We start from the raw sequence: 144,179 nt of genomic DNA, 5'->3' as shown, positions 1-144,179 counted from the left end.
AGGAAGAAGCTCAAGACCTGGCTGTTCGGGCAGTAGCAGCACCCCCCCCCCCCCCCAGCGCCTTGAGACCCTCCGGGTGAGTAGAGCGCTCTATAAATGCCTATGATTGATTGATTGATTGTCTGAGCCTGCACCGCCCGGATTGTAGGCATTACTGTCCGACGGTCTGACAGGCTCCTTGAGCCCATCGGAAAACGTCAGACGGTCCCTACGCCTGCTGCCTTTGACTGCACACATTGTAACGCAGCAGCACATTTCGGTCTTACCACAACCGACAAGCCGTCGGTTGTGGTCCGACAGACATCAGATTGAGGGCCTTTATATGTAAAATAGAGATTTCCCACTGCAAAAGAAAATCACTATGGTAAGTTGCTGGACACTACAGGGGCAACAATTACTATTCCTATTACAATTTAACTTAACTCAGGGAAGGTTTTTGGACACTAAAGTGGCAATATTACCTGGACCCAAACCAATATAAATGAAGTGAGGGAAGGTGTTGGACCCTAAAAGGGAGATATTTGCTATTCCCACACCAACATAACTTAACTCTGGGAAGGCGTTGGACCCTAAAGGGGCATCATTTCCTATTTCCACTCCATTATCACTTAACTCAGGGAAAGTGTTGGACAGTAAATGACCAACATTTACTATTCCCACTCCAATATAAACTAACACATTGAAGGTGATGGGCAATAAAGAGATAACAATAACAATTCTAAAACTACTACAAAATTAAAATTACTATCCAAAAATATTGCAAACTGCAAAAAGTAATATTTAGAAATACCACCCTGATTTAAAAAACAAATATATCAAACATATATTAAAATATTTCCAAATATACATAAATATTAAAAATATAAAGAAACATCCTTAACCACAATAAATTGAAGCTATAAAAAGTTATAAAATATATTTTATACAATAACATTTTTTTCAATTTTTAAAACACCAATATTTTCACAGATTTTGTTAATAAAATAATAAATATCTTAATAAAAATTAAAAATAATATATTTTGAAGTAAAAATAAAATTGTATTTGAAATAAATGTCAACAAATTTTACAAATATTAAAACATAGTATAATTTATTTTTCCCACACAGCTAGAAAATGTATATTCAAATGTGTATACATTCATTTATATTTCCTCAATTATCTACAAATTCTCATATAAAAAAACAATACTAAACAATATCAATGTTATAAACGCATATTATTCAAACATTAAAAAACACAATAAACAACAATACTATAAATGAAAACAACATATAGATCTAAAATACAATTCAAAATACACTAGTTACCACTAAAAAGTGATATTATTGCCAACAATATAAACTGCATTGATATGAAATACATTGATATTTTAAACAACACCTGAAATGATATTTTTGACAATGATATTAAATACAACAATATTTTTGTACCACAATATTCTTGACCCAATATTTGTGTAACATAATATTTTTGATTCAATATTTTGTCCGAATACCATTCTGAGAGTGACACAGTGGATACTACTTCCTTCATGCCTCAACTTAGCTTGTGAGTGGGTGTGACTCATGGCTTCCCCCTAACCAACTGGGTAAAGTTCTCAGGGGTAACCCTACACACTTTTACTAGAGCTCCTGTTTGCCCTACAGCAAATAATCCCACAGTGCCAATCTCTGCCTAAATCCAAGATGGTGATAACCTTCTTCCCTGTGTAGAGCCTGCGCGCTGACTCAATGGGCGTGGCCAGGGAAATTAGTAACCCTTCCACAGTGGTCACTCTAAACCAGTTCTGGGGCCAGCTTTCTCCTCACTGGGAGAGTTGACTGACTGACTTGAGGAACAAAAGAAGGGGTCTATGCAGATGTCAGGTGACAGAGGATACACCTTTAAAGTTAATTAACTTCCAAGGTACTGCCCAACTGTTCATCCTGCCAGAGGAATGAAAACATCAACCCACACCTAGGCCTTTGTCTTTGATCAGGGAACAGTTTGCACACTCATTCAGGGCTTGAGAACTTGGCGAACTGCAGCTGGAGGGTAATGCAAATTAGCCTCCATAAGCTTTAGGCAGGTAAAGGGCAAATTTCTAATAGTGCTACACAATATATTCAAAAAGGGGGTCCAAGGGAAAATATTTAGAGACCGAGCAGAATTATGTCCCCAACCTACATAACAAAAACACAAATGAAAAAACTGCTGGTCTAGAAAGAAAAAAAGAAAAGGATTGGGATAAAAAGTTAGACTGCAATAGCCAATCAGACTTGGTGCTTAAGGAGAGTCTTTCTATGAAAGATAGAGTCCCATCACCCACTTGAGTGGCAAGATTCATCCTTTAGGATTCTTCTGGGTAAAAACCCAAGTATATCTGTGTGCTACAACCTTCTAGCTTAACGAAGGGAGCTGACAGATTATACAAAAAATATTTTTTGTATCAATTGGTGATAACGATGAACCCTAGATGAGTTATCTCCAAATTTTAGTCATGGGTGTGTGGGTTGCAGTGCAAAAAAGTGTTGGTGGAAAAAGGTGGTGATGTTTAAAAATGACTACCAGGATACTGAGAATTTTTATTAAGTGCTAACCTAGTGTCAGGAGAAAAAACAGTGCGTAAACAGTTTTAAGCAAATAACTGTATGAAGGCCATATATAATGGCAGGTCTACATGTTTCAGCTTTAGGGTGTTATGTACCTAGCTTTCGTCAGGACTTGAGAAGGAATGAAACGCTACTGCAAAATTGTGTATAGGTGCAAATTTCTAATAGTACCTTTTCCTTAACCCCTTAATTGCTGAGGCATTTCCACCCCCAGTGCTAAGTCATATTTTTGCTTTTTGGTGTACTCCACGCTTGGGCCTTCATGTCTTTTTTCCACATAATGGATCAGTGTCAAATTTTCATCCTTTTTTACCACCATCCTGTGGATTTTAAGGGTACACATGGTTTATCGATTCCCTTGGAGGGAACAAAGAACGTAGCCAAAATATAGGTACATTTTAGTTGCTTAGCGGAAAAATGGGGAAAAAGTGCTGTGCAAGAAAGCATATGGTTTGTTTCTTCTGAAAATGGCATCAACGAAAGGCTTACTGTGCTAGGATCACCATCTTCCCAGCTTTTAGGAACAAGCACAGTTGTGTAAAAAAATATTTTTTACCACAATTTTTGTAGGTAAACACATTTTCTGGAATTTGTGTGAGGCACACCGCCCTGGGCTCCACCGGGTGTCTAGTTTTCAGAAGAGTTTGTTAGGTTTTCCTGGGTGGTCACCAAGCCTGGGCCCAAATACTTTCTCTACCCCTTATGCCAAATTCTTCTTTTACTTTTTGGAGCCCTTTCTGTTGTAGGTGCTAGGCCCAGCCACACATTGGGGTACCAATATTAGCATGACAAGTGGGGGAAGGCTGGGTGATAGGAACTTTGTAATTTGCCAGAGAACGGGGAAGTCCCCTTCACAGAAATGCGAGGAAAATTCATGATTTTAGGCAAAGATTAAGGTTTACAGGGCATTGTGAAAAGAATGTGTTGTGGGATTTATGCCCCACAGGGGGCAGATTGAAGCTAACCTTCTCCAATTTCCCCTGGAGTGGCCAAAAATACTTTTGGGTCCATTCTGGGGGAGGGGCACAGCCGAATGCCTGGGCAGATGGCTCCCTCACCCCTTCTGGTTTTGGAACCAAATTTTCCCTGGTGATCTACTGCGCCTTCTTGTGCAAGATTGAGAACTTCCCAAATGTTCTCCCGGGGGGTAATCGGACTGTTGGGCCCAGGGTGGAGGGAGCATGCTCATGGAGTGGCCACCCCCTACCAAAAAAGTACACCTACAATTCTCTGGTGTTTAATGGCTTTCTGCCCCCAGGTCTGCGGCTTGGGATGCCCGGGGGGCAGAAAGACTGATTTGTCCCAAGACCAGGGGGAGCACAGGCGCATTCCATGAGGTCTCACCCCAAAAAACAAATACTGATGACCCTCCAGAGGTCAACACCCCCTTCATCTTCCCTGGGGGGCACAAATACTCATATGGTTCTGGGCAGATGGGACCACAGACCCATGCAACAGAAGTACCCCCCAAAATAAAACTGCCTTTCAAAAGTGCCTGGTGTCTGGTTGGATTGCTGCCCTCCTCTGAGAGATCACAATGGGTGTTAACATCTCCATCATCCCCGCAGAGGGGCAGTAAGACTAAATGAACCTGGAGAAGGGGGACCACACAACCATGCCATTGGGGGCACTGTCCCCCCAGAATGCTGCCTTTTCAAAATTCCTAGTGTCTGCTGTGCCTTCTTCCCCCTCCCAAGTGGGCAGATTAGAGACAACATAACCTACCTGCCCCTCTAGGGGGGCATAAAGTCTGATTTGTCCCATAGCATGGGAGAAGGACAAATCAATTGCTTGTGAGCCGCCACTCCCAAAAAATACTGACATTTATAAATCCCTGGTGTTTAGTGTCCCGTCCCCCTGGGTATGTAGACTGGGATGAACAGCCCTATCAGCCAACAGGGTCGGCAAAAAGGGCTAACTGGGCCCTGGGCAAGGAGGCATATAGGTGCATGACATGGGGCTGCACCCCCCAAAATACTGTTCTATACATGTCCTTAGTGTCTCTTTGCCTTTCTGTCACCCAAGGGGGCACATTGAGGATGTACACCCAATCCAACCTCCCGGGGGCAAACAGGCAACTGGCCTCAGGGTGGAGAGGAGAACAGGCCCATTTAATGGGGCTCTTCATCCCCCAAAAAATGCTGATATTTACAAATCCTTGGTGTCTAGTGGGTTTCATGCAAACAGAGGAGGGGCAGATTTGGGGTGACCACCCCAATCTTTTTCCTGGGGGCCGTAGAAAGACTCACATGGCCTGCATCAGGGATGGAGCACAAGCCCATGCCCTGGCAGCCTCTCTCTCCCATAATTATCATCTTTGGTGCTTGGAGATCATGTGACCATTTGCACAGTCTCCTATCACTTTCATTTTATTGTGCTATCAGTCTTTGCTGGTGTTACAGCAAAACAAAAACAATTAAACTCTAGATGTGAGGAAAGCTGTTCCCTTGTGTCCCGAGTTTGATTTAGAAAAGGAAATAATTCTGATTTAAAAAAAAGAAATAAATAATTTTTCATTGCTGAGAATGACTCATTGGCATACTCAGCACGTAATACTTATTAAAAATCTAAAATCACCAATAAATCGAACATTTAATATATATCACAAAGAGTTTTAGAGTGATGTTTCGAAATGTTGCACAGCAAAATATAAATTTTTTAATTTAATAGCGCATCTCAGTGTTTCTCCACGGAACAATCAGCCTTGCTACAGTGAAAATAGATTTTAGGTGCTAGCCACTGTAAGGACATGTCTAATATTAGCCTTCTACATATCCTACTCTTACAAACCATGCACCGTGTGTTTTGGGGACTAAGCCCTGCTTAGGGGTGACTTATCAACATTTAAAAGAAAGGCTTAGACCTGTCAAAATGGTTTATTTTGAAAGGTTGAATCACAGGATTTACACTGCACCAGTCAAGCTACAATTGTAGTCCTGGTGTTCTTACTTCCACCATATGGGATGGCAGAATAGGCTGTCAAGTCCACCAGAGGCCCTGGGTACTCCGTATAAAATATACTAGGGCCTGATCGTTAAGTTAAATGAGCCAAATAGGTTTAAGGCAATTCAACCATGATACAAAGGGGAGCACATGCACTTTACTACTGGTTGGCATGGCTGAAGTCCATAGAGTTCTACAGCCTGAAAAACAGATATGGCAGGCCTCTGAAGTCAAACCACACAAAAGATGGTAATTTCCTACAGTTGCTTAAAAGTGCAACAATAATATAGCCTTATAGCCCGCCGTAGCGGGCTATACCGGCTATTAAAGGCCCGCTGCAGCGTTCGGAAAGCAGCGGGACTTTAATAGCGGTATAGCCCTGCTATGACGGGCTATAAGGCTATTAGAACATTCTGCCACTAGAGGGCAGAATGTTCTTACAAATTAAACAAAGGCTTCTCGAAGCTCGAGGGGATTTAAATCCCCTCAAACTTCGAGAGGCTTTTGTAAAACATTGGAATGTTGCTCTGCAGGCCTTTACCGGCCCGTAGAAGCATGGAGCACTCCATTGTCTACAATGGAGTGCTCCACATTCCAATGTTCTAAAAGCCCATAATGCACTGATATACAACTACTGTTGCCCTGTTAATTGCTTTGGAAGCATCAATAATCATTAATGAGTATTATTGGCCATTGTTAATCTCTTAGCTGCCACCAGTGCCTAATTTTAGCCGGCATGTGCAGGAGGGGCCCACTGGCACTCATTTTTGGGGACCAGCATTTATTTTTCCTCATCAGACTTTGACCTCGGCTAAGAGAGGGAAAAACACCTAAGGGGAAAAGAGGGAGGAAGAGAAAGGTGGAAACGCTGCCAAAGTGAGAAGGCAGGGATGACTTAGAACCTGAAAGAGTGAGATAAGGGGGCAGGGAATGTCTGGTGGTGGATTAAAGAAACTTGAGATGGATGGATCCAAGATTACACAGCTTTAGTATGGAGCAGCCCGGCAGGGGCAGTGCCAGCTGTTTCCTTCTGAGCAAAACTTTGGGCCCCAGCACTTATTGTTTTAAAAATAGAAACGTTTATATCTCAAGCTATACATGTATATTTAATTAAATCAAAGGTGCACACGAATAGCATAGTCAATGACTGACTCCCTTGGCGTCTATCAGCATTGCTGTCTGCTTTGTCAGTTCCAACATATGCCGCGCATATTTTCTGAAGGTTTGTGGTGCTAGTGAAAGTGGCACAAGTAGGGAATAAATGCTCATTTATTAGTAGGAGTGGGAACAATTTGGGTGATGAAATTTGACAAACTGATCACACAACTATGCAAAAGTACACAAAAGGCAAGACCAGCATTTTGCTCTATTTTTTGCATTAATGCCTGCTCCCGCCCATATTGAAAGGGAGGAGTCAAGTCACGCAAACAGCAGCTTGTGTTCTGTTTGTTCACATTGCACCTGTGCTCATGCAATAGGATTTTTACCCAAACGACATAAAATAAAATGCAGAAAGTCTGAAGACGCCATCCTTTTTGTAAACCCCATTTGAACTATTGGCTTGTTTGGCTGAGCCCCCACAGCCATTGGATAGAGGCTTTGTGAATCACTGGGATCTGCCAAGAGGATAATTTTTAGTCTTACCCGCCTGTTTGTGTGTGTCTTTAGGAATCTAGGAATAGCTTTCTTTAGAATGTAGAATGGACTATTTCTGATCTCAAAAGCACATTCAATCCTTATACTTTTTGTCTCAATGCATTCTTTATCTCATTTGTACATTGCATACAAAAGCAATCTTTTTTACTAAAATTTTCATAACAAGACACATTAGTTCACATGAGGATAAATCAAAGGAATTGATAGGGAGTTAAAGGTCTGCTCCTCTGATGGTTTACATCCTTGTTAGCAGTCTACTGTCGGTCATGCCTAGCAGCCTCATTCTGCTGCTATGTCGCTCCCGCTGGGCTACTTCTGAAATGCAAATTCAGCAAATGTAGCTGCTTTGAAAAGGCCAAAAGAACTGACAATAACTGAAAACCCATGCCAGACCTATGGCCGTGCCAATACTTGCCTAAGGTCGTGATGTATATATTTTTATAAAGAGGACCAGTTAATTTTCAAATGGCATACAGAAAAACCTGGAAGCATGAGAGTTTTTTTCAATGCCTGGTGGCGGGGCAACCGAGCTCTGCTGAATATAAAGGCGGCCGATCTGGATGCCCTATAGTTTTACAAATACAATACGATGCAATGGGGCAGATTTACAAGCCCCTTGCGCCTCTTTGCGCCGCCATTGCCTCACTTTTTTTGTATCAACGGCGTCGCATCTAAGGAGATGCGTCACATTGTAAAGCCCTGTATCACATTATACCTGGGTCAGGTATAATGGGGCAGATTTACAATAACTGGCGCATCCCTGCATATCAGCAGGGATACGCCAGTTATTTTGCGTCACGGTAGACACCTTTTGCGCCACCATGGATGTGCCGCATTTACAATGCAGCGCACCATGGCGCAAGAATAGACAGATGCGTGATGCATCTGATGTCGTAAAGGTGACGCAGTGCTGGAGTTGTGTCGCAAGCATGACGCAACTCCAGCACTGCTCAGGGGCGCCCTATACTAGCTGTGCTGCATCACTCCTTAAGCAGGCGCAAGGTTTTGACGCAGCGGGGTTGGAAGAGTGACTGAGTGAAATCTTGTAGATTTCACTCAGCCACTTTTCCGAGGCGTTCCTGCGCCGGAACGCCCCCCCCGAGCCGGAACGCCCACATGAAACCTGACACAGGTTTCATGTGGCGCAGGGCTTAACAACGTGACGCAACTCCCTAGATGCGTCACATTGTAAATACCCTGCAGCATGGAGCTGGCTTTGCGCTGCCGCTGCATCACAAAAGTGATGCAACGGCGGCACAAAAGTGGCGTACGGGGCTTGTAAAACTGCCCCATAGTATGCAGGGGGGCGTTCCTAAGCAGGAAAGCCTCGTAATAGTGACGCAGTGAAATCTACATGATTTCACTGCGTCACTTTTAGGACGCCACTGCGTCAAACCTTACGCCTGCTTGAAGCAGGCGTAAGGAGTGATGCAGTGTAGTGGGAATAGGCCATAAAATGCATTGCTGGAGATGCGTCGTGCTTGTGACACGACTCCAGCAATGCGTGACTTTTGCCCCAACAGATGCATCAGAATTTCTGACGCATCTGTGAATCCTTCCGCCATGGTGCGCCGTATTGTAAATACGGCGCATCCATTGTGGCGCAAGCATTTTTTAGGGTGGCGCAAGTAAAGTGACACATCTCTATAGATGCGTCACTTTCTTGTAAATCTGCCCCATAATGTCTAAAGTATACACCGGAGTGAGAGGATATGCATCCTGAAGGGCGTATTCTGAGCTCGGTAGGAATGTCGCTCAAAATGAAAACGCTAGAAACATGGAAAGATTGGACCTATTTTACAACTCGGGTTTTAATGGTATTGCAGCTGATTCTTAGCCCTGAACTATTTGGACTTAGTGCATCTTTTGGGAGTTATAATATCATATACGAATGTCATAATTTTGAAATGTTGAATCTTTATTTACCAAGTCTTGTTACGTTAAAATGTGAATTTGGCTTGGTACTGCTGCACTGTGCTCTCACATTTCAACAGCTTTCTTCAGCGTAGAGAGGACATGATCCCTCCAGTATATTTTGGTACTGAGGACTGGGGTGGAAACTGCAGATGCGTTCAAAAACGGATGCAGGTAACATCCATATAGTGTGTGACGTACCCCCTACTGTGTAGCTAATGGTTTCATTGCCCAGATTTTATACTGGCCAATCGGAGAGACTATATGCAGCCAGATGAAATGCGGAGTCCAGGCTGTTTGATGAAGCGGCCCGTGAGTTCCTATTTCTTAGCCAATAGCTGTGGCCAAGACACAGGATAAAGCGCAGGGAAAGTGTGCGTGTATCATGAACTTTTGCTCATAGATATACAAGGGTGAGATATTACAGATAGGGGGCATATTTGTTTATAAATATACATTTCAAAAAGGAAAACAGCATTCACTGCAATTGTCAGGCAAGTATTCATATTATTAAGTATCATCATTTATTTTGTAAGTAGGCGTCGCGGTTTATGGAAAATATTATCTTGTGGTTACAGATATCATAATATTTGTTGGGAAAATAATGAGCTGAATGAATTGCACTATCCAAACCTAAGAACATGCTTTTCATATCTTATATTGTCTATAGCACATATTATAATCTGTAGAAAATACATCGTTGGGGGGGGGGGGGGTTGAAGCATGAAGCACATTCATTAGGTTTCGCTAAAAAAAATGATTTTCCTGTCTACAGAATTAGTAGCCACAGAACAGTGAAACGATTAATCAGTCGATAAATCAATCATTGCATTTCTGTGAGTTAGTCCGATGTTCCAATCAATTCTTTGTCTTCAATACTAAATGCATCATTCAGATAAGTATCCTTTAGGAAAAGAAAACGCATTCAATCATGTGGCAACGTCTTCTATAAAAGCGATTGTTCCTGGATCCAGTTAATAAACGACAGTCAATATCACATGACCGAAACCGATGCTATTCCCCGCCTCAAGGCTTCTAACAATGCTTTGCGGGTGCGCACTTACAAGGAATAACCATTAAAAATACACCTGGTACACATAAATGTTCATTTATTTAATATGCAGTATTTACAAGTACAACCCTTGACTGATATGCACGCTTGACAACTGCTCTCTACCTACCCCCTCCACGGAGCTCTCCGTGCCAACCCGCATTCCATGACGTGTATAATTCTGTATCATAATGCTTCAAATGACAACCCAATGATCGTCCGCTGTTTAAATCTATGGGGCATATTATCAAGACAGGCGATAAAATTATGGCCGCTTTAGCGGCAGAAAACTGCCGCTAAAACGGCGATAATGGGCTGATAATATGCCCATGAGATTTCGAATTGAAGGCCATGTTAGATGTGAAGGACATCTAACATGAGCTTCAATTGGAATTTCATAGAGCATATTATCAAGCCCATTATCGCCGTTTTAGCGGCAGTTTTCTGCCGCTAAAGCTGCGATAATGTTATCGCCTGTCTTGATAATATGCCCCTAAGATCTGGTCATCATTCTGAAAGGATCGAATCTGTGCCTTACAATTTTTAAACACATAAATATGTTTCCAGGGATGCAGATCATTCAATGTTTTTTTTTTATAAAAATAGTTATCAGGCAGAAAAGCAAGAAGCATCAGTGGAGTTGTGCTGTGTATAGGAATGTGTTTGACCTTTCATGCATGTATCTGGTGCATCCCATGCATTCATCGGTGCATTCGTCTTTAATATGCTGAAGCAGTATTCCTTCGATACAGGATATTCTCTGCGTCTTGTGAACCCCATGCAGTGCTCGCCCTGATATAAGGTATCTCATTCTTTCCATGTGGGGCATTCTGCAATGGTGTGGGCGCTGTCAGCATGTGGACACACAGGCCTCGAAGCTCACGTGCCTATTGATCGCTGATTTGGATTAAAAGCTTTTATAATATCTCAACGCATAGCAGATACATTGAACGTAATTCAAAGTTATACTTAATTTTATATTAAATTCGAAAATCAGACATTGTTTTAGGAGAGTATTTTTACTAGTGTATTCTTTCGTGGTTTGAGGTATTCAAGTCATTATGGTATGATTAGCGCAGTATATCTAATGATGGTATGCTTAGCCATGGTGCATTCAAAGGATCGAAATCCCCGTTACGTTTAGCATGACAAAAGGGCCGAGAACCAAACCGCCTCCATCTTGGATTGCGGCTCTTTCGCTTGGGAGTCACGTGACCCTTTTGCACACCATCTGCCTTCCCCCTTCTTCGGTAATTATTAGGAGACAGACAGAGTTGCTGAGAAGCAAGGTCACATCTGCTAAAAGGTAGTATCAAGCGAATTCCTCTAGACCTGGGACGAGAAGGGAGTCAAACTTCCGACCTTCTCTGTAAAGATAGTAACCCTTTGTATGTGTAACCGAAACTAGAAATAGGCATGAGCTCATTAGGGGCGCCAGGACTAACTGGTACTTTTCCACATATAAGGTTTTGTATGCTATGCTGACAATGTATAAAAGTGTGTTACTGTCAAGGAGCCAGCAGTCTTCCTCGGCGCACCTGATGGGTGAGGATCGACGAGGCTCCTCTATATAGAGATCTATGGTGGCTAATAAACGTTTGAACCTTCCACGTTGCCAACTGCTCCTTATTTTACTTAATATTGCGGGCCAGTGGTAAGTGTGGCCCTTGGAATAATTATTTGGACACAACAGTTGGCGACCACGAAGGGACCCCGTGACAGGGTCAACCCCCCCCCCCCGTATTCGGGTGGTGGGATTGGGGGCGTCCTGACCGGTCGACGGGAGAGGGGCCTGAGGATTTCTCCCACCCTGCGCGACTTTTCGGTACGTCCCCTGCTGCTAGTCACCCTTCACCGGGGTCCTACGGGCTTAACCCAGAAAATGGACTAAATTGGTCAGGAGGAGTTGGCAGCGGAGAATGAACATTCGTATCTGGGTGCACCCGGTGAGTATAGATTGATTTGATTTGACGCACGCGTTGTAAACGGTGCATTATGTTTTGTTGAAGCACGCGTTGAGGACGGTGTGCTATTTGATCGATTTAAGAGCATTCGTTGAGAACGATGCATTTGTTTTGATTTGAACACTGATTGCATTTGTTTGAAGCTCGCGCTGGACAGCGGTTCGTTGATTTGAAGGCACGCACCGGATAGTGGTGTCTTGCTTGATCAGGTTTGCATTACAGTGATTTGACTCGAAGTACGTACAGATGGTATTGATTTGATTAGAAATAGCGCGCCGGAGGAATATAGACGGATTGCACGTGGAAGGACCTGTGACCTGGACTGGGTAGCCACAGGCCATACTCCCGACGGGGCAAGTCCTCGTTGGGGGGGGTTGGTCTTAGTGGTGAGCCAGGAGGGTGACAGGAATCCCGCGTGCAGTTTGGAGTCTGGACTGTGAACCAGAGTCGACGGGCTTGGTTCTCTGATACTGATTGTATGTCGTGTCTGATTGTTGTTTTATGTGTACATGTCTGAAAACTAACCAAAATGTCCTGTTTCAGTAAATTGAATTGTTTTGGCTGCTGCTGCCGCACAAGTGACTCCAGGTTAGCTGAGAGCCAACCCGCCCCACCGGAAGGCAGTCCGAGCCATTTTATGTATGTCAAACATGGGATCTCTCCTTTATTGTTCTGCACTCTGTGGCATAAGTATACTAAGGGAAATGAGGAGTTACGATGGCCCAAGACAGGTTCGTTTGATGAGAAGAAGATTGCGTTCCTACAGGAACAGTTGTTTTCTAGGCGAAGTAGGCAAGCCATGTTCGATGCTCTAATTGCGTGGCAGAAGGAGGCAAAACAACGGCGAATAAGGGAAGAGAAAGTAGCTAGAGCTAAGGCAGGACAGAACGTTACTCAGAAAGCTATGGCCTATGACCGAGAAAGAGTAGAAAAGGGATTGGATTGCATGAATCGCGAATTTAGATTAAAGGTTGATAAGAGCTATGTGACCCGACCGAATGCGGAAGATGAAATAGAGGATTTGTTGGACACCAGGCCACCGCCCCCTTATGTACCACAGAGGATATATCCGGAGGTGTCAGGGGCCTCAGCCCCAGCCCCTGATATGTCTCTGGGGGCCTTGGTTTCGGCTCCCCCGGCCACTACTACCCCTCCCTCCCTGCCAAACCTCTCCCGGTTGTCGACATCTGTGTCTGACGTTTTAGCCATACTGCCTAATTTATTGACGGCAGCTGCAGCCGGGACCCCTCAGCTGTTGCCGGGGTCAACGTCTTCCCCTTCTGTTCTGCCCTCCTCCTCCGCGAGTACAACGCCGGTAACAGCTGTGACTACTCCAATACATCCGGCCAGTCTAACGGAGGGTAGGAGGTTGTTCACTCGTTCTGCTTTAGGAACGGAAGAAAGGGAAACTATTGCCACACAAGCATCCCAGTGGATGCGACATCCTATTTATACTCTTGCTGATATCTGGAGTACCATGAGAGACTATGAGCCAGTGATGCAACAGCATGCCCTGGAACATATGGCCAACCGTCTTATTTCTGTATGGGAACAGGTACACCAGGAAGGGAGAGCTCCGGCCATATTGTATGATATCCTTGATCAGATTCACAAATCCCAGTTGACGCCGGAAGAAGTGTATGGGAAGATGCAGACTCTGGTCTCTTATAGAACTCGTTTGCAGTCCACCCTTCCCGCCGGATCCTCCCAGTTCCCTATGCGGGAAGTACACCCTATCTTCCATCCGGAAGTTGCCGCAGTGGTAGATGCCCACGGTGTTGTTACCCGCCCGGGAATAGACGCCCGGTTCCAGGAACAATGGGTCTATACCCCCTGGAAGCGGAGTGAGGTATTATCCCTAAAAAGTCAGTTGCCGGATCCCAGAAAAAACCCCACTGCATATTACAAGGAACTGACCGAGGCCGCCTCGTCAGCAGTGATGACGTTGGCGGATATTGAATTATTCTTTGCCTTATTAGTGCCGGTGGATATTTGGCGCCAGGTACATGACCAGGACCATGTTACAGAATTCGGTGGGACATGGGACCAACTGAGAAATTGGGATAGAGATCGTAAACCGGGGAACAAGCCCCGACCTGAGATACTGACCTTGCCGGAAAGAATAATAACCTATATGCATTCATTGATCCCACCCAGGAAAGTAGATTGGGATAAGTTAACGGCTTGTAAGCAAAAGAAGGATGAGAGTGTATACGACTTTTTCACAAGGTTTGAGGGAGTATTCATTGATTTCAGCAGACAGGACTTGGCCACTGAGGGGGGTGTGCATTTATTTGTTAATAGATTTGTAACCAATTTGCTACCCGAGGTATCGGCCCGGCTACAGGCAGCTGAAAGTACCTGGACGACCACCACGCCTTCCACGATACTAAGCATGGCTCAGTATTATGAGCATCGGGAAAACGAGAGCAAGGATAAGACAGAAAGAAAGTCGAAAGATTTGAAGACACGAGTATTGCTACAGCAAGTGGAGAGGGGTAGAGGAAGAGGAAGAGGGTTGCAGAATTTCGTTCCAAGAGGGGCGGGGCCCACGCACACGACTGGGCGAACGGATCTAGGCATAAATCAATGTGCTTTCTGCAAGGAGGAGGGGCATTGGAGAGCTCAGTGCCCGTTATTGTATGAGCAGAACACTGCTTCTAGGGGTCGTGGAAGGGGAAGAGTAAGTGGGCATCGAGGCGGATACACGAGACAAGAACAGGCGGTACGAGGTGAGAATAGTCAGAATTATTTCGATCAAAGTCAGGGTAAACAATACTACCATGACGGATGTGTGACGGACGGAGACACCGGGTACACGCAAGCATAGGATAGCCGAGGGCAGAGTAAGGGGCATGTGTCAATCCCGATAGATCAAGCTGGACCTTATGTCCATGCACAATTGCTGGAGGCATCAGGTAAGTTTTTGGTTGACACAGGGGCTATGAACAGTTCTGTTTCACGTGCCTTGGTCCCGGGGGCCGCTCTGTCTGGCCAGACTAATGTGTTCGTGGGGTTCTCTGGAACTCCGGTAGTAAGCCCCATTTCGAATCCACTTCCCCTTACTGTGGGACCAGTAACGATCAAATCACCTTTCCTCCTCACCTCCCAGTGTGGGGAAAATCTCCTGGGTATGGATATATTAAAAAGATTACATGCCCGCATCTTTTGCTCCCCCGATGGAGTTTACCTGACCATTAGGAATCCCTCTATCCCCTCCATTCAATGTTTTTCAAAGACGGACTCCTTACCCCCTGAGCTTGCAAAACTCCCGAGGGATCTTTGGGCCCTGGGGGACACTGACGTCGGGTACCTACAAATTCCCCCAGTGTCCATCACTTTGAAACAGAATGCTAAATTGCCGAGGATCCCACAATACAAAATAGCCCCCGAGGGTGAACGTGCTTTACTGGCCATTATTTCTGATCTGATTAAAACAGGGGTGGTGGAGGAAACGGCTTCCAATATCTGCAACAGACCGATTCTTCCGATTCTTAAACGAGCCCCTGTACCCCAGTCCCCTGATTATGCTGATACCTATCGATTTGTGATTGACCTACGAGAAATTAATAAGATTGTGGTACCCCAGTATCCTGTGGTACCCGACATTAATTCCAATTTGACCATGATTCCTCCCACTGCCACATTTTTCTCGGTGATTGATCTGAAGAATGCTTTCTTTAGTATTCCCATTCATCCAGAGAGTAGACATTTGTTTGGTTTCTCATTGGGAGGCCGCAGCTTTAGATTCTGTCGCGCCCCCCAGGGGTACACCGAAAGTCCTAGTATTTACAGCCAAGCCCTGAAGAGGGTATTAGACTCTTTACAATTGCCCCCAGGTAATGTCCTATTGCAGTATGTCGACGACCTCCTTGTGGCTTCTGATACAGAACATGGTTGCCGTGATGCCACGGTTACCCTGCTACGACATCTGGCCACTCACGGTAACAAGGTGTCGCTCTCTAAATTTCAATATTGTCGACCGGAGGTGACCTATCTCGGTCATCTCCTGTCGAAGGAGGGAAGACGGTTGACTTCTGAGCGCATCGCAACCATAACTAACATGCCTGTTCCTCGCACGCAACGTGATGTCCGCGCTTTGCTTGGCATAACCTCCTACTGTCGCCAATGGATTGCTAACTATTCTCTCTTGACTAAACCTTTCCTGTATCTAACTACGAAGGATGTGCATGAACCTTTACCCTGGACTGATGAATGCCAGACGGCTTTTTCCGCTCTGAAAGCTGCTCTTTGCTCTGCTCCTGTGCTTGGCACCCCTGACTACCAGAAACCTTTTGTGCTCTACGTGCATGAGGTGGACGGTTGTTCTCTTTCAGTGTTGACACAAGACTTTGGTGGTAAGCAAAGGCCTTGTGCATATTTCTCGGCGGTTTTGGACAATGTCGCCAGAGCACTTCCCAGTTGTCTGAGGGCTACAGCGGCAGTTGCCATAGCAATCAGACAATCGGAAGGGCTAGTCCTGAATACGGATCTAACAGTGATGGTGCCTCATGCTGTGGACGTATTATTAAACAGGACACAGACACAGCACTTAACTAGTGCGCGACTTACAGGGTACGAATTGACCCTGTTTGCACCTCATATAACGATCAAGAGATGTGTTAATTTGAACCCTGCCACGCTGTTACCCCTCCCTTCGGGAGGCGGTGGACAAGACGTACATGATTGTATCTTTCGAACTGAAGAAGAAACCAAGGGCCGGATAGACCTAACTGACACCCCACTATCTGATGCCCAAGGGGAATTGTATGTAGATGGGTCATGCTTCAGGTTACCGGATGGTACGACAGCTGCGGCTTATGCGATCACTACTCTGCAAACGGTAGTTGAGGCAGCAAAGATACCATACCGTCGGCCCAGGCGGCCGAATTGATTGCATTATTCAGGGCCTGCGAGTTAGGGAAAGGCATCAGGCTAAATGTCTACACCGACAGCCAGTATGCGTTCGGTGTAGCACATAGCTTCGGGAGGTTATGGGCGGAAAGAGGATTCCTGACATCCCATGGTGAGAAAATAAAGAATGGGCCGTTAGTTGAACGGTTACTAGCCGCATTAACATTGCCCAAGACCCTGGCTATAGTCAAATGCAGTGCACACAAAGTTATAACTGATGAAGTGGGGAGGGGAAATTTCTTTGCAGACCGGATCGCCAAGGAAACGGGCCCAGTCTGATACCACTTCCATGCTTGTAGTAACCAGAATGATAGAAGCAGGAGTTTTTAATAACACCATAGATAGCGTGAAAGAGCTACAGAAAGAGGTGACCCCGGAAGAACTGACATACTGGCAAGAGCAAGTGGGGAGGCTTGATGAGAATGGATGTTGGACTGATCTGTCAGAGAGGTGTAGATGGTTACTGCCGAACGCATTTGTAAATGCGGTAGTGACCATGGCACACGGACCTTCGCATGTGGGAGTTCAGGCCATCTGTGCCATATTGGATCCTGTCTGGTATAATGTTAATATACATAAGACAGCTAGGAACTTGGTCCAGCATTGTATAATTTGTCTCCAGCATAATCCTGGGGTCAGTATTCCCGTCCTGGCGGGTAGTTTTGCACCACCCACTCTGCCTTTCGAAGTACTCCAAATGGATTACATACAGCTAGAGCGAGTTAACAATCTGAAATACGTGCTAGTGGTGATTTGTACCTTTAGTAAATGGGTGGAGGCGTATCCCACGAAGGAGAATACTGCTCTGGCAACTGCGAAAGCTCTGGTGAAAGAGTTCTTTCCTCGATACGGGTTGCCACGGGTGATTTGGAGTGACAACGGGACACATTTTAATGCTAACCTAGTTAAGTATGTATGCAAGGGTCTGTCCATCCGGCAGAAGTTTCATGCAGCCCGACATCCTCAGTCAGCGGGTTTGGTTGAGAAATATAATGGGATTTTGAAGTTGAGATTGGCTAAGCTTCAGGACACGACAGGATTAAAATGGCCCGATCTCCTGCCTCTGGCCCTGTTGTCTGTAAGAACTACTCCCCATTCACGGAGCGGTATCTCCCCTTATGAAGTAATTTTTGGCAGACCTGCCAACGTATGGGGAGTACCCCGGCCCAAATCTTTCAGGGACATTGACCATCCTATGTTGACTGACTATTTGTATGTTTTGACTAAAGATCTTCGTTCCATTCATCAACAGATATCTGCCGCACTGCAGCCCCTGCCGGAGGGTCCTGGACACAGCGTAGAACCGGGACAGTGGGTCCTGGTCCGAAACTACCAACGGAAGTCGAGTTTGGATCCGCGCTGGTCCCGGCTGTACCAGGTGCTCCTGGCCACGCAAACAGCGGTGAAAGTCGAAGGGAAGCAGCACTGGATCCATATCTCCCATCTTAAGCGAGTTCCCCTCCCATTGCCCAGGGAGCAACTTGACCAGGAGGAAGGTCAGCCAACTCAAGGTGAACCCAGCACAGAAGAGTCGCTTTCCCCGGACACCCGCAGAGAGGCTGACGGGCAAGGGGAGACTGCTGTGAGCGTGGAGACCCCTTTCTGTTGCCACCCAACCGTCCAAAGTGAAGCATCTGGTTGGGAGCCCAGCTCCTCGTCTGGCCCCACTGTGCCCACCTTGTTTGCGAATCCCGAAACCCCTGGTCGGGATCGATATCACCTGCGGCCCCGGAAATAGACAATCCCAGGTCTGGCCCCGGCAAGTGCAGCTGGGGGCCGTGGCAGAGACCTGAGGATTATTGGAACACTGGACTGAACTCGTTGAGAGCATGGAACTTTAAGTAGAGCTCTGTTCAGAACGAAGATAGAGACATTGATCGGATGAACGGAGGGGCCCAGGTGGAGGTCTCTTTCCAACACGAGTTGCGTCAAGTGTGACTCCAACGCGAGAAGTTTTTGTCCTTTTTACCTTTTTGTTTTTTCTGAACATTAGGAGTCTGCCTGTGAGGCTCTATACGGACACAGGAAAGAAGCACCCTCCGGCAGGTCGGACTGCTTGTAGACCCCCTTTTCCCGAGATTATATTGGACTTCTAGTGAGGAAATGTACCCTTTTGCTCGTTTTGTCCCTGAAGATGGGCGTCCTATCGTACCCCGTGCCGTTCCCCCGCATTGCCAATGTTCTCCTCATGGAGCTTGCGTGTTAAAGTTGTTTTCATTTCTATATTGATCGTATCATTTGCACTATGTTTAGGTTTGTTCATATATCTAGAGTTTCGTCATCCTGTACACACCTTGATAATGTCTACTCCTGCCCCTAAGGAACATCATTTCCAGACTTTTGCCCCTCATAAGGAAAGACACCGACAGACATATGTACATAATGCTTTCATTGAAATGCTGCACCAGACTCATAGCTCCACAAATGTTACTGATTGTTGGGTCTGTGGGCTTCTTCCTTCAGTGATGCATAAGCAAGATTTGTTTATATCAGTGCCCTTATCTTATTTAGGTAGTTGCGAAGCTTGGTTTAAAATGTTATCCATGTTGTACGAGCACTACACTATAGATGGACGTCGATTCTCAGAGAAGGATTATGCTTTGATTCTAGCAGATATAGAGAAACACCAAGGTTTTACCCCTAATGCTGAGGGAACGGATGGTACCCTTGACCCCACCGCCTGCATGAATGTATACACTGATCATGAAAACGATACCTGGTTGAGGGATGAGGTACTGGATTTCATGACTTTTAACTTTACTGAGTATTTCAAATACTTCCAGGAGCGGAATGTCTCAGATGAGAAAATCATTCCGGTCCCGGTGTTGAATACATCCTCCTCTTTCTGTGTGCAGGGTACTGGACATTTGTTTGTCGGGTATAGTAGATGTAATTATACTTATAGATTGCAGACATTTAGTAGCCCCCCAACACTCACCCCTCCCAATGTTTATTTTGTGTGCGGTGAAAACGCATACACTTGGCTACCCAGAGGATGGACAGGTAGGTGTTACTTATCTTTCCTTTACCCACCAGTTTACATAGCTCCTTCTGATTATCATAAGTCTCATTCCTTAAATCGGCGGAGCCTGAAAGCTGAAGCCGCCAGTAATGATGCCACTGACCAGACTGACACTCCAGCCCAACACTTCGTTGATATCATAAAAGGGGCGTTGCCCATATGGGGACCCATCCTCAATAGTAAAGAAGTTAGGAGGTTATCCAGAGTGGTGGAAGGGGTGGTTAATACTACTGCAGGGATATTAACTAATATCACGGTGGAGCTCCAGGGGACCCGGCTCGTGACCCTTCAAAATCGTCTTGTTTTAGATGTTATCTTAGCTGATCGTGGAGGAGCTTGTAGAGTCATCGGCAGTTCCTGTTGTGTATATATACCTGACTCCGCCCCTTCCGTCCATCTAGCCATCCAGAAACTGCATCGACTGGCCTCTGAAATTCACACCGAGACTGGTACTTGGTCCTTGTCCGGGTGGTTTTGGGATCTGGTGACCACCTGGGGATGGAAGTTATTTATGATTCTCCTGGGAGTAGTGGGGTTCCTTTTCACCTGTTGCATTTGTCTACAGTGCGGGCCTGCCTGCTGTGCATATTGTGCTGCTCAGGTTCGCCGATCCATTCCTAAACCCACGCCCGTCCAAACCAGGATAGATGCTCAGCGGACTCAGAAGGAGATGCATGATTTAATGCAGATTGATGAGGGTATTTTTGAAGACTGACTTCGTTATTAGCTATGCTGCGCTAAAAGGGCCGTTCTGAGGTATTCAAGTCATTATGGTATGATTAGCGCAGTATATCTAATGATGGTATGCTTAGCCATGGTGCATTCAAAGGATCGAAATCCCCGTTACGTTTAGCATGACAAAAGGGCCGAGAACCAAACCGCCTCCATCTTGGATTGCGGCTCTTTCGCTTGGGAGTCACGTGACCCTTTTGCACACCATCTGCCTTCCCCCTTCTTCGGTAATTATTAGGAGACAGACAGAGTTGCTGAGAAGCAAGGTCACATCTGCTAAAAGGGAGTATCAAGCGAATTCCTCTAGACCTGGGACGAGAAGGGAGTCACCCTTCCGACCTTCTCTGTAAAGATAGTAACCCTTTGTATGTGTAACCGAAACTAGAAATAGGCATGAGCTCATTAGGGGCGCCAGGACTAACTGGTACTTTTCCACATATAAGGTTTTGTATGCTATGCTGACAATGTATAAAAGTGTGTTACTGTCAAGGAGCCAGCAGTCTTCCTCGGCGCACCTGATGGGTGAGGATCGACGAGGCTCCTCTATATAAAGATCTATGGTGGCTAATAAACGTTTGAACCTTCCACGTTGCCAACTGCTCCTTATTTTACTTAATATTGCGGGCCAGTGGTAAGTGTGGCCCTTGGAATAATTATTTGGACACAACAGGTTAAACGTTGTTTTTTTGGTAGACGTAAATGGATAGGCTAATGCACGGTCACTTTGCAATGACATGAAAAGTACATTTTCATTCAATAATTCCTAATTCTCTAGATCTTTCTGTTCATTAGTATAACATCGAGTATTTTCAGAAAGGCTGATATTTTATATTGCATTACACTATTCTAAAGTTAATGGATTATAGTATTTCGTTTTTAAGTATGTTATGATGAAGGTAATCATGTTTTTGCCTGGTGGAGAGCTATAGTAATTTGCACATGTGATTGCCCTCACTATTTGCACTGCCTTCTGTAGTACAATTCTTTTTTTGAAACATTTCGAGTAGCTGTTTCTGTTTGATTTCCAGCTCGTGAGATCATTCTTTCTAATCTTAAAAATAGGTTTAATAGAAAACATCTAATAAGAATTAGATAAATAGAATAAAGAGAGGAGGAAGACTTGCCGGATACAAAATGAGCTTTGGTCATTTAATAAATGTTTTCCTTTTCTAAAACATCCACCTCTCCATGTAACGTTTGCATCAAGCTAATTCAATTATGTAGCGTCTGCACATCCTGGGTACCTGCCAATGGCCACGCCACACACGGAGCTTAGTATTATACGTCTTTATTTGGCTGCGTGTAACTGCAAACTCAACATTCTAAAACAAGCTTTCATGGCATTGCGATCCGACACCTACGTCACAGCTCTACGCAGTCCACTAGGAGCCAGAAAGGTTCTGTTTTAAAATATGGCAAGACACTATGTCTCCTCCTCTGGTAAACAAAAAATGAAAGCAGTTTAAAAGTTTTAAAAAAAATATCCATAATTACCTTACTTCAATCAACCTTCTTGATGATTTAATTATTCAACCTGATCTGGTTACTGGAAGCTGGGAGCTGTGATCTTCACTGTCAGAGATCTTCGAAGGTGGTAAAGAAATAACAGCAGTCACTGGGTGTTACAAATGGGTGTCTCTAGTTGGAAGCTGTGGTTTGCACACTGTCGAAGTAGGGACACTTCCTTCTAGTCAGGATAAGGGAGTTTGAAACTTAGACTACCCCTGATCACTCCCTTGGTAGCTTGGCACAAGAAGACAAGCTTATATCAGAGGCAATGTGTAAAGTATTTGTACAAAACACAAACAGTGAAAACACTACAAATGGACATCACACCAGTTTCGAAACATAAAATATCTTTATCTAAACCAAACAAGACCAAAACGACAAAAATCCAACATACACAATTCGAAATATGACTTTTCAAAGATTTCAACCAATTCTGTCCATAGAAATCTATGAATGTGTGATTTCTGCACAAAGTACCTCAAATGTGTCAAAATCCCCAAGGCAAAACAGCCGCAGAGGAGGGAAGAATCAGAAAACACAGCAATGCGTCAGTTCCTGAATCCTTGGGGACGGGATGCAACAGTTCTGCTGCACGTAGGAGACGTGCTGCGTCAAATCCTGACTGTAGGGGAAATTGATGCATCAATTCTTCAGCCGTGGTCCCACGATGCGTAATTTCTTTTAACCTCACAGCAGGGCCTGCATTGGAGTCAGTGGTCTCAGACCTTTCTTTTTTAGAGCATTGCACTGGACTCAGCATGTAGCAATTCTTTGGGCTGCTGGCAGGCACTTCTTGGATTTCTTGGGTTGCACGGAGCAGTGCGTTGTGAATTTCGGGAATGGCAATCCATTCTTTGTGGATCCATGCAGCAGGAACAACCTCCAAGGGCCCAGACCTGGATTTGGCACCACAAGGCAGGTCAGAACTCCCAGCAGTGAAGTTCAAGGATGCTTTAGGTGAAGTCTTTGTGTTCCTGAGACTTCTTAACAGGAGGCAAGCTCTACTTCAAGCCTTTGGAGAATCTTCTTAAGCAGGATAACACAGCATAGCAAATGTGTAGTCCTTTCCACTGCCCAATGACCTCAGCATCAGCTGCAAGCCAACCCAGCAAAGCAACACACAGCAAAAGGGCAGTATCCCTCTTGGCAGCTCTTCATCTCTTCTTCTTGGCAGTGTCCTCTTAGTACAGAAACAATCTAAAAGTCTGGGGTTTTAGGTCTGATGCTTATGCCACTTTTTCACATTGAAGCTTTTGTAAGAGAGTCTCTCTTGCTCAGTAAAAAACAGTTCTGTCCTCCTTGGTCCAGCCACACTACAGGAGGTGGATACAGCATTGCGCAAGGCAGCCACAGCCTATTCAGGTATTAGTGGGAACTCCTCCCACCACTCTAGCCCAGGAAGACTCATCAACATATGCAGGGCACACCTCACCTCCCTTTGTATTAGTGCCTGGATTGAATACACAAACCAGCCCCTATCAGTCTAAACCAAATGTTGATTCCATAGGCAGGCAGGGCACAGGAAGGTTAAACATTAAGTGCCCACTTTCTAAAAGTGCCTTTTCAAACACACAATTTAAAAAACAACTTTACTAAAATATATTTTTTTAAATTTAAATTCTGAGTTCAGGGAACCTAAACTCCAAATCTGTATCTCTTCCCAAATCAAAAGTTACACTTGTAAGATGTTACAAGGCAGCTCCAAAGATAGCCTATAGGAGAGACAGGCCTTGTAATAGTGAACAATTAAATAGGCAGTGTCTCACTATCAGTACATGTAAAACACACCAGTACATGCCCTACTCCACTCATAGGGGTGCCTTGAGCCTACCTTAGGGGTGCCTTACATGTATAAAATGGAAGGTTAGGGCCTGGCAAGTGGGAGCACTTGAAAACACAACTAGGTCTAATCTCCAAGAGGAGTCAGTCACAATTTACACAGACTCCTGGGGGCTACTATATCCTTTCGAGAACACCCTCCTAGTACAGTTCCATTTCACAATCAATGAACTGATTAGTCCTTGCTGCTCCAATTAAAACAAATATTTTGTCAATAACCATATCACACATGGATACCACAGTGATAAAGAATCCTCACATCCACGTGTATATCAAATATATCAAATTCATCAAACAGAAATAAAAAAATGTGAGAACGGTTAGAAAGCACCTCACATGCTCAAACCCACAGGGCTACTGGATGGTACTTGCCAGTGTGCCCACGTTATGATCATCGGTTGCTTTCTTAACCTTAACAAAAAAGAAGAGGAAAAGAAAAGAAGGTGTGTGCTAGAAATCCACTAAGGTGGAAGGTCAAAAACAATATAAACAGTGTGTGACCGACAACACTGATAGATCATGATTCACTCAGTGTACAGACATCCCCAACCGTGCAAAGAGAACGTAGTTCTCAATGAATTCAAAATAATGTATCACTCACATACAGCGCCACCTTTATTGAATGTTGTGAGTGTCCCCAGTTTAAAAAGCAGGCTTGTATCTGGCCAATTTCATTTGCCACAAGGTGCCTTACATGTATAAAATGGAAGGTTAGGGCCTGACAAGTGGGAGCACTTGCCAGGTAGACATGGCAGTTAAAAACTGCACGTGCAGACACTGCAGTGGCAGGTCTGAGACACATTTGAAAGGCTACTTGTGTGGGTGGTACAATCAGTGCTGCAAGCCCACTAGTAGCATTTGATTTACAGTCCCTGTGCACACACTGAGAACTTTTCTAGGTACTCAAAGTCCTAAAGCCAACAAAAAATGGTCAGAAAAATAGGAGGCAAAAGGTTTGGGGGCAGGTCCAACGCTGGGATTTTAGGTTCAGTCTTTCTTTCACCATCTTGATCAGAAGATTGATGAATAAAATGCCAAAAGTGAGAAGAGTCTTGGGTAACAGACTTCCCGAAACGCTGGGCAGTCACCATATGTCCATTGGTGGACACAATGTGGAAAGATGCAGCATCATATGGAACACCACATGCTCTCCTTTGCCATTGGAAAGCGATCTCTACATCTCCTGTCTCAAGCTCAATGTTCTTTGCATGTAACCTATTGACAGCATAGGCTTTCATTGTTCATTGTTAACCAGGTCTTTCATTCGAGTTGTATTCTTACCTACTTCTCTTTTGTTGGCCCATTGAGGTAACTTGGATGTCATTGCTCTCCCAAATTTCAAAGTCACAGGAGTTTTGTCTGTGGTCAAGTGAGGTGTTGATTGATAGACTTGTAGGGTAGAATTCAACACAGTCTTTAAATTGAGCCTCTCAAGACTTGCATGCTGTACTGCTTTCTTTAGTGTACTCATAAAATGCTCAACAAGTCTGTTGGCCTGCGGCCACAAAGGTGTACTTTCTTATTCTTTTCATTAAGATGCTTCAGAAAATCCTTGAATTCTCCACTGTTGAACAGAAGGCCATTATCAGATTTCTAAGTGGCTGGAACGCCCCATGTTGCAAAAATACAATCAAGTCTCTCAATCACTCGCTCATGAGTTGTGGATTCAAGATCAGATGATGTCTATTATCAAGTAGAAATAGAAATCGATAGCTATCCTCTCCCATGCATGCTTAGGTAGTTCTGACATGGTATGAGTATGTTGAGCAATGTTTGTAGAGAGGCAGTTACAGAGAAGACAGGCCTTAAGTTCCTTTTCAGCCTTCTCATCTAAATGTGGAAACCAAACTCAATCTCGAAGAGCTCTCTTGGTGGCACCAATACAATGATGTTCTTCATGAACTGGTTCAATACATTTCTCTCATAAACTCTTCGGAATTAGGATTCTCAACCCTTGCAATATAGCTCCTTTTTAAGTTACAGACAGTTCATCCTTAAACTTTTTGTACTTTTGATATTCACCATCACTGGTGAGAGATCGAGCGTGTCGGTTGCATGACCGATTTATAATTATATCTCCAGTATGTCACTATCATGGCTCATGGCAGTGGTGATCTGGGCTAAAGATATGGCAGCTGGTGTATTTGACTTTTGGATTAAATTAATTTAGGCTTCAGCTTGGCTTTGACATTCAAGAGGCACTCTGGAGAAGTAGTCAGCAGGGTTTTGATTCTTCCCTGGACAATGTACAAAGGTGTAATCATACTCTTGTAATTGAAGTCCCCACCGTTTAATGCGAGGAGGCATCTTGCCTTTTGGATTGTCAAAGATAGTTAATAAAGCATGATGATCAGTTAGCAGCGAAAAAGGCTTTCCATTCAGGAAGACATGGAAATGTTCACAAGCCCATACCTTGGCCACATTTTTTTTCTATGATGAGAGTAAGCATGTTCTGATTGGAACAAACATCTACTGGCGTATGCCACAATATGGCTTTGAGCATGGGGGTGTCCACTATGCTGTGCCAGGATAGCGCCTAACCCAACTGGGCTAGTGTCAACAATTACCTCTTTATGAAGCTTTGAATTGAAATAGGCTATTGCAGTAGCAGTTTTAATGGTGTGTTTGATTTTCTTGAAACGTCTCTCACATTCTTGTGACCACTAAAATTAAAACCTTTTCCTTGTTAACTCTCATAAGGGAGCACTTATTGTAGCAAAGCCTCGTATGTTTCTAGCACAGTAACTGTCCATGCCCAGAAATAACACGTTTCATAGAAACATATTGTGGGGAATCAGCATTTGACACTGCTTGTACTTTTGCAGGATCAGGTGTCATAGCCCCATCAGAAAAGATATGGCCCAAGAATTCTAACTTTGTCTTGTGAAACTCACACCTGTCTGTGTTCAAAAGTCAGGCCATCATCACTCCGCAAGTGACATACTTGGGTGAGAGCTTTATCAGAACTCCTTCTGTGTAGACCTGAAAATCAATATGTGATTGCTATAGCTGAATGCATTCACAACCGGCAATATGACACATAGAATGACGTATTGGAAAAGGTATGCAGCTGATGATACACTAAAACGGAGTCTTTTGTATCAAAACAGACCGATATGTGTAGAAAAGGTTGCAATATACCTGAAATCTTCTTCGAGTCCAACTAATGATAGCCTTTATCTAAATCAAGGGTAACATTCATTTGCATTATCGAGTCAGCAGTATATGGACCTTGATGTAGTTTTCGTTAAATTCTCAATAATGTCATGCTGAAGTAATGAAGTTCTTTTTCAACAGCTTCTTGTAAATGAAAAACAACTTGTCTATGACTCTGAGCATTAGGACAAACATCATCATTAGTGTGTAACCTTCCTTTCCTAGTCTTTAGCTCTCCTAAACCATGAAACAATGAAGGAAATTCACTGACTATTTTGTGGTGAGCATTAATATTGTATTTCACAGAAATAAGTCCCATATTAGTAGCGGTACAGAAACTGAGCAGACAGGCACTTGCTGATGTACTTTAAAGCACATGGATGGGTGCTTGCACCTTTTATTTCTTGGGTTTCAATGTCGCTACAAATGAACTTTGACTTTTAATGAGTGTTGGTGCAGCCCTAGTATACACTTTGGTTTTCAATGGCGTAAGTCAAGGCAATGGAGACAATACATTGTATTTCTCTTCAGACATTATGTATATCGATGCACCACATTTGAGGATAAGAGGTACCTAGCAGTAATTTATTTTTTACCTAATTTTTGGACGATGTTTGTATGACTTTGGTACTTTGGCTCGTCGACTTTTCTTTGACTAATATTTTTCCTCCCATGCAGCCAGTCTGACATGCATGTGTTTCTTCTGAGGTAAACATTGACATGGCACAACCTTCTTCCTGACTTTCACTTGATATTTAGGCAGACAAACTGTTTGATGAAGATTTAGATGACTTCATTCAGTGTCAATTTGCCTCAATTGATGTTGCAGCTTGACCATGTGAAGGTTCATTGAATGTTGCCTCTGGAAAGTTCTGGAGGTCATTTTGTCATGGCACTGTGATGCACTTTTTTCCCTTCACTTTACAAACTGTCACAAAATTTTTCTTTTTCTCACAGCCTTTACATATCTGTCCAATGGCAGGACATTTACCTTCATTTTGGAAATGAATATCCACAACTCCTTTTTAGTGGTAGACCGCACTTTGTGTCTTTCAGTCTTTTGCTTTGGCTTACTTTTTATGTTCATAATTGATTCACTCTGGGCACTTCCAGCCTCCATGTCAGTGGCTTGTCTTTCAGCACACTCCTCAGCTCTGGCAGCCATCAACACTCATTCCAGACTAAGGGCCTGAGTATAACTTTGGCGGTCTGGGAGCCACCATATTAAGAGTTTCCAGTTTGTCTGGTGGGTGGGTGGCATACCTAAGGCCATTCCCGCATAGCATGCAGTCCATGCAGTGCAGGAAAAGGGGTGCATGCAGAAAGGGGGGCACAACATGTGCCTCGCTGCATGCATTCCCGTGCACAGGAGCAAAAGGTTACCCACCACCAGTTTTTTCATGGTGGGCTCACCGCCATGAAAAAGCTGAGGTTGGGGAAACTCGTAGTATGCTTGGTGGTGCCGTCGTGGCACGCCAAGCATATTGCTGCCCAGACTGCCGCACGATGGAGGTCCAGCTGCCGTATTCATAATATGATGGTCAGACCGCTAGTGCGGCAGTCCCCGACCACTACCGCACCTCCACCACATGTTCGACGGTTCAATGGACTGCCAAACTCATAATCAGGTCCTAAGAGATAACCTGAATGAATCTGACATAAATCGATGAATAACTCTAAGTCGCTTAGCCTCTTCATCATTAAATTAATTGAACTAACAGTGTTTGATGAGTGTTTGATGAGAATATCAATATCAGCATTTTCTTTATAACTTCTTTCACACTATCACCAGCATGATTTTTTAGAAAATTGATATTTTTGTTATCAGTTTCTTCAAGTGCATCAATGAAATCATCAAGGGCCATATGTATCAAGCAAAATTGCGATCGCAAATGGCGAAATTCGCAGAATTTCGGCGTTTGCGATCGCAATTTTGCTAAGTGGTATGTATGAAGGCAAATCTGCGTGCAAAATAAGGAATCGCAAAATTTGCTATTCCTTATTTTGCAATTGCATTTAACGAATCGCAAATTTTGCGATTCCTTAAATGCAATGTAAGAAGCACCAAAAAAGTGCAATTTGGCCTTAAGGAATCGCAAATTACCACCAACTTCAAGTTGGTGGTAATTTGCGATTTCTTTAAAAAATGCACTTTTTTGCATTTTTCAAAGTGCAATGTGAAGTACATACATGCCCTTGGGGCATGTATGTGCGCCACATATGCACCCATGCTTATTTCAGGGGTGCAACAGGTTGTCCTTTTGACACCCTTGTACCCTTGAAATTGCATTCTCAATTTGCGATTCTCTAATTGCTAATCGCAAATTGAGAATGTCTTCCCATTAATTCCTATGGGCCTCTAGGCCCATAGGAATGAATGGGGAGGTATTCCTTAATTGTGAATCGCAATTTGAGATTCGCAATTAAGGAATATGTAGGATTCTCAAAATGTATTGCAAATCCTACATACATAGCGTTTTGCAATTCTCAAATAGCGATTCGCAAAAAAACGCTCTTTGAGAATCGCAAAAGAGGATTTTGATACATATGGCCCCAAATGTCTCTATCCACACAAACCATTGATCGCCCATATTTTGTTTTATGGCAGTATCGAAAGGTAGTGGTGGTTTCAGACACTCAGCAGTGTTGTAGACCAGTGTGAACTTAATGACACCTCAGGTGGATCTCTGTGACTGGGTATCTGCAACACATCTGTGCGACCTTGCGACGTGCTGGCCAGAAACATTTTACTTTCTATGTAGCCATCTGAAAAATGTCACTACTCCGAGAGTCATTCTTGGCTACTTATTTTCTGATGACCTGTGAAGTTGTGCTGAGATCCACTCAGCAACTTTGTGACTGGATTGCTTCTGATATGGACGGCTCCGTTAGCACAACCCAAACACTTCTCCTTGATCCAACTTCACAGAGTACATGAATATGATGACTCTCTTCAGGCCATTCAGTAAGTCATTTATTTCTTTTTGTCTGAATGTCAATTTGCATTTTGCAACACCTAGTTGATCTCCACCTTGCAGCGCGTCTTTTCACATTATTATTTTGCAAGTTATGAATATCAGCGGCTGCGCTTCATAAACCAAGTTAAATCCGCTTTCAACGTTATCACTCCCTATATTATACAATTTTATCTTGTGTGGCAGCGTGGTACCTTTATAATGGCATGACTAGCAGGTTATCGATCATCAATGTGTAAATTTTTTGCAACGCTTACATTGTCTTCACTTACACTTTACAGCGGCTGGAGTTGTGCTTTGACTCCACATGCATGAATTGTCTATTCCGTTCTTCGACAGTAAGACATGTGACATGCACAAGCAGTTTGCCTGGACCACGGTAAACTCTCTGGCAGAGCATGGTCGAGTTACTTATCCCCTATGTTGTTGCCATTTGTAGCATCTTTCCAGCCTGGGTACCCGTCAATGACCACACCACACACAGAGCCTAGTATTGCACATCTTTATTCGGCTGCTTGTGACTGTGAACTCAATAGTCTAAAATAAGCCTTCATGGCATTGCACTCTAACACATACATCACCTGTCTACAGAGTCCATTAGGAGTCAAAAGTGTCCCATCATAAAATATCAGAAGACACTACAAATTAGTCAATCCTAAATATATTTTAAACTAATTCATATGTACAAATGTATTTAGTCTTTCTTAAAACGTCCGAATCACTATTTCGGCCAATAAGAAATGCTAAATTGCCTTTCGGTAGGTATGAAAGGCATATGTGTCATCGCAAAGTGCAATTACTACCCAGTAGAAATCGCATTTTGGGAATACCAATATACCAAATGAGTCTGTAGCGCATCTCTTTTTTGCCTGTCCAGCGTATAGGGTAGCCAGAAGAACATGGTTAAAGCCATTATGCAAGGGGCTGGGCCTCAGATGTCACAAAATGGCCCTGCGGATTCTTTGTACCGACACGACTTCCACTGCCATGGTGTGTGGAGTTGCCAAGTTCTTGGGCAGTGCATGGTTGACTCGTATGAGGCGTGTTAAGGCCCTCCCTCATTCTATCTAACTACTGGAAGGCCCTTGGCAGCAAGCTTCTATGACATTGATTGTGTTCTTTATTCCCTTTACCAAACTAGCAAAAGCGAAATAGTGGCTGCTGTCTGTATTTTAGTATTGGTGGGTTTATGTTTTTATCTGTATTATTGTATTGTATTGAATTGTAAATTTGTATACTTTTATGATGATTTTTTATCGAATAAAGTTTCCATACCGAATACCAATATAGGAAATCCCAAATAGTGATTTCCTATTTGTAATTTCCTAACCCGATGTACATAGCATTTCCTATTTGCAAAATGGGCATTTAGGATATGCTATTACCATTGATTCTGAACTGCTGGTAACTGTGGAAAGAACACTTCTACGCTTTCGTTATCACCACTCTCTCCATGATCAATTAAAGTGCGAGAAGACGGAGGCAGACTTTTTCAGTCATTTATTACATAGGCGGGAACAATATACAACTCACACTCGGAGCAGACTGGCCAAAGATCAATACTTACTCTGATATATTTATACAAAACTCAAAGCAGAGCTTATGTGACTTCATACAAAATTGCTTAGTCGTGGAAATTCCCCATATCAGTTTGAGGCCAGTTCAAAAGTTAAGATAAGAATTGAGTATCAGTGAAAAGACGTTCTAGTTGTGTGGTTTATCAGCTACATGTCATAAACAGATGAGCAAATTAAGTTACATCGCTCATCTTCTAGCATGTTTAGAAAGAGTTGAAAAATGAAGTTCCCTGCTGACATCTCCTTGTGACATGACAAATTGCAAGTTCCTTTGAGTTGAAAAACATTTAGGCCAAATATCCAAATGAATGTGCTTTTAGTTCAATCTATAGTCCATTTCCTAAAGTTAATATCCACATAACAAAGTGCAAACTAAAAGAAATGCACAAAAATGCATCAGGAACATTCACAATCATGCCAGAATCAATGGTTTAAAAAAAACAAAATTGAAATAAAAAAATAATCGTCTGAAGAAAATAATCTCTTTCTCAAATGATTAAAATTGGCTAAGAGACAGTGAGGGAATACCACTCTTTTCTGAAGCTAATTGGAAGAATTGAGTTGCACCTACAGAAAACTAACATTTGTAGCTTTTCTGCCAGAGAGGTTAAAATATTTTAGGATCTCAAATTGGCTAAGCAGTCTGACAAGTATCTTATGGCACGTCACTTTCATGAAGCTAGTCTTCAATCTTTCTGGCTTAATTCATTAACCAAGATACCTAACTGGAAAGGCTGTGGAGTCCTGCAGGTCTTCTCTTTCTAACCTGCTATGCATAGGCTTCGAGTGCCGTTTATGACCCAAAACCACAAGAAGATGCGAATACTGATAATCCATGCCACTTTAACTTCACTGGTGCCAACAAAAAACTACAGCATCCTTTAGCAACCTTTTGCTTAATTTGAATTTATTTAAACAATTTTTACATTTTGAGTTTCAAAATTATTTAATTTTTTTTAACACAAAAACTACATTGCACAAATACATATTAAAACAACCGACCATATTTTTGATTACAAAATAACATCACTCACTCAACTAGTCTTACTTTCTACTTACATATCACATTCAATCCACATTTATAACCCATAGTCAACTCCAAATAAACCTCTACAATAACTAGCACACCCTGACTGAACTGTCCATTTGAAAAAAATCTAGTGTCAGGGATAACCACCAAACATCACCTATTCCAAACAATAGTCCTTTATAATGCGCAAACAGAAACATATATCACACCTTTATAAATTCTTCAATACAAATCACAGTGCACAAAAGCAGCTATAGGCATTAGCCCTAAGATTGTCTGTGAACAATACGCAAGGTCGACACGTTTCGAGCCCACTTCTTAAGGGGCTCTCTTCAGGACCAAAATAACTGTAAAAAACAAACAACACATCCTTATTAACTGACACTCAATTGTTTTTTTACTAAAAGCCTGCTACAGAACACTACTAGCTTACCTCTAAAAGCGGAAAAACCTCAATGAAATCTTGCTGGAAAGTGATAGAATAACACCACTGTCTGCAAAGAGAAAACACAGAGAAAATAGTTTTTTTTCAACTGAAAAGCAAACAAGTCTACTCTATACACTGTTTGGGCAAAAGAGAAGTATTTTTTGGGGGCTAAAACAAGCATCACTTACGAGTGAAATTGTAGTTAATGTCCCAATTTCTTAAAGTAGTTCCAACCGCACCATTTTCAGCTAAGGAACTGCAGAAGGGAAAATAAATCAATAACGGCAACCGTTACTATCTGCCAAAGGAACTATGCTTAAGTACGGAAAAAGACAAAAACCTCCTGTTAGACCTGACATCTTTGGCGTGGTTTCCCCTGACTTTTTGCCTCTACCTCCTGTATTTTTGACGCTATGCTGGATTTCGTTTTTGCTGGTTTAGATGCTTTGGGCACTTTGCCACTGCTGATCAGTGTCAAAGTGCAAGTGCTCCCTAGGTAAATTGTTATATTGATTGGTTATCCCTGATTGGTATATTTGTTTCACCTGTCAGCCCCTAGTAAAGTGCACTGAGTGTGCCAGGGCTGGTGATTCAAATGCTATTAGTGGGCCTGCAGCACTGATTGTGCCACCCACAGGAGTAGCCCTAAAAAGGTGTCACAGGCCTGCCACCGCCGTGCCTGGGTGCAGTTGCTAACTGCCATGCTGACCTGACCAGTGTCCACACTGGCCAGGCCTAACCCTTCTCTTTCTGTATACATTGGATGCCCCTATTGAAGGCCCTAGGTACCCCCCTGGGCAGGGTGCAGTGTATGTGAAAGGTAGAGCATGTATTGGTGTAGGTGACATGCTCTGGTAGTGAATTACAGCCATTTTCGTTGTTCACTATTGAAAGGCTATCTTGCCCATAGGCTATAATGGGGAAAGCTGAGTATAATGTTTACCTGCATAACTTCTCATAGGAGCAAGATAGAAAGCTAAAGTCTGGTATCCCTGAATTCAGAATTTAATAATACAACTTTTAGGAAGGATGGTTTTTAAATCCTGTGTGTGAAAACAGCACTTTTAGAAGGTGGCTGTTTTCCTTTTCTGCCCTCTCTGTGTGCCTTGGCCTGTTTGTGAATTGACTTTCTGGTTTGTGAGTGACAGGGACAGGGGTGGCTCCCAGAGGCTGGATGAGTCAGCCCAGGGCTGAATAGGGAAATTCCCCTGTAGATGGGTGGGAGGAGTAGCACCTGGGCCTGAATAGGGCTGTGCCTGCCTTCCACAATGCTGGCTCCACCCCCTGCTGGGCGGCTGACGACCCTGCCCCTCTCTCTCAAAGAAAAGAAGAACCCAAGTAAACAGAGTGCTCCAGAACTGGCCAGAACTGGTTTCTGACTAGGCCAAGGCCCCTCTGCCAGCAGAGGACAACGGAGTTTGGGGTATAAGTATTGGGACCCAGACTACAGAAAATTAGATCATCCTGGAATCAAGAAGGAACCTCTACCAAGGAGAAAGCTGGAAGACTGAAGAGGAAGGACTGTCCTGCTCTGTGTTTGTGGGCTGACCTGCAGTTGGTTTGCTGCCAAGGAGAGGGGAAGGACTTTGCTGTTGCTGTGTCCCCTTGCTTGAAGAGATCTCCAAGGGCCTGAGAAGAGCTGGCCTCCTGTTAAGAAGTCCCAGGAACAAAAGGACTTCACCTCCAGCTTCCCCCTGAACTCTGCTGAGTGAGTTCTGCCCTTCCTAGAGTGCTTGATCCAATTGTGGGGCCTCTGGAAGTTGTGCCTGCTGTTGGGAAGCTGACCAAGAAGAAAGAAGCAAAGGATCTACACTTTTTCACGCACAGCCGGCTTAGCGAGAAAAAATTTCCGTCGCTCCGTTCGTTAGCGGGCCGAATTTTTATCGCTGCGAACATCGTCACAGAGCCTGCCGCTGCTGAGCAAGATCATCGCCGGTGAAAATGTCACCCCGCTCATTAGCGTGCCGAATTTTATCGCTGTGAACATCGTCGCAGAGCCAGCCCAGATCCCCGCTCCACTCGTTAGCGGGCAGAATTTTATCGCTGCGAACATCGTCGCAGAGCCTTCCGCCGGTGGGTGAGATCGTCGCAGAGCCAACCAAGATCATCGCACCGCTTGTTAGCGTGCCGAATTTTAACACTGCGAACATCGTCGCAGAGCCAGCCAAAATCATTGCACCGCTCGTTAGCGGGCAGAATTCTATCGCTGCGAATATCGTCGCAGACCCAACCCAGATCATCGCTAGTGAAAATTGTCGCCCCGCTCGTTAGCGGGCCGAATTTTGTTGCATCGTGCCTTAGTGAGTACATTTCTACCGGAAAAGCTACGCTTTGGAATTCATACAAGTATCGCCTCACTCCCCATACAGACCGGATTCGTCGCCCAAGCCCGCTGCGTGCAGCGGGGTTGTCGCATCACCTCCCCAGGGTCTCAGGACTGACGCTGTTGCTTGTTTTTCGACGCCTGAGCGCCGCTAAGAACCTTTATCGCATCACCAGGTTCTGTTGGCTAAAATTGACGCTAAGGTGTATGATTTTGTCGCTAAGCTAAGAACTCTTTTTGAAACCATATTCTTGAACTGTATATGTTGGATGTTTGTCGTTTTGGTCTTGTGTAGTTTATATAAAAGTACTTTATTTATCTACACTGGTGTGGAGTCCAATTGTGGTGTTTTCACTATGTTACTGTGAGTGTTGGTACAAATACTTTACACATTGCCTTTGATAAGTCTGTCTGCTCGTGCCAAGCTACCAAGGGGGTGAGCAGGGGTTATCTAAAGAGTGTATCCCCCTTACCCTGACTAGAAGTAAGGGTCCCTATTTGGACAGTGGTACCTACCTCTGCCCACTAGAGACCCCCAGATCTAACACCTCCATTACCTTTGGCTGTTGTCAAATGATGATTCAATAAGACGCGGGCCGGCATGCGATTATCCGGAACCCGGTACGTTCTGTAAGACGCAAGGGTCAGGATGTAATTTTCACCATCCACTGCTTCTACAAAAACCGAATTGCAATACTTTGTGTAAACCAAAGGGCTTTTTTAATAATCACACGCAAATAAAATGATGAACTGTGAACAAGCGGGAGACCTACCTTAGCATGATGGCTCTACGCGTACAAACGGACATTTTTTTCGTTAGCTCTACGATTTCGGACCTCCGTGGTAAACATAAAAGAAGGGCATGATGGTAAAAAGACTCGCCCATGGAATTTTGGGAACATTAGAAATATCTCTGGGAGTTGTAGTTTAACTCCATCTTTTCATTCACTCGAAAACTTTATTAGTCCCTGGCTTCTTGTATTATGTCTTTTTTAATTGTATTCCGTTGGTAAATCATTATTAAACTCGAAAGTCCAAAATAATGTTCCAACCATCAATCATAAAAATATAATTCCGGAAATATTATGAAAAAACATTATCAAAAAACAGCCCCACACTGATAAAAAGTGTAAAGAGTAAGTATTCAATGGCCATCTCTGTAGACTCATTATAAACTGCTGTCATTTGGTGTTCAACAACGATTCTCCATAACAAGCTGACTGCCATCTCAAATAGTAAGTGTGATCTCAATAACACTTCACAATTTGTATAGATCAGAAAGTTCATTTAGGCCATTCATTGTTGTATTGAAGTTCAAAATGAGCATTGCCTCACGCTGTTTAAGTTTTTGATTCAAGTCACCACCTCTGTAGTCAGATTCAATTTTGGCAATAACAGTCCATTTCAGATCTCTCTCAGTGTGTCCCTTAGACTTCCAGTGGTTAACCAGTGGCGCAGTTTCCACATTTCTTTTGATTCTTGACTTATGTTGTGTGATTCTCTGACGAATTTCCTGGTTTGTTTTACCCACATATAATTTGGGGCATGGGCACAAAACCCCATATACCACAAATTTTGATTTACTGTTGATAAACGTGTCGTGTTTCCGATGGACCCCATTATGAGAAAACAACAAGCCTTCTATTGTCTGTTCGCAACATGTACAGGATCCACATTTATGATGTCCAGCCACTGGTCCTAATCCTACATAGTTTCTGAGTGTTGGTGTACTCACTTTTGGTAACATTGCTCGGACCACATGGTTAGCAATACTTTTTTTTTTTAAAAGCAAATAAGGGGCCTTCTGCAAATGATTGATTCAGATTTTTGATCAAATGCCAATTTTGATGGATAATCTTCTTGAAAAGATTTGAATGGAGGCAAAAAGTGGAGACACAAACCATTTTGTCAATAGATGTTTGCGATTTCTTTTGCAACAAAGACTCCCGTGGTGTCCACCATGCCCTCTTCATTGCATTCTTCAATAGTTTTTTGGGGTATCCTCGATCAACTAGTCTGCCCACTAGATTGCTGGCATGAAAAAAGTATTCATCTCTAAAGTTACAATTGCGGCGAATTCTCAAAAATTGGCTGAAGGGTAAGTTTTGCTTCAAACTCCTCGGATGATTACTTGTGAAATGTAGGGCCTTGTTCCTGTCTGTGGGCTTTTTGAATAGTGGTCACAAGGCCCCCTTCAGATGGATAAACGTCTACGTCCAAAAATGTCATACATGAGTTTAATTGATTGAGACTAAACTTAATGTCCTCAGTCCTTGCATTCAGCCAGTTTAAAAATTCCATTAGTTGTTCTTGTGTGCCTGACCACACTAGAAAAATATCATCAATATGGCGCATCCAATTTGAGATGAACTGCTGAAAAGGATTGCTATTGTAGATTAACTTGTCTTCGTACATAGCCATAAAAAGTATGGCTAGCTCCGGGGCAAATGGACAGCCCATTGCGACTCCCTTAATTTGGTAAAAGAAGTCATTGTTAAACATAAAAAAGTTTTTTTTGAGTGCAAAGCAGACAGTGGTGTTATTCTATCACTTTCCAGCATGATTTCATTGAGGTTTTTCTGCTTTTAGAGGTAAGCATGTAGGCACGAGTAGTGTTCTGTAGCAGGCTTTTGGTAAAAAAGCAATTGAGTGTCAGTTAATAAGGATGTGTTGTTTGTTTTTTACAGTTATTTTGGTCCTGAAGAGAGCCCCTTAAGAAGTGGGCTCGAAACGCTTCAACCTTGCGTATTGTTCACCAGACAATCTTAGGTCTAATGCCTATAGCTGCTTTTGTGCACTATGATTTGTGTTGAAGAATTTATAAAGGTGTGATATATGTTTCTGTGTGTGCATTATAAAGGACTATTGTTTGCAATAGGTGATGTTTGATGGTTATCCTGACAATTGACATTGATTCAAATGGGCAGTTCAGTCAGGGTGTCTTAGTTATTGTAGAGGTGTGGTTTGGGTTGAGTATGGGTTATAAATGTGGATTGAATGTGATATGTAAGTAGAAAGTAAAACTGGTTGAGTGAGTGATGTTATTTTGTAATCAAAATTAGGATTGGGTGTTTTAATATGTATTTGTCCCATGTAGTTTTTGTGGTATTTAAAAAATGAAATAATTTTGAACCTCAAAATGTAAATATTGTTTAAATAAATTCAAATTAAGCAAAAGGTTGCAAAATAATGCTGTAGATTTTTTCTAGGCACCAGTGAAGTTAAAGTGGTATGGATTATCAGTATTGGCATCTTCTTGTGGGTTTGCTATATTAGGCTCAGACTTACTGATTGGAGCCTGGACCCTGGATACGTTTTTTGGTTTATGACCCAAAGCGCCATGGTATTGTATTTTTCTTCCATTGCTACAGCCATTTGACATGTCAATCAGTGGGTAGAAAAAAGGCCTCCTCTTTTGACTTGGGCAATTGCACTATCTTGCTTATTGCTCGTATATCTTACCTGTGACATACGGTAAAACAAAAAGAGATTTAGTTAGATGCCATAAGGATTAACTTCCTTTCCTTACTTGGTGTGGGTGGTCAATTTCTACCACTGAATGAGCTTGCTTAGGCATGCAGGTCCCTTAAATTATTGACTGGCTGCTGTAACCATAAGAGAGAACCTTGAATGGCTTCTGAGCTCTCAACTCTGATAACACTTTGGCCTTCTAAGCGTGTAGGGCCTTCATTCAAGCTCAGGGAAATAAGTTTAGAATGTCATTATTTATACACACATAGACATATAGCTCTTTGAAGAAGAAGCCTGTGTTACATCTGAGAGCACCACCACAAGACTTCAACCTAGTGCATTGTGTCGAGTCCTGGATGCACATTGCTAGATGGAGGTAGACCAAATAGGCACAATTATGGGCTAGGCCTAAAAAAAAATGCATAGTTAAAAACAATGTTCAGGGAATTTTAGAGATTCAAACATGTGTACACTGGGGAGCTTGGGGGGTAGCGGAGAGGCATTTGTATTCCTATTAAAAGGCAGTTTGTTCCAGTGAAAGAGGTCTGGTGTAACTAGAGGTCACCCCAGGACTGGATGCTTTGTTTATGATGTGATTAACAAACAACTGCATCTAGGCTCATATATGTGTTGTGCAATTTCCTATAAGGAAATCCCAATTTAGTGAATTCCTAACTTGCGATTTTCCACTAGCAAATGCTATTCCATAGGAATCACTTTTACGAAATCGCAGATTACATGCATTCTGTTTTGTGATTCCCAAATAGAGAATTTCTACGGATTCACTATTTGGGAATTGCAAAAATCTGAATTTTGTACATATGGGCCTTAATTCTAAGATTCATTTGCTTTATTTCAAAATTTCCTATTTGTCAGACTTCAATTGAATTGAATCATTCCAAATTCCAATGATAGTGCCTATTTATTATCACTAATTTATTATCACTTGTTTGTTGTGTGGCCTGGGAACATTCAATATATATGCATGTTCAAAAGGTATTTATAGATATTGACAAATGGGCCATATTTTACCCCTTAACATTAGCTGCTACCTGTGGACAGTGTGAGTTTGCATAGCAGAAAATGTTGTAGTGTAGAAAGAAAGGCATTCATTTCAGATGTTCATGTCTAAGTAAAAGCGATTTAATACAACAAGAGAGTTCAGGAGAAACTGAATTGTATATTTTACTCACTTCCTAAAAAAAAACCAGAATATAGTTAGCTCCTTCTGTCTATCTGTAACTGGTAATGAATTGTTATGAATTGAAATACCAAATTGATTTTGGCAATGTTTTGTGTACCAGGTTTGTATTTATTGTAGATGGAAATGTTCTGGATTCAATGGAGGTCTGTTAAGTAAAAATGTGTTTGTAGTTTAAGATATTCATCTCTGTGAGACTATCTCTTCCAGGGCTGTCCCTATAAGCCTTATATATTCCTTTATTGGATTTCCAGACAATTCTAAATACGTTTCTGTGACATTGAATCCACATAGCAAGAGTACTAGACACTCTTGTACAATAACATTGACCTTATTCATTTATATATCATATGTTAATTTAGAAATGGCCTATTGGATAAGATGTTCCATTTTATTGAGTCAAGTTTGTTATTTATGTATTAAGGGAGATGGGAAGTTTCAGTTCTTCATAATCCAAGACTTGATGTGTTAGTAGGTCTGGTAATGTTGTGAACAAGGCTTTAAGCATACTTTCCTCCTAAGTTTGAAGATATTCTCTTACGAAGTATTCTGGTTTCCTCTAAGCTGAAATTGAACATGTTATAAAATAGGCTTTCTTTTTTGATGAACTTTAGTTTAAATAGTTTTTGTGCTCTACTTGTTTTATTTGTAAAAGTCTGGTCAACTGTTGAAAAAGCTTTTGTTCTTCATGTTGAAGCTATTGGCTTTCCTCATGAGTCCCATGTATTGTGTTTAGGTTGAGCCTGTGCAGCGCATGCACTGCTCTGCGAGGCATGCTGTATTCGAGTATGGACTTAAAGCTGCACCCACTCTCCGCCCATATTTTTTATTGGCTTGTGTCATTGTCCTTTGTAAATGCTGGCTTATTACTTGTTAATAGGCTTGTTAGTCCCTCCTTAGCACCGCTTTGTCTTCATTTGTAATCACTCATGAGGACTGGCCCTCTTACTTCTGTTGTTACACAGTATGTCTGTAAGCACTATTTTGTTTAATGAGTTTCTCCTACTGCAGACACAGTGGGCCCGATTCACAGAACTAACAAGACAAAATCCTAAACTTACTACATTTGGTATTCACAGAAGTTAGGATTTTGTCTTAAATTTGTCTTAAGACAAACTTAAGACAGACTTAAGACAGACTTAAGACAAACTTAAGACAGACTTAAGACAAACTTAAGACAAACTTAAGACAGACTTAAGACAGACTTAAGTGAAGATTTTGTCTTAAATCTGTCTTAAGTCTGTCTTAAGTCTGTCTTAAGTCTGTCTTAAGTGTGTCTTAAGACAAAATCCTAACTTCTGTGAATACCAAAAGTAGTAAGTTTAGGATTTTGTCTTAAGTTAGTTCTGTGAATCGGCCCCAACATGCTTTCCTGCAACATTCAGCTCGCCAGGCACGGTTTCCTTTCCAAGCAGCCCGTGACAATGGCGCTGCATCTTGCAAGAGTTTGAGCTATTGGCATTGAAAATGACAATGCCTTTTATTAATGTGTTAATTATCAAAACAGATAAATAAAAGGCATTGTCATTTACAATGCCAAGAGCTAAAACTCTTGCAAATGCGAGACCTATTGCATTGCAAATGCTTGTTTTTTCACTCGCTGCTGTTTGATTGAGCCTCGTGTACAGCCTTTTAATCTGAACCAGGTATACCTGGAGAACCCTTCTTTAGGTTTGCTCTCTGTCTATTCTGTGATAGATCATTCATGCATTTGTAGACTTAGTCATTTAGCAAAGAATAGAATTTTCCTAATCCTTCTTTCGTTTATTGCATCAGTTTAACCTTGATATTTTTAAGGCACGTCTTCTAATCTGAATAATCCATGGATTTTCCCAGTTAGGATTTTATTGGCTTGATTTCATTACCAGTTGTGTTTTGTTTTTAGAAAGAAGTTCTGTATGTCTAATAAAATTGAATCCAGTTACATGCTTTGTTCGGGTCTTACAAAACATGGAAGCATCTCAATTAGGGTGTATTTCTTTATTCCCAGCAATTAGGTTTGCTCACTGGTTTGTATTGATGCTGATTGATTAACGACTTTGTCTGTTAAAGTTAAGATGTACCAATGACATAATATCAGTGAAAACAATATTGAATAGAAAAGAGTCAAAAAAGAAACTGTTTACAAATATATAGCCATCCTATTCGTAATTAACGATGACACAAATATTGATGACTGAAATATCACAGTTAAAAATGCACGTTTTTACTAATATCAAAACCATAAATATCCTAAACAAAAGTATCGCTACGTATAACCAAATATATAAGAAGTCAAATATATCAAAACACACAATATTGAGTAAAATTATAACATATAAAATAAAGCCCAAAATTTAAAAATAAAATATTAACTCCATTTTAATAGGAAAGAAAATTAAACTCTACGTAAATGAATAAATTATCTAATTACATTATTACATTATTATAATAGTAACATATACTGTAAAAACACAGAAATAAGTAAAATCCATTTCAAACCAATATATAATTAACAGACAAAAAATAATTTCAGCAATTCAATTAATCCAAAAAAATATATAAATTAAACATAACACATCAAAAATAACACTTGAAACTAGAAATATATACTTCACAAAAAACAGAAACACTAATTAGCATCCTCCATGAAAGTTAATACCTGACAAAAATTAAAACTGAACAAACATTACCCTCTGCCCTATCTCCTAGGATAGCCTGAGATCCCATACCTGAGTGGCTTTGTCTAGAATTGAATTGGCAATCAATCTCTGCAGGATCAGCATGGAAGATTGACATTGGCAGAGCTGCATGTCCAACACGAAATTCATCCCAGGGTGGTTGTGGCTAGTGTCCCCCTCTGACCCACTAAGTGACGGTGCAAGTATTCACTTCATTGCAAGGGAGGGTCTTCCTGAGACGATGCTGCCAGACAATTGAGTGCAGTTGGTGTCAAAGCAGATGGAGAGTTTTCTTCAAGGGTGGGGTATTAAAACAAGAATTGTCCCCTCTATCATCCCCAATCCAACAAGATGGTAGAGAGGTTTAATCATGTGTTAAAAGAAACCATCTCTGGCTAAAAACAATTGACTTAATTGGAGGTATTCAAATTGGTGGGTGTATAAGGATTCATGCCTCACACTACCATGGGTGAATCACCATTTGTTTTGTTTTGTGAAAGACATTCTGACACAGTGATAGAACCCTCTTAGGTAAACACGTTCCTGTGTGATCAGAGGAGAAACGGTGTGTCTGAGGAGTGGAAGTTCAAGGAGGACAAGAAATTGAAAAACAGCAAAACCAGCTTTGATGCGAAATACTTGGTCAAATCGACCACTGTTGCTATAGGTGATATGGTCAAGATGAAGGGGCCAGGATGGAACAAAGTTGAGAGCAAATTATTGAAACCTGTGAGGGTCAAAACAGTGTTCACCAATTCCATAAGGACTGAGGACCAACACATATGGAATCTCAACCTAGCAGTGTTGTATAAAAGGAGAAATTTGGAGAGTGCTCAGAAGTGTTCTCAGAGAGGCAGTCATGACAAAGGAAATGATGAAGACACTAATAGCAAAGCTGGTGGCACAGGTGAAAGCAGCGAAATGTTTACTGCTGGTGAAGCTGGTGGCAAATCAAGTGGAAAAGGTGAAAGCAACAGTAAACTTTCTACCTCATGAAAGTCTGGCCGGGAAGTATGCAGTCCTGCATATTTGGATGACTATATTTCCAAGGTGTAATTTTAAATGTATTTTTCTGTGTAGTAGTATTTGTTTTATTATTTCTATATAGATAGGGTTTTTTAATGTAATGCTTTCAAAGTTGTGCTATTTTACTGGTCATGTTCTTAAGTGAAATGGAGGTGGGTGGTAACTAGGGCTAGCAGCAGCTCATTTGCAATGTGGGCTTGGGTGACATGGAATTGTTTTGGGGAGATTTTCGGAAGAATGTTTGTGTTTGAAGGAGAACCAGTGGCATGCTCTTAGGAGGATGGGTGAGATATTGTTCTTGCACTAAGAAAGTAATGAACCCTTTCATCTCTACCACCAGCTCCTGGCATCTATTCAGCTATAGATATGCCGCTTTGACCAACATAGGGTAGTAAAATTAGATTTTTTTATTTATTTCAAAGGTAAACTAGCTGTTTGTTGCATACTCTACACTTATTTCAGATTGTTGCCGATGTCTCCATATGCTTTGATTAGAGTGGTAGTAATACTCATGAAGGGCTGTGTGTGGGTGGAGTTTAAGCATTGTTTATAGCAATGGCTTTTTAAAATAAAATTATTTGTTTGTTTTAATATTAATGTGGTTTACTAGTTCATACTAAGTGCTACTTTGTTGGGTAGCAAATCATATATCATATATGCATTTTGATATATACCATGTATGGAGTATATCTGAGTGAATGGTTTAGGGCACATTTTGAATGTTCAGTCCATCATCCGTATTTGACATTGACTTAGTCATAATACATTATCTGCTGTAGAAAATATAATAATGTGTTTTTCATTATTTTGGATGTCATGTAGGAGTAAGGACTCATTATTATATGTGGTGGTCAAGTGCTCAAGTATTTGGATGTCTTTCTAGCTCATATGAGCCATAAACAGCCGTCGTTGTGAGACCGCCACAGCACCGCACGCCCGCACCCCCGCCATGGATTATAGTCGTAATCTGGCGAGCAGTCCCACCAAAGGCTTGGTGGTCCTTCTGTGGGCGCAGCAATAGAGTGCCCACAGGAGGACCACTTGTTACTTTTTCTTTCTGGGTTTGTAGGTGGTAGATGGGTTTGTACTTCTTCTGTGGTAGCTAAAGTATGGCGGAAAATAAAAATAGAGAGTTTAGTTATTTGTGTTTGAACAGTTATTAAATATGTTCCATTCAACTATGTTAAGACAAATGTTTTACTTACTTGAGATGGCAGTTTTTTTTTTTGGCAATCTGACAGAGTGTTGTTATATTGCAGCTTTATTCTTTTTAATGTGGTAAGTGCAGATATTTTCTGTTTCATTTACATTGAATGTTTTATTAATTTCCTTTCTTATTTTTTTATTTTTTGCTTTACGGTTATTTGTACTGGTTAATTCTTTTCACCATGATCACAAAACGGGTTACTTTGCTGTGTTAAATTTGCCTAATAATTTCAGCTCATTCTTTCTATGCAAGACTATGATTGTTTCATTAAATGTATTGAAAACATCTTTCGTTTCTTTCCTGTGCCTTACCAATGGCATGCGTGTGTAAGCAATGAAAGGGGTAAGATCTGTTTCCAGGCTTCCCTTGGGAATCAGAGTGTCATGTTCGAGGTTGCCAAAATCACGTCCCACCCCAGATGGTTACGGGTTCAAGTGAGGCACTGTGAGCCAGGTAAGAATTGGACCAACAATATTTGATGCTGTAAATGTACTCAGTCCCACCATTCTAAAGTCCTGTTGTCTTAATACACAGCCCCATGTTTTCTAGTGGGAACCATATAACATGGTGCTACCAACATTCTTAGGACAGGTGCTTATACAACAGGTCTCCTGAAGAGTTCTGCTGTGTGGCTGTTAGAACCTGGGTCTCCAGTTGGCCAGAGTCTGCATCTTATTCGAAGTAAGGACCACTGATTACGACAAGGTAGCTTGGTGCGAGGCAGGTAGGCATGCAGAGGCAATGTGTAAAGTGATTGTGCAGCACACATCCACCCTGACGCAGTAAAGCACACACAAAAGACACTCCACCAGGTTAGTTATAACAATGACAAAATCTTTATCTCAGTTTTATGCAAGATCCAAAAATAGTAGAAGTTACCATATGCAATCAAAAGGAGTCAGTCAAAGGTCTTGTGGGATGGGGGTTTCTAATAGGGACTGACTTCCGTTGGGAGAAAATAAAGGCAATAGCAGTTCCTCACGGGCAGGGGATTATGCACTACTTGCAGTCCTTGTGAGCCCGTTTCTCTTTAAGAGAATGATCCTTTGTACTCCACTAAAGCAGTTCCGTAGATGAAAGCAGGGGTTAGTTATGAATGCCGGTCACCCGGTAGTGGTACAACAGCATTGCACTCAACAGAAAGCAGTGGTCCAATTGGCTGGGCCCCCACTAGGGGAACTAGGGTATTGTTTGCTTCTGGGGAGGGATGAACAGACCCGGCAGTCCGCCTTTACAGAGAGACGGTCCCGCGTTTACTAAGGCCGGTGTTCACAGTCCCGCGGGGTTAAGGGTGGCTTGAGAGGGGCAGTGATGCTGACATGGGCAGAAGCGCTTTACGCGGAAGCCGCGCAGCCTGTGACGATAAAGACATGCCCCCCAATGCGTAGTCATGGAAATGAGTTATGGAGTGCCATGCCCGGCGGTCAGCTAGTACAGAAACACCGCCCCCGCTGGTTAGCTCAGGCAGTCCCCGGCCCGGCCCGCACCGTGTCCGAGGCAGCCACACCCTCCTGTCCTCCGGACTCTGGTCTGGGTGGATTACCTGGGCAGTGCAGTCTCCTTAGCCTCTCTGGGCGGCAGCAGCTGGTCGCGGGGCGCGCCAGGGGCTCGACGGCCCCTCATCCGTGCTTCAGCTCATCACCGGGACCAGCCCCTCGTCGCCAGGCAACACCCCCGGGGCTGCACCAATCCCAGTGTTGCTCCCCTCACATCACGGGGTAAGCCTGCACTGCTCTACTCAAGACTCCCGGGCCGGCGGCGGTTACCTCTGGCCCCCAGCTATTCATGGACCCATCACTTCTTCCTCGGCGGTGAACACGGCAGCACTCTTAAGGTCTCAGGGACTGCGGTGGTGAGGGGGACCCTGCAGCGTGTCTCTATCTAGCGCTGCACGTCCACCAAGTAGCGCGAGCAGGGCGCAGCACAACTGGGGGCCCGGGCCAGCCGTGGTGATCTTGGGCACATCAGCGCTCCTACTCACTGCCCTCTCCGTCTCAGCACCACACAGTTATAGTCCCCGGACAGCGGGGGTGATTTAGGGGTGAACGAGATAGCCTCTCATCCTCAGTGCTGCAGAGGCAGTCCAGGCAGTAAAGACAAGTGGTGATCCTTATGAATTCCCCCACCAGGTAGGGGAGCAGTGAGCAGTTTGGGATGGAGACACTCTGCAGATGTTATGCCTGGTTTCCCCTTGGCAGGGCAAGATCAGCAAGCAGGCAGGGTAGTGCAGCTAACTTGGGGCAGCAGTTCCTAGGAGCAGTCAGCCTCAGTAGTGTAGCAATCCTCCTAGCCCAGCAGTCTCCACTCCAGCAGAGAGTCCCCTGGTTCAGTAATGTAACAGGGATATTTGGTTCCCTCCCTTTCTTGTATACCCTTAAGTCAGGTGACCAAAAAGGTGGCAAGTTCTGGTGGCAACCTGGGGGGTTGGAAGGTTCTGGAAGAATCTAGGGACTCTGTGGTGTTCCCTGTTCCCTCTGTCCTGTCTGTCATCCTAGCCTAGTCCAACTACTAGTGCGCAGACAGGACGGTGGTCTCACCGCAGTAGCAAGGGCCTGCGGCAACAATGTCTTTAGGAGAGAGCACCTGCACCTCAGCACTGTTTAGCAGCGGTAAGGTACCCAGAGTCCTATATCCAACAAAAATGGCAAAAAGAGAAAAAAAAATATAGGGGATGATCACCCTAGGGCTGACAGGTCTTACAGTGCCCAGAGTACCTTATGTCACCTTTTAAAAGAGTCGCCCATGGTGCTAGAGTCAAATCCTCCTCAGCACTATAGGAAACACCTATTCTTGTCTGTAGGATGTTCAATTGTTAACCTTTTTAAGGAAACCCCACTATAGTTATTCCCTCTCTGAATTCCATACAATAAAATGGCTAATTGTAATTGCAGACCTATAGTTACCACATGTTTTAAATTGCATGGGCTACAAAATAGGGATGGAAATGTTACATTTGTGGTATAAGCCCACAATGCTTGTAGAACTGAAGTATTCTGCTCATGGCTCACTTTTTCATCAATAGATGCCATTACACAAATATTTTACTAGTTTAGAATATTTAGATTAAGAAAACCCTTTAACATTTCATGAACATCAAAATTGGTCCCAAGGCACCCAACTACACACATTAAACAACATACGACAGGGTCCACTCAGCAATGAAGGGATACATGGCCAGCATTAGACGGCTACACACCATACCCAGATTTAGGATCTCTGAATGCAGGTGATCTACATATGCTCTATACTGGTCTAGTTAGACTGTATCAATATCTAACAACTGTCCCAGCAAGGGCTGTTCAAGCTGTTCAGCCACAGTTAGCTGTGCTTGTGGTTAGTCCTGTAACTATTAATGATGTAATGTGAAAGGGTGCCACCAGATAGGAGGAAATTCCATTCTGGATTGCACAAAAATCAAATCAGCTAGAAGCAGTGTTTCCCCACACGGGACCACATGATAAACATTGAATTCTCACTATGTGCTTGCCACTGGGAATGGTTTGCACCATAGACAACTGTGCCGCTTGGGGTACAAAAGAACTGCTCTTTCATTTCCCGGCTACATTTCTCTCTCTTCTTAAAACCTCTCTAGAGCAAGGGTAGTCCCACTCACCTTCAAAGAGGCAGTGTTAGTGCCATTACAAAAATAAGCAGGAGTAGACCCTAGCATCCTGAGCAACTATAGGCCTATCTCGCTCCTTCCGTACCTGGCCAAATTGCTGGAGGCACATGTGGCTGAACTTCTATGTGCCTTTAATGAAGAATCTAACTTCTTGAATTCCCATCAGGCAGGTTTTAGACCATTGCACTCTACAGAATCAGTTATTTTGAGTGTTATGGATGACCTGAAGGAAGGAGCAGACAGGGGGTGTACGAAAGGCCTTGGTACTTTTAGACCTGTCCGCTGCCTTCGATACCATGGATCATTCCATCTTAGCAGATAGGATGGCAGCGGCAGGTCTGAGGGGCACAGCTCTGGATTGGATACTTTCTTTCTTCAGGGAACGCTCCCAGTCCATTAGACTGGCTCCCTTCAATTCCTCTCCAGTTAACACCACATGTGGGGTACCTCAGGGGTCCTCCCTTTCAACCCATCTATTTAAGATATATATATATCTGTCCTCTGATTCATGCTCTCCAAGAAAAAGGAGTGAAGGTATATAATTATGCAGATGACATGCAGTTGATATTCCCGCTTGATGATACAAATGACTCCAAGGGCTTATTTCAACATACTATGCTTTTCATCAAGGAGTGGATGACTCATAACTATCTCAAATGAAACTCTGATAAAACAGAGATAATTATCTCTCATAACAGAATAGAACAGTGGACAAAAGCACACTGGCCAGCTGCATTGGGTACCCCTCCCATACCCAAAAATTCTGTTAAAAGTCTGGGAATCAAGATAAACGCTAATCTTTCCATGCAGGAACAGATCAGCCTGGTTTCATCAGCATGCATGTATCAATTGAGGACCTTCAAGAAAATCAGGAACATTTTCTCCAGGGAGGCTAGCATAACTATTTTGCTTGCCCTAATAATGTCCCGGTTGAATTATGCCAATTCCATTTACCTAGGACTCCCTGCTAACCAAACTTATAGGTTACAGCTTATCGAAAAGGCTGGTCTTTCAGCAACTGAGACACTGCCACACTAAACCGCTGATGAAGCAGCTTCATTGGCTTCCTGTGATACAGCGATCTATGTTCAAGACCGGTTGTATGGTCTTTAACGCACTACATGATACAGGTCCCAAGTTCATATCCACTAAGATCTCAAGATACTTGCATAAACGGAATCTTAGATTGGCCACAATGAACATGTTGACGACTCCTAGATTTAAACGAAAGAGAACAGGTGGCTCGCGCTTTCCGGTACTAGGCCCCACACTCTGGAATTCCCTACCAATCGAAATCAGATTAATCTCAGAATACACCAGCTTTTGGAAAAAGCTAAAAACATGGTTATTCACCCAAGCCTATTGTTAGAGTCCTGGAGGACAGCTCCCCTCTCCCCAGAGTGCCATGAGACTGTTGGCATGCGTGTGCTTTACAAATTCCATATACATAAACATAAACAATATATACCATAAAACATGGTAAACCAGTACTTGCCGTTTTTACCGAAAGTGTTAAGCAAATTAAAAATGATTACAGGGTGGCCCCTGCCCTGGATTAAGGGATAACAAAAATTGGCAACTTCACCACAGCATTCTCAATTATATTAGGTAACATTAAAGGGGAAGCAGCATCATTGGTAGTATGCCAACCCAGTGGTGTAGCAAGGAGGGTCGGGAAGACATGAGTTTTGGGGACAGCGGCCTCCCCCCACTCTCACCTATGTCTGTCACAGGGCAGCAAATGCAGGGCCTGTCACGTTCAACCACAGGTCTAGCTACGCCGCTGTGCTAACCTCTTGCACATGTTGCAGTAGCGGAATCGGAGTGTGAATGATCAAAAATTATTGTGGCTACCTATACATCTATAGGTCGAGATAATTTGGGAGCAAGACCAAATAAGCTGCAACTTAAAGGTAGTTCCAAGAAAGAAAATACCAAACAAGCACTTGAGTCTTCTAAAAAATGCTGGGACAAAACCCTAATTCAAGAAAAATAGGTTTGCAGGGATTTTGGCAAAATATGCCACACATATTGAGAACTCTCTTATAGAACAAGATGTGGACAGTGACTCTGCTAGACAGCACGGCAGAAATCATAATAGATTGCCAGAATCTTCAAGCGTTTCTGGATACGAAAGCAACTGATGACTTTACAGAAGTCAAACCCCAGATAAACTTATAAGCCCTCCAGACAGACTTTATAAACGCAATATACAAATTGAAGGTGACAAAATATGGACTATTAAAGTAACACTCTGCAAAAATGTAATTCTTAGGTATGGCATTCTCTTATCGGTGGTCAATTGGCCCCCTGACTTCGTAAAAACAGCCCCAAAAGGAGAGAATTTTCAGTGCTTGTTCCCGAAAGAGGTGAAAGAAGCGTATGCCGCAAAATGGGAACTTGCACCAGCCCTGGCATTATGCCATAACCATGTGGGCTGGCATAAGGACTCCCCTTAGCACATAATACCTATAAGGTCACGCCCACAAGTGCAACCATAATACCCCATTAAACATGCATCAAAAGCACGCATGAGAGAGATTCTCTCACAACTTGAGTACCAGGTAATTAATGAACCCCACGTATCTCCAATGAATAATCCCCTATTTCTGGTAGTAAAACCAGATCATTCCTGCCATAGAATCGCAGACTACAGACATTTAACCCCTTCAGTGCCACGCCCTTTCCCCCTCCTGTGCCGGGCGTTGCACTAGTGGGTGGGGTTCATGAAGAGATAGTCTCGTCATGGGCACAGCGCAACCGTGCTCCATGACGAGACTATCTCGTCATGGGCACTGAAGAGGTTAAACTGTCATGAACGCACATTTTCAATACAAAACTCACATAGTATGGCTCTAATGAACAGCATTGTATGTAAAAAATACAAAACAACCATGGATATTTCCAACAATTTTTTCTGCCAAAATATAGTGCCTAAAAGTAGAGATTTGACAGCGCTCTCAGCTCTAGGCTCATAACGCCGTTTGTGTCTATTGCCTGAAAGGATATAAAAACAATCCAGGACTGTTTGCTGCCTGAGTAACATCAATTCTATATGACACTGAAGCTGAATCATTGTCCTATGTTTATGACATATATCTGATGGACGATAACTTAAACACACTTTTAGACGTAGTAAATCGCATAGTACAGCGATTGGCTGAACATGGTTATAACTTCAACTTTATGAAAGCTAAAATTGTCCTATTCTTTGGATATCATCGAATGAGGGCAAGAACCCGGTGCTGCTTCTTCTAGAGAAAAGTGCTCTTTTTGCGATTCTTAAACTTTGAAACAAGATATACACCAGATTATGCACAACGCATCAAACCTTTGTATGATTTATTTCACCCTGATTTCTCCAACACACAAAGGACATCAGAATATACATAAACCCTCAGATCACTTCAGACTAACATGTTTGCATCAAAACACCTATACACACGCGTAAACATAACAAATTGGGGTATACGTATCATTGAAGGTGTCACAGTGCTGTTTGCAAATACATTACATCTATATTCCAAGGCAGAAATGCATTTTGCCTCCAGTGAAAAAATATAGACTGCTGTTCAGATCATTGTCATTAAGGAAAGATCACTGGCTCAATGGAAATGAACAATTGTCCTTACTCCCATTCAAGCCTTATAAGTTACAAAGGCTAGCATTCCTAACTCGAAAGCTTTACATCCTAGATGGATACAATGGGCCACTTCCTTTATGACTAATGACGTAAACTATGTCTTTGACCCTACTTTACAAACCTAAAGATTTTATCCAATATTAACATGAATGCCCCATACCCAGTAACATTTTGCCTCTTGATCAATACAAACACATCATGTACACTTATGGTTCAGCCCAGCCTGCTATAGGCACCACACACCAATACTCAGTAGCTTGCGCCACAGTACACGGTATCATGACGGAGAGAAAATACCATCCTCAAAAATCATTTACGCAGTTTTTAGGGGATTGTACTGCACAACTGGCTGAACAAAAAGCATTTATCCTGGCAGTAGAGAATAGAAATACTGAAATCCCCACACTGATACTGTGTCCAGTCCTTCAATGAAAACTTACATTAATAGCACCTGAATGATTCCAGATTTGTGGGTCGGTGTCGGATCCCCTGCCACCCGCAGCCCTACGACTCGGACACAGGGGGAGACCCAAGGGTCCCCCCAACACAGGCATGTACAGTGCGGATGGCACCGATGCGTACCCACTGTAGGGGGCACCCTTGTGTGAGACGTACCCATTCAGTCAATGGGAGCCCATGTGTCAAGTACCTGTCCCATAAAGGCTAGACTTCCGCAGGAGCCAATGACTGTTTCCACAATACCCAGCCCAGTTGCCCAAGCTCAGCACACAATATATTTATATATATGCGAACTTAGGCAACCCAAGGGGGGGAAAAGGGGAGTTGGAAGAAAAGAGATAAACGCCACGTATTGCTTCTTCAGACAGGACTGCTTCTACTAGCTGGATGCTTCTTGCTCAGTTGACAGGATTGCTTCTTCTAAGTAGAATCCTTCCTGCAGAACAGATCTACATGTAATTCTCATACAGTCTTTTCTTAAATTCTTATCAACTAAACCCACTGCAATTACCTGTCTCTACTAAGTGGCTATCTCTTCTCTTGTTGGTTGCCTTTTTCAATCTCAGGTATTAAATGACTCTGTTGAGGTAAAACACTAATTAATCTATACTCTATTATTATTATTTCTAATTCTCATTACCAGTTTTATGGACTTACGATGTGTTTACCTTGCAACCTTACATGAATACTTTGTATATATTTGTCTCTCTTTCTATTTACAGAAGAAGTTCCTGTACTGTCCTGTCTTCATATGAATTCCAGCCGATGAGGAGGTCTTCGTTAGTTGGTAAGTACTTTTATATATATATATATAAGAACACATACATTCAAATGTTCATTGGTTTTGACTTCAATCTTATTCTCTCACAGTCTTTAGTGTAATGCTTTCTTCCAATATTGCAAATGGACTACTCTGGAAAAGGAAATACTTCCTTACTTCAAGTTGACTGTAGCGCTATGTGGAAGCTGACTGGACACGAACCTTGCGCTTCCCTACATGAGACTACTCCAGAAATGTTCACAATTCAAGGCTGAGTCTGAAGCCTTCTTCTTGAAAATCACAAGTTCCCAAAATTAGTAAGATATGACAGTCTTTCCTTCCGCAGCAGCGGAAGCCAAAGTTTCAGGAATAATATACTCTTTACTCACGAAACCGGACCCTGCTAAACCTGGTAATTCGCCGCTAAAGGAACTGCGACCGAACTCCTCAGGTAAACAGTTGAAGTGCGCAGTTTGCCGCGCGGGCAATTGCGAGCACAGCTGCATGAGAAGAAAAGGAACAACCACTAGACTGCTAACCTCGAATGGCATCACCTGCGGCCATCTTGGAATACCGCGAGGGAATAACCTAGTCTAATCTAGGAAATAAGAAGATCTATCGGGAATAGGTCCTTACCGGATCTAAATTGGAGAACTTTAGGTATATATCATCAACTGGGAAATGTCCTTGCGTATTTAGCGGACTGGATTACGCAGTCCTGACAGTACCCCTCACCAAAACCCCTCCTTCATCACCCTTGGGTTTCTTAGGGTACCTACAATGAAATTCTCTGATCAATCGTTGAGCATGCAAATTGTCCTTTGGTTCGCAACTTCTCTCTTCAGGACCGAAACCCTTCCAGTCCACCAGATAGAACAATTTTCCTCGCCTAACTATAGAGTCCAAAATTCGCTTGACTTCAAACTCCTCCCCAGCCTGGACTTGGAGAGGCTTGGATGGACCTTTCTTCCTCAAATTCAGCGGGCTCTTTCTTAGTAGGGAGACATGAAAAACTGAATGAATCTTGAGTCTCGGAGGGAGTCGCACCTTAACACTAACTGGATTAAGCATCTTTTCTACTTGAAAGGGACCAATGTACCTAGGTTGAAACTTTCGGTTCCCCTTTAATCGTAGATTCCGTGTAGAAACCCAAACCTCCTCCCCTGACTCAAATGTTGGACTGTGACGCCTCTTCTTATCTGCATGTCTCTTGTAAGAGGCTTTAGCCTTGATTAACTTATCAGTAGCTTGTTAATAAGCTTTACGGAGATTCTGAATTACTTCCTCCACTGCAGAAACCTCACTCTCCTGTCGTCCTACAAAAGTGTTTGGATGTCTACCAGAGTTTAAATAGAAAGGGGAGTAACCAGTAGAGGAATGTTCAGCATTATTATAAGCAAACTCAGCTGCCCAAATTATATCTGGCCATTCCCCCTCATGATCCATCAGGAATAGACGCAACTATTGCTCCAACTCCTGATTTACCCTTTCAGTTTGACCGTCAGTCTCAGGATGGAAACTGGAAGACAAACGAGAGTCAATATTTAATCTCTTCAAAAATGACCTCCAAAAATGAGAGATAAACTGAGGGCCCCGGTCAGAAATTACCACCCTTGGAATTCCATGAGTCTTAACTACATGTTGGGTGAACAAAGAGGCTAACTGAGAAGCATTAGGAATTTGCTTAAGCGGAACAAAATGACTCATTTTAGTGAAATGATCTACCACTACCCAAATGACTGAGAAGCCCTGGCTAGAAGGTAGTTCTACGATGAAATCCATGGAAACAGTGTGCCAAGGATAAGGAGCTGGGGGAACTGGTAGTAGTAAACCTTGTGGAGCCATTTGAACTGTCTTCACCTTCAAACACTGCTCACAAGAGGCAACATGTTGTTCCACCTGAGTTTCCATGGACGGCCACCAGAATTCTCGCTGAACCAGTTCCAGGATTTTCTTCACTCCTTTGTGTCCAGCCAACATATCATCATGAAAATGTTGGATTATCTTATTTTGTAGTTCTTCATTGGGAACATAAAGTCTTCCTTTGAAATAGGGTCTACCATTTCGGATCTCTCGATTTCCATCTTCCTTGACCCAATCTGCAAGATTTAAAATTGCAAAAACTTGATTTAGTTGTTCTTCAAACTCTGGAAACAAAATTACCCCAATAATTTTCTCCGGTGGGATTATCAACTCTTTTTCCAGAATCGGAATATCTTCTCCTACATCTAGACGTGATAGAGAATCTGCCTTTCCATTTGCTGATCCAGGTTTGTAAGTTAATACAAAATTATAGTCCGCAAAAAACAAAGACCAACGCAACTGTCTGGGAGTTAAGGATCGGGCGGACTTTAAAAACTGAAGATTTCGGTGGTCTGTGAACACTGTAACCTCATGTCGAGTGCCCAACAAGTAATGCCTCCATTCCTGAAAAGCATCCTTGACTGCCAACAACTCCTTATCGGCAATGGAGTAATTTAACTCAGCAGGAGTTAACTTTCTAGACCGGTAAGCTACAGGATGAAGCTGACCGGTGGACCTGTCCCTCTGAGATAAAATTCCACCCACCGCCAAATTGGAAGCATCAGCCTCAACAAAGAACGGCACTTCAGGATTGGGGTGCCGAAGCACCGGCGCTGTTGTGAAAATTCTCTTTAATCTACTGAAGGCTTCTTCAGTTTCATTGGTCCAATCAAAACTCACTCCTTTCCTGAGCAGCCGGGTTAGCGGAGAAACCTTCTCAGAAAAATTTTCAATAAAGCGCCGGTAAAAATTGGCGAAACCAATGAAACTTTGCACTTGTTTCACATTCCGAGGAGAGGGCCAATCGTTAATGGTTTTTACTTTGCCTTCATCCATAGACACCCCCTTAGGGGAGAGTACAAAACCCAAAAATTCCACTTGGCTAGCATTGAACACACATTTCTCCAATTTCACAAAAAGCTGGTGTTCCAATAGAGTCTTCAAAATAAGTCGCACATGCTGAACATGTTCACTCAGGCTTTCAGAAAAAATGAGTATGTCATCGATATAGACGACAGCAAAGTGATCTAAATATTCTCTCAATACGTCATTTACGAAATGCTGGAAAGCCGCCGGAGCATTGCATAAACCAAACGGCATGACCTGATTTTCAAAGAGTCCCAATCTAGTCCGAAAGGCGATCTTCCACTCATTGCCTTCCGCCATTCGGACCAAATGATATGCCCCCCTCAAGTCAAGCTTGGTATACACACGTGCTCCCTTAACCTGATCCAGCAACTCCGAAATTAATGGTAGAGGATATCTATTCTTTCTTGTTACTGAATTTAAGGCTCGATAATCAATGCACGTTCTCAGATTTCCATCCTTCTTGGGGATAAAAAATAGCGGGGAAGAGACTGGGGACTGAGAAGGGCGAATGAATCCATTTGCTAAGTACAAGTCTAAATACTCTTTTAGATGTTGATTCTCTTTTTCTGAAAGAGCATAAATACGACTGCAGGGCAAAGAGGCTCCTGGTTCCAGCTCAATTCTACAATCGTATTCACGATGCGGAGGCAATTTGTTGGCTTCTTTTTCATCAAACACTGCGGCCAGATCCAAATACTCATCGGGAATTTCCTGCGTCTCCATGACACAAATCACTTTAGCTTGGCTCATCAGATCTTGAGAAGAGCACTCCTCCGAAGACTCAACCTCCAAATTGTGACAATGACTCTTGCAGTATTCAGAATCCATTTCTATAGTTCTTTTGGCCCAATCTATCCTTGGATTGTGTTCTGTAAGCCACGGAAGCCTCAAAATAAGCTGAAACTGGGGAGCGTCAATGAGACTGAACCTCAACCAACTCACATGGTTACCAGGCCCAGTTAATCTAATCACTTCCGTATCATGTACGATGGGACCAGATGACAAATTGGTACCATCTACTGCACACACTGCTTCGGGTTTTTCTTTCCTTACAAAAGCTATTCTCATCCTCTTTGCGAAACCAATGTCACAGAAATTGCCCGTTGCACCGGAGTCTATCATCACAGAAACATCCTTCAACCTGACTCCTCCAAACTCTATGGTGCTGGCAATAATTAAATGTGGAGTCGAAGACTGTAATGTATTCGCAACCAACTGAGGATCTGGAGTTGACTCTTCTTCAGCTCCCACCAGAGCAACTCCTCTTACTGGTGGAGCCTGTCTTTTACTAAGGCGTTGTTTTTAGGCTTCTTTTGATATTCTGTTACAAAATGCCCAGCTTTTCCACAGTACATGCATAGCTTGCCCAACCGTCTTCTTTCTCTTTCCTCCTTTGATAACGGCCCTCGCACGGAGCTGATTTGCATGGGTTCTTCATCGGCTGAGACTTCCTTGCTCTTTATGCCTTCAAATTTGACTTGGTCAAATCGAGGAGGAAAATACTTGACATCTTTCCTCCGCTCACTCTTTCTTTCACTTTGTCGTTGGTCAATTTGTAATAACAAATCAATTAGTTCAGAAACATCGGTGGGTCGTTTAGGGATTTGCGCCAGACCATCCTTTATCTCATCCTTGAGGCCCCGATAAAAAATTGAAGCTCTCTTGGATTCAGGCCAGTTTGTCTCAACTATTAACTTATTAAATTGCGCCAAATACGCCACCAACTCTCTGTTCCCTTCTTTCAAATCCAAAAGTTCATTGTCTGTAGTTTGTGAAACAGCTCTTCTATCAAATATCCGCAAAAATTCTTGTTTAAACTCATCAAAATTATACAGAATTGGGTCATTGTTGTTAACCAATGGCATCGACCAGGCTGCTGCGTCTCCACTCAGGTAGGACAACATGAACGCCACCTTAGACTGATCCTCCTTAAAAATGATGGGTCTACAGAGGTAATGTAAAGAGCACTGTGTAAGGAATATTTGCGCCTTCTGGGGATCCCCACTAAATCTTTCTGGAGCTGCAAGGGGAATGGTGGGTGATATGGCATGAATAACCTGTGTGGTGATTTCTGCGGCTGAGGGAGCAGGATCAAAAGACTGAGATTTATTTTCCTTAGATCCGGAGACTGCACTATCTGACAATTCTTCCACCCTTTGACGTAAAAATAGAGTTTCCTGACTGGAATTCCTGACCTCCTCTCGCAAGGACTTGTGCTCCAACATTGCCTCACCTAGTTGTACTTGAATACCCTCTAACACTGTAGCTAGGGCCTTGACATCGAATCCCTCAGCCATCCTGCCCAGGCGGAAGTATTTTGAAGCAGGCACTTCAATCTGTCAAGTACCTGTCCCAAAAAGGCTAGACTTCCGCAGGAGCCGATGACTGTTTCCACAATTCCCAGCCCAGTTGCCCAAGCTCAGCACACAATATATTTATATATATGCGAACTTAGGCAACCCAAGGGGGGGAAAGGGGGAGTTGGAAGAAAAGAGAAAAACGCCACGTCTTGCTTCTTCAGACAGGACTGCTTCTACTAGATGGATGCTTCTTGCTCAGTTGACAGGATTGCTTCTTCTAAGTAGAATCCTTCCTGCAGAACAGATCTACATGTAATTCTCATACAGTCTTTTCTTAAATTCTTATCAACTAAACCCACTGCAATTACCTGTCTCTACTAAGTGGCTATCTCTTCTCTTGTTGGTTGCCTTTTTCAATCTCAGGTATTAAATGACTCTGTTGAGGTAAAACACTAATTAATCTATACTCTATTATTATTATTTCTAATTCTCATTAGCAGTTTTATGGACTTACGATGTGTTTACCTTGCAACCTTAAATTAATACTTTGTATATATTTGTCTCTCTTTCTATTTACAGAAGAAGTTCCTGTACTGTCCTGTCTTCAGATGAATTCCAGCCGATGAGGAGGTCTTCGTTAGTTGGTAAGTACTTTTATATATATATATATAAGAACACATACATTCAAATGTTCATTGGTTTTGACTTCAATCTTATTCTCTCACAGTCTTTAGTGTAATGCTTTCTTCCAATATTGCAAATGGACTACTCTGGAAAAGGAAATACTTCCTTACTTCAAGTTGACTGTAGCGCTATGTGGAAGCTGACTGGACACGAACCTTGCGCTTCCCTACATGAGACTACTCCAGAAATGTTCACAATTCAAGGCTGAGTCTGAAGCTTTCTTCTTGAAAATCACAAGTTCCCAAAATTAGTAAGATATGACAGTCTTACCTTCCACAGCAGCAGAAGCCGAAGTTTCAAGAATAATATACTCTTTACTCACGAAACCGGACCCTGCTAAACCTGGTAATTCGCCGCTAAAGGAACTGCGACCGAACTCCTCAGGTAAACAGTTGAAGTGCGCAGTTTGCCGCACGGGCAATTGCGAGCACAGCTGCATGAGAAGAAAAGGAACAACCACTAGACTGCTAACCTCGAATGGCATCACCTGCGGCCATCTTGGAATACCGCGATGGAATAACCTAGTCTAATCTAGGAAATAAGAAGATCTATCGGGAATAGGTCCTTACCGGATCTAAATTGGAGAACTTTAGGTATATATCATCAACTGGGAAATGTCCTTGCGTATTTAGCGGACTGGATTACGCAGTCCTGACACCATGTACGAGTCATACGACCGGCTCCCATTGACTTCTATGGGAGTCCGACTGAACCGAGTCCGGCAGCATACAGCCGCATCGTACTCGCTCGGGTGGACTGCAGGACTCCGGCTTGGTCGGAGAGCTTTCTGACCCGGATCGGAATCGGCCCCAAAGTAGAATGAGTACTAAAATGGTGGACAATCAAACACTAGGGCGCTTGTAAACGCATTTTATAAAGCAAGAAAAATAAATACACTTTCTCACATAACAAACCATTTATAATCAAACAATGTCCTAAACACATGTAAAAACAGCCGACCACCATTTTGTATTCAGTTCTACTCAGGATATCATACAACTATTTTGACAGCACTAAAAAGCATCAACTATATATACAAATGTATATTTTTTATTTAATTTGCAGAGTTTGAAAAAGAAATCCTTTCAGCCTAATCAAACTCTGCCTTAGAAATTATTCAATTACTGCCATGTAAGTAGCATGTTTTTATGTAAATTTACAAAATGTTTTAGCCACAAATCTTCAAATCTATTTTAAAATCAGTAAAAAAAAAACCACTATCGCATTTACCTCAGAGCATGTGCTGCTCAGTAACTTGACGATCTAAATTAATAATCCAATTCCGTCAAGTACTTAACACAGGGAAAGTGCTGGTCAGAGACTTCTGATTCAATTTAATATTCCAACTCCACCAGGGCAGATGCTAGTCAGTGACTTGGTGGTCCACTTTAACTTTCCAAATCTGCCATATACTAGCCTCAGGGCAGTGAGGGTCCGATTTAACAAACCTACTCCACCAGGTATTTACTTCAGGGCACATGATAGTCATTGACTTAGGGTCCAGTTTAATTTCCCAACTCCACTGAACACTTACCTCAGGGCAGGTTCTGGACAGTGACTTGGGTCCAATTTAATATTCCAATTCCACTGGGTACTTACCTCAGGGCGGTTGCTGGTCAATAACTTGGGGTCCAATTAAATAATCCAACTTTAACAGGTACTTAACCCCGGGCAGCTGCTGGTCAATGACTTGGATCTAATTTAATATTCCAACTCCACCAGGTACTTACCTTGTACCGGGTGCTGGTCAGTGACTTGTAGATCAAATTTAATATTCCAACTCCCAGGGTACTTACCTCAGAGCAGGTGCTGGGCAGTGACTCAAGGGTCCAAAAAGATATTCCAAATAGACCAGGTACTAATCTCAGCGGGTAGGTGAGAGCTACCTGGGAAAAAATCTATTCCACCTGGTACATATTTCTAGAAAATAAAATGTTTTTTTAAAAAACTAAAATAATTGTACATTTTTGTTGGACAGGCCACACGAAGGGCTTGCTCCCTCCCCGCATGACAGGGCCCAAGCCCCGGCCCGCCAGGCGTGACCCACGAGAATCACCCGCACCCCGTCTCCCGACGGAACTCCTGCCCTCGGACCTCCATGTATCACGGGCCCAAGCCACCACCGGCTCCCTCGGCCGGGTCAAGCCGCCATCTTGGGTCCTGCGCCGCGAGGCCGCGTGGCCTCCCCCCGACCCTAACCCTGGGCCTGGCCGGCCCCGACATCCCGGCACCACCATCCACCCAGGAGGTGAGCGGACCACTTGGCAGGTCAATGGGAGAACGAAGCGCCAAGGACTCTCCCCCGCCAGGTGACGATCGCCTCCAGCTCCCCCAGGCACCGGCTCCACCCTCCCGCTGGGTGTCTGGACACCTTCATCCCGGACCCTCCGACCTCCAAGTGCGAGGGTCCGGACATCAAAGGGCACCTGCCCTATAACTGGGGCAGCTCCGGAGCAGGAAGGCAGTTGTATCCTGGAGTCGAGAGACACCGAGAGAACTCAGCCTTGACGGACTACTGGCGCTGCCGTAGCCCTATCTTGTGAACTATCGTCCTGCCTGCTGGCGCTGCCGCGGCCTTCTGCAACATCCATCCTCGTCGGGACCTGCTGGCGCTGCCGCGGCCCGTTGTAACGACCATCTTCACTGGGACCTGCTGGCGCTGCCGCGGACCGTGTATCGACCATCTTCACCGGGACCTGCTGGCGCTGCCGCGGCCCGTACCAGCTAGACCACCAAGCTCGAGGATTGTGAGCTACCCACCATACCATCTCAACTACCAGACTGGTAACCAGACTGTCCCGCTACCCCCTTTTCCCATCTTGAGAGACTTGAATCGAGGGGACCCCTGAGTCCAGACCTCCTTGTACCTTGTCATCGTACCTTAAGAAGTGCTTATAAAGAACGCTAACTCATCTCCTTGTGTGGTATCTGTCTGTGGGGGGGAAGTTATTTGTCTGTACGATCGCTGGAGACGGCTCTCCCCGGAGACCTCTCCCCTTGTCCTCGGCCGACCCTCCCGGTCCGTCTAACATTGGTGGCCAGCGGCGCGATCCGAATCAACGCGTAATCGTACAGAGAGTAGCTCACCCCACGACAAAACCACGATGTCAGCCAAAGATAGCGGTTCCACTGAAATGTTCCAAATGGATAAGTTGGAAGAATATAGCCACCGCGAACTTAAACAATTCTGCATGGAACTAGGCATTGCTACCACCGGCCTGAGTACCAAAGATGATTTGAAGTGCGCCCTTGAGTCGTGGGCAGAAACTGGGATCGCCGGATCCTCCGACCAAAACAGTGTCGCACCAGAGGGGAACGCCACGGCTCCCGAGGAGCGGGGAACGGGCCTCTCGCAGGAAGAGATCCAGGAAAGAGAAAGGACCAGATTACACGAGTTAGAAATGGCACGACTCAAGATGGACGGTGAACTAAAGTTGGCCGAGCAGAAACTAAATCTAGAGCACCTGCGGCTCCGAGAGGAACGAGAAGAAAAACAGAGACAGAGAGAGCTTGAGGAAAAAAGAATAACACTCGAACACGAGCGCAAACTGGCGGAAATAAAACTTCGGAAACAGAATAAAGAACCGGGGGTGCCTGAGCGACCGCACACCCCAGGGGCAACCGAGAAAAAAGTCCACATCCCCAAGGATGTTGTCCGAGAGTATGTCCGAGAAGACGACATACAGCAGTGGTTCAAAGCCTACGAGATCGCCATGACCTCCCACCGGATCGACCGGAGTGATTGGGGAGCCGGACTATGGGGGAGGTTCGTCAACGAAGGTCGCGATGCCCTGTTGCAGCTCCCAGATCACCAAATGACGTCCTACGACCACATGAAGGCTGCCCTCCTCACCCGCTACGGTCTCACACCCGAGATGTACCGCCAGAGGTTCAGAGATTGCACCCGGATCCCGGGTACAACTTGGGTGGAGTACGTAAACTATTTCAGCCGAGCCTTCGAGGGTTGGATCAAGGGGAGCCATGTAACGACCTACGAACAACTCTTTAACCTTATGGTATGGGAACACCTGTCGAACAACTGTTTCGTCGAGCTCAGGCAGCACCTCCTCGACAGTAAATTGACTGACCCCCGGCAGCTCGCCGCTGAAGCTGACCAATGGGAAAGCACCCGAGTGGGCCGGAGAGGACCACACGAGCAGAACCGAAGCAACCAAGGCCAGCACCGTCCTCGGGGAGGAGGAGGAGGCCAGGGGCGAGGGAGAGACACCCTCCCGGCAACACCCGTGGCCAGCACCCCGCCCCCGGCCGGCCGGGGAAACCCCCCGATGCGTCCAGGGTTCCGAGCCAATGTCACATGCCACCGATGCCAGCGAGTCGGCCATTACGCCAATAACCCGAGCTGCCCGCAGAACCAAACGCCCAAGCCCCGCCAGGTAGCTGCCGCCGCCCTGGGGGAAGAACGACTATCAGAGGAACAGGAAGAGTATGAGCCGGCCCAGCAAGAGTGGGAACCGGCCGCCATGGTTCTAGCGTGCCTATGGGAAAAGACATAGTCCCGCGGGCTCCCCTACCCGCCAACACCAGGAAATACGGTCAGTGGGTGACCATTAATGGGCATCGGGCCGAGGCCTTACGTGACACAGGCGCCAGTGTGACGGCCGTCCGCTGTCACCTGGTGAAACCCGAGCAGATCCTGCCGAACATTCTCTGCCCCGTCCGCTCAGCCGACAATTCCGAAAGTCTGTGTCAAATGGCCTGCGTCCCCTTCGAATGGGGAGGGCTCTCCGGCCTGTTGAAAGTGACGGTCCGGGATGATGCCCCCGTGGACTGCCTCCTGGGGAATGACCTGGAGAGTTCCCCGTGGGCCACCGTCGAGAGAAGAGAGCACCTGGGGATGCTGGGCCTCCCGGACTGGGCCTGCGTAACCACCCGGTCCATGGCCGCCCGTGCCGTCCCCCGACCAGAAGAACCGGAATGGCCGGCACCTCCGCCCCCGGTCGCCCCAGTAGAAGACAACGGCGAGGCCAACCCCCCGGAACCAACGACCGAAGGGGACGCGCAACCCCAGGACTTCCCCGGCCTGGCTCAGTGGCGTCAAGAAGGGGGGCCCACCCAAGAACAGTTCCGCCAGGAGCAAAAGACCTGCCCCTCCCTCGAGGGACTCCGCCAACAAGCCAGCGCCCAGAGCGCAGGGGACTCCACCGGAACTCACTGGGTCTACTGGGAGAACGACCTGCTATACAGCGAACAGAGAATCGCAGAGCTAGGGGCCGGTCGAGTACTGGTGGTACCTCTCCGCTTCAGAGACTTCCTGCTCAACCTGGCCCACGATGTCCCCTTGGCTGGACACCTGGGCCAAGACAAGACTTACAGTCGCCTAGTGACCCACTTTTTCTGGCCGAAGATGCGGAACGACGTCCTGAACCACTGCCGGTCCTGCCCCACGTGCCAGGCCAGCGGGAAGAGTGGCCGTAAGCTGAAAGCCCCTCTACAGCCCTTCCCAGTGGTCACCACCCCGTTCGAGAGGGTAGGAATAGACGTTGTGGGGCCCCTGGACCCCCGCACGGCACAAGGACATAGGTTCATCCTGGTACTGGTGGATCACGCCACCCGCTACCCCGAGGCGGTGCCTCTACGAACTGTAACAGCTCCGGTGGTTGGCCGGGCCCTAATGGGGATCTTCTCCCGGGTGGGCTTCCCCCGAGAAGTCATCAGCGACCGAGGCACGAACTTCATCTCAAAATACATGAAGTCCCTCTGGCAACAGTGCGGGGTCACCTACCGATTCACGACCCCCTATCACCCCCAAGGGAACGGACTAGTGGAGCGATTCAACCGCACTCTCAAGGGGATGATTGGGGGATTGGAAGAGCCCCTCCGTCGCCAGTGGGATGTACTACTCCCGTGCCTCCTCTTCGCCTACCGAGAAGTTCCCCAGAAGTCCCTCGGCTTTAGCCCTTTCGAACTCCTGTACGGGCACCCTGTGCGAGGGCCCCTCAGCCTAGTCAAAGAAGGTTGGGAGATGGCCCCCCTAAAGACCCCTCCAGACGTCTTCAAGTACCTCCTGGCCCTACGCAATCAGACCCGGCGCTTCAGGGAGATGGCCAAGGCGAACCTCGAGGCCAGCCAGGAAGACATGGAGAGGTGGTATGATCACAATGCCTCCTCCGTCGAGTTCGAACCTGGTCAACAAGTGTGGGTGATGTCCCCCACCGAACCATGTGCCTTGCAAGATAAGTGGACGGGGCCCTTCAAGGTGGTCGAGCTCAAAAGCCCCGTCACTTACCTCATCGACATGGGGACCCCCCCGGAACCCCCTTCGGGTCCTCCACACCAACAGACTCAAACCACACTTTGTGCGATCAGAACTCAGCCTCCTGATGGCTACGGACAGTGGGGCAGAGGAGGACTCCGAACCCCTCCCGGATCTCCTGAAGACTCAGGAGAACGACGGTTCCGTGGACGGGGTCGGGCTCTCTGATGCCCTCACCCCAGAGCAACGCCAGGGCTGCCGGGACCTCCTGCTGCGGTTCGCTTCACTGTTTTCCCTCACTCCCGGGGTCACCCCTTGGTGCTTGCACGACGTCGACACCGGGGACAGTCCCCCTATCCGACACCGGGCCTACCGCATACCAGATCGGGTACGGGCCTGCATACAAGAGGAAGTGGCCAAAATGCTCACGATCGGGGTCATCGAGCCCTCGGACAGTCCCTGGGCCAGCCCGGTTGTACTGGTCCCCAAAGCCGCTGCCCCCGGCACCACACCTGAACTGAGATTCTGCGTCGACTACCGGGGCTTGAACGCTGTCACCCGAACCGACGCTCATCCTATCCCCCGAGCGGATGAATTGATCGACCGGCTGGGGGCCGCCCGCTACCTCAGTATCTTCGACCTAACAGCGGGCTACTGGCAGATCGGTCTCACACCCCGGGCTCAGGAACGGTCCGCCTTCTCTACCCCCGATGGCCACTACCACTTCAAGGTCATGCCCTTCGGCATGAAGAACGCCCCCGCTACATTTCAACGTCTTGTGAACCAGGTCTTGGTGGGGCTCGAAGAGTTCAGCGCTGCCTACCTGGACGATATCGCTGTATACAGCCGCCACTGGTCCGACCACCTCCGCCACCTCCAGGAGGTCCTACAGGCCCTCCAGCGGGCCGGCCTCACGATTAAGGCCGGCAAATGCCAAATTGGCCAAGGGTCCGTGACCTACCTGGGGCACCAGGTGGGAAGCGGGCTGGTGGCCCCACTGCAACTTAAAATTGCTGCCATCCAGTCCTGGCAGCCCCCCGTCACCCAGACCGAAGTCCGAGCCTTCTTGGGGCTCACCGGCTACTACCGGCGGTTCGTGAGGGACTACGGCAGCATTGTGGGGCCCCTCACGGGTCTCACGTCCAAGAACCAACCGAAGCGGATTAACTGGACCCCCGATTGTCAAGCGGCCTTCGAAAGGCTGAAGGCCACCCTGTGCACCGCCCCTGTGCTCCAGGCCCCCGATTACAGTCGGGAATTCGTGGTACAGACAGACGCCTCCGACCACGGCATCGGGGCGGTTCTTTCCCAAGTGAACCCCGAGGGTCACGACCAGCCAGTGGCCTTCATCAGCCGACGTCTCCTGGCCCGAGAACAGCGCTGGAGCACAATCGAGAGGGAGGCCTTCGCAGTGGTGTGGGCCCTCAAGAAGCTCCGGCCCTATCTCTTCGGTACCCACTTCCGGGTACAAACCGACCATAGACCCCTGCAGTGGCTGATGCAGATGCGGGGGGAGAACCCAAAACTATTGCGCTGGTCCATCTCCCTGCAGGGAATGGACTTCACCGTGGAGCACCGACCGGGCCAAGACCACGCCAACGCAGATGGCCTGTCACGCTTCTTCCGCCTCGACGAGGAGAGTCCCCAAGAAGATGGGTGACTCTCCCCGCCTTCAGCTGGGGGGGACGCATGTTGGACAGGCCACACGAAGGGCTTGCTCCCTCCCCGCATGACAGGGCCCAAGCCCCGGCCCGCCAGGCGTGACCCACGAGAATCACCCGCACCCCGTCTCCCGACGGAACTCCTGCCCTCGGACCTCCATGTATCACGGGCCCAAGCCACCACCGGCTCCCTCGGCCGGGTCAAGCCGCCATCTTGGGCCCTGCGCCGCGAGGCCGCGTGGCCTCCCCCCGACCCAAACCCTGGGCCTGGCCGGCCCCGACATCCCGGCACCACCATCCACCCAGGAGGTGAGCGGACCACTTGGCAGGTCAATGGGAGAACGAAGCGCCAAGGACTCTCCCCCGCCAGGTGACGATCGCCTCCAGCTCCCCCAGGCACCGGCTCCACCCTCCCACTGGGTGTCTGGACACCTTCATCCCGGACCCTCCGACCTCCAAGTGCGAGGGTCCGGACATCAAAGGGCACCTGCCCTATAACTGGGGCAGCTCCGGAGCAGGAAGGCAGTTGTATCCTGGAGTCGAGAGACACCGAGAGAACTCAGCCTTGACGGACTACTGGCGCTGCCGTAGCCCTATCTTGTGAACTATCGTCCTGCCTGCTGGCGCTGCCGCGGCCTTCTGCAACATCCATCCTCGTCGGGACCTGCTGGCGCTGCCGCGGCCCGTTGTAACGACCATCTTCACTGGGACCTGCTGGCGCTGCCGCGGACCGTGTATCGACCATCTTCACCGGGACCTGCTGGCGCTGCCGCGGCCCGTACCAGCTAGACCACCAAGCTCGAGGATTGTGAGCTACCCACCATACCATCTCAACTACCAGACTGGTAACCAGACTGTCCCGCTACCCCCTTTTCCCATCTTGAGAGACTTGAATCGAGTCCAGACCTCCTTGTACCTTGTCATCGTACCTTAAGAAGTGCTTATAAAGAACGCTAACTCATCTCCTTGTGTGGTATCTGTCTGTGGGGGGGGAAGTTATTTGTCTGTACGATCGCTGGAGACGGCTCTCCCCGGAGACCTCTCCCCTTGTCCTCGGCCGACCCTCCCGGTCCGTCTAACAATTTTGTTTTCAATCATTCAGATATCAAACCAATGGAATATTTTGATTTCCCAGTCTAAGAGCCTGGAGAACTGCCTTGACAAGCTACTACTTTACACATTAAGTACAAAAAAGAATACTTATAAAATTACCGGTAATAGAAAACTGAACAGTGACTACAAAATCCAAATCATTATTCCAACTCCGTCTGCTAATAACCTCAGGGCAGGTGGTGGTCACTGACTTGAAGGTCCAAATAAACATTTCAACTCCACAGGGTTATTACCTCAGGGCAGGTGCTGGTCACTGAATTGGGGTCCAAATAAATATTCCAACTCCTCCAGGTACTTACCTCAGGCCAGGTGCAGGTGAGCAACTTGGAGTCCAGTTTAATATTCAAACTCCACCGGGTACTTACGTCAGAGCAGGTGTTGGTGGGTGACTTGGGGGTCCAATTTAATAATGAACTCCACCGGATACTAACCGCAGAGCAGGTGCTGGTCAGTAACTTGGGGTCCAATTTAATATTACAAGTATGCCAGATACTTACCTGTGGGGAGGAGCTAGTCAGTAACTCAAAGGTACAACATAATATTCCAAATCTGCCAGGTACTAACCTCAGAGGGTGGGTGTCAGGACCCTAAAAAAAAAATATATATATATATCTATATATATATATATTCAAACAGATAATTATTTCTAGACATTTACCATGATACAAAAAAACAAAAGAAAATTTGAAATCATTTTTACATTTTGTTTTCAATCTTTCAGATATCAAACCAATAGAATATATTGATTTCCCAGTCTAAGAGCCTGGAGAACATCCTTGTCAAGCTACTGCTCTACAAAGTTAGTACCAAAAAGTCTACGAATATTAATATTAGTACTAAAAAACTGAACAGTGATTACAAAATCCCAAAAACTATTCCAAATCCATTCGATACTTACCTCAGGACACGTAATGGTCACTGACTAGGAGATCCAAATTACTATTTGACCTCCATTGGGCACTTAAAACACTAGGCAGGTGATGCCAGTGACTTGGGCGCCGATCACGATCCTGTAAAAACCGGGTACGAACCGTCGGACGGAGCATATTCTCCGTCCGACGCGTACGCGGTCGTCAAAATATACAAACATGGAATTACGATTCGCACGGGAACACCATTTCCGTACGAATCGTAAAAAACCCCGACCGAACAAAATAAACCTACAAATGCGATCCGGGAAAGCGCCGACCTGACGTCGGGACGCTCGCAGCCTGCCATTCACGAACCAGGAATCACGATTCGCACCGACGTCATCCCGCACGGTGAATATTTTCCGGCTGCCAAAAACTGCCGGGAAATCAGGACGACGCGAACAAGGACTACCAGTACGCGACGGACAGACAGGACGACGCGAACAAGGAGGACCAGTACGCGACGGACAGACAGGACGACGCGAACAAGCAGTACCAGTACGCGACGGACAGACAGGACGACGCGAACAAGGAGGACCAGTACGCGACGGACAGACAGGACGACGCGAACAAGGAGGACCCGTACGCGACGGACAGACATGGACCCGAACCTACGTGTCATCCCGGCCCTCATAGCAGTCGACCTCCTCTACAGGTTCAGACGCAGACGCCGCAGAAGGTCAGAACAACTAAGGGAGGGGGGAAAGTGGGGTGTCGTGGGGGTGGCAGGACCAGGGCAGGCCACAAACCCCCCACCAAAGTCACACAGCACACATGCCCTGGACATACCTGACTCCCATGCCCTGGTCACTACGAGGGGGTGGGGGCGTGTCCAGCTAAGCCAGCGACCGCCACAACGGAAGTCCGTCACAACGCGAACCGGCAACACAACCAGACAGGTACGTCCTGTACCCACGCCTAAAGAGCGTGGGTACGAGTCATACCACGCCCACACCCACGTCACCCCAACAATGGCGGGACGGCTCGTACCCACGTGGCAAAGGCCTGGGTACGGGCCGCACAAGCATCACATAGCGTGGGGACGGATATGTACGGACCCTACCCCCACCCCGTATGCATGGAGCGTACCCCCACCCCAACAGTGTAAGTACGACACGTACCCCCACCCACGTACGTATGGAGCGTACCCCCACTCCAACAGTGTAAGTACGACACGTACCCCCACCCGCGTACGTATGGAGCGTACGCCCACCCCAACAGTGTAAGTACGACACGTACCCCCACCCGCGTACGTATGGAGCGTACCCCCACCCCAACAGTGTAAGTACGACCCGTACCCTCACCTCGAATGCATGGAGCGTACCCCCACCCCAACAGTGTAAGTACGACACGTACCCCCACCTCGAATGCATGGAGCGTACCCACATCCGTGTATGCCATGAGCGTACATATTGTGAAATAGGAGGGGTGTGTGCAGAGTCCTCCCAGCAGTGCCCAGACACAGGAGGGGTGTGTGCAGAGTCCTCCCAGCAGTGCCCAGAGTCAGGAGGGGTGTGTGCAGAGTCCTCCCAGCAGTGCCCAGACACAGGAGGGGTGTGTGCAGAGTCCTCCCAGCAGTGCCCTGAGACAGGAGGGGTAGGTGCCTAACACTCCCAGCAGTGCCCAGAGACAGGAGGGGTGTGTGCAGAGTCCTCCCAGCAGTGCCCAGAGACAGGAGGGGTGGTTGACTATCACTCCCAGCAGTGCCCAGACACAGGAGGGGTGGGTGCAGAGTCCTCCCAGCAGTGCCCAGAGACAGGAGGGGTGGTTGACTATCACTCCCAGCAGTGCCCAGAGACAGGAGGGGTGGGGGCCTATCACTCCCAGCAGTGCCCAGACACAGGAGGGGTGGGTGCAGAGTCCTCCCAGCAGTGCCCAGAGACAGGAGGGGTGTGTGCAGAGTCCTCCCAGCAGTGCCCAGAGGCAGGAGGGGTGTGTGCAGAGTCCTCCCAGCAGTGCCCAGAGACAGGAGGGGTGTGTGCAGAGTCCTCCCAGCAGTGCCCTGAGACAGGAGGGGTGGGTGCCTAACACTCCTAGCAGTGCCCAGAGACAGGAGGGGTGTGTGCAGAGTCCTCCCAGCAGTGCCCAGAGACAGGAGGGGTGGGTGCCTAACACTCCCAGCAGTGCCCAGACACAGGAGGGGTGGGTGCAGAGTCCTCCCAGCAGTGCCCTGAGACAGGAGGGGTGGGGGCCTTTCACTCCCAGCAGTGCCCAGACACAGGAGGGGTGGGTGCAGAGTCCTCCCAGCAGTGCCCAGTCACAAGAGTGGTGTGTGCAGAGTCCTCCCAGCAGTGCCCAGAGACAGGAGGGGTGTGTGCAGAGTCCTCCCAGCAGTGCCCAGAGGCAGGAGGGGTGTGTGCAGAGTCCTCCCAGCAGTGCCCAGAGACAGGAGGGGTGTGTGCAGAGTCCTCCCAGCAGTGCCCTGAGACAGGAGGGGTGGGTGCCTAACACTCCCAGCAGTGCCCAGAGGCAGGAGGGGTGTGTGCAGAGTCCTCCCAGCAGTGCCCAGAGAAAGGAGGGGTGGGTGCCTAACACTCCCAGAAGTGCCCAGACACAGGAGGGGTGGGTGCAGAGTCCTCCCAGCAGTGCCCAGTCACAAGAGTGGTGTGTGCAGAGTCCTCCCAGCAGTGCCCAGAGACAGGAGGGGTGTGTGCAGAGTCCTCCCAGCAGTGCCCAGAGGCAGGAGTGGTGTGTGCAGAGTCCTCCCAGCAGTGCCCAGACACAGGAGGGGTGTGTGCAGAGTCCTCCCAGCAGTGCCCTGAGACAGGAGGGGTGGGTGCCTAACACTCCCAGCAGTGCCCAGAGACAGGAGGGGTGTGTGCAGAGTCCTCCCAGCAGTGCCCAGAGACAGGAGGGGTGGTTGACTATCACTCCCAGCAGTGCCCAGAGACAGGAGGGGTGGGGGCCTATCACTCCCAGCAGTGCCCAGACACAGGAGGGGTGGGTGCAGAGTCCTCCCAGCAGTGCCCAGAGACAGGAGGGGTGTGTGCAGAGTCCTCCCAGCAGTGCCCAGAGGCAGGAGGGGTGTGTGCAGAGTCCTCCCAGCAGTGCCCAGAGACAGGAGGGGTGTGTGCAGAGTCCTCCCAGCAGTGCCCTGAGACAGGAGGGGTGGGTGCCTAACACTCCCAGCAGTGCCCAGAGACAGGAGGGGTGTGTGCAGAGTCCTCCCAGCAGTGCCCAGAGACAGGAGGGGTGGGTGCCTAACACTCCCAGCAGTGCCCAGACACAGGAGGGATGTGTGCAGAGTCCTCCCAGCAGTGCCCAGAGAAAGGAGGGGTGGGTGCCTAACACTCCCAGCAGTGCCCAGACACAGGAGGGGTGGGTGCAGAGTCCTCCCAGCAGTGCCCAGTCACAAGAGTGGTGTGTGCAGAGTCCTCCCAGCAGTGCCCAGAGACAGGAGGGGTGTGTGCAGAGTCCTCCCAGCAGTGCCCAGAGGCAGGAGTGGTGTGTGCAGAGTCCTCCCAGCAGTGCCCAGACACAGGAGGGGTGTATGCAGAGTCCTCCCAGCAGTGCCCTGAGACAGGAGGGGTGGGTGCCTAACACTCCCAGCAGTGCCCAGAGACAGGAGGGGTGTGTGCAGAGTCCTCCCAGCAGTGCCCAGAGACAGGAGGGGTGGTTGACTATCACTCCCAGCAGTGCCCAGAGACAGGAGGGGTGGGGGCCTATCACTCCCAGCAGTGCCCAGACACAGGAGGGGTGGGTGCAGAGTCCTCCCAGCAGTGCCCAGAGACAGGAGGGGTGTGTGCAGAGTCCTCCCAGCAGTGCCCAGAGGCAGGAGGGGTGTGTGCAGAGTCCTCCCAGCAGTGCCCAGAGACAGGAGGGGTGTGTGCAGAGTCCTCCCAGCAGTGCCCTGAGACAGGAGGGGTGGGTGCCTAACACTCCCAGCAGTGCCCAGAGACAGGAGGGGTGTGTGCAGAGTCCTCCCAGCAGTGCCCAGAGACAGGAGGGGTGGATGCCTAACACTCCCAGCAGTGCCCAGACACAGGAGGGGTGGATGCAGAGTCCTCCCAGCAGTGCCCTGAGACAGGAGGGTTGGGGGCCTATCACTCCCAGCAGTGCCCAGACACAGGAGGGGTGGGTGCAGAGTCCTCCCAGCAGTGCCCAGTCACAAGAGTGGTGTGTGCAGAGTCCTCCCAGCAGTGCCCAGAGACAGGAGGGGTGTGTGCAGAGTCCTCTCAGCAGTGCCCAGAGGCAGGAGGGGTGTGTGCAGAGTCCTCCCAGCAGTGCCCAGAGACAGGAGGGGTGGGTGCCTAACACTCCCAGCAGTGCCCAGAGACAGGAGGGGTGTGTGCAGAGTCCTCCCAGCAGTGCCCAGAGACAGGAGGGGTGGGTGCCTAACACTCCCAGCAGTGCCCAGACACAGGAGGGGTGGGTGCAGAGTCCTCCCAGCAGTGCCCTGAGACAGGAGGGGTGGGGGCCTATCACTCCCAGCAGTGCCCAGACACAGGAGGGGTGGGTGCAGAGTCCTCCCAGCAGTGCCCAGTCACAAGAGTGGTGTGTGCAGAGTCCTCCCAGCCGTGCCCAGAGACAGGAGGGGTGTGTGCAGAGTCCTCCCAGCAGTGCCCAGAGGCAGGAGGGGTGTGTGCAGAGTCCTCCCAGCAGTGCCCAGAGACAGGAGGGGTGGGTGCCTAACACTCCCAGCAGTGCCCAGAGACAGGAGGGGTGGGTTCAGAGTCCTCCCAGCAGTGCCCAGAGACAGGAGGGGTGGGTGCCCATCACTCCCAGCAGTGCCCATGGAACGCAAAGGGTGGAGTAGCCACAGATACCATGCCCACAAATGTCAGTCAGGTGCACAAAGACCCTGCAGTACATGTACCACATGTGTGCGAGGCTGGGAGTATACGCATGCATAGCGCAGAAAAGAAAACATGTACACATGAAGTCATGTCAATAGGCCACATACACAAGTACAATGACTACCAAGGATGCCACGAATGATGCAGGTGGAGACATCGCTCAGCATGCATGTGCAAAGCTGAAGGACTACGTCACACACCCAGCTAATGGACACACAGCTCTGTGCTAAAGTCAGGGGACACCCTGCAGGGAAGAAGTCAGGGTACACAGAGGAAGGAATACACCTTGGGACAATTGCAACATGCAGCAACTGCTTACATGAATGGAGAAAGGTAGCTAACACCGTGTGATGGCACACAGATCCCAGGGTCCCCCCTATGAGCAGCACACTACTACATTTCCCACACACCCAACACATGACCAACACCCACAACCATGTAGCAGCCCCACCAACAGCAATGCCAGCAATGCAGGAGTGTTCCAAGGGCAAAAAATAAATAGCTTTATTCAGCATGAGCAAAAAACTAGTATGACGTAAGTCCAATATTAACAAAGGCCATAGGGCAGTCCAGGAGTCCCAGCTGGATGGGGGACACAGTGGGATGCGTGTCCCCTAGCTTGCCTGCACAGTTACAATCCGTTGTCTTCCACAGGAGTGAGGGCATCATGTGGGGGGGAAGAAACAGGCACCGCAGGGACAGGAGGGTGAAGGGTAGGCGTCGTGGGTGCAGGGGGGTGAGGCAGGGCCAAAGGCGGAGGCCAGGATCTCGCTGCACACCTTAGCAAGGTCCTCCAGGGACTCCCCTGCCCCCGAAGGAACCACAGGCCCCAAGGAGGGGGGGTCAGAGGGATGGGTCGCAGCGCCACTGGGGGAGGGTGTGGACAGAGGGGGGGACTCAAGCACCCTGACCGGGGACCTCCTTGACCGCTTGCGGGGTGGTGTCACTGTGGGGCTCAGGGACAGAGCGGCCATGAAGGAGTCTTTGGGGGAGATGTGGCCAGGAGAGCTGAGGGGAGGGGATTTGGAGGGAGTGGATTGGGTGGAATGCGGACTCCCACTCTGGCTGCGTGTCACACGTTTGCCCCCCGACCCAGTGGGTGTGCCTACTGCACCCTGTGTGTGCGTGTCAGGAGGTGTGCGGCGGACCTTCCCTGCTGGTGTGGTGCCTGTGTCTGTTGTGGTGGGTGCATGCTTACGTCTGGGTGTATGTGGGACAGGCATGGGAGTGGGAATTGTGGAAGGAGCAGGGGTAGGGGGTGGGACGTAGCGCTGCAGTAGACCCACTGCTGCAGTCAGTGTGGAGTCTATGGACCTCAGCAAGTTGCGTTGGTCAGCCTGCGATGAATGAATGCCCTCCAAGTATGCCTCCATGTTGTTGAGGACCTGGCTGTGGCCATGGAGGACATTAAGGATCGCAGTCTGACCAATCTGCAACTGCCGCTGGATGTCCACAGACTCAGCATTGGCGGCAGCAGTGGAGACAGGGGCAGGGGGTGCGGTGCCTGGCAGGAAGGAGACATGTGGTGACCGGGCACGTTGGGAAGGGACACGAGCACGTGGGAGGCGGCTGATGCCAATGGAGGGGGCGGTGCCAGATGTAGGGCTGCTGTCAGATGGTGGTGCAGCCACCGCCCACTCGGAGAGATCATCCTCGGACTCGTCAGCTTCATACTCTGTTGTGCCAGTCGACAGGTCCCCGGGTTCACTCTCCTCCGCCTCAGTCCCACTCGAAGTGCCAGCCCCGATGTCACCGCTGGCACTGGTGCTCGGTCCCTACGCGCCGTCTGTGACCATGTCTCCCTCCATGTCCCCCGACGATGCTGTGGGCAGGGTGAAGAGACAGAAATTAATCATACACCTGTATACATATGTCACATGAGTCAAATCTACGTAGGTTACAGTGCATAGCCTGAAACAAAGGATCAGTTACAACTACAAAACAAGGTACATGCGTAGGCCCTGCAAGACACAGTTGTGTGACCCACCATGCCATGGAAAAACTATGGAGAGCATGACACAATAGCAAATGAGATGACATGGTATTCTGACTGAGGAGCAAGGCCCTGGGGACAATACAGCACTGCATCTGCACCACACAGCGTGGCAGGAAATTGGGATGAGCAGGGACCAAATCCAGGAACTAGAGGCACATGCAGCATAGGTAATACTGAGAACATGCCCACCCTGACTGGCACGCTGCACCTTGAGTGTATGTCCAGACAAACATCACGCACTGGCCAGTCCGAGCAAGGAGATGACAGGTCTTGACATGTAGGCCATGGCCGCCCCACCCACCCCCTACATGAGACAAATCTGTGGAGACACAGGAAGCACTTACATCTCTTAGTCTGGGTGAAATACACATGGGATGCAATAATTCAAGATTGCACACCAAATACCCAAGGTGCGCCTGTCCAAAGAATCATGTACAAATGGGCATCATCAGATGATTGCTACAAGACACACAGGCAATGGCCACCGTGAGTATGTACTTGGAAAATCAGGTCAGGCTGGACAGTGGACACTTGTAATACATCTCACGTCAATAAACATGGTGCCAGGGGACAATGGCACAGAGCACAACCTATGCTGTAGAAACAGAGATTGTCGACATTCTCGGATTACACACATGATACCTAGGAAAAGATGCCCCTGGGGACAGTAGTGGCCACACAACTCCATGCTCCTGAATGGAAATGACTGCAACACACGCTAACATCCCTGCACTATGCGTAACGCACACTCATGCACATCATGTCACAGGCCACCACATGGGACATGCCTGCTGGAAGGCCTCGCACTCAAGAGATTAACTCCCATGTCTGAAATCAGCATTAGTGCCAACTGACATGAAACCCACAAGTCCAGAACTGGACAGGGCACAGGCAAGGTCACTAAACCTGTTACACACCACCCCCACACATGATGCTGCAGGCATTTAACACTTGGAGAAGGTGTCAGGCTACATAACTTTGTGATGGAGTGACTACACAGAGACCAGGGAACACATTGCAAGGTGGGGAAGGGAGGCAGGAGAGGCCTGCAACACTGTGGGTAACAGGATCTGCACAGCACCATAAACCCTGGAAGTGTATCCATGGAACAGTGCACTTACAAATGCTGGTGAAACACAACAAACACACACATGTACCTACCCCCTTCCGGCTGCTGCATCTCCTGTAGGCGCCTGTCCAAGTCAGGAAAGACCACCGCCAGCACACGTTTCTGGATGTGGGAGAGACGGCGGCGCCCGCGGTTCTTATGGCTCTCAGGTGAGTCCCCCAGCAGGACCCGTGCGATCCTCCGCATCCAGCACCGGATATCCTGCCAGCGTTTCCTCACCTGGGGCAGGCGCCGCTTCCGACCATCCGCACTCCTCACGGCGCTGACGGCGTCCAGCCATATCTTCTCCTTGGAAGAGGCGTCTACCTGTGAGGATGGACAAGTGACACTACCTCAATACACCTGGCACATGTCACAGGGACACAGATCATAACACATTAGCTGTTTCCAACAAGGCATAGTATGCATCCAACGCATTGCACCTTTGTCATAGGGACATGATCCTCTGGGGGAAGGCCAAAAGCAGTACGTGCCATTTAAAGGACACAGGTGGAATGAGGGCAACTACACAAGCAATGCTCCAGGCTCACACTGTGCATCACACCCACCCCTCCTGTCTCTGGGCACTGCTGGGAGTGATAGGCCCCCACCCCTCCTGTCTCAGGGCACTGCTGGGAGGACTCTGCACACACCCCTCCTGTCTCAGGGCACTGCTGGGAGGACTCTGCACACACCCCTCCTGTCTCAGGGCACTGCTGGGAGTGATAGGCCCCCACCCCTCCTGTCTCAGGGCACTGCTGGGAGGACTCTGCACACACCCCTCCTGTCTCAGGGCACTGCTGGGAGTGATAGGCCCCCACCCCTCCTGTCTCAGGGCACTGCTGGGAGTGATGGGCACCCACCCCTCCTGTCTCTGGGCACTGCTGGGAGGACTCTGCACCCACCCCTCCTGTCTCTGGGCACTGCTGGGAGGACTCTGCACACACCCCTCCTGTCTCAGGGCACTGCTGGGAGACATCAGGCATTCCCCCCCCCGGGACCCCCCCTACAGTACATAGCATGTGTGTCACACCTGGACACAATGGCAGAAGTCACAGTCACAAAAAAGGGACACAGTCTGTGCCAGTGGACACTGAACTCACCTGATAACCTGGTCGCCCATACAGCAGGGGGTACTGTGGGAGGATCACATCCACCAAAGCCATGTTCTCCTCCAGGGTGAATGGCTGTGACCTCTCCACAGCCCTTGACATGGTTCCAGGGAATCAGTAGCAGCAGCTGGGTCGTGGAATACAGAGATGTGCAGGCAAGTGCTCCCTCATGGGACCTGGCTGCCTTATATCTGCCTTGCTGGCCCATCTCATGCACAGGAGTACAGAGTGATTGGTCACTCACATATGCATCCTATGTTTCCTCCAATCCCTTCAAACATAGCAGTCTGTGGGTTCTCAATCAGTTTTTTTATCCTGCATGATGTCAGCCCCACAAACACATTGCAACAATGTATATTCATTCCAACTGACTTCTGCTGTGCACCTTCCTGAACAATATCAAAATTTGAACTTGGTCTCCATGACAACCAGCATGCATGTAGGCCTTAATACTTGTCCCTCATGTGTCCCCTATGTAATTTGGAGCTTCACACATAGGTACGGTGCGTTCCGGGGCCCTAGGGCACCCCAAATGCATAGCAACGGCCCGTACACGCGTGCCTATGTTCACTATCACTATGGGTGTCCTCGCGTATGCGTACTCGTAGTGGTACGGGCCGTACACACGCCTGTACGCTCACTATCACTATGGGTGTCCTCGCGTATGCATACTCGTAGTGGTACGGGCCGTACACACGCCTGTACGCTCACTATCACTATGGGTGTCCTCGCGTATGCGTACTCGTAGTGGTACCGGCTGTACACACGCCTGTACGCTCACTATCACTACGTGTACGCATACGCGAGGACACCCATAGTGATAGGGAGAGTACAGGCGTGTGTACGGCCCGTACAACTACGTGTACGCATACGCGAGGACACCCATAGTGATAGGGAGAGTACAGGCGTGTGTACGGCCCGTACAACTACGTGTACGCATACGCGAGGACACCCATAGTGATAGGGAGAGTACAGGCGTGTGTACGGCCCGTACCACTATGGCTGTCCTCGCGTATGCATACTCGTAGTGGTACGGGCCGTACACACGCCTGTACGCTCACTATCACTACGTGTACGCATACGCGAGGACACCCATAGTGATAGGGAGAGTACAGGCGTGTGTACGGCCCGTACAACTACGTGTACACATACGCGAGGACACCCATAGTGATAGGTAGAGTACAGGCATGTGTACGGCCCGTACAACTACGTGTACGCATACGCGAGGACACCCATAGTGATAGGGAGAGTACAGGCGTGTGTATGGCCCGTACCACTACGTGTACGCATACGCGAAGACACCCATAGTGATAGGGAGAGTACAGGCGTGTGTACGGCCCGTACCACTATGGGTGTTCTTGCGTATGCGTACTCGTAGTGGTACGGACCGTACACATGCCTGTACGCTCGCAATCACAATGGGTACACATACGGCAGCACTCCCATAGTGATATGGGAACATACACAGGCCCTCTTAGCAGCAGTAATGGTTTTCACACATCACAGTGGTGACAGGCAGCACACAGGAAGGAATAGGGCGGACATACTTGTCCATGGATGGACATACTTGTCCATAAATGGACATCAAGGCATTGTCTGTGCATTACTACATGTGTGGGGCACAGGTGTGACAGGCTGTGATGTGGCACATTACTCCTGAGTCGAGAAGGCACCAGATGTATGATGAGATGTGTACAGATGTAATGTGTGACGGTGCAATGTGTGCCAGGCATGCCCTTGACTCCTTGGACATGTGTGCATGTCATACTGCACACTTGGGATGACCGACACTGGCATGGCACGGACACCAACACACGGAAGTGTCCCCTGATGCCCGTTACAGGGGTTACCACACCTGACTTGTCACTACCCACGGTGCACGATGTGACTATGTCATGTATGTGTGGGGGGTTCCCATTTGGTTGATGTTGGAGCACCCTCAAAAGCTGCAGCTGTTGCAGCAACCAACATGTGTCTGTGTGTAGATTGACATCGCACACTGTTCCGCACACCATGCCACATGTGGTTTTGGATGTGAGGTGCGCATGTATGCATGGGACACGGAGTAGCGTGACAAGGATATGTCTGCATCCTCTCAATGAATGTGTGGTGAGTCATGACATGTGCACCTTCATGGCAAGGTGTGTGGGCTGTCCTAGTGTAATGTCATGTGACCTGTGGCTCTAGTGTTCCGCTACCAGTCTCTGCAATCGGCCTCCTACTTCTGCTGATGTGTGAGTGTATGTCACTCCTGTCTTGCGTCTGGCTGTTCACTTGCACTGGGACACAGCTAATCCCATGGCATGGCATGGGGAGGTTCTCAATCTCCATGTGTAGCTGGGTCTTGGTAGGAGTGTCACCTGGCAGGCATACGTGTCCAGGGCATGTGGCACATACCTCACTCTGTATGTAGCATATGTGTATAGACAGAATAACATGTGCTCAGTACGAATGATTTGTTGTTGTGGTGCACTCACTCTTCCTTGTCACTTCCAAATTACTGCAGAGTGCCGCCTCTTCCCCGAGCAATGCCGGACTTGGCTGCCATGCGGGAGAATGATCGGATCCGGTGCTACCGCTTCCCACGACGGTTGATTCTGGAGTTGACGGCGAGACTGGCACCACACCTGCAACAGCTGCACAGGTATCCTACGGCACTGACACCCAAGCTGAAGGTAATGGCAGCCCTACATTTTCTAGCCACGGGTTCCTTTCAAAATACCATAGCTCATGTTGGTGGCATGTCCCAGAGCATGTTCTGCCGTGTGCTGCATGATTTCTTAGAGGCCATGTTGCTTCACCTGGATGACTTCATCAAGTTACCAACCCCTGAACAGATGACTGGGGTCAAGCGTGGATTCTATGCCCTGGGAGGGATGCCACATGTCATTGGGTCCATAGATGGGACACATGTAGCTTTGGTACCACCACACGCACGGGAGGTAGCGTACCGCAATCGGAAGCACTACCACTCCATCAATGCCCTTGTGGTGTGTCTGTCCAACATGGTGATTTCACATGTCTGTGCTCGTTTTCCAGGATCAGCACACGATGCCTACATCATGAGGCGTAGCAGGATGCCTGAAATGATGATGCAGCTGCGCAACGAACGAGCATGTGTTGTTGGTGGGTACAGTCTGTCTGTCCTGTATTTTGCATCGCCTACCAGCACGACCGCTTCACCACTTCTAACGATGTCCATGTGCTTCCCATGTAGGGGACGCTGGCTATCCCAACATGCCATGGCTGCTCACACCTCTCCGCAACCCCATCACGCCGGCCCAGCTCCGCTACAACACCGCCCATGGCCGGACAAGGCGAGTGATAGAGAGGACGTTTGGCATGCTGAAGAGCCGATTTCGGTGCCTCCACAAGACCGGCGGCGCACTCCCATATGCCCCTGCGAAGGTCTGCAAAATCTTCATGGTCTGCTGCATGCTGCACAACATGGCAGTTGAGAAAGCTGTGCCACTCATCCTGGATCAAGATGACGAGGACCATCCACCCGTGGAGGACGAAGGGCTTGGCAATGGGGCTAGTGATGTGGAGGATTTGGAGCCGCAAGAGGACATCCGGACTCGGCTCATACGCGACTTCTTTGCTTAGTGGTGAGTACCAGTGTCTGAGTGTGCACGCATTGGTCCCAGTGTGGCATGTGTTGTGATGTGTGTCTCCACCTGCATGTATGGCACGTGAGTCAGAGGTGTGTGTGGGTGTGTCACTGGAGTGATGGTGCCAGTGATGGTTGTATTTCCCCAGTCATAATTGTGACCTAGCATGTTGTCATCCATACATGTGTCGAGTACATGCACATGCAAGTGGCTGTGCTTTTTGTGGCTGACTTCTTGTGTGTCTCTCTTCCCCAGGTACTTGCGCATGCCGTCTGCTGCTTGCATTGTTGTGGCACTGCTATTCCTCATGGACACGTCATCGTGGGCTGACTCAGCGTTACAGGCACGGACACGTTTGGAAGTCTCCTTAGGGTAAGGGATGCATCAGGGGTGTTTTGGGTGTGGCAGTTGTTCACGATGTATGCACACTGCCCCTGTTGATGTTTGGTTCCTCTGCAGCCATGTTGCATCACCATGGGACACGACATGCAGCTGTGTACACCTGAATAGATGGTCTGACTGGTTGACAGTCATCAGTGATGGGATAGTGGATTGTGATGATGGCATCAATGTGTGTGACACTGCCCTCGGACACATACGGTTAGCATTGGCTTGACATGGTGTGGGACTTCCACATCAGCGGATCAATGGTGTATGGCAGTCTCTCCATGAGCAGCTGTGGGTGTTTAGCTGTTAGCCGACAATTGTGTGCCAGTTCCATGGCTAACACGCATTTGTGCTGCAGAAGGGGGGTGCCAGTGTTGGACCCACATGTTACTCCACAAGAAGTGTTCATGTGTACTTCAAGTTGCCTCTGCAATCCCGAAAACATGACTAATAAAGGTGTCCCTATGCCTCCAAGGTGCCTCTTCTGAGTCAATGCTGGTGTGTTGCCACGGTGCATCCAGCATGTCTGGCATGGTTTTCCCGGATAGTGGCTATGTGTCGATGTGTCGAGTAGCAAGATGCAAGCTTTGTGTGTGGGCTGAGACTGTGTATTGGGCATGATGTCCATGACTGTGTGGGTATTGTGACATGTGCCATCCCCATGCATCCAACGTTGGCCAGGCCCCCATTCTCTGCATCCACCGGACTCAAGCTTGCAGGACATGTTTCTGCCACCTGTCTACACAGACCTGGGTGCCCCCCAGGACACTCCACATGATCCCTGACCTCTGCGCATGACTGTTGCTGTACTCAATGTGTCTGTCAGCACGGTTGTGCGGCCACCCCCTCAGCTGGTTGGGCCCATCACGGGTGTGTATGGTGCTCCATGTCTGTCTTGCCTAATACACTGTGACCCGTGTGTCCTGTGCCAGACTCAGGCCCCAGGGTGTGGATGGTTGAAGTCAAAAGAGAACTCAGGCATGTTTAGACTTTACAACACACATGTAAGGTAATAATGCAATCAGCAGGCATCTTCTCTTCATGGTGTGATATTTTATTTTTGGGAGAGGGGAGTATAAAGTGAGGGGCTTTCCGGGAGTTTGGAATCCAAAGTTCAGTAGGGGAGTTGGTGTCCTTGCCATTGGAAATCCTCATTGTCCATGCCACAGTCTTTGTCAACATTGGTCAGACAGTGACCAGCAGGGCCATGTGGCAGAGAATGTCTCTTGATGCTGTGATGCTGTTGCTCCAGTGGGCCAGGTGCCAGGCCAGGTGTCCTGGGAGATGGTGATGTAGCGCCGACCCTCACGGTCCTTTCCGTGGACGACCCGGCCTCCTGCGCGGACCCTCAGAAGCAGGCTGTGACGATGTTTGGGATGCTCCGTCGGATGTCTCCTCCTCCTCCTGATCCCTCCCTGTGGGTGGTGATGTTCTACGCCGTCTGGCACAGGGAGGGTTGCCCATGTTGTTGGCCATCCGACGGAGTGTATCGTGAATCCCCTTGAACACCGTCACTTGCTCAGCCTGTCTGTCCTCCATCCTCCGTTGGTGTTGCAGTAGACAGGCATGTTGCTCGGCATGTTGCTGGGCCTGCTGGGTCTTTATCTCATCGAGGGTCCCCTTGATCTCATTGAGGGTGGACACAACCTGGCCAATGCCCGTGGTGTCCTGCCAGTATGTGTCCAGGATGTTACGGACATGGGAATATACCGGTTCCCCAGCCAACTGGTCAGGCTCGCGCCTCTGCCGTCCTCCACTCCCACCACCCCTGCCCACTTGCACCTGGCCTGCCCTTGTGGGTACATCAGGTCTCCGGGACCCCTGAGGGGTGGCATTGGCGTTGTCGCCTGCCTCCTCCTGGGTGCCCGGTACACGGTGTCCCTCCTGGCCAGCCTGGCTGCATTGTGGTGGTGGGGCAGGGATCCTGGGTGTCTCCTGGGATGTGGCAGGAGTGGGGGTGGTGGTTGGCACAGTTGTACCTGACGCAGGTGCTGCAGGTGGTTGGACACCAGAGGTGCCAGGTCGGTCGGGGTCGTCCACAGAGTGGTGAGAGTCGTCGCTGCTGGTGGGATCGGGCTCCCGCAGATCCGGGTCCTGTGAGTCTTCCCCCCCAGTGTTGGGGGGTGAACCACGACGTTGACCTGTGTGTGAGAGAGACAATGTTAATTTTGGTCCATGCAACATCCATGTTTCATCAGTTTCAAAGTTGGCACTTTTCCTCTTGGAATTAGGATCTGTCTTGCATTCCACTCACAGTGCACTTGTGCATGGGTGTGTCCCTTGGGCACCACTTTGGCCCCTTTAACTATGTGTGGCACAGTCTTACTTGCTGCGTCAAGTGTGACTGCAGTCAGCAGTGGAGTGGGCAGGTGTGGCGAGCCATGCATTGGCGCCTTCCGTGTAGCACTGTACATGTGCACATGGAGTGGATACACACACTTATATAATGCAGGTAGCTGTCGTTGTGCTCATGAACAGGTTGTGACATGGCCCTGTGTTTTGCCATGGGGAAGAGGGGGGGTTCTGGCACTGGCCACCCTTGGCTACATGCACGCAGTCTACCTGCTGACGAGCAGACATTTCCACACACCACACGGCTGATTTGCTCTCCCTGTGTCTCCCTCCCTCTCTGTCCCCCTCTCCCTCCCTCTCTGTCCCCCTCTCCCTCCCTCTGTGTGTCAGCCTCCTCCCTCTGTCCGTCTCCCTGTGACTCCCTCCCTCTCTGTCCCCCTCTCCCTCCCTCTCTGTCCCCCTCTCCCTCCCTCTGTGTGTCAGCCTCCTCCCTCTGTCCGTGTTCCTGTGTCTCCCTTCCTCTCTGTCCCCCTCTCCCTCCCTCTCTGTCCCCCTCTCCCTCCCTCTGTGTGTCAGCCTCCTCCCTCTGTCCGTGTTCCTGTGTCTCCCTCCCTCTCTGTCCCCCTCTCCCTCCCTCTCTGTCCCCCTCTCCCTCCCTCTGTGTGTCAGCCTCCTCCCTCTGTCCGTGTTCCTGTGTCTCCCTCCCTCTCTGTCCCCCTCTCCCTCCCTCTCTGTCCCCCTCTCCCTCCCTCTCTGTCCCCCTCTCCCTCCCTCTGTGTGTCAGCCTCCTCCCTCTGTCCGTCTTCCTGTGTATCCCTCCCTCTCTGTCCCCCTCTCCCTCCCTCTCTGTCCCCCTCTCCCTCCCTCTGTGTGTCACCCTCTGTCACCTCAGCCCAGCTTCCTAGACACACACTTTTTCCAGTCCTTTGAATGGCCCTTGGCTTGTTGATGTGAGTTTGTTTCTGATCTCCAGGCACCCATTGGGTGTAGTGTCTGTGTGTGCGCTGCTGCTGTGGTTGTGTGTGCTGCCACTCTTTCACAGTGTTGGCTGTTCATTAGCTGCTGTCATGTGCAAAACAGTGCCTTCACCCCCATGTGTTGATGCAAGGCGTCCGCCATTTGCTGGCGAGTCTTTCCTGTGTGGGGACACACTGTTTGTCTGGCTGTGACCTGGGCCATATGGGCAGAGGGCATTGTTGTCTGCTTCTGAGTTGCACTATGTGATTTTTGGGGCCCACCCTCCCGCCATCCGGGTTACCGTGTCATGTGTTGGTGTCTTCTGTGGCCTGTGACTTGACATTGTCCAGCTGGGTGCATGGGGCATGGTGGCGGCAGTGGCATGTGCGTGTTCATGGAGTGTGGTTGAGTCATGCGATAGCTTGGGGTGGTTGCGTGCCTGTTAGTGATTTTGGTTGTGGATGACGTTCCCCCCATGTGCGGTGCGTTGTTTGTGTACTCACCCGGGTCTCGGATTCCTCCTAATCCTTCGACTGCCTCCACCGGCTGTATGGCCATCACCCTCTCCTCCCAGGGCTGGTAGTGTACGGGTCTGCGGGAGGGCCCTCCTCCAGTGGCGTTGGCCTGGTTGTGTTCCTCCAGCATCTTGGCTCGGACCCTCCTCTGCAGATCGTACCACCTGGATTGGCATTCCTGCCTGGTCCTTCTGGTGTCCCCAACAGCATTCACAGCATCGATGATGGTCTGCCACATGGCTGTTTTTGCTGCCATGCTGGTCTGTCTGACCAATGTTCCAAAGAGCTGTGGCTCAACTCTGAGGATTTCATCGACAAGAACCTCCAACTCTCGGTTACTGAACTTTGGATTCTTGGTTGTGGGCATGGTGAGGGGTGTGGATGGTGGGGGGGGTGTGTGGATGGTTGTGGGTGTGTGGGTGTGGTTGTGCAGGTGTGTGTGTGTGTGAATGTGATGAGGGGGTGTTTGTGAAGGTGGTTGTGTGAAGGTGTGCAAGTGTAAGGTGTGGTGAAGCTTGTAGTATGGTTCTGTGGTGTCTGGCAGCAGTGAGTCTGTTGCAAAGGCTCATGGTTTGTGTGTGTGGGCCCTTTTTATTGGTCCATTGGTGGGTGTGGCTGTGTTTGAAGTTTGGGTGGGTGTGTTATAAGGAGTGGTGGTGTTTTGGGCCTCTGTTTGTTTTTGGCAGTTGCAGGTCAGTGAAGGTGTTTTTTTAGTGTTTGTTGGCCATGGTTAGTGGCTTTGTGCCATTTGAATAGTGTATTCTTGTGTTGTTTTGTTTTGTCCTGATTGTGTACGTGCGTTTGGAGCGTGTGTACGGTGTGTACATGGGCCATTTGGTTGTACGGTGCTGTCCTTGTGTGTGGCTTGGTACGACTCATACATGCGGTTGTGATGTTGGGGCCTGGGGTGCGCTACGTACTTAGGAGGTTGTGGTGGGGGTGCGACTCTGACGTACTGGGGTGTACATACATGGGCGTACGACATGTACAGGGGTGGGGGTACGACGCAAACATACTGGGGTGTACATGCACGGGTGGGGGTTCGACACGTACAGGGGTGGGGGTACGACGCGAACGTACAGGGGTGTACATACACGGTGGTACGACACGTACAGGGGTGGGGGTACGACGCGGACGTACTGGGGTGTACATACACGGTGGTACGACACGTACAGCGGTGGGGGTACGACTCGGACGTACTGGGGTGTACATACACGGTGGTACGACACGTACAGGGGTGGGGGTATGACTCGGACGTACTGGGGTGTACATACACGGTGGTACGACACGTGCAGGGGTGGGGGTACGACGCAAACGTACTGGGGTGTACATGCACGGGTGGGGGTTCGACACGTACAGGGGTGGGGGTACGACGCGAACGTACAGGGGTGTACATACACGGTGGTACGACACGTACAGGGGTGGGGGTACGACGCGGACGTACTGGGGTGTACATACACGGTGGTACGACACGTACAGGGGTGGGGGTACGACTCGGACGTACTGGGGTGTACATACACGGTGGTACGACACGTACAGGGGTGGGGGTACGACGCGAATGTACTGGGGTGTACATACACGGTGGTACGACACGTACAGGGGTGGGGGTACGACGCGAACGTACTGGGGTGTACATACACGGTGGTACGACACGTACAGGGGTGGGGGTACGACGCAAACGTACTGGGGTGTACATACACGGTGGTACGACACGTACAGGGGTGGGGGTACGACGCGAACGTACTGGGGTGTACATACACGGTGGTACGACACGTACAGGGGTGGGGGTATGACGCGAACGTACAGGGGTGTACATACACGGTGGTACGACACGTACAGGGGTGGGGGTACGACGCGAACGTACTGGGGTGTACATACACGGTGGTACGACACGTACAGGGGTGGGGGTACGACGCGAACGTACTGGGGTGTACATACACGGTGGTACGACACGTACAGGGGTGGGGGTACGACGCGAACGTACTGGGGTGTACATGCATGGGTGGGGGTTCGACACGTACACGGGTGTACATACAGGGGGGGGTGTGTACATTAACGGGGAGTGCGACTCGAACGTATGGGTGCTGGGGGGAGTGTTGGGCGCGTATGCGGTGACATGTCTCCATGGTTGCAATGGGAGTTCGGTGCGGACGGTGTTTTTACCATACGGTTGTGAGATCGGACGCACGGGTTGGATCGTGATTCCTGGGTCGGACTTGACTTTTCACATTTGTACGGTAAATCGTCCGAGGACGTGTCAGACACATTTTCCGACCCGAGGACGTGTGGGGAAATATTCCGAATGCGGTTCGTATGGACTTTTTACCATGCGAATCGTGATTGCCAGTTTGTACGGCACTTGTACGATTCGTCCGGTAAAAAGACCGGATACGAGTCGTACGGGCTATTTTTTTCCCGGATCGTAATCGCCACCTTGGTGTCCAATTTATTATTTCATCTTCACTCGATACTTAAACTTACGGCAAATGAGGGTCAGTGACTTGGGCTTGAATTTATTAATCCAACTTCAGCAGCTACTTAACCCCTGGCAGGTCCTGGTCAGTGACTTGGGATCCAAAATAATATTTCAACTCCACCGCGTACTTACTTCAGGGCAGGTGCTGGTCAGTGACGTGGGGTCCAATTTAATAAACCAACTCCACCATGTACTTACCTCGGGGCAGGTGCTGGTCAGCGACTTGCAGTCCAATTCAATATTCCACCTCTGCCAGGTACTTACCTCAGGGCAGGTGCTGGACAGTGACTTGGGTGTATTTTAATATTCCAACTCCACAGGGTACTTACCTCAGCAGAGGTGCTGGTCAGTGACTTTGGGTCCAAATAAATAATCTGACTCTACTGGGTACTTACGTCAGAGCAGGTGCTGGTCAGTGACTTGGGGTCCAATTTAATATTCCAACTCCATCGGGTACTTACCTCAGGGCAGGTGCTGGCCAGTGATTTAGGGTCCAATGTAATATTCCAAGTCCACCAGGTACTTACCTCAGAGCAGGTGCTGGTCATTGACTTGGGGTCCAAATGAATAATCCAACTCCACCATGTACTTACCTGAGGGCAGATGCTGGTCAGTGACTTGGGGTCCAATTTAATATTACAATTCCTTCCGGGTACTTACCTTAGGGCAGGTGCTGAACAATGACTTGGCTCCAACTGAATATTTCATCTCCACCTGGTCCTTACCTCAGGGCAGGTACTGGTCAGTGACTTGGGGTCCAATTTATTAATACAACTCCACCAGTTACTTACTTTAGGGCAGGTGCTGGTCAGTGACTTGGAGTCCAATTCAACATTCCAACTCCACCAGATACTTACCTCAGGGCAGGTGCTGGTCAGTGACTTGGGGTCCGATTTATTAATTTAACTCCACTGGGTACTTACCTCAGGGCATGTGGTGATCAGTGACTTAGGGTCAAATGTAATATTCCAAATCCACCAAGTACTTACCTCAGGGCAGGTGCTGGACGATGACTTGAGTCCAATTTAATATTCTAACTCCAACCAGTGCTTACCTTAGGGTAGGTGCTGCTCAGTGAATTGGGGTCCAATTTAACATTCCAACTCCACCGGGAACTTACCTCAGGGCAAGTGCTCTTCAGTATTTTGGGGTCAATTGAATAATCCAAATCAACTGAGTACTTACATTTGTGGGTGAAAGCAAACAAATACCCACACATTCCTCTGAATTCACAAGACATAACAAACAATTCATTTTTTTCACACAGAAAACCATAAAACCAACCCATTGAACAGCAAACAACTGTTGTACAACTGAGACCCAACTCAAGCTTTATCCACTAAACCAAAAGAAAATTACCATCAGGTAACTTATTATTTTTTATTCTACCTTGAAAACCCCACCCACACTGTAGCAACAAGAAAAATAAACTGCTGTACACTTAGGTGCCGATCACGATCCTGTAAAAACCGGGTACGAACCGTCGGACGGAGCAAATTCTCCGTCCGACGCGTACCCGGTCGTCAAAATTTACAAACAAGGAATTACGATTCGCACGGAACACCATTTCCGTACGATTCGTAAAAAAGCCCGACCGAACAAAATAAACCTACCAATGCGATCCGGGAAAGGGCCGACCTGACGTCGGGACGCTCGCAGCCTGCCATTCACGAACCAGGAATCACGATTCGCACCGACGTCATCCCGCACGGTGAATATTTTCCGGCTGCCAAAAACTGCCGGGAAATCAGGACGACGTGAACAAGGACCACCAGTACGCGACGGACAGACAGGACTCCGCGATCAAGGAGGACCAGTACGCGACGGACACACAGGACGACGCAAACAAGGAGGACCCGTATGCGACGGACAGACATGGACCCGAACCTACGTGTCATCCCGGCCCTCATAGCAGTCCACCTCCTCTACAGGTTCCGACGCAGACGCCGCAGAAGGTCAGAACAACTAAGGGAGCGGGGAAAGTGGGGGGGGTGGGGGTGGCAGGACCAGGGCAGGCCACTAAACCCCCACCAAAGTCACACACCACACATGCCCAGGACATACCTGACACCCATGCCCTGGTCACTACGAGGGGGTGGGGGCGTGTCCAGCTAAGCCAGCGACCGCCACAACGGAAGTCCGTCACCACGCGAACTGGCAACACAACCAGACCGGTACGTCCCGTACCCACGCCTCAAGAGCGTGGGTACGAGACGTACCACGCCCACACCCACGTCACCCCAACAATGGCGGGACGGATCGTACCCACGTGGCAAAGGCCTGGGTACGGCCCGCACAAGCATCACATAGCGTGGGGACGGAGATGTACGGACCCTACCCCCACCCCCCCTATGCATGGAGCGTACACCCACCCCACCAGTGTAAGTACGACCCGTACCCTCACCCTCGTATGCATGGAGCGTACCCCCACCCCAACAGTGTAAGTACGATCCGTACCCTCACCCTCGTATGCATGGAGCGTACCCCCACCCCAACAGTGTAAGTACGACCCGTACCCTCACCCGCGTATGCATGGAGCGTACCCCCACCCCAACAGTGTAAGTACGACCCGTACCCTCACCCGCGTATGCATGGAGCGTACCCCCACCCCAACCGCATATGTACGTACCGTACCCCCACCCCAACAGTGTAAGTACGACCCGTACCCTCACCCTCGTATGCATGGAGTGTACCCCCACCCCAACCGCGTATGTACATACCGTACCCCCACCCCAACAGTGTAAGTACGACCCGTACCCTCACCTCGAATGCATGGAGCGTACACCCACCCCAACAGTGTAAGTACGACCCGTACCCTCACCCGCGTATGCATGGAGCGTACCCCCACCCCAACCGCGTATGTACGTACCGTACCCCCACCCCAACAGTGTAAGTACGACCCGTACCCTCACCTCGAATGCATGGAGCGTACCCCCACCCCAACAGTGTAAGTACGACCCGTACCCTCACCCGTGTATGCATGGAGCGTACCCCCACCCCAACCGCGTATGTACGTACCGTACCCCCACCCCAACAGTGTAAGTACGACCCGTACCCTCACCCGGGTATGCATGGAGCGTACCCCCACCCCAACAGTGTAAGTACGACCCGTACCCTCACCCTCGTATGCATGGAGCGTACCCCCACCCCAACAGTGTAAGTACGACCCGTACCCTCACCTCGAATGCATGGAGCGTACCCCCACCGTGTATGTTCCAAGCGTACATATCCAGAAATAGGAGGTGTGTGTGCAGAGTCCTCCCAGCAGTGCCCTGAGACAGGAGGGGTGGGTGTGGAGTCCTCCCAGCAGTGCCCTGAGACAGGAGGGGTGGGTGTGGAGTCCTCCCAGCAGTGCCCTGAGACAGAAGGGGTGTGTGCCTATCACTCCCAGCAGTGCCCTGAGACAGGAGGTGTGTGTGCAGAGTCCTCCCAGCAGTGCCCAGACGCAGGAGGGGTGTGTGCAGAGTCCTCCCAGCAGTGCCCAGAGACAGGAGGGGTGGGTGCCTATCACTCCCAGCAGTGCCCAGAGACAGGAGGTGTGCAACACATGTGTGTGAGGCTGGAAGTACCCACATGCATACTGCCTACAAGGGAACATGTCCCCATGAACTCATGTCAACAGACTCCACACACAAGTACAGTGATCACCAAGGATGCCACGAATGTTGCAGGTGGAGACATGGCCCTGCATGAATGGCCAAAGTAGAAGGGCTCCGTCACACACACAGCTCATGTAGACACAGCTCTGCGCTAAACATTGGGAACACCCTGCAGGGAAGATATCAGGGTACACAGAGGAAGGAATACACCCTGGGACAATTGCACCATGCAGTAACTGCTTACATGAACAAAGAAAGTTAGCTAACACCTTGTGATGGCACACAGATCCCAGGGTCCCCCCAATGAGCAGCACACTACTACATATCCCACACACCCAACACATAAACACCACCCAAAACCATGTAGCAGCCCCACCAACACCAATACCAGCATAGCAGTAGTGTTATAATGAAAAAAAAATTAAGCTTTATTCAGCATGAGCACAATGTCCGTGGATCGCAGGCAGTTCAATATTCACAAAGCCCATAGGGCAGTCAATGAGTCTCAGCTGGATGGGGGACACAGTGGGATGCGTGTCCCCTACCTTGCCTGCACAGTTACATGCCATCGTCTTCCACAGGGGTGAGGGCATCATGGGGGGGGGGAAGCAACAGGCACCGCAGGGACATCAGGGCAAAGGGGAGGCGTTGTGGGTGCAGGGATGGAGGACTCCATCACATGGGGTGGGGCAGGGCCAAAGGCGGAGGCCAGGATGGCACTACACACCTTTGCAAGGTCCTCCAGGGATTCCCCTGCACCCGAAGGATCCACAGGCCCCAAGGAGGGGGGGGGTCAGAGGGATGGGTCGCAGCGCCACCGGGGGAGGGTGTAGACAGGGGGGGAGAATCAACCACCCTGACCGAGGACTTCCTTGACCGCTTGCGGGGTGGTGTCACTGTGGGGCTCAGGGACAGAGCGGCCATGAAGGAGTCCTTGGGGGAGATGTGGCCAGGAGAGCTGAGGGGAGGGGATTTGGAGGGAGTGGACTGGGTGGAATGCGGACTCCCACTATGGCTGCGTGTCACACGTTTGCCCCCCGACCCAGTGGGTGTGCCTACCTCACCCTGTGTGTGCGTGTCAGGAGGAGTGCGGTGGACCTTCCCTGCTGGTGTGGTGCCTGTGTCTGTTGATGTGGGTGCATGCCGACATCTGGGTGTACGTGGGACAGGCATGGGAGTGGGAAGTGTGGATGGGGCAGGGGTAGGTGGGGGGAGGTCGCGCTGCAGGAGACCCACTGCTGCAGTCAGTGTGGAGTCTATGGACCTCAGCAAGTTGCGTTGGTCAGCCTGCGATGAATGAATGCCCTCCAAGTATGCCTCGATGTTGTTGAGGGTTTGCCCGTGGGCATGGAGGACATTAAGGATCGCAGCCTGACCAACCTGCAGTTGCCACTGGATGTCCACAGACTCAGCATTGGCGGCAGCAGTGGAGACAGGGGCAGGGGGTGCGGTGCCTGGCATGAAGGAGACATGCGGTGACCGGGCACGCTGGGAAGGGACACGAGCAAGTGGCAGGCGGCTGATGGGAACTGAGGGGGCGGTACGAGGTGTTGTTCCGCTGTCAGCTGCTGGTGCAGCCTCCGCCCACTCGGAGACATCCTCCTCGGACCTGTCAGCTTCGTATTCTGATGTGCCAGTCGACAGGTCCTCGGCCGCACTATCCTCCGCCTCTGTCCCACTCGATGTGCCAGCCCCGATGTCACGGCTGGCACTGGTGCTCGGTCCCTCCGCCTGGTCTGTGTCCATGTCTCCCTCTGTGTCCCCCGACGATGCTGTGGGCAGGGTGGAGAGACAGAAATTAATCAGACACCTGTACACATCTGTCACATGAGTCCAATCTACATAGGTAACATTGCATAGCCTGAAAAGGAAGATCCCTAACATCTACTAAACAAGGTACCGATGTAGGGCATGAAACACACAGTTGGTTGAGCCACCATGCCACTGAAATACCATGGAGAGCATGAGACAATAGCTAAAGACAGGAAACGGAGTCTGACATAGCACCCAGGCCCTGGGGACAATCCAGCACTGCATCTGCACCACACAGCGTTGGCGAAAATACCGATGACCAGGGACCATATCCATGAACTTGAGACACATGCTGCATAGGTAATGCTGAAAACATGCACAACATGACTCGGTCACTGCACCTTGCGTGTGTGTCCAGACAAACATCACACACTGGCCAGACCCAGCAAGTAGAAATCTGGATTTGACATATAGGCTTTGCCCGCCCCAACCACCCCCTACACGAGGCAAATAGTTGAGACACAGGTGGCACCAACATCTCATAGTCTGGGTGATAAACACAGGGGCAGGCAAAATGCAAGATTGGACGCCAAACAGCCAAGGTGCGCCTGTACAAATAATGAGGTACCAGTGCCCATCCTCAGATGAGTATAACAAGACACACAGGCACTAGCAACTGTGAGTATGAAGAAGGACATTCAGGTCAGGCTGCACAGTGGACACCTGTACAAAATAGCACGTCTATATACATGGTGCCAGGGGACAATGGCACAGAGCACAACCTACGCTGTAGACACTGAGAGTGTCCACGTTTATGATGACACATACAACACCGATGAAAAGGTGCCCCAGGGGACAGTAGTGGCCACGCAACTCCATGCTCCTGAATGGTAATGACTGCAACACACACCACCATCCCTGCACTATGCGTATCGCACACTCATGCACATCATGTCACAGGCCACTACATAGGACATGCGCGCTGTAAGGCATGACACATGAGAGACCAACTCCCATGTCTGGAGTCAGCATCAGTGCCAACTGACATGGAACCCACATGCAGTGAACTTGACAGGGCACAGCCAAGGTCCCAAAACCTGTTACACACCACCCCCACACATGATGCTACAGGCATAGTTCTCGTGGACAAAGCGCCTGCCTACATTACCTTGTGAAGGAGTGACTACACACAGACCAGGGAACACATTGCAAGGAGGGGAAGGGTGGCAGGGGCGCAGCGCTATACTGGGGCAAACTGGATCTGCACAGCACCTTTAAACCCTGGCAGTGAATTCATGCTACTGTGCCCTTACAAATGCCGGTGACACACAACAAACACACATGTACCTACCCCCTTCCGGCTGCTGCTTCGCCTGTAAGCGCCTATCCAAGTCTGGAAAGACCACCGGCAGCACACGCCTGTGGAGGTGGCTCAGACGGCGGCGGCCGCGGTTCTTGTGGCTCTCAGGTGAGTCCCCCAGCAGGACCCGTGCAATCCTCCGCGACCAGCACCGGATATCCTGCCAGCGTTTCCTCACCTGGGACAGGCTCCGCCTCCGACCATCCACACCCCTCACGGCACTGACGGCGGTCAGCCAGATCTGCTCCTTGGCAGTGGCGCCTACCTGTGAGGAAGTGACACCACATCAGTACACCAGCCACATGTCACAGAGAGACATTTGATAACAAATTAGCTGGTAACAACAAGGCATGTCATGCAGCCAACGCATTGCACCTTTGTCATAGGGACATGATCCTCTGGTGAGGGAAAAAGCAGTACGTGCCATAGTGGGTACACAGGTGGAATGATGGCAATGTCACAATCAATGATCAAGGCTCACACTGTGCATCACACCCACCCCTCCTGTCTCAGGGCACTGCTGGGAGCACTCTGTACCCACCCCTCCTGTCTCAGGGCACTGCTGGGAGCACTCTGTACCCACCCCTCCTGTCTCAGGGCACTGCTGTTAGTGATAGGCACACACCCCTCCTGTCTCAGGGCACTGCTGGGAGCACTCTGTACCCACCCCTCCTGTCTCAGGGCACTGCTGTTAGTGATAGGCACACACCCCTCCTGTCTCAGGGCACTGCTGGGAGACATCAGGCATCCCCCCCCCTGGGACCCCCCAACAGTACATGGCATGTGTGTCACACCAGGACACAATGCCAGAAGTCACAGTCACAACATAGGGACAGTCTGTGCCAGTGGCCTATGCACTCACCTGATACCCTGGTCGCCCATACAGCATGGGGTACTGTGGGAGGATCACATCCAGCAATGCCATGTTCTCCTCCAGGGTGAATGGCTGTGACCTCTCCACAGCCCTTGACATGGTTCCAGGGAATCAGTAGCAGCAGCTGGGTCGACGAATTCAAAGATGTGCAGGCAAGTACTCCCTCATGGGACCTGGCTGCCTTATATGTGCCTTTCTGCCCTGTCTCATGCACAGGAGTACAGAGTGATTGGTCACTCACATTTGCATCCTATGTTTCCACCAATCCCTTCAAACCTTGCAGTCTGTGTGTACTCTATCGGTTTCATTCTCCTGCATGATGTCAGCTCCACAAACACATTGCAACAAAGTATTTTAATTCCAACTGACTTCTGCTGTTCACCTTCCAGAAGAAATTCGAATTTTGAACTTGGTCTCCATGACAACCAGCATGCATGTAGGCCTTAATACTTGTCCCTCATGTGTCCCCTATGTAATTTTGAGCTCCACACACAGGTACGGTGCGTTCCGGGGCCCTAGGGCACCCCAAATGCATTGCAACGGCCCGTACACGCGTGACTACGTTCACTATCAGTATGGGTGGCCTCGCATATGCGTACTCGTAGTGGTACGGGCCGTACACACGCCTGTACGCTCCCTATCAGTATGGGTGGCCTCGCGTATGCGTACTCGTAGTGGTACGGGCCGTACACACGCCTGTACGCTCCCTATCACTACGAGTACGCATACGCGAGCCCACCCATACTGATAGGGAGCGTACACACGCCTGTACGCTCCCTATCAGTATGGGTGGCCTTGCGTATGCGTACTCGTAGTGGTACGGGCCGTACACATGCCTGTACGCTCCCTATCAGTATGGGTGGCCTCGCGTATGCGTACTCGTAGTGGTACGGGCCGTACACACGCCTGTACGCTCCCTATCACTACGAGTACGCATACGCGAGCCCACCCATACTGATAGGGAGCGTACACACGCCTGTACGCTCCCTATCAGTATGGGTGGCCTCGCGTATGCGTACTCGTAGTGGTACGGGCCGTACACACGCCTGTACGCTCCCTATCAGTATGGGTGGCCTCGCGTATGCGTACTCGTAGTGGTACGGGCCGTACACACGCCTGTACGCTGCCTATCACTACGAGTACGCATACGCGAGCCCACCCATACTGATAGGGAGCGTACACACGCCTGTACGCTCCCTATCAGTATGGGTGGCCTCGCGTATGCGTACTCGTAGTGGTACAGGCCGTACACACGCCTGTACGCTCCCTATCAGTATGGGTGGCCTCGCGTATGCGTACTCGTAGTGGTACGGGCCGTACACACGCCTGTACGCTCGCCATCACGATGGGTACACATACGGCAGCACTCCCATAGTGATATGGGAACGTACACAGGCCCTCTTTGCAGCAGTACAGCGGTATTCACACATCACAGTGGTGACAGGCGGCACACAGGTAGGGATAGGGCGGACATACTTGTCCATGGATGGACATACTTGTCCATTAATTGACATCGAGGCATCGTCTGTGCATCACTACATGTGTGGGGCACAGGTGTGAAAGGCCTGTGATGTGGAACATTACTCCTGAGTCGAGAAGGCACCAGATGTATGATGAGATGTCTACAGATGTACTGTGTGATGGTGCGATGTGTGCCAGGCATGCCCTTGACTCCTTTGACATGTGTGCATGTCGTACTGCGCACTTGGGGTGAGCGTCACTGGCATGGCACGGACACCAACACACGGAAGTGTCCCCTGATGCCCGGTACAGGGGTTATGACACCTGACTTGTCACTACCCACGGTGCACAATGTGACTATGTCATGTATGTGTGGGGGCTTCCCATCAGGTTGATGTTGGAGCACCCTCAAAAGCTGCAGCCGTTGCAGCAACCAACATGTGTCTGTGTGTAGATTGTCATTGCACACTGTTCCGCACACCATGCCACATGTGGTATCGGATGTGAGGTGCACATGTATGCATGGGACACGGAGTAGCGTGACAAGGACATGTCAGCATCCTCACAAGGTATGTGTGGTGAGTCATGACATGTGCACCTTCATGGCAAGGTGTGTGGGCTGGCCTAGTGTTATGTCATGTGACCTGTGGCTCCAGTGTTCCGCTACCAATCTCTGCAATCGGCATCCTACTGCTGCTGATGTGTGGGCGTATGTCACTCCTGTGTTGCGTCTGGCTGTTCACTTGCACTGGGACACAGCTATTCCCATGGCGTGGCATGGGGACGTTCTCAATCTTCGTGTGTAGCTGGGTCTTTGAAGGAGTGTCACCTTGCATCCATACGTGTCCTGGCCATGTAGCACATACCTGACTCCCTATGTAGCATGTGTGTATTGACAGATTAACATGTGCTCAGTACACATGAGTTGTTGTCGTAGTGCACTCACTCTTCCTTGTCACTTCCAAATTACTGCAGAGCGCCGCCTCTTGCCCGAAGAATTCCAGACTTGGCTGCCATGCAGGAGAATGACAGCATCCGGCTCTACCGCTTCACCCAACCGTTGATTCTGGAGTTGACGGCGAGACTGGCACCACACCTGCAACCGCAGCACAGGTATCCCACGGCACTGACACCCCAGCTGAAGGTAATGGCTGCCCTACATTTTCTTGCCACGGGTACCTTTCAAAATACCATAGCTCATGTTGGTGGCATGTCCCAGAGCATGTTCAGTGGTGTGCTGCATGATTTCTTAGAGGCCATGTTGATTCACCTGGATGACTTCATCAAGTTCCCAACCCCTGAACAGATGACTGAGGTCAAGCGTGGATTCTATGCCCTGGGAGGGATGCCCCATGTCATTGGGTCCATAGATGGGACACATGTAGCTTTGGTACCACCACACGCATGGGTGGTGGCGTACCGCAATCGGAAGCACTACCACTCCATCAATGCCCTTGTGGTGTGTCTGTCCAACATGGTGATTTCACATGTCTGTGCTCGTTTTCCAGGATCAGCACACGATGCCTACATCATGAGGCGTAGCGGGATGCCTGATATGATGATGCAGCTGCGCAACGAACGGGCATGTGTTGTTGGTGGGTACAGTCTGTCTGTCCTGTATTCAGTATAGCCTACCAGCACGACCGCTTCACCAGTTCTAACGATGACCATGTGCTTTCCATGTAGGGGACGCTGGCTATCCCAACATGCCTTGGCTGCTCACACCTCTCCGCAACCCCATCACGCCGGCCCAGCTCCGCTACAACACCGCCCATGGCCGGACAAGGCGAGTGATAGAGAGGACGTTTGGCATGCTGAAGAGCCGATTCAGGTGCCTCCACAAGACCGGCGGCGCGCTCCCATATGCCCCGGCGAAGGTCTGCAAGATCTTCATGGTCTGCTGCATGCTGCACAACATGGCAGTTGAAAGAGCAGTGCCACTCATCCTGAATCAACATGACGAGGACCATCCACCCGTGGAGGACGAAGGGCTTGGCAATGGGGCTAGTGATGTGGAGGATGTGGAGCCGCAAGAGGACATCCGGACTCGGCTCATACGCGACTTCTTTGCATAGTGGTGAGTACCAGTGTCTGAGTGTGCACGCATTGGTCCCCGTGTGGCATGCGTTGTGATGTGTGTCTCCACCTGCATGTATGGCACGTGAGTCAGAGGTGTGTGTGGGTGTGTCACTGGAGTGATGGTGCCAGTGATGGTTGTACTTCCCCAGTCATAATTGTGACATAGCATGTTGTCATCCATACATGTGTCGAGTTCATGCACATGCAAGTGGCTGTGCTTTTTGTGGCTGACTTCTTGTGTGTCTCTCTTCCCCAGGTACCTGCGCATGCCGTCTGCTGGTTGCATTGTTGTGGCACTGCTATTCCTCATGGACATGACATCGTGGGCTGACTCAGCGCTACAGGCACGGACACGTTTGGAAGTCTCCATGGGGTAAGGGATGCATCTGGGGTGTATTGGGTGTGGCAGTTGTTCACGATGTGTGCACACTGCCCCTGTCGGTGTTTGGTTCCTCTGCAGCCATGTCGCATCCCCATGGGACACGACATGCAGCTGTGTACACCTGAATAGATGGTCTGCCTGGTTGACAGTCATCAGTGATGGGATAGGGGATTGTGATGATGGCATCAATGTGTGTGACACTGCCCTCGGACACATTCGGTTAGCATTGGCTTGACATGGTGTGGGACTTCGACATCCGCGGATCTATGGTGTATGGCAGGCTCTCCGTGTGCAGCTGTGGGTATTTAGCTGTTAGCCGACGCTTGTGTGCCAGTTCCATGGCGAACACGCATGTGTGCTGCTGAAGGGGGGTGCCAGTGTTGGACCCACATGTTACTCCACATGATGTGTTCATGTGTACTTCGAGTTGCCTCTGCAATCCCGAATACATGACTAATAAAGGTGTCCCTATGCCTCCAAGGTGCCTCTTCTCAGTCAATGCTGGTGTGTTGCCACGGTGCATCCTGCTTGTCTGGCATGGTATTCCCTGATTGTGGCTATGTGTCAATGTGTCGAGTGGCAAGATGCAAGCTGTGTGTGTGGGCTGAGACTGTGTATTGGGCATGATGTCCATGACTGTGTGGGTATTGTGACATGTGCCATCCCCATGCATCCAACGTTGGACAGGCCCCCATTCTCTGCATCCACCGGACTCAAGCTTGCAGGACATGTTTCTGCCACCTGTCTACACAGACCTGGGTGCCCCCCAGGACACTGGACTGGATCCCTGACCTCTGTGCATGACTGTTGCTGTACTCAATGTGTGTGTCAGCACGGTTGTTCGGTAACCCCCTCAGCTGGTTGGGCCCATCACGGGTGTGTATGGTGCTCCATGTCTGTCTTGCCTAATACACTGTGACCCATGTGTCCTGTGCCAGACTCAGGCCCCAGGGTGTGGGTGGTTGAAGACAAAAGATGACTCAGGCATGTTTTGACTTTACAAGACACATGTTAGGTAATAATGCTACCAGCAGGCATCTACTCTTCATAGTGTGATTTATTATTGGGGGGGGGCAACAAAGTGAGTGTCTTTCCGGGAATTTGGAATCCAAAGTTCAGTAGGGGAGTTGGTGTCCTTGCCATTGGATATCCTCAGAGTCCATGCCACAGTATTTGTCAACATTGGTCAGCCAGTGACCAGCAGGGCCATGTGGCAGAGAATGTCTCTTGATGCTGTGATGCTGTTGCTCCAGTGGGCCAGGTGCCAGGCCAGGTGTCCTGGGAGATGGTGATGTAGCGCCGACCCTCACGGTCCTTTCCGTGGACGACCCGGCCTCCTGCGGGGAACCTCAGCAGCAGGCCGTGACGACATCTGGGATGCTCCGTCGGATGTTTCCTCCTCCTCCTCCTCCTGATCCCTCCCTGTGGGTGGTGATGTTCTCCGCCTTCTGGCACAGGGAGGGTCGGCCATGTTGTCGGCCATCCGACGGAGTGTAGCGTGAATCCCCTGGAATGCCGTCACTTGCTCAGCCTGTCTGTCCTCCATCCTCCGTTGGTGTACCAGTAGACAGGCATGTAGCTCCGCATGTTGCTGGGCCTGCTGGGCCTTGATCCCCTCGAGGACGGACACAACCTGGGCCATGCCCGTGGTGTCCTGCCGGTATGAGTCCAGGATGTTACGAACATGGGAAAATACCGGATCCCCAGCCAACTGGTCAGGCTCGTGCCTCCGCCGTCCTCCACTCCCACCACCCCTGCCCACTTGCGCCTGTCCTGCCCTTGTGGGCACATGGGGTCTCCGGGACCCCTGAGGGGTGGCTTTGGCGTTGTCGCCTGCCTCCTCCTGGGTGCCCGGGACACCGTGTCCCTCCTGGCCAGCCTGGCTGCATTGTGGTGTTGGGGCAGGGATCCTGGGTGTCTCCTGGGATGTGGCAGGAGTGGGGGTGGTGGTTGGCACAGTTGTACCTGACGCAGGTGCTACAGGCGGTTGGACACCAGAGGGGCCAGGTCGGTCGGGGTCGTCCACAGAGTGGTGAGAGTGGTCGCTGCCGGTGGGATCGGGCTCCTGCAGATACGGGTCCTGTGAGTCTTCCCCCCCAGTGTTGGGGGGTGCACCACGACGTTGACCTGTGTGTGAGAGAGACAATGTTAATTTTGGTCCATGCAACATCCATGTTTCATCATTTCCAAAGTTGGCACATTTCCTCTTGGAATTAGGATCTGTCTTGCATTCCACTCACAGTGCACTTGTGCATGGGTGTGTCCCTTGGGCACCACTTTGGCCCCTTTAACTATGTGTGGCACAGTCTTACTTGCTGCGTCAAGTGTGACTGCAGTCAGCAGTGGAGTGGGCAGGTGTTGCGAGCCATGCATTGGCGCCTTCCGTGTAGCACTGTACATGTGCACATGGAGTTGTTCCACACACTTATGTGATGCAGGAAGCTGTCATTGTGCTCGTGCACAGGTTGTGACATGGCCCTGTGTTTTGCCTTGGAGAAGAGGGGGGGTTCTGGCACGGGCCACCCTTGGCTACATGCACTCAGTCTACCTGCTGACGAGCAGACATTCCCACACACCACACGGCTGATTTGCTCTCCCTGTGTCTCCCTCCCTCTCTGTCCCCCTCTCCTTCCCTCTCTGTCCCCCTCTCCCTCCCTCTCTGTCACCCTCTCCCTCCCTCTGTGTGTCAGCCTCCTCCCTCTGTCCGTCTCCCTGTGTCTCCCTCCCTCTCTGTCCCCCTCTCCCTCCCTCTCTGTCCCCCTCTCCCTCCCTCTGTGTGTCACCCTCTGTCACCTCAGCCCAGCTTCCTGGGCACACACTGTTAGCAGATCTTTGAGTGGCCCTTGGCTTGTTGATGTGAGTTTGTTTCTGATCTCCAGGCACCCATTGGGTGTGATGTGTGTCTCTGCGCTGCTGCTGTGGTGGTGTGTGCTGCCACTCTTTCACAATGTTGGCTGTTCATTAGCTGCTGTCATGTGTAAAACAGTGCCTTCACCCCCATGTGTTGATGCAAGGCGTCCGCCATTTGCTGGCAAGTCATTCCTGTGTTGGGACACACTGTTTGTCTGGCTGTGACCTAGGCCATATGGGCAGAGTGCATTGTTGTCTGCTTCGGAGTCGCACTATGTGATTTTTGGGGCCCAGCCTCCCGCCATCCGGGTTACCGTGTCATGTGTTGTTGTCTTCTGTGGCCTGTGACTTGACATTGTCCAGCTGGGTGCATGGGGCATGGTGGCAGCAGTGGCATGTGCGTGCTCATGGAGTGTGGTTGAGTAATGCGATGGCTTGTGGTGGTTGCGTGCCTGTTAGTGATTTTGGTTGTGGATGCCGTTCCCCCCATGTGAGGTGCGTTGTTTGTGTACTCACCCGGGTCTCGGAGTCCTTCTAATCCTTCGACTGCCTCCACCGGCAGTATGGCCATCACCCTCTCCTCCCAGGGATGGTACTGTACGGGTCTGCGGAGGGCCCTCCTCCGGTGGCGTTGGCCTGGTCGTGTTCCTCCTGCCTCTTGGCTCTGACCCTCCTCCGCAGATCGTACCACCTGTTCTGGCATTCCTGCCTGGTCCTTCTGGTGTCCGCAACAGCATTCACAGCATCGACGATGGTCTGCCACATGGCTGTTTTTGCTGCCAGGCTGGTGTTTCTGACCAATGTTCCAAAGATCTGTGGCTCGACTCTGAGGATTTGATCAACAAGGACCTCCAACTCTCGGTTACTGAACTTTGGATTCTTGGTAGTGGGCATGGTGAGGGGTGTGGGTGGGGATGGTGGGGGGGGGTGTGTGGATGTTGGGGGGGTGTGTGGATGGTTGTGTGTGTGTGTGTGTGTGAATGTGATGAGGGGGTGTTTGTGAGGGTAGTTGTGTGAAGGTGTGCAAGTGTAAGGTGTGGTGTAGCTTGTTGTATGGTTCTGTGGTGTCTGGCAGCAGTGAGTCTGTTGCAAAGGCTCATGGTTTGTGTGTGTGGGCCCTTTTTATTGGTCCATGGTTGGGTGTGGCAGTGTTTGAATTTTGGGTGGGTGTGTTATAAGTAGTGGTGGTGTTTTGGCCCTCTGTTTGTCTTTGGCAGTTGCAGGTCAGTGAAGGTGTATTTGTAGTGTTTGTTGGCCATGTTTAGTGGCTTTGTGCCATTCGAATAGTGTCTTCTTGTGTTGTTTTGTTTTGTCCTGGTTGTGTACGTGCGTTTTGAGCGTGTGTACGGTGTGTACATGGGCCATTTGGTTGTACGGTGCTGTCCTTGTGTGTGGGTTGGTACGACTCGTACATGCGGTTGTGATGTTGGGGCCTGGGGTGCGCTCCGTACTTAGGAGGTTGTGTTGGGGGTAGGACCGGAACGTACTGGGGTGTACATAGACGGTGGTACGACACGTACTGGGGTGGGGGTACGACTGGAACGTACTGGGTACACGGTGGTGCGACACGTACAGGGGTGGGGGTAGGACTCGAACGTACTGGGGTGTACATAGACGGTGGTACGACACGTACTGGGGTGGGGGTACGACTGGAACGTACTGGGGTGTAGGTACACGGGGGTATGACACGTACAGGGGTGGGGGTACGACTGGAACGTACAGGGGTGGGGGTAGGGCTCGTACGTACTGGGGTGTAGGTACACGGGGGTATGACACGTACTGGGGTGGGGGTACGACTGGAACGTACTGGGTACACGGTGGTGCGACACGTACAGGGGTGGGGGTAGGACTCGAACGTACTGGGGTGTACATAGACGGTGGTACGACACGTACTGGGGTGGGGGTACGACTCGAACGTACTGGGGTGGGGGTAGGACTCGAACGTACTGGGGTGTAGGTACACGGGGGGTATGACACGTACAGGGGTGGGGGTACGACTGGAACGTACTGGGTACACGGTGGTGCGACACGTACAGGGGTGGGGGTAGGACTCGAACATACTGGGGTGTACATAGACGGTGGTACGACACGTACTGGGGTGGGGGTACGACTCGAACGTACTGGGGTGGGGGTAGGACTCAAACGTACTAGGGTGTAGGTACACGGGGGTATGACACGTACAGGGGTGGGGGTACGACTGGAACGTACTGGGTACACGGTGGTGCGACACGTACAGGGGTGGGGGTAGGACTCGAACGTACTGGGGTGTACATAGACGGTGGTACGACACGTACTGGGGTGGGGGTACGACTGGAACGTACTGGGGTGTAGGTACACGGGGGTATGACACGTACAGGGGTGGGGGTACGACTGGAACGTACTGGGTACACGGTGGTGCGAAACGTACAGGGGTGGGGGTAGGACTCGAACGTACTGGGGTGTACATAGACGGTGGTACGACACGTACTGGGGTGGGGGTACGACTGGAACGTACTGGGGTGTAGGTACACGGGGGTATTACACGTACAGGGGTGGGGGTACGACTGGAACGTACAGGGGTGGGGGTAGGACTCGTACGTACTGGGGTGTAGGTACACGGGGGTATGACACGTACTGGGGTGGGGGTAGGACTCGAACGTACTGGGGTGTACATAGACGGTGGTACGACACGTACTGGGGTGGGGGTACGACTGGAACGTACTGGGTACACGGTGGTGCGACACGTACAGGGGTGGGGGTAGGACTCGAACGTACTGGGGTGTACCTAGACGGGTGGGGGTATACATACACGGGGGGTACGTGTCGGACGTACGGGGGCTGGGGGGAGTGTTGGGCGCGTATGCGGGCACATGTCTCCATGGTTGCTATAGGAGTTCGGTGCGGACGGTGTTTTTTCCATACGGTTGTAAGCTCGGACGCACGGGATGGATCGTGATTCCTCGGTCGGACTTGACTTTTCACGTTTGTAAGGTAAATCGTCCGAGGACGTGTCGGACACATTTTCTGACCCGAGGACGTGTGGGGAATGATTCCCAATGCGGTTCGTATGGACTTTTTACCATGCGAATCGTGATTGCCAGTTCGTACGGCACTTGTACGATTCGTACGGTAAAAAGACCGGATACGAGTCGTACGGGGACATTTTTTACCGGATCGTAATTGGCACCTTAGTTTTTTTTTTACAGCAAATTTGTAATAATTCCTCACTCCAGAGAATGTACCAAATAACAACATATGTTTTTTGCTTCCACAGATTGAAAATATAAAAAACAACAAAGAAGAATGTCATAGCATACACACTGCAACTTCATTTTTCTTCTTTCTCCAACAGATTGTGCAACAAAGGCATCCTCTAGACAAGCTAATTATGTCAAATCCAGAACTGGCAACAATCTATTAACCTATGGTCGTTCTCTCTATTTTAAAGACAGGTTTACAGAAACCAGGGGTCATTAGAGGTGTGCGCAATATTTCTCTTCCCATTGCACAGGCAGAGCGGTTGCCCTGGATGATACCACTGTTAGGACAACAACCCAAAACCACTCAGCCTCTGCACTGGAAATAGAAGTATGTAAAAATGTTCAACAAATACATCTTCTTGCAACACCTCCAATAATCCTGTGGTACCATTTTAAGGGAAGTTGCCCAAAACATTCCAGTGCACATTGCAAGTAGCATGCCCTCCGTCCCCAAACTTAGACGGATGGTTCAGAGGCAAAAACTGGCAAGTAATACCCACTGAGTAACACCCCGAACCTTCAACTTTAACATCCCGCCCAAACTAACAATAACTTTATCAGATGAACCTTTCCTCCTATATGACAATGAAAACCCTCTAAAATTAATTTTAATTTTTAGCACTAACCATGGCCTTGTAACCTTAGAGAATAGTCCAATTTGGATGATGGATGGAACATTTAAATCAATACCATATCCATTTTCACAAATTTATACTATTCATGCTTCCAGGAATAACACAACTATTACTTTAGTGTATGCTTTGCTCCCCGACATACACTGAATGTTTAACACTGATCAAAAGCAACTTTGAAAAAGTATTCGAAAAGTAATAGTTGAATTTTAATTATCAATGATTAACTCATTAACCAGATTATACCCCGATACCCAAATTCAAGGATGTTTCTTCCACTTTTCACAGGCATATTGGCGAAAGATTCAGAAATCATCCTTGGTTGAGGACAATTTGTCAAGCAGCAAACTACAATTTGAATTACATAAACTAACTGCATTATGTTTCATACCATATTTGGTAGATGAATTTTACATTTCCATTACTGAATCAGACTATTTTACCCAAAATGAAGAAAAATTGGCCCCTCTACTAAATTACTTTGAGGATACATGGATTGGCCATCTTAGCAGGTCATGTCACAGGAGGAAACCATAGTATCATTTAGAATGGTGGAACTGCTTTTCAATCTGCTTAGAGGGTGGTGCAAAAACTAACAATGCCATTGAGGATTTTCACAATCCCTTCAACGAATCAGTAGCCAAACATCATCCTAATATATATAATTTTCTGGAAATTTTAAAGAAGGAACTTAGGGGCACATTAGGATGGCGGTCGTAGGCACATCCACGGTGCTGGCAGAAAATGTCCTTTTCCGCACTCCATCGGCGGTCCTGAGTCAGCCATATTACACTGGGCAAAGATAGCCCATTTTTCGTCCGCTGCAGAGTCTCAGGATCCGCCAGATATTTCCTTCCTCAACGGTGGTGGTGGGAGCCAATAGAGAAAGACTGCTGTGCATAATGACGTCCCGACCACTGGACAAATCATGATGCCTCAAACAGGCCATCACAAAGCAGCTGAGAAACCTGCCACTCGTAGAGAGGAGAAGCACTACTGCGGAGAGCAAAACCCGAATCCCAATCACCTCCACGTCTTCCTGACCGCTATGGATCCAGCTCTTCTAGCCCTTCCGCTGCTGTACCTCATCCACGACCAGCAAATAAGACGTAGCTGCGGTCAACACCACAGGTACGTAAAAACACAGCTCCGCATACAACCACAACTCCTGTGCTGAAATACGGTTCCTGTCCACATCAGACACTGTGGTGGGGACAGGAACATATTCCCCAGTGTACTCACACATGTCCTGCCTGCAAGAAGTCAACACCTCCGCATCCGGTCCACCCATCATCTGCAAAATCACTTTAATGTCCGAGCAATTCACCACAGCCGTGAAGATGCGGGAAATCCTGCGCACAATGTAGTAGGCAGGCCCGGTGCCAGACATGGGCATTATGGCCAGCTTCCCAGGGCTCCACCTTCAACTTATCCACAGTACGTTTCCCACACCCATTTGGGCACATGCTGTGTGCCCCTCCTGTGCCCCCTGCTCAATTCTCAGCCAGGTGTGGCTAGACCTCGCACCTCACACATCAAAGGGCAAGGTAGATTGACTGGGAAGGTGGGGGTGAAGATGAACACCCTGCACAGAAGGCCAGGGGCTGGACAACCCTCCTCCTCACACCTACCTTCCACTCATGTGAATCAAACAGAGTATAATTAAGAAATGAAGACTCACACTGCATATTAACAACCACTGAACTGTTCACACTGCTCATCAAGTCCCTCAGAAATATCCCACACTGACACTCTGCCACATACACATACCATAGGTCAGCAGCAATGTAGGACAATAAATGGGCTAGGCCAAAGTGAAGTGCACAGTGCTGGAAACCATGGAGCAAGCCACAGAGCATGTGTACATCACATGCAAGAGGAGGAACATATCACACTACCTGTAGGCCCTCAAATCAGACATGTGTGGCACAGTGAGTAAAATTAAACCACAGTGACCTCTGTGCAACAACTCAGGGATACATCAATGCAAGCTATGTATAGGCACAGGAATGATAGGAAGTGTCAGAAGCCATACAGTGACCAGCCATACATCTGTGTCAACTTACTTGACATGTTTATGTCACCAACACAACACACATGGCTAATTGTCACACTCCCTGACTGTCAAACCAAAATAGGACCTTCACACATACCCCTCATCTACCCATCTCACACCTGCAAAACTGAACACCTGTGAGAAACACAAATAAAGGTTCAAATAAGTTCCTGTGAGTTTACTGACAACCAATCACACACCTTGGGGTGCATCTACAAATGTCAGACTCACACTCAGCCAAACAGTGGAAAGGCACTGTGACCCTAGACAGTACAGGAATACACAACATTGTCACTCTGGACCAATGCAAAGACACCATAACCCAACACAAACAAGAATTGCATCATCAAAAGCCAATCATGAGCACTAACTGGGATCAAGGGGACAAATCAGCTAATACAGACATAGATACAACACCAGTCGTCAAGTGAACATGGTGTCATAGTGTACGACAAGCATGCGCTAACAATCCTGAAAAGTGACAGGTCAAAAATAGGAGGACAAACCACTATTGCACACTCAAAACAAGCTCATGAACAAGAATCCACCTTTCTGCATGTGACATACACACACGAAATGCACACTACACATGCAACACACATCTGAATGTATCACAATGCACAAACTACTCACACACAATGTCATGCAAATAGAACATCACACAGGCATTGTACCTGTCAACAGAAAGAGCCAACACAGGCCAAACAGTGCATCCATCTACAACAAAAACACAACAGATGTACAAACCAATCCATCACATAGCAAACTCAGCTAGACATCAGGAGGATGCACACCAGGCAAGTACAATGCAACATACACTGACAGCATTGCATGCCCACCAAGCAGTGTGTGCACACCAACCAAACCAGTAGCACACATATTTGAGTGCCCCACCATGAACTCCCACAACACAAATCATCACAGCACACAGATCACATCACACTCAGAAGGGTAGTAGTACCTCAACAAACACACCTACAGCATAGCCATCACCCGCAGATGCACAACTCAGGGATACCCAGATGCAAACAACAAGACTAGAGGACTTTGCTCCTCAAACATATGCACTGCACATGAGCAACCGTGACTGAAAACTATTAGAAGAAAATAACATATAACTAATGGTGAAACTGCCCTGAGTGGCACATTGGTCCTGTACACAGATCATCCCCCCACAGTATAGTGTCACACTATGAAGTAGTGGGGAGGCTCACACACTGGCAAGCCATGGGATGGAATACATGAGATTGAAGTGGTGTGTACATCAGTAGTGGACAGGGGAGGAGTGTACAGTCCACAAACACACAGAGAAGTAACTCACATGTGTAGGCATCAGAAGCACCTATAGGGGATGGTATGACTCCTCCTATCACATACCATACTGGAGCCAAACAATGTGTCAAGTGACAGCAATGCATGAGAAAACTCACAAATAATGTCAGTGTGGCTGAGCATGTCAGCACAGTGAGCACAAACTTAAACAAGACACATGGCTGATCACCAAAACACAACACAGGCTTTGCAGTGACATACTCTGCATACTCACAACTGAGAGTGACAACAAGTAGGTGTCCACCAGGAGTGCAAGGACACACCATCACACTGCACAGTGCTCAACCTACAACTCCTACATGTGCCCACAATCTAAAGCACATGTCTGACAATGTAAACAAACAGGTACTCATTACCTTCATTATACATGTGCGTAGTTGGCATGTGCAGGGACACATGCAAATCAACAGTACTGACAATGACAGGCCAATCACATTGTATGACTACTCAAGTGCACACATTCTAATGTACCCATGTGACTATGAAGACAGGCTCACACAAGATGACAACACACCAACACTGCTGTGCACACATCAAGAAAGAGCCCACAGAAATGCTGGACCCTAGCCAACCTGCAAGTAATCCAGTGGATAGCATTCACCTCTGTTCTGGTATTGCATCCCAACATGACATTTGTACAATTTAGCAAACTTGAGCACAGAATGATTAGGAGAAGAGTAGATCATCACAAACAACCATCATTGCGCCCTCAAGCCTCAGACTCAAAAAGAACAAAAGTGCCTGTTACCTCTGGAAAGCTCTGAAAAAGTAAAACAATCAATTAGCAATGTCAAAGTGGCATACAGAGAATGTGTGACGTGAACCTATACCCATATATAAAACCTTTTATTTAGCAAGGACATTGACAAAGCAGACAACAGGAGTAACAGTTTTTATTACATAATACCCAGATAGGCATAAAAAGTACATAACAGCAAGGCCATTGGCCAGTACTAATTCAAAGTATGCATATGTGTGCATGAGAAACTGCACAGGGAATGCGCAACAAAAGTAACAAACAGCAAGGCCATTGGCCAGTATAAGCTCAAAGTATGCACACGTGTACATGAGAAACTGCGCAGGCAATGGGCATCAAAAGTAACAAACAGCAAGGCCATTGGCCAGTACAAATTCAAAGTATGCACACATGTGCATAAGAAACTGCACAGGGATTGTGCATCCAAAGTGACAAACAGCAATTCCATTGGACAGTACAAATTCAAAGTATGCACATGTGTGCATGAGAAACTGCACAGGGAATGGTCATCCAAAGTGGCAAACAGCAAGGCCATTGGCCAGCCTGTAGTTCCAGTCCGCACATTTGTGCATGAGAAACGGCACAGGGAATGGGCATCCAAAGTGACAAACAGCAAGGCCATTGGCCATTCCTTAGTTCCAGTTCGCACATGTGTGCATGACAAACTGCACAGGGAATGGGCATCCAAAGTGACAAACAGCAAGGCCATTGGCCAGTCCTTAGTTCCAGTCCGCACATGTGTGCATGAGAAACTGCACAGGGAATGGGCATCCAAAGTGACAGACAGCAAGGCCATTGGCCAGTCCATAGTTCCAGTCCACACAAGTGTGCATGAGAAGCTGCACAGGGAATGGGCATCCAAAGTGACAAACAGCAAGGCCATTGGCCAGTCCTTAGTTCCAGTCCGCACATGTGTGCATGAGAAACTGCCCAGGGAATGGGCATCAAAAGTAAAAAAACAGCAAGGCCATTGGCCAGTACATTCAAAGTATGCATATGTGTGCATGAGAAACTGCACAGGGAATGGGTAACACTGTCCACTGCCATGGGAATCACCCCAGCTCAGGGGATACAAATGGGCAGTCCAGGCAACGCTGTGGAAGAAATGGTGTGGGGAGGGGGACTTTGCCTCAACTTTGGCTTTCAGTTGAACTGGGAGGTGGCTGATTGTCGGGGCCTGGGAGAGAGAGGAACGGCTGAGGTAGAGGCATCAGGGGCTGTGGGAGCCTGAGGGCTGCTGGGACCGGGTGGTGTGGTGGCACAGGGAGGTGGAGACATGGTGCCGGGAGACACAGTGTGTGAGTGTGAATGATGAGGGCTGAGTCTCAACTTTTTGGGGATTTGATAGCCCACAAGTGTATTGGCCAGAGTGGGAAGTCAGGTGGCCACAACATCCTCACTCTCTACCAAAGGTGTATCAGATGCAGGTGTCTCTCCCTGTGGGGATTTGCTGGATCTAGTGGTACGCTTGGGGTGGCCATGCCTTTTCCCCTGCATCCCCTGTTGTCCAGTTAAACCCCTCACTTTGCTCTCCTGTCCCAGCTTCACAGGGGTGCATGTGGGAGTTGACATTGTGGGTGAATATGCCTTAGAAAAGTGTTTGTGCCTAATCGTTGCAGGCACCAGGTTCACAGCAGACAGGGCAACTGTTGTTTGACTTTGAGAGCAGGTGTGGGAATGGGAGTGCCCTTGGATGGGGGTGATTTTGATTCATGTTATGTTGATGCCCGCTTCTTGGCCTGATGCCCATGAGTGTCATGTGATGGGCTTTTGGTTTTGAGCTCCTGTGTGCCTGTTTTGTTTTGTGGGGATGGTGACTGTGGTCTGGTCCACTTGAAGTGCTGCTGTTGTGTGCTGCATGTGGAGGACTTAGTGCCTGAGGGCTGTAACATGTGGGCACACTCATCAGTTGGTGCCACTGGCAAGGTGGTTGCTGAAGGAACAGGAGCTGGACTGGGAGCCTGTGACTGCTGAATGGCTGCCGTCACTGTAGAGGACAAAGACTGGACAGTTCAGTGTAGGCCACCCACTACAGAATGAATTTCCTCCGTGAAGGCAACTACCTGTGCCATCTTCTTGTCATGATCCTGGAAGGCATTCAGGAGAGCAGTCTGACTCTCACACAGCTGGCACAAAAGGTCCACCGCCTCCACACTGAGGGCATCATGGGGGACAGGGGCAAGAGTAGCGGAGCCTAAGGGGAAGGAGACTCTACCCTTCCTAGGGCAGCGAGCACGGACAGCACTTGTGGTAGCAACTGGGAGGGTGGGCACTGGACGATGTGTGGTGGAAGAAGAGGCATATTTCGAACTTCCTGTGCCCGCCAGCATCGAGGAGTCACCACTGGAGTCTGATGTAGTGGAGGATGGTGTTTCCGGGTGTGATTCATCCAGGGCACTCCTGCCCCCCTCCAAGGCGCTGGTCACATCAGTGTCAGTGTCAGTGAGCTCATGTGTAGCAGTCGTGCCAGAAGCTTCCCCACTGGTTTCGGTCCCCTCTCCTTCCGTGTCCTCAGTAGATGCTGCTAGAGACAGAGATATAGGTTCAGTATAGGGCTATACTCACAAACATCATATGCAAGCAAAGCACAAAACTTGAAAAAGATACTCCCATGTTGCCCTCCTCCATGTGCAGTCAGTATGTGCAACCTTTATGCAGTCTTTAGAAGATGCATGGAAACATGCATAGTTGATATTAATGCCCCATGTGACGCTGACACAGCCAAATAGCTGGCCCGTGCCTCCTTGTAACTTAACATACTATTCTCTGTAAGCATACCTGCGTGCCTGTAGGTGAGATAGATATACATCTAAACATGTTGTCTCTGTCACACTGTCACAGATACAGACTCCCAAATGTCCATTTGCAATGGCCACAAGCTCCTGCTATCCACCATGTTGTGCTTTGAAGCAAACCTACAGTTGCACATTGGTGTCAGCTGTGTAGTTGTCACAAATGTTAAGTTGTGCACAACACACATCTATAAATGGACACTAACATGATGCTCACTGCTGTTCACTGCCAGATGATGTCTATGACACTCATACTGCAGCATATGTAACAAGGCCACATCTCATCTGTCAATGTCAAGGGTTATTGTATTAAACACATGAAAAACCACATGTTGTAAAAATGCATAACAGCTGCACTTAACACTGAGGCCACTTAGAAGCCATTGCATCACACTAGAGGCATCACAGAGCTCCACACTGGCTCACGGTTGGGATTCATGCAGTCCGTCACACCCAAAGTCACACTTCGCAGAATACTCCCCCCAACTTGCTGCTGATGGGCCCTCAAGCATCCATCCAGCTCTGGCTGTGTCACTGCCAAGATGCAGGCCATTTGTTGTGTCATGCTCCTGCTTGCCAACCTCCCACTCCGAGGGAGCCCCCCAGCATCATCTCTGCCACGTTTTTACTCAGCCATCAGATGTCATCCTATCTCTTGAGACAGTGTGTGTGCCGTTGGTTTGAGACACCCAGAGCCCGCACTTTGCGTGCAATGGCCCTCCAGAAAGCCTTAAGCTGGTGGACCTTAAGCTGCAGGCATGGGAGACAAGAAGAGGAAGATTCAGAGACATTGTGTTATGTACCATTGTGTGTCAGTACAGGAGCATGAAAAAACATAGCACACCAATACATAACTTATTTAACATCACTGACTACTGATTGTCAGTGAATTTGGGCATCTTCTTCTCTGACATGGTGTGTGATGTGCAAATGGGGGAACAGTGCAGGTGTGAAGGTGGTGGTGGTGATGTGTGTGCTGTGTGTGTGCTTGTGACGGTGTGATGTGTGCTGATTTGCCTCTCCTTTGTGCTGTGGGGTTGGGCCCTTCAGTTGTGGAGTTGTGTAAAGGATTCTGGGCAGGGAAGGGGCTGGTTTTATTCTCAGCTATGTGGGTGGGTCTAAATGGAGTATTCATGCCACGCCCCCTTTAGAGGCCACGCCCACCGCCCTCCAGTATAAGTGTGACGCTGATTGCGAGCGCCTTCACTTGACCACACGCTGCTCCTGAGGCGGAAAGCCGGGAGACTGCTTCGTTTTTAAAAAAAGTGATAAATTGTTTGTGTATTTTAAACTTCACTTACCCCCAGTCACTGGGCTCTATCTACGGGACGATTTCACGCCACTTGCAGGCGTGGGACGCTGTTTCAGCGCCTCGCTCGAGCTTCAGGCCATGCCCCCTTTAGAGGCCACGCCCACCGCCCTCCAGTATAAGTGTGACGCTGATTGCGAGCGCCTTCACTTGAACACACGCTGCTCCTGAGGCGGAAAGCCGGGAGACTGCTTCGTTTTTAAAAAAAGTGATAAATTGTTTGTGTATTTTAAACTTCACTTACCCCCAGTCACTGGGCTCTATCTACGGGACGATTTCTCGCCACTTGCAGGCGTGGGACGCTGTTTCAGCGCCTCGCTCGAGCTTCAGGCCACGCCCCCTTTAGAGGCCCCGCCCACCGCCCTCCAGTATAAGTGTGAAGCTGATTGCGAGCGCCTTCACTTGACCACACGCTGCTCCTGAGGCGGAAAGCCGGGAGACTGCTTCGTTTTTAAAAAAAGTGATAAATTGTTTGTGTATTTTAAACTTCACTTACCCCCAGTCACTGGGCTCTATCTACGGGACGATTTCTCGCCACTTGCAGGCGTGGGACGCTGTTTCAGCGCCTCGCTCGAGCTTCAGGCCACGCCCCCTTTAGAGGCCACGCCCACCGCCCTCCAGTATAAGTGTGACGCTGATTGCGAGCGCCTTCACTTGACCACACGCTGCTCCTGAGGCGGAAAGCCGGGAGACTGCTTCGTTTTTAAAAAAAGTGATAAATTGTTTGTGTATTTTAAACTTCACTTACCCCCAGTCACTGGGCTCTATCTACGGGACGATTTCTCGCCACTTGCAGGCGTGGGATGCTGTTTCAGCGCCTCGCTCGAGCTTCAGGCCATGCCCCCTTTAGAGGCCACGCCCACCGCCCTCCAGTATAAGTGTGACGCTGATTGCGAGCGCCTTCACTTGACCACACGCTGCTCCTGAGGCGGAAAGCCGGGAGACTGCTTCGTTTTTAAAAAAAGTGATAAATTGTTTGTGTATTTTAAACTTCACTTACCCCCAGTCACTGGGCTCTATCTACGGGACGATTTCTCGCCACTTGCAGGCGTGGGACGCTGTTTCAGCGCCTCGCTCGAGCTTCAGGCCACGCCCCCTTTAGAGGCCACGCCCACCGCCCTCCAGTATAAGTGTGACGCTGATTGCGAGCGCCTTCACTTGACCACACGCTGCTCCTGAGGCGGAAAGCCGGGAGACTGCTTCGTTTTTAAAAAAAGTGATAAATTGTTTGTGTATTTTAAACTTCACTTACCCCCAGTCACTGGGCTCTATCTACGGGACGATTTCTCGCCACTTGCAGGCGTGGGACGCTGTTTCAGCGCCTCGCTCGAGCTTCAGGCCACGCCCCCTTTAGAGGCCACGCCCACCGCCCCATCCCCCATTACAAATGTGCTTCCCCTGGAAGCGCAGCGGACGAGCGCAGCGGGCGCGCCGTTTGCGCGCCAAAGGCGCGCCAAAGGAAAGCCCGTCTGCGCCCGTCCGCGACCGACCGAGGCCAGAGGCCAGTCACGCTGCCTCCCCTATTCAATACTCCCGCCTGCAACTGATCGATCTGCAGGGTAAGCGGCCACTACTGGCTGATGTCACCATAGCCCGAATCACCAGTCTGGGACTAGTGACTTCTCATGACCTAGGTCACACCAACACTGAGTCCTTGTCTTCGCCTAACCACCCTTCAACCCCGCCTCCTATTGGCCCCCTCCCCACAGTGGTAACTGCAATGTATCTCAACACTAGATCGGCAGTTAAACATCAGCTCGATCTCTTCACCCTACTCGAATCACACAAACCGGACCTACTATTCCTCACTGAAACCTGGTTTTCGGACAGCTCTCTTCCTTCCCTGCTGGCAATACTCCCCCCATCTTACTATGCTATCCGAGCCGACCGCTCTTCCGGTAGGCCTGGTGGAGGGGTTGCCCTGATCGCCCGCAAAGAATTCCCGTTTCAAACCCTAGTCTCCCCTTCTCTGGGAACATCAGACTGTCTAGTTGCCCGCTCACTTTCTCTTACTCCCCCACTCACGTGCGTCCTTATCTACCGACCTCCGTCCCCCTCTCAAACGTTTCTCCCCAACTTCCAAGACCTAATGGCGACTCTGGTTGTCAACCACTCTTCCATTATAGTCTTGGGAGACTTTAACTTCTGGCCTTCTGACCCTGCGGAATGCGCAACTTCCAAAGAGTTCTCAGACTCCCTTCAGTCGCTCAACTTCACTTCAGTTGTCAATGCCCCCACGCATAGGTGGGGACACATCCTTGACCAAATCTGGCATCATGAGTGCCCGGTCACCTCACTTTCTATTTCCCCTTGTCTTTGGTCAGACCACTCTCTGATCACCTTTTCTTTATCCCTTCCCTCTTTACCTAAGCTCACTCCCGCAAGAAACATCTGGGCGTGATCATGGAACCGCGTCGATGCCGAGGCTTTATCTACCATCCTTCTTTCTTCAAGCCCCGACCTTACCGGGCTGCCCTCTTCTGGAAAAGCAGAAGCCATCAACAGCTGGCTGCGGGCTGGCTGCGATACCATCGCTCCTCTAAAGCGCATCTCATCTAAACGCCTTAAAGATGCTAACCGATGGTTTTCTGACGATCTGAAGATCCAAAAACTTCAGCTCCGTCAAGCGGAACGCCAATGGAGGCGGAACTACTGTCCTGCGGCTAAAACCCGCTACACTGCCCTTCTAGTACAATACAAGAAATCCATACTGGAAACCAAAAAAAATTACTTTTCATCTAAAATCCAGCTTGCGGAGAATCGGCCAAGAGAAATATTCTCCATCGTTCAAGATCTCGCTTACTCCGATAGAGCCTCACTCAAACCTTCCCCATCACAACCACTATGCGATTCCCTCAACTCCTTCTTTCTCGATAAAATTAGTAAAATTAAAGCTAAGATCCCCCTCCCTTCCCCGGCCTTTTCTGATCCTTGCTGTCCTCCAACTACAGCACGCCTTGACTCAATTCCCCCCCTCACGAATGATTCACTTTCCTCAATTCTTCCGTTAGTTAAATCTGGCTCCCCGTTGGACCCCTGCCCTGCTCATATTCTGAAGCGGATCTACTTTCACTGCCCCTCACCGCCCCTTACCTTTCTTAACAGCTCGCTATCTCAGGGCTTTGTTACTCCTGTACTCAAATCGGCAGTGATCGTTCCGATCTTAAAAAAACCCGGGGCGGACCCTTCGGATCCAGCCAACTACCGCCCCATCTCTCTTTTACCTTTCCTGGCTAAGGTATTGGAACGTCATGTAGTCAAAACCCTAAGTGAGTTTGTGGAAAGAAATAGTGTCCTGGCTCCGAGACAGGCCGGTTTCCGTCCAGCTCACTCAACTGAGTCTGTAATTATATCTGTCCTGGATGACCTACGTCAGGGAATGGATTCTAATCAACCACAGGCCCTGGTCCTTTTGGATCTTTCCGCCGCTTTCGACACGGTGGACCATACCATCTTACTCTCACGTGTCGAGGCGGCAGGAATCGGAGGGACGGCCTTGTTATGGCTATCCTCCTTCATGAATGGTCGGACTCAGGCGGTTCGTCTGGGTGATTACTCAGCTGATTTTCGGCCTGTCCAGTGCGGGGTCCCCCAAGGATCCTCTTTGTCTCCCATTTTATTTAATCTTTACATTGCCCCCCTCATTTTTGCCCTACAGCAGCTGGAGGTCTCTGTGTATAACTACGCAGACGATCTCCAGCTCATCTTTCCTCTCTCTTCCTCTCCCGAGTCAATATCCAATTTCCAGTTCATCATGACCTTTATCCAGGACTGGATGAACTTCAACCACCTGAAACTCAATCCCGATAAAACGGAATTGGTGTTGACAGGTGGTTGCGCCAGTCCCTGGTCCTCTTCCTTTTGGCCCTCCTCCTTAGGTTCCCCACCTATTCCGGTCCCTTCTGTCAAAACTCTTGGGTTCAAAATTAACAATCAACTCTCCCTACACTCTCAAGTTTCTGCCGTTGTATCCTCAGCCTTCCTCTCCCTCAGGACAATTCGTAAAGTCTCACGTTTTTTTTACCCTGACGCGCTTAAGCTAATACTTCTGGCCATGGTAATATCTCGCCTAGATTACGGCAATGCCCTTTTTTACGGCATGCCTGCATATCTCATGAGACGTCTTCAATTGGTCCAAAACCAAGCCGCTCGACTGGTCTTCAACTTACCAAAATCACACCACGTCACTCCCCTCCTGGTCTCCCTGCACTGGCTCCCTGTCCGGCATCGCACCTTATTTAAGCTTGCATGTACCATCTTCAAAGCCCGGACAGGCTCTGCCCCTGCTTTTATTAACACAGCCATTCAAGACTATATTCCCTCGAGAGAACTTCGTTCTTCCTCTCATCACCTCCTTGTGGTCCCTCGTTTCAAGCGTAAGAAGTGGGGGGGCTCCAAATTTTCGACCGCGGCTCCAGCTTTTTGGAACTCCCTTCCTATCTACTTGAGAACCTGCTCCCAGTACCCTCTGTTCCGTAGGGGCCTCAAGACCTTTCTCTTCACCCAAGCCTTTTCCTCTTGAACGATCACCTTCCCATACTTTCCTGCCCCCTGAGCAGTAGTAGTCATCTAGCGCCAAGAAACCGCTTGGTGTATGAGCGCTTTATAAATCCCTTAAACTCAAACTCAAACTCAAACTCATGTCAGGAGTGTTGTGTCGGTTGACCTGGCAATTGTATTTTTTACTTGCAATGGGGATGTGTCATTGGGGTGTGTTAAGCGTTTTTTGAGGCTGAGCCAGATTTATATCCACATTTGGTAGCCTTGTTGTGTGGGTGATTTTGACCGTCATTTCAGCCGGCTCTCCCATTCATCAATTGTTGCGATTGCGGCGGTCGGAAACAACTGATCATTCTGCTGGCACTGCAATCATATCCTAATTTCACGTGCGGTCAATCCGCTGGTCAAACGTCGATTTGGGTCTTTTCGTAGCAAATCCGACTGCCGTGGATGGATTTTCACCTGCTCTGGATGGTCCCGGCAGAGTTTCGTGGAATCCGTCCGCAACGGTTTGATTTTTCTGGCGGTTCATCCTACTCTGCCTGACGGTTTTCCCATGGTATATGTGGACGGTTAATTTCTGCTACCACAGCGGTCAGAATGGTTTTTCGACCGCCACCCTAATTGACCCCAAAGTTTCAAGGAAATGAGACTTGAGCATTCACATTCAGGTTGCCTCAATCCAAGGATTTCTAAAAAAAGTTATAAAATGACTGATAGACTATTGGAAAAACTACAACAACGTTTGATGATGGTGGCTTCCGACTACCTTGACAGTGTTGCATACATACTACAATTCTAACACTATCTAACAACTTTTCCATAATTCTATTGGAATTTTTGAAAGAAAAATCTCTAAAATGTAAGGAAAGTTTCAGGTTCCTACCTTTTAAAGTCTTCTTTGTTTCAACTCATGGTGACTATTATATGAGCCAGTTTTCACCATGAGTCTCCAAAACATGCAAAAACAATTGTTTCTCCACTCATTCATCCATGTTTTTCCCGGAAAATCCAATCCAAAATGAAAGCTTAAAAATAAACCTCTTCCCAGAAAAAAACATTTCCAAAAAGGCAAGTACATTAACCTTATACCACATCAAGAACATTGCTTTCTATAAATGAATAAAATCACCAGTTATTCCCCCCAAAAATGAAACATATTCTTAGGCAACTACTTTAGCCATAAAACACCAAAAGTCTTGAAATGTGAAGTACCCCACGAGTTTAAAAAAAAATTGAAAAACATTTCTCCAGGCTACTTTATTAGCTTTAATGGAAGGTACTTCAAAATTCTTTTCCCATAAAAACTCTTTTTTTTTCAACAAGGCAAGTACATTAGCCTTACTCCTCCATAACAATGTCTTCTTTTCTAAAGATCCACACTTCTCTTCACAATACATAAATCCATCTATGAAAGGCAACTGCATTAGCCTTAATCCTCATGAGCAACTACTGACTTTTAAAAATGTCAAACGTCTTCCTCAACACCAAAATAGCTCAAGTCCCTTATTGCCAAACTCCATTTTTTTGAAGACCTGAGATCCATCTACACCGATTTAAAAAGAAAAAATTGCAGATGCAAACAGGCTTCAAATTTTTTTGAAAAGATAATCATCCTTGCGGAGAAAAGTGAAGCTAACCTGGAATTAAAATTGGGTTAATAGAATACCATACATTACCTACAGTACACTATACCATCTACACAACCCTACCAACTGCATTTACCCTAGAGATAGCCACCATATAACTTAAAAATATAAATGAAATCAAACTCACCCAATCGCAGATCTTCATCCATCCGCGCTTAAACGCAACAATCCACCGACTGGCAAAAGACACGTACCACGGCGCACATCTGCGTCATCTACGAAAATAGAAAAAGGACTATTTCACCCATTGAACTGAATGGAAACATGTGAGACACAGTTAATTATAATTATGTAAACTTGTTATTTTTTCTTTTGTGTTACCAAAATATTTTTTTATAAATATAAAATAAATATTTTTTTATTAAAAGTGTAATAAATAACAAAAAGTCAATACAAATGATTTCACGAGTATTTTAATTCTTTGTGTAAAATAACATTTCTAACTCTCAAGTAATTTAATTTAAATAATGTTTTTATATTAAACATTTGAATTTATTTAAGTATATTAAGACTCATATATATAAAATATGTTTAGGAGTTGTAATTGTTGTGATTTGAAAATGTTAATGAAATATGTTAATTTCAAATCATTTGGTAAATTATATTATCTTGAATAAGATTTTATAAGTTTAAATTTTGGGAGAAATTGAGTAATTTTAAAAAAATAATAAACAAATGTTATCAATTAAAATAAATTATTTTTGAAAAATCTATTAATATATAAAACGATTTTTGAAAATGTTTTAATATTCTTTTTAAAACATTTTTTTAAAAAAATTGTGAGGTTTTAATATTTTAATTTGTCAATGTAAAAGTTTATGTCTATATATATATATATTTTGTTTTTGGGGAGTATTCAATGAAATGTTTTTTAAAGCTTTTCATTTTATAATCATTTATTACCTTGTTCTTGGGTAAGAGTAATTTTAGCATTTTATTAATTATATATTTATTGTTTATTTAATTAATTTGGTTGAGTATAGTAACTGTGTTTTTGTTTAGTGTTTATTATATGTTTTTATGGCTTTTGTATTGTGAAACTGATTAGTTATTTTCTTTCTGGTTTAGGGTGTGGTATTTTTCATGATTTTTGGGAGCTTGGATTTGGAAATATTATTTTTTAGCGATTTATTATCCAATAATTTTCCTGAATTTAGTTAGTTATGAGTTGAGCGTAGTTATTTCTTTATGTTTTATTATCCAGCACTTTCCCTGAATTTAGTTAGTTTGGAGTTAGAATAGTAATTTGTTATGTTTTACTATCCAGCACAGTCCCTGAATTTAGTTATTTTGGAGTTGGATAAGTAATGGCTTATGCTTTATTATTCAGCACTTTCCCTGAATTTAGTTAGTTTGGAGTTGGAATAGTTTTTTTTGATGGGCTATTGTAATATATTATTTTGTATTGATTTATTTGGGTATTTGGTTAGTTAATGTTTTAGGGTTTGCAATTTTTAGTAGTTTTATAGTTTAATATTTGTAACTGTGTAATATTGTTTGTAGGGTTTTATATTTTGTGGGGTTATATTTATATTGAATTTTTTTTTGTTATTTGTGAATATTTATCACAATGTTATATTATAATGTTTTTAAGTATTGTGAAATGTAAACTAAATATAAAACATAAGATTTATATAAGGTTGTAATGTGCTGATTAATATGAAAAATAAAATGTATTTATGTCGGAAGATGACTTTAATAATGTTTTCGACTCAGTTATATTTTCCATATATTGTAAATAATAAAAATCAGTGTTTACAATTTTTTATGTAAATTATAATAAATGATAATTTTAACAAATATGTTTTGCATACAGATTTATAATATTACAATTATAATGTTTAATACATTCATAATTTTTCATTTTTTGTTTGAAATTTTAACATTGTTTTCAAAAGAAATTCAGGAAATAGAAATATAATTATATTTTTGACATTTTTATAAACAAATAAACGTTTTGTGCTTAATCTTTTCAATTTAATTTATAAAAGTAATACATTTTAAGACAGCTTTTTGTATTTATATATTTCCTATATTTTTTTTTATAATATAAAAATATATATTTAAGTTGTTTGAATTATTTTTTGTAAATCTCCATTCTTGTTTATGGGGGAATTGTATGATTTCCTTTTCATTATGCAGCCATTGTTTTCAGGTTTTCTCGCTTTTTTTTCTAATTTGTTTTATAGGTCATTTTGGAAGAGGGAACCTCGTGGTTGGGAGCTGCATTTTGTCATTCAAGGCAACTTTGTTTTATATTATTTTTAAGGTCATTTTAGGGTTGGGCGAGCTAGTAGGAGTGTAGTTAGAGTAGGTAGAGTGTTAAATGTAGGTTTGTTGTGTAGACTGATGTAGTTTTGGTAGTTCAGTGTTTGGTTTGTTTGTCCTGGTTTTTAAGAGAAGTGTAGGGCTGTAGACTGTTAGTCAAGTGGTATTGAAGTGTTTTATGTTATATTGAATGTTATAATGAATGTTTGTGGGGTTGTATGTGTTTTTGTGGGAGGGTGCTGTTTTTCTAGATTTGCAGGTTTCCGGTTTCGATTTACCATGAAGTTGGAGGGTTTTTTTTTGTGGGTTTTTTTTACGGAAAGGAAATTGTATTTAATTTTATTGAAACTATTTACTTTTTTACATTTCCTTTTATTTTTCGGTTTTGTTGGAGTGTTTATTTTTTAACTATTTTTCAGGTTTTTGAGGGCTTTGTTATTGAGAGGATTGCGTCATTGGATACTTTTTCCACAGTTGTATTTAAACATTTTTGTTTGGGCTTTCCTAGTTTGATAGATTGGTTTTTCGTTGGAGATCAGATGGATTTCTACGTTTTTGAGAACGATCAACTGCTACAAAATTGTGAGCTATTTTAATTATTATGGTTGGGAAATGTTTTTGGTTCCGATTTGTTTGCTGGTTGATTTTTTATTTTAGCAATTATAATATGTCATATTTCAGTGTAAATATTTATAGGTAAAATGACCATAATAATTATTAATGTAAAAAGGAAAGGTAATAATTTTTTTGCTGCTTTGGTTATTTTTTACAGTTTATAGTGTTTGGATTTTTGTGATTTTTAAAATATAGATTTGGCTATTGTATCTAGATATTCTGTTAGTTTGCGTAGTCTAGTTTTATACTGTAGAGGGGGCCTATTACGATGGCGGGCAGACTTAGTGCCTGCTACCTTGTGCACGCAAATGCAGGAGGGTACCATAGGTACTCCCATGTACACCTCCCAACCCCCGAACACCTTGGGGACCCGCAATGGGCCCCCAAAGAAAAAAACGGATTTCTTTCAAAAGGCAATTCACCGCCATGATGATAAAATGGATGGCGGTGCCTGCAAGGCACCGCCACCATATTCCTGGGCTTTTCCGCCTGTTAGGCAATCAGGCGGATTGCCTACCGGCGGAAAACTGGCAGACGGTCTTCCTGTCCGCCGGGGTCCCCCCCCCGCTATCGTAAGGTGGCAGGGGAAAAGTTATGGGGGCGGATGATTTTGGCAGGCGGAACGCCCGCTTTCATAATGACCCCCTAGGTATTTGTACGTTGTTTTTGTTTCTTTACTAAGTTTAGGACCTATTTTAGTGGATCATTATGATGGCGGGTGGACTTGAGTCCACCCGCCATTGTAGCAGGGATTTGGAGCACCTGGCTCTCATGCGGCGGTCCCGCACACCACATTACAATGCAACCGCCACCAGGGCGGTCGCATCCAGCATTTTAACATTGTGGCAGGTGCTGCTGGCTGCAGCACCCATCACAATGCTGAAAATGCAGTACCCCCCAGTGCACCACCACCTCCCCAACACAAGGGGGGTCGGCAACAGGCCCCCAAAACCAATCCCCACCTGCCTTTCCATGGCGGTTTCGCCTCCATGGAAAGGCTGGCTACAGCTAGCATCGTAATTTGGTGGACAGTGCCTGCTAGGCACCGCCACCATTTTAGGCATGCTGACCGCTCCGGCAGGCAATCGGCATGATTACCTGTGGTGGAAGCGTGGCAGGTGGTCATTGCGACCACCATCTCAAAGCACTTCTCTGCCCCCCATATTATAATGGTGGGTGGTGTGCTGCGGGATGCAAAGTCCATCTGCCACGGGTCCACCACAGGCAATCATTACGATTGCCTGGAGAACCCACCAAGCATCTTCAAAATGGTGGCGGTACCTAGCAGGCACCGTCAGCTATGGAAAGGCTGGCGGGCATTGCATTTGGGGGCCCGTTGCGGCCCTCCCTTGTGTTGGGGTAGATGGTTGTGCACAGTGGGGGTAGTACGCCCCTACATTTCCCTGCACCAGGTGGCAGCACGGCATGGTGCCTGCCACATAGTGCAGGGAAACACACAACATGCACCTGCCGCAATGTTAACCATGCACAATGCGACTGCAATGGTGGCGGTCGCATTGTAATCAGATGTGCTAGACCGCTGCATTACAGGCGGGCGATCCCAGTCCCCGCATTGATGCACCATCATAATCACCCCCTTTGTTCTTTTTTGATGGATTTGATTAGTTTGTGGATGTATTCTTTCTATTGTGTCTTTCAAGGCATTATGACATCCTTCCACTGCGTTATTTGTTTTAGCTTTTTTTGTGCTAGGGTTCTTTCATATACATTCCACCAGGGGATGTGGAATTTGGGTTGTCTTTGTTGTCCTGATCTATGTAGTCTTCCTACCCATGTATCCTCAAAGTAGTCAGGTAAGGTTGCTAGTTTGGCTTCGTTGGATTGGTAAAAGGGACTTTCTATCAATAAATTATAGTGGTTTGCTACTTCTGCTGTGGGTACATAGGCCAGGGCTATAAGTTTTTTTATTTGGTATGCAAAGCTGCTGTTTGTGCAGTATTCTATGCTTAGTGTCGATGTTCGGAGATGCTTTCATATACTTTGGTTAAAATGGTAATAGCATCCTTGTATTGCAGAATGTGGAAATATTTTTGAAATTGCTTGGATCATTGCTTGCTCGAAATCTATTTTTATTTTTTGAGGAACGAAATGTTCTTTTTTTGTTTAATCATTGTTAGTAGTTCTATATAGGTCGCACTTTGTTTGTTGGGAAGTAGGGCGCATATGAAAGGGATTTTGGTTTCTTGGTATTCGCCATGGATAGTGTAAAGTTGATAGAATGGTTTAGGACATACATAATCCATGTTTCACATTGCTTTAATTATTGGATGTTGGTGTTGGTGGCAAAAGATGATAATTCTTTTTTCATGACTATTGTTGTCATAAAGAATGAATTTTTCATCTTTGAGCCTAATTCCGATGCGGTTAGGAAGGCCTCCTATCGGCATTTGCTCCTTCCGAATCGGATCGGTAACATATCTTTCCGACTGAATCAGAAAAGTTTCCGACCGACCGAGTACGATGCAAGTTATGCATCAGGAATATCCAAACCGGACACTATTCAGAATGACCGAGCCATACGGAGCAGAATCGTACCTCTCTACAGGCCATGTTTCCAAAAGACCGAGTACGATGCTGGATTCGGACAGCCTTTCCGAATCGTGCTGTCCAACTCGATTGCCACTGGATTCAAGCAAGCCTGGCTGAAGACGGCTGAAATGCCAGAAACCGGTCCTAGGAAACTTGTTTCCGGTCCAGGGAAGGCATGGCTTGGCAGTTCGGGCTGGACTGTTCCCATGAGGCACAGGGTCAGACTGATTTGCATATGGCCATGTCTGAACTGGGGTGGCAGAGTGGGCTAAAGAACGGTGATGGATCAAACCCAGATCTGTTGACTGGGTGTGAGTGTTTGATTGGTTCTGATGCTCCGTCCATCACCAGCCTCTTTTGTACTGCTTTGTTCACCATAAGTTGGCAGGGAATGCTCAGACATGAGTCCCTTGCTCACTTTGCCACTGGATTCAAGCAAGCCTGGCTGAAGACGGCTGAAATGCCAGAAACCGGTCCTAGGAAACTTGTTTCCAGTCCAGGGAAGGCATGGCTTGGCAGTTCGGGCTGGACTGTTCCATGAGGCACAGGGTCAGACTGATTTGCATATGGCCATGTCTGAACTGGGGTGGCAGAGTGGGCTAAAGAACGGTGATGGATCAAACCCAGATCTGTTGACTGGGTGTGAGTGTTTGATTGGTTCTGATGCTCCGTCCATCACCAGCCTCTTTTGTACTGTCCAACTAGAATCGGCATTCAAAATCAGACTTTGGAGGCCTGCAACGGGCCCACCTGCACCCAGAGCCTTCCCAATCAGGCAAGTGGGGGTACCCATGGGTCTCCCCTTACCAGCCATGCAGTGTGACAGGCACCAGGGAGTGCCCACCGCAGTGTGCCTGATTTTCCACAGCCCCCCCTTTCTTCAATGAGAGTCTATGCATTCGGTCAGAACATAGGCTCCCATTGAAGTCAATGGGAGTTCCACCCAATCGTATCTGGAAGCATCTGGATGCATCGTACTCAGTCGCTCGGACTCTCCCGATCCGAGTGGGTCGGAAACCCTTCCCGAACCCATTCGGTCGGGAAGACTTCCTAACTGCATTGGAATCGGGCCCTTTGTGTGTGACTGTGTATCTGAGAAAGACACACATTCACTGGATGATGTAATCAGTGATGTCATTTGAGATGTCATCAGTGATGTCATGAGTGATGTCACTGACGATGTCATGAGTGATGTAATATGTGACATCATCAGCAGTGCATTGCGGGCGCACGAGTTATAGTTAGCTGAACTAGCTATAGCAGTGGAATTTCAATGGTTTTGTACGAGTGAAATGTCCAGCTAATTATAACACCCCTGAAACCTATGGTTTTTTCTGTGAATTTCTAAAGTTTTTTTAAATGCTAATTCCTAACTATAACGTGCCTGAGACCTATGGTTTTTTAAGTGAATTTCAAAGGTTTTGTAAATACATATTTCTAACTTTAACGTAACTGAAACCTATATTTTTTTCAGTGAATTTCAAAGCGTTTTTAGATGCTAGTTTCTAACTATGCCTGCAGAGGTAGAACATGTGAAGAAAGAAGTAAAAACACACAGAAATGAGAAAAAGAAATGCAGAAAGAAGCAACAGAAGTCCTCAAAGACGGAGAAAAGTGCAGGAAGAAGGAAGACGCGCTGAAAGAACAAACAGAGGAGCAGAAAGAGTCTTTGTTGCAAAACCATCCTGTACCCTCAACTTTTTCAGATGGGTACTGGTGGTAACTGATTCTGACTAACCAGTCCTAGAGCCAGTGCTATGCTAAAAGACACTTAGAATACAGTTAAAACACCTACATACACTAGGGAACACTATGCATTGGGGTATCCCTGTTATTAGCACAACCTCCTCTGTAAGCCCCTAGTATATAATAGGGCAGGGGGATTAAAACTACCTCTCAAAACGCTCCACAGGACGCGTTTGCACACTGGTGAAGGGAGGGGGGGGCTGAGCTGACATGTGCAAACACACCGTGTGGCCGTTTTAATTTGGGGGATAAAGTGCCCTTGAATCCTGAGTGTCCCTTGGGTACGAATAGCCCATCAGGTATCTCTAGTTAGCACCACAGAGCTGCGTTGCAGAGAAAATGGGCATGGCCTGGACCACCTCTCTGCAGTGCACCACAGTGGTGCTTACTGGAAGCACCTGGTGGACTAGTTGTGCGATCCCCTTATGGGTACGCACTAGTAGTACTAGTGCGTACACGTACGTGTACTACTAGTGCGTACCGGTAAGGGGATCGCAATAGTAGTACACGTACATGTACTTCTAGTGTGTACACGTACGTGTACTACTAGTGCGTACCCATAAGGGGATCGCAATAGTAGTACACGTACGTGTACTACTAGTGCATACACATACGGGTACGCATTTAACACGCTTACAATGGGAATACAGACATACACATGCCAGGAATGGAGGGCTACCAGTCGCACAAGGATGTCCATCAAGTACTTGTCATTGCATACTGTTATGTGCAGGCCCTAGGTGTGGCAGCCAGTGATATTGCACAGGTCATCTCATCTAGTTGCACAATTGATGTGTGATGATCTGTGTACACATGTCATGTATGATGGGGCACTATGTGGCACACATCACCTTGACACTTGCCACATGTGTGTCTGTAGTTCAACTGTGTCATGCACAGCAGCAGTGGGATGGCACAGTCATCACCACCCGCACCTGTCTCCTGATGCCAGGGACAGGGACACTCAATCAACTGACATGTCACGATCTGCATGCCCCTTTGTGACTATGTCAGGTGTGTGTCATGTTTTCCCATGAGCTTGATGTCAGTGTTCCGTCAACTGCATCTGCTGTTGGTGCATCCAACATGGGTCTGTGTGGAGATGGGCATGGGACACATCTACGCACACCATGCCACATGTGGATTCCCACCGCTGTAGGGTCTGTGTGCATCGGACATCATATTTTCCCATTCATACATGTCTGCATTGTTTCAATGGCAGTGTCTTTCTCTTTTCACGTGTACCCCTTCATCGCAATGTGTTTGATATGTACATTTGACATTCCTTGTGACCTGTGCGTGTGCTTTGCAGTCAGCTGTGTGGATGAGATGACATCCTTCCTATGCAGCTATGTGGTTGTGTGTCACTCCGGTGATATCTGTGGCTCTTCACTCAGACTGGCCACCAACTCATTTCAGGGCATGTCATGTAGACTTGACAATCAACAGGTGTATCTGGCTTTTTGTAGGAGTGCCAGCAAGCTGGCATATGTGTCCTGGATGTTTTGCACACACCCGACTTCATAGTTACCTGATGTGTATTAGCAGTGTAGCATGTGCTATGTTCATTGACATTGATATTGGCAGACTCTCAATCTTCATTCTTACAAACAATGTCTTGCAGGGCACCGCCTGTCCCAAGACCAATGCCAGACTTGGGTGCCATGAGGGAACATGCCTGCATCCGACGTTACAGATTCACTCAACAGTTGATTGAGGACTTGACCGACAGGCTGGCACCACACCTCCAACCACAACACAGGTATCCTACTGCACTGACCCCAAAGATGAAGGTGATGGCAGCCCTACATTTTTTTGCCACAGGTACGTTTCAATTCACCATAGCTGATGTTGGCGGCATGTCACAGACAATGTTCAGCCGTGTCCTGCGTGATGTTTTAGCAGCCATGTTGGAGCACCTCGATGAATTCATCACATTTCCTACTCCTGAGGAGTTGACAGATGTCAAGGGTGATTTCTATGCCCTGGGAGGGATGCCCCATGTCATTGGGTCCATTGATGGTACACATGTGGCTTTGGTACCACCACAGGCACAGGAACAAGCCTATCGCAATAGAAAACATTACCACTCGATAAATGCCCTTGTGGTGTGTCTTGCTAACATGCTGATTTCCCTTGTCTGTGCACGTTTTCCAGGATCAGCACACGATGCCTACATCATGAGGCATAGCAGGGTGCCACAAATGATGCTGCGGCTGCACAACGAATGAACATGTCTTGTTAATGGGTATACTCTGTTTGTCCTGTGTGTTGCGGTATCTTTGGCTCTTACGGCATCTCCTGAACCACTTTTTTACATGATGTTTACATGTAGGGGACTCTGGATATCCCAACATGCCATGGCTAATGACACCTCTCCGCAACTCAAGAACAGCTGCAGATCACAGGTACAACAATGCACACGGGCAGACCAGGCGAGTGATTGAGAGGACGTTTGGCCTCCTGAAGAGCCGATTCCGGGGCCTGGACAAGACAGGCGGGTCCCTCCCTTATGCCCCGGAGAAGGTCTGCCGAATCTTCCTCGTGTGCTGCATGCTGCACAACATGGCAGTTGAGAAGGCAGTGCCACTCATCCTGGATCCGGATAAGCAGGAACATCCACCCATGGAGGATCAAGGGCTTGCTCACGAGGCTAGCGATAAGGAGGAGGAGGAGGATGATATCCGGAGTCAGCTCATACGCAACTTCTTCTCATAATGGTGAGTCACTGGGTATGAGTGTGCAAGCTTGTAGCATTGAGTGGCATGTGTTGCAATGTGTGTGTCCAGCTGCCTGAATGCAAAGTGACTTGGATGTGTGTTCTGATGTGTCACTCGAGTGATGATGTCATGCCACACAGTTTTGCGGAGAGACTTTCTTTGCAATTTATATGTGTCAAACATTGTTCACGTTTGGTAAATGTCCATGTGTGCGGTGAGAATTGTTTTAGGTGACTTCTTGTGTGTCTGTCATTCCCAGGTATTTTGCGCCTGTTGTCTGCTCGTGTCATCGTTGTCCTCCTGCTATTGCTCATGAGGATTGCAACGTGTGCTGAATCAGCGTTCCATGCACGGACATGTGGAAAGGTCAGTCTTGGTAAGGTTTGCAGCAAGGATTTTTTGTGGTGGTACGGGTTTGGAATGTGTGGGGACTGCTTCTGTGCATGTTGTGGTACCATGCATACATGTCTTCTCACCATGGAGCATATAACATGTAGCATCACTCCCATGACATGATAGTCACCCTTCTTGACAGTCATCTGTAGTGGAGTGTGGCGTCTGATGAAGGCATCGATGTGTGTAAACCTTGCCTCTGAAACATTGCAGATGCTACGGGTGGACATAGTGGGGGACATCACAACAACAGGCTCCATGGGCAATTGCAGCCTCTCCGTGTACAGCAGGATGTGTTTGGCACATCCCCTTTACTTGTGTGCCAGTTCATTGGGATTTACATCATCCGTGTTGTGAAGGGGGTGTCCAGCGTATGTCCCACATGTTCTGTCAACTGACCTGTGAGTCTGTTAATATGGATGCATATCCCTTTGTGTGTGTATGTGGAATAAAGGTGTTCAGCACAATCCAAAGTTCCTTATCTCTGTCACTGCAGCTCTCTTGACAGTTTGCATGCGTCATTTATGGCATAATTGTCAAAGATTGAGCATCTGTGTGTATGTGTACTTTGGCAACATGCATGCAGTGCTTTATGGCTAATGATCTCTATTGTGCATGAAGTACCTGGTTGGGTATGTATTTGTGCAGGTTGCTCCCCACAACAGGACGTGAACGCCTGCTGATGGTGTGTCTCCTTTGTGCATCTCCGCATTTTGTTGCCTGATCCAGTGGCTGTAATTTATGGTGATTGTTCATACATTTTCTCGTAGTGACCCATGAGTAACCTGACACTCCTTCCTTTACATACACCTGTTGCACTGTGCCTTTCAGACCTTGTCTTTGTGTGCTACTTTTTGACTAGTTTCTAACCCCTTCTGCCTGCTGCTGCCTCACCTGCGGCACCATAGGGTGTGTTTGCACACGTCACCTCAGGCCCCGTCCCCTCCCTTCCCCACTGTGTAAACACATCCTGTGGCCGTATTAAGTTGGGAGATTAACTCCCCTTGAATCCTGAGGGTCCCTAGGATCAAATTAGCCCACTAGGTACGTCCAGTAAGCACCATTGCAGAAAGGTGTAAAAAGGGGCACAGCCTGCACCACCTCTCTGCAACGCAGCGCAGTGGCGCTTACTGGAAGCACCTGGTGGGCTAGTTGGCCCCCAGGGTCCCTTAGGATTGAAGGGGAATTATTTCCCAAACTTAAAACGCGCCACAGGGCGTGTTTGCACACATGTCACCTCAGGCTCCAACCCTCCCTTCACCAGTGTGCAAACGCACCCCGTGGTGCGTTTTAAGAAGTAGTTTTAATCCCCCTGCCCTATTCTGTACTAGGGGCTTACAGAGGAGGTCATGCTAATCACAGGGGTGCCCCAATGCATAGTGTTCCCTATTGTATGTAGATGTTTTCACTGTATTCTAAGTGTCTCTTAGCATACCACTTGCTCTAGGCCTGGTTAGTCAGAGTCAATTAATACCAGTACCCGTCTGAAAGAGTTGTGGGCACAGGATGATTTTGTAACAAGGCCTCTTTCTGCTCCTCTGTTTGTTCTTTCTGCACATGTCTTGATTCTTCCTGCACTTTTCTTCGTCTTTGAGGACTTCTGTCGCTTCTTTCTGCATTTCTTTTTTTCTTTCTGTTCGTTTTTTCTTCTTTCTTCACATGTCCTACCTCTGTAGGCATGGTTTTAAACTAGCATTTAAAAAACCTTTGAAATTCACTTAAAAAACAATAGGTTTAAGTTACGTTAAAATTAGACATTAGCATTTAAAACACCTTTGAAATTCACTGAGAAAACCATAGATTACACGCACGTTATAGTTAGGAATTAGCATTTAAAAAACCTTTGAAATTCACTGAAAAAACCACAGGTTTCAGGCATGTTATAGTTAGGAATTAGCATTTATAAAACCTTAGAAATTCACTGAAAAAACCATAGGTTTCAGGGACGTTATACTTAGTTGGACATTTCTCTCGTACAGAACCCTTGAAATTCCCCCGTTATAGTTTGTTCAGCTAACTATAACTTGCGCGCCCGCAATGTCATCAGTGATGTCATTTGAGATGTCATCAGTGATTTCAAAGGTTTTTCAAATGCTAATTCCTAACTATATCAAGCCTGAAACCTATGGTTTTTTCAGTGAATTTCAAAGGCTTTTAAATGCTAGTTCCTAACTATATCAGGCCTGCAACCTATGGTTTTTTCAGTGAATTTCAAAGGTTTTGTAAATGACAATTTTTAATTTATTGTTATACTGATTTTTTTTATACTGATTTACTACATTATTTAACTATTTTTTTTATATATTTTTTTTATTACATTATAATTATATTATACATTACAATACAAAATATACTTTCTCAGAATAAATTACTTTAGTTTAAATACTTTGCAAATAGGCAATAGAATTTTAAGTACAGTAGTTACAGTTGTTGCAATGGGTATCAAAATTTCAAACACAATGCAACTTTGAGCTCAATGTGAATTTCTAGTTAAATGCAATTAGTTACTTTATGGATTACTTTTCTAACCACAGGACTGGATCCTAGATTCAGTCCTTGGACATCTCCTGTAAACAGTTGAGTGAAAGCGTTTTGGTTACAGTAGTGATTTTTAAGGAATATTATTGTATTTTAAAAGTTGACACTTAGTCATTTTTTCACATAGAATCACCATTGTTATCCTATGGCAGAAAATTCACTTAGCAGGTAAGTAGTGTTATCGTTAGTTTTTCTTACTCAGTGGTGGATCCTGGATCCAGCACTGGTGCATCTCCTGTAAACAGTTGAAAGAATGTGTTTAAGTCATAAAGACACATTTTTAGGAATATTTTAGTTTGTGAAAATAGATACTCAGAAACTTTTCTGCTGAAAACCACACAATGGATTCCTATAGAAGGAAATACAAGTTACTGGTAGGTACACTTAGAATTATTTTCAGGGTCAGTGCTGAGCTAAAAGATGCAGCACTGGGTTCTCTCCTGATAACGCGTAAGTAAATCGGAATTCGTAGTTCGGCTGATTTTAGAGGAATATTTGTACAATGGTGAAGGAAGGGGGCGGGGCCTGAGGTGACGTGTGCAAACACGCCCTGTGGTGCGTTTTAAGTTGGGGAATTAATTTCTCTTCAATCCTGCGGTCCCCTGGGGGCCAACTAGCCCACCAGGTACCTCCAGTATGCGCCAGGGAGCTGCGTTGCAGAGAGGTGTTGAGAGGCCATGCCCCTTTTAACAACACTCTGCAACACAGCTCCGTGGTGCTTACTGGAGATACCTGGTGGGCTAGTTGGCCCCTCGGGGACCTCTGGATTGAAGAGGAATGAATTCCCCAACTTAAAACACGCCACAGGGTGAGTTTGCACACATATCACCTAAGGCCCGGCCCCTACCTTCACCACTGGGCAAACACGCCCCATGGCGCATTTTAAGTTGGGGGATTAAGTCCCCTTGAATCCTGAGGTCCCCTGGTGGCCAACTAGCCCACCAGGCACCTCCAGTAAGTGCCACGAAGCTGCATTTCAGAGAGGTGTAAAAAGGGGCATGGCCTCATTACACCTCTCTGCAACGCAGCCCCCTGGCGCGTACTGGAGGTTCCTGGTGGGCTAGTTGGCCCCCAGGGACCCCCAGTATTCAAGGGGAATTAGTTCCCCCTCTGCAAATGCACCAGGGGGTGCGTTTGCAGAGTGGTGCAAGGAGGGGGCGTGGCCTCCGGCCCGATCCTGTTGTTTTTTTTAAGAAGGGGGGCTGTGTGGCCCCCCTTCTTTTTCTAATTTATTGGCCCTGGGGACCCCGTCCCTCAGGGCCTCCCCCAATATTTTTTTTTTTAAATATAAAAATCGGGAAGGGGGCCGCGTGGCCCCCCTTCCATGGCCATAATTTGCCCCGGGGACCCCATACCCCAGGGCATGGCCCTTTTTAAAAAAATATATATTTTGGAGGGGGGCTGCCTTGCCCCCCTCCTGTGGCCACTTATGGCCCCGGGGACCCCATCCCCCAGGGCTGGCCCTCTTTGTTGTGGGCCGTGGGGGGTCCCCAATTCCCCCACGGTCCCAGCCGACTCCCCGTGTCCTGCGGGAGCCGGCATTGCTTTTTCACATGGGGAGCAGCTAACATGCTGCTCCCCCTGTGGAAAAGCAATCTGCTTTCCTATTTGGAAGAGAGAGCAGGTTTCCTGCTCTCTCTTCCAAATAGGAAAGCAGTTTGCAATGACAGGGTGGGAGCCGTGAGGCTCCTGCCCTGTCATTGCAAACTACAGCAGGATCCGGCCCTGGGGGGTGGCGGTCCCCAGGGCCTAGACAAGGCTCCAGGAGGGGGGCTTCATGGCCCCCCTCCCACATTTTGAAGAAGCCCAGGGGGTGGTGGTCCCCAGGGCTGGGGGCACCTGAGACCCCCCACCCAATTTTAATAAGCCCGGGGGTGGCGGTCCCCGGGGCTGGGGGGCCTGAGAGTGCCCCCCCAATCCCAATATTAATAAGCCCCGGGGGGTGGCTGTCCCCAGGGCTGGGGGGGCTGAGAGCCCCCCCACCCAATATTAATAAGCCCCAGGAGGTGGCAGTCCCCGGGGCAGTGTGGGGGGATTTGGACCCCCCACACTATTTTTTTCAAATGCCCCCAGGATTTGGCCGAAATTCGAGCTGGGTGCGCGAATCTCGCCAATTATTTTTTTAAATGACCCCCTGAGCAAGCCTAGGGGTTAGGGTGTTTCTACCCTGCCCCCTTTTTGTGTTTTTCATATTTCTTTTGCTGATTTCTTGTGGCTCGGTTGTACCGAGGCACAAGATAGCTGCAAACACTTCCTGATTTGGAGTGTTGACAGCCAATTAGAATACAGCTTGTGCATGGCAGGGTGCACTTAGGGTACGCGGATCCTTCGAGGCCATAGATATATATGAACTTTTAAATGTCATTTTCTCAGGAACTACAGAATGAATTTACACCATTTAAGCAAAAGGCCCGAGTCTGAACTAAGGACTACCTCTTTGCCAAATTTAGTGAAATCCGTTCAGCAGTTCGGGCTGTAGCTGCGGCTAAAGTTCCTATGGGAAAATGCATGGGGAGAACGCGTTGTGGGACCCCCCTTTTTTCGCGGCCCCCGCTTGATGAACCACCGTGTAACTTTCCGGATAGGAGCGGACCGGAGCCGGCCAAAAGTTTGCAAAATTTTGCGAAGATTCGTCAAGCGGCGCCTAAGTTATTCCAAATAGAATGTTGCGGATTTCCTATGGAAAATAGGTCCTAACTATATCTACCTACTGGCGACCACCAGTAGGTAATATCGTATTATATATATATATTTATATATATATCATAATATATATATCGTATTATATATTATCTACTGGCGGTCGCCAGTAGATAGTTATAGTTAGGACCCTCTTACCATAGGAAATCCGCAACATTCTATTTTGAATAACTTTGGCGCCGGTCGACGAATCCTCGCGAAATTTTCAAAATAGGTGGGGCGTTGAGCTCCGCTCCTACCCTGAAAATCTCGGGGGGATTCGTCAAGCGGGGACTGAGATAAAAGGGGGGTCCCAAAACGCGTTTTTCCCATGCATTTTTCCATAGGATCTTTAGACAGAGCTACAGCCCGAACGGCTGAACAGAATTTAATGAAATTTGGCAAAGAGGTAGTCCTCAGGTCAAGGAAGTGCCTTTTGTAGGTTTGGTGTAAATCTGTTCAGTAGATTCTGAGAAAATAGCCTTTAAATCAATATATATATCTGAGCCAGCTTACGGTGCGCTTACGGTGCGCTTACCGTACGCGTACGGTGACATGCGCGAGCGCGATTCTGATTGGCTCTTAGATCTTAGTAAACATTCGAATCGGTCGAAACCAGGAAGCGGCGGCCGCCATTTTGTGTGTTTCACTCAGGAAAAAAAGGGTGATAACTTGAAAAGGGGGCAAGGAATAGAGTTACAGACCCCATAACATTTAAAAGGGGGTCAAAGAAGGACAGAAAAGTACCAAAAAAACATTTATTAATTTTAAAAAAAATCGCGGGGTACGCGTACGGTAAGCTCAACGTACGCGTACGGTAAAAAAAAAAAAAAAAAGAAATGAAATGCAGATTTAAGTGTTTAGATATTAGGGGGCTCTAAAAAGAGCCGTTGTGTTTATGAAGTGATTTGTTATTGGTACCTACAAGTAAGTACCGATGCAGAGTCTAAGGTTCAAGAGGAAGACTCTGTTCCCTTCATCATTGAAGTGCACACCGTCTCCTCTATAAATGTCTTGCATGTCGTAACGCAAGTTGTTGTGGTAAATGGAACCCATACCATAGTCTCGGAGGAAAGCAGAAACAGATTTGTTGACGTGCTTTCTTGCTTTGTCAATCTGTGGACAGAAATGATTGGACCAGTTCCATTTTTGCCTTTGGCATATGTTTGAAAACACAAAGGCAGTTTTAGGGAAAAGTGAAAACAGTTGTGCAAAGGTCTCCTTCATAAGCATTTCCAGACCTACCCCAGTCAAAGTGCCTAGGTCATTGCCACCACAGTGCACTATTATGAGGTCAGGGTGTTGGATTTGCATGAAGGATTTCACCAATGGCATCAATTGGTGCCACTTTAACCCTCTCTGACCAATCCATTTAATGTCTACATTTGGCAAAGCAAGGTCTCTCACCATACCTGTTTTCTCTGCATACTTTTCACTCCAGAAGACATAGCTGTGCCCTACAATCCACACTGTGAACATCTTCAAAGGAGAACTGGATGCACTCAGGAGGTGTAATTCAGTAGAATGGTAAAAAGAAATGAAAGACAGTTTGGAAATGGAGGCATACATATTTTTTTTTTTTTTTAAACTGATTGGCTGTTTCATACCATTCTAGAATAAAAACTAGGCTGTATGTGTAAATTTATAGAAGCATGTTTTGTATTGGTACAGAAAAATGTGTTACCAAAGAACAGTACTATGGATTTGCTGTTAGGTTTGAAAAGTCAAGCACTCCTGCTCTTTGGAAATGAAACATTGTTTGGTGAACTTCTGACCTAACTCTGCACAGCAGTGTTTCAAGAGCTGTTGCTATGGTAGCAGGCAGAAGTCAAGTTGGGGGAAGGGTACTAGGCAGAAGTCAAGTTGGGGGAAGGGTACTTTTGGAAAAGGGTTGGTTTTCAACCAATAGAAATGTGTGATTACATTTGAAAAAAAGGGGGAAGCACTGAGATTTGAAATTAACATGTATATGTGTGGAAAAAGAGAGGGAAAGTTTGCCATTATCTGGTTCTGCTGAGAGGAGAGAGGTGTACAGAACAGAGATCCTGGCTCTGATAATCTGCTGTTTGAGTGCCACATTTCTTTCACAACTAACTAATTTTAAAGGTGAGTTTAGAGTTTGAGAGGGGATGTATATGGTAAATTAAGAAAATAATAATAGAATTGGAATTCGTTTTGTTGAAGTTGTGTTTATCATTTTCTGTTTTGGGAGAAATTTAAATGTGAGGAACATGTAAAATAATATGGACTATGTTTTCACAATAAATTAAGGTGTACTGGTATAAATAAGGAATACTTTAAGGGTTTGAGGTTGCACTCAGTAATGCAAATACATTCAGCATCAGTAAGGCTGGTTGCCCTTGCTGGAGTGTAGTCAGTCACCCAGGCTACACATGTTGTTGGTCTCAGAAAGCTGTTTGGTATTGCTCTGGTGATTTTACATTTGCATTAGATGGAAAGGGGGAGGTATTTTTTTCTGCAGAAGCAGACTCTTAGCACACAGCCAGCTGCATATCCTGTGGAATCATGCACAGTATTCACAACCGAGTGGGGTTTGAGGTTTCAGTCAGTAATGCAAATACATTCAGCATCAATAAGGCTGGTTGCCCTTGCTGGAGTGTAGTCAGTCACCCAGGTTACACATGTTGCTGGTCTGAAAATGTTGTTTGGACATAATGTTTTTTTAAGAATCTGAAAAGTGGATTCATAATGTGTCAGACTGTAAAAGTACTTATCACTTGCCAAAAAAAAGAGTAGTAAGTGTGCTTTGAAATTGGCAAAGAAATTTCGTTTTTTGACTAATATGAAAACATGACTCTGTGTGCAAATAGGAATTACAGGCAGAGATTTATTGCGTATTGCTCTGGTGATTTTACATTTGCATTAGTAGGAAAAGGGGAGCCATTTTTTTATGCAGAAGCAGACTCTTAGCACACAGCCAGCTGCTTATCCTGTGGAATCATGCACAGTATTCACAACCGAGTGGGGTTTGAGGTTGCAGTCAGTAATGCAAATACATTCAGCATCACTAAGGCTGGTTGCTCTTGCTGGAGTGTAGTCAGTCACCCAGGTTACACATGTTGCTGGTCTGAAAAAGCAGTTTGGACATGTGCTTTTTTAAGAATCTGAAAAGTGGATTTAAAATGCGTCAGACTGTAAAAGTATTTATCACTTGCTAAAAAAAAGAGTAGTAAGTGTGGTTTCAAATTGGTAAAGAAATTACGTTTTCAGACTAATATGAAAACATGACTCTGTGTGGAAAGAGGAATTACAGGCAGAGATTTATTGCGTTATGCTCTGGTGATTTAACATTTGCATTAGATGTTAAGGGGGAGCTATTTTTTTGTGCAGAAGCAGACTCTTAGCACACAGCCAGCTGCTTATCCTGTGGAATCATGCCAGTATTCACAACCGAGTGGGGTTTGAGGTTGCAGTCAGTAATGCAAATACATTCAGCATCACTAAGGCTGGTTGCCCTTGCTGGAGTGTACTCAGTCACCCAGGTTACACATGTTGCTGGTCTCAGAAAGCTGTTTGGTATTGCTCTGGTGATTTTAAAGCAATACAAATTAAATTTTAATTAATAAATAATTTTTTGAGTGGGTATGGTAAGTCAAAAATTTCATGGTCCCTTTTTTCCACTTCTCCACAATCACATTTTCAGTTTATCATTGTAGTCTCTCAAGGACCTTGTAATGTGATAATTGATTTTTAGTGTTTTTAAAAAAAAAAAAAAAAAAAAGTTTTAAAAAATATATAAAAAAAAGTTAAAAGGTAAGGTTGGCTCTTAAAAGAGCTGTTGTGTTCATGCAGGGACAGAGGAAAGAAAGAATGGGAATATTAGTCGGTACGACAAATGTGCTGATCTATTAAATTGTTCACTAGGGCAACACTGGTCTCCCTATGACAAATTAGATCATGACAAGTGGCGCACCGAATTAAAACCCTCGCAAACCGATGGTTGGTTTCCAGAGGACGAGAAAAAGGAGATGCTCCCCCCACAGATGAAGGGCTCAGCTGACCTACCGAAGATGGACTCGGCCCTGCAGATGATGGACCAGGCTGAGCTGCTGTGGATGTGCTTGGTTGACTTACTGAAGTGTTACCTCCAGTATGTCGAGCATGTGTCCTACCGTGTACATCTTGAAGGTGTCTCAACATGGTGTGATTCCCGAAGGAATACTTCTTGTTGGGATTCCCTCTTGAAAGTACACGGCCACAAAGCTTACAAGTCACTAAGGGTGCATTTACCTTTTTCTTGCCCCCTGGAAAAGAAAAATACTCCCATATGAAAGAGCTCTTTTGTTTCCTCCTTCTCTGCCTCAAGGTAGTGCTGCTAGCCTCACTCTCAGAAGAGTTCTGCTGTTCTGCCATCGTATCACAAAGACAACTCAGCTCCTTCTCCTAAGGGATCACAAGCAGAAATGAGGGGGAATGGGTGTGGTGTAGGAGAGTTCTAGAACTGAAAGTAGTTTCAACCAATCAAAAGTTGTGTTTCTTGATCACATGACCCACCGTGCGCGTACGTTACGCTTACGTTACGCTTACGGAGCGCTTACGGCAAAAGTACGCATGCGCGTAAAAAAGACACGCGCACGCGCGCATGCGCAAAACAGGCACGCCCCTTCACTTCCGCGTAACATGCGCGTGCAGCGTACGCGTTAAGCGCTGCGTGGGCGTGACGTACGTCTACGCAAATTGCGTAAATGAACGCAAACAGCGTAGAAATCTAACGTTATAAAAGCAAGACGTGCGCTTACCGTACGCGCAAGTTAAAAAAACTAATAAAAAAAAAAAGGGGAAAAAAACCACTATGTTATACTAATAAATCTTACCTGTTTAGTTTAAAAAAATGGAAAAAATAAAAAATATATTGTAGAATTTTTAAAATTTAACCATAGTCTTTAAAAAAGGATAGAAAATTAAAATAAAAATATGTTAAAAAAATTGAAAAAAAAAAATAATTAGCATTTAAAAAACCTTGCAAATTCACTGAAAAAACCATGGGTTTCACACACGTTATAGTTAGGAATTAGCATTTAAAAAACCTTAGAAATTCAATGAAAAAACCAAAGGTTTCACACATGTTATAGTTAGCTGGACATTTCACTCGTAAAAAACCAATTAAATTCCCCCGTTATAGTTAGTTCAGCTAACTATAACTCGCGCGCCCGCAATGCACTACTGATGACGTCACATATTACATCACTTATGACATGGTCACTGACATCACTCATGACATCACTGATGACATCTCAAATGACATCACTGATGACATCACTGATGACATCATCCTTGTGACAGAGTGGCAGACCTCCTCTTCCCCTAATATAACCTTTGATACACACATTCAAAAATAGAGACTAAAATTTTCAAAACAATGGACATACCAATACCAGTTACAACAACCTCTTCAGTAATTCTAAGATCCACATACACATCCACTCATTCACCAACAGTCCTATACAGTCACTCATACATGTACTCACTCATCATATGTACTCATACACCTATACATCCTGTTACACAATGCCACTCATCCATAGAGTTACTCACACACATAGTCACTGATGCTAATAAAGAATCAAACATACATTTACTTGCATATACAGTTATACACACACCACCACACTTACTTCTACAGAAACTTACACATACTTAGTCTTTAAAACAATCACTTATAGAAACACATACTTATTCATACAGGAACTCTTTCAATCTCTCACTCTCACATATACTCACTTATATACACCAATAGTCACATATACTAGTTTAATAGATATGTAGTTACTCATAAAGACACTATTGAGACAGTCATTCACTCACTAACACACCCATACACACACTCATCCACCCATACAGTCCTGCACACATGCTGTCTTCAACACATACAAAGAGTGAATCACTCATTAATGCACCTATGCACTACGTAATACCCCCCACCGAACCATACAGACACTCAGACTGATACTCAAAAAAACAACTAATAACCTATATAGACACCCATGAAGCTAATCACCAACCCATGCAGCCACTTATACACAAAGTGAGAGACTGATACAGATATTTTCATATTTAAACATTACTCAGTAAGCCATGTATTCACTATGATACACTTAATCAGTCAGTTACACAATAAATTTTTCAAAAACAAAGCATCCATTTAGACACTTATATACCCATTTATTCTTCCATTGACCTTGAGATATATATATAATAAACTTTTTTAATTTTCAGAAAAACACACATTCACTGGATGATGTCATCAGTGATGTCATCAGTGATGTCATTTGAGATGTCATCAGTGATGTCATGAGTGATGTCAGTGACCATGTCATGAGTGATGTAATATGTGACGTCATCAGTAGTGCATTGCGGGCGCGCGAGTTATAGTTAGCTGAACTAACTATAACGGGGGAATTTCATTGGTTTTTTACGAGTGAAATGTCCAGCTAACTATAACATGTGTGAAACCTTTGGTTTTTTCATTGAATATATATATATATATATATGTATATATATATATATTACCTACTGGCGGTCGCCAGTAGGTAGTTATAGTTAGGACCCCTTTTCCATAGGAAATCCGCAACATTCTATTTTGAATAACTTTGGCGCCGGTCGACGAATCCTCGCAAATTTCTCAAAATAGGTGGGGCGCTACGCTCCGCTCCTACCCTGAAAGTCTCGGGAGGATTCGTCAAGCGGGGGCTGAGATAAAAGGGGGGTCCCAAAACGCGTTTTTCCCATGCATTTTTCCATAGGACCTTTAGACAGGGCTACAGCCCGAACGGCTGAACAGAATTACTTGAAATTTGGCAGAGAGGTAGTCCTCAGGTCAAGGAAGTGCCTTTTGTAGGTTTGGTGTAAATCTGTTCAGTAGATTCTGAGAAAATAGCCTTTAAATCAATATATATATCTGAGCCAGCTTACGGTACGCTTACCGTAAGCTTACCGTACGCGTACGGTGGCGTGCGCGAGCGCGATTCTGATTGGCTCTTAGATCTTAGTAAACATTCGAATCGGCCGAAACCAGGAAGCAGCGGCCGCCATTTTCTCTCTCGCACTGAGAGTTAGGTTGTTAAATAAAACCAATACACATGTAAAGGAGCTGTTTTGACAGCTCACACACACATAGCCATGTTGAGGGAGTCCCCCAAGACCCCCCAAGGCCAAAAATGCCATTTTTATTTTTTCGCTAATTTCGCCGATTACGCTTACCGTACGCGTACGGTAAAAAATGTAAAAAAAAAAACACTATCCACACTCTCCCCCCCCCCTGTGCTTTAGGTGGCCGCAGGCCACCAAATGTGCAGGGCTTATTAGTGGTGTGAAAAACCACAATAT

This window comes from Triturus cristatus, chromosome 2_1, assembly GCF_964204655.1.
Source record: "Triturus cristatus chromosome 2_1, aTriCri1.1, whole genome shotgun sequence".
Classification (NCBI taxonomy): domain Eukaryota; kingdom Metazoa; phylum Chordata; class Amphibia; order Caudata; family Salamandridae; genus Triturus; species Triturus cristatus.
The sequence above is the reverse complement of the archived record's forward strand: the minus strand, read 5'-3'. Positions refer to the sequence as shown.